At 39.2% G+C, this 144,179-nt stretch overlaps 2 protein-coding genes across 7 annotated transcripts in view; both read left to right on the forward strand.

Annotated features, from left to right (window-relative positions):
* Positions 1–22,474: 22,474 nt before the first annotated feature.
* Glrb (glycine receptor beta) lies at positions 22,475–94,662 on the forward strand. Its single transcript, XM_004655888.2, has 10 exons — positions 22,475–22,572; positions 24,230–24,381; positions 60,283–60,389; positions 61,972–62,039; positions 72,288–72,517; positions 72,630–72,712; positions 74,454–74,594; positions 80,919–81,071; positions 84,904–85,196; positions 93,298–94,662. Exons 2-10 carry the CDS (start codon positions 24,260–24,262, stop codon positions 93,592–93,594), a joined length of 1,494 nt encoding a protein of 497 aa, XP_004655945.1. The 5' UTR covers positions 22,475–22,572; positions 24,230–24,259; the 3' UTR covers positions 93,595–94,662.
* A 40,039-nt stretch (positions 94,663–134,701) lies between these two features.
* Positions 134,702–144,179, forward strand: part of Gria2 (glutamate ionotropic receptor AMPA type subunit 2) — a 130,847-nt gene continuing 121,369 nt past the window's right edge. For 3 of the 6 annotated variants that reach the window (XM_045131115.1, XM_004655892.2, XM_045131116.1), the window contains exons 1-2: positions 134,705–135,239; positions 135,756–135,896. In XM_045131115.1, coding sequence (XP_044987050.1) covers positions 135,152–135,239; positions 135,756–135,896 — 229 coding nt within the window. In that variant the 5' untranslated portion in view covers positions 134,705–135,151. Of the gene's footprint in view, positions 135,240–135,755; positions 135,897–144,179 lie in introns of all 6 variants that reach the window. The other 3 variants (XM_004655890.2, XM_045131114.1, XM_045131113.1) reach the window with 3 other exon arrangements.

Raw genomic sequence — 144,179 nt, forward strand, 5'->3', positions numbered from 1 at the left:
GGAGGATGATCCTTGGAGCACATGAGGCATCCCTGTAGCATTATAACTAATTAATATTTTTCTCCATGACTGGGGTCCCTAGAGCTCAAGCAAACATAAGAGAACATTTAACCTGCATTTGGCTTTCTCTTTCCTTGATCTGAGATGGAAAGGCTAGGAGGTAAACTTGGAAGGATCAACCTCTACGTCTCTCTAGCTCTAAGACTAGATCACCTCTTTCTGAGGAGAGTAGTCTGTAGTAGCAAGTGGGCTACTAAACATCTTTTGTGTCTTGCATGGTGTTTGACACTGGATATTTAGTCTATCTTTGCTCTATTTTCTTTTTTAGTTTATATTTATTTATTTGAGGGAGAGAGAGAAAAAGAGGCAGACAGAAAGAGAGAGAGAGAATGGGTGCACCAGGTCCTCCAACTACTGGAAATGAACTCCAAACACATGCATCACCTTGTACATCTGGCTAATGTGTATCCTGGGGAATCGGACCTGGGTCTTTTGGCTTTGCAAGCAAGTGCCTTAACTGTTAAGCCATCTCTCCAGCCCTAGTCCATCATTTCTTATCAGAATCAATGAATGAACTGGAAAGAAATGTACCCAGGGCCTCTGGGTTTTGAAAAATACAAAGGTAAGATAGCTTAAAAAAAAACAAATCTCCAGGCCCGTAAACACTTACTGAGAGACGCAAAGGCAGTCACTGCCAATGGTCGGTGTGGATTCACAGACTCTGGGCCATAGCTGCAAACAGCTGAGGCAGATGAGGACCAGTAGCTAGACTGGGCAGATCCTTATTCCTGAGTCTTTTTGGGAAAGTGCATGACTCATCTCAGCCACTGTCTGTCCAGTTGTCAACAGAGACACCATGTGGTAGGGAAAAGCAATGGCAGTAGAGAGCGCTGTGAGGCCACTTCAGGAAGAGGCAGAAAGCCACAGGTTTGAGCTGGTCCTTAAAACTGCACTACTTTTTACTGTATTACAAATACACCTGCAAGTACAACTCAAGGTGGAAGAGTAGCTATGGAGCAGTGACCCATTGTATTAAGAGCATTTGAAAAGCAAAACAGTAATTTCAATTTAAACAGCACTAAGTTGAAATTGATTATTCACAAATTACTCCCCAAAGTCATTTCTACTTTGCGTAGGTGAGATCAAAGTGTCCTGTCTTCAACTACCATGGCACCCTGAATTAATCAAGACTGAAATATTTGTTGCTGTGTTGTTGACAAGCCAACCTCCCCTCTCAATATGAAGTCCACAGAGGTGAGCATACATCTCACCTTGTGCCTTCGCCCTACGTCCAGATCTCCATAGTTCCTAGTGTACATTTGGTGTGTCACTTTGGACCTAGCACACAATCATTATCTAGCACTTGAATTATGTCTTTAACAGTTCAAGAGTTAAAGTTGAGGGGCTGGGGATCTGGGGCACTGGGTAAGAGTACCTGCTGTGTAAGCATGAGGTTGGGAGTTCCATTCCCGGAACCCATGTGAAAAGCGAGGCATGGACACACGTTTCTGTCACCCCCGTGCTGAGGTGTGGGGGCAGTAGGATTGTTGGGGCTACTTGGTCATCTAGATGAACCGTCCAGCAGGAAGCTCCAGGCTCAGTGAGAAGCTCTGCTCGGGGAAATGAGATGGAAGAGCAATAGAAGAGGATGACCGAAACCTCCCTTTGGCACCAACAGTCACACTCATGGGGCACACGCCTCTGCACACACATACCACATACTACACGCACACACATAGATAAATGAACACATACATTTTTAAAAGTCAGAGTTGTCTTTTTCAAAATTTCACACTTAAAACCCTAGGTCAAGATGCTTTCACTGACATACCTATACAGGCATTCAAAGAGTTAGTATAAATAAGAAACAACACCAGTCACACAAAAGCTCTTCCAGAGCAGGAACAGTTCTTATTTTCAGTAGGTTCATGTTCAGGTCTTGAGTCCAAATTCTAGCAAGGAAATTACAATAGAAGCTGGAGAATGCTCCTGAGCATAGATGCAAACATTTTAATAAAAGAGTAAAATTTGGAATTCAGTATGTTTTTATAATTATATGTGTGCCAATAACAGATGTTTTTTTGCACATGCAAAGTTACCTCAACAATGAAAAAACAACTGACAATACAATTTACCACACTAAGGGGAAAAAAAGATAGGAAAATTGCATGGCTTAGAAAATTGATAGACTTAATAAAATCTTTTGGCAAAATTCAACATTTACTCATGATAAAATTTCCAAGAATATTAGGCATGGAAAGGCTATCTATTAATCTATATCCAAACATAATACAAAAATAACATACAAAATTTATAGGTACAACCTTACAAAAATCTAGAAAAGAATGTACACAGTTTTGAAATCAATAAAATATATTTCCTGAAACTAGTAATTAAGCAAAGATGTTTGCTTTCTATGTCTTACTCAATACTTTACAGGTAATCAAATTAGGAGAATAAGACAATACAAAAAGCACTATAAAGAAACAAAATAAGCAAAGCCATTATTTATAAATAAGATAACTGTCTGCCTAATAACTGTAAGGAACATACAATTAGAATCAAATAGTAAATTTAACAGGTTTATTGGATCTATGTTCAATCTACCAAAATCATTTGCATTCTAGCAACAAAACAACAAAAATGAAATAGAAGAAAAAGATAACATTACATGAGAATCAACAAACATCAAAAAATCTTACACTAAGTCCATCAGAATTTTGTACAGTAGAAAGTGAAATCTTGTAAAATTTATGATGAAAGACTATTGATGTGTTTATTGAGAGGTATAGTGTTTAAAGCCACCATATCTGAAGATGCCAGTTTTTTTTTCTTTTTAGTTTGTATAGTTCCTATGCAACTCTTAACAAAAATCCCAGGGTCTTACTTTTAATTTATAAATAAAATTTGATGAACCTGTTCCACAATGTATGTACTATTGAGGAAAAAAATATAACAGAGGCAATATTAATTAAGAAAAGTGATGGTACACCATATTAATATTAAGACCCATTCTAAATCTCTGGAAGCAAATCCAGGTGCTATATATGCAAAGAACTGAACGATGATCCAGAAAAGAAGGGTTAAAAATGATGCCATCAGGGCTGGAGAGATGGCTTAGTGGTTAAGCATTTGCCTGTGAAGCCTAAGGACCCTGGTTCGAGGCTCGATTCCCCAGGACCCACTTTAGTCAGATGCACAAGCATCTGGATTTCATTTGCAGTGGCTGGAGGCTCTGGAATGCCCATTCTCTCCCTCTCTCCCTCTCTCTCTCTCTCCCTCTTTCTCTCTCAAATAAATAAATAAATAAAAATATTTTAAAAAATAAAAATAAATATGCCATCATACTCTCCTCTTGTCGTGGTGGTAGACACACATGTAAGCATCCATTTTTCCCTCAAAGCAAAGAATTTATCCTCCTATCTGCCAAAAAAAAAAACAAAAAAAACCCCTGCTTTTTGAAGATAGTTCTCATCCCTCTTTCCTTGCTGGGATGATCTCAGCTGAATATTAGTGGCTAAGTCAAGTCGCACCTACTTCTGGGTTAGCCTGCATCCAAAGGAGGAACAGAAAGGCCCAGCCTCCTAGCCAACTCAGGACAGCTCTAGACTTCTTGCAATCCCGCGGAGCTTTTGTGAGACGGCCTTTCAGCTCATCTCCTTCCTCTGTCCGCTCTGCTTCTCTTCAGTCTCTTCCCCAGTTGTGGAATCCTGAGCGTCCTTGGGAAGACATGCCTGGCAAGTTCATCTTCATCTCAGTGTCTCACCCATGGAAGAGCCAAGTGGCAGCAGCTACTGCCAAGAATCTTCAAAGAGCAGATGTGAGAATGCGAGTCAAAAGCCAAGTCATCTGCTCTCTGGCGGGAGGAGGACGTCAGACAACTGCAAAGTCAACCCAGTCGTTGCACCTGCAAGGCCACAAGGGCTGCTTTTTACTAGCGTGAAATAACAGGTGCGTCGTATGTGGCTCTTGATTTTGTCACTGGAGTCCTTCTGATTGTTGACGGCAACAGAGGATCATCAATAACTCACATTGACTCAGGGCATTCATAGACACTTATCATTTTGTTGCTGGAACTTGCATTGTGCCAGATCTACACTTCTGGGTATCCTAAGAATATTATGCGATGTCATTATCCAAATTGGAATGGATGACAGAGAACTGGCTGGTGGACTAGAGCCCTTGGAAATGCCTTCTGCTACAAAGAGGGGGAAATTCACCCCTGCATTGCTGTCACGTGGAACCACTTTCCTCTAGGAGCTTTCTTTCTTTTTTTTTTTTAACTTATTTATTTGAGAGCGACAGACACAGAGAGAAAGTCAGACAGAGGGAGAGAGAGAGAAAGGGCGTGCCAGGACTTCCAGCCTCTGCAAACGAACTCCAGACGCATGCGCCCCCTTGTGCATCTGGCTAACGTGGGACCTGGGGAACCGAGCCTCGAACCGGGGTCCTTAGGCTTCACAGGCAAGCGCTTAACCGCTAAGCCATCTCTCCAGCCCGGAGCTCTCTTTCTTAACCATAAAGTCACACTGCCTTCATTATTTCAAATGATCCTTTCCGGGGCATCCTTCCTCTGTCATAATTTGAACCACCCTTTCTCTACTTCCTGTCTGGATTTATTCCCAGCTTCTGTCCCCCAGTCGTATTACACACCATCAGCTGCCTCTCTGTGCCAACAGCATTCTTTGCCTATAGCAGAACAGATAAGCTGGCATGCACTTGTCTCTGCTTCCTGACTTCCCTTTTTCTTCCAAGAAAATGCCATCTGCCCAGCCACCTCTGCTGGAAGACGCAGCTTTTTAACCTTGGCCTCTGGAGGACCTGAGTGCTTATCACCACTACCTGTTTTTACAAAATGATGGTTTTCTAAACCGGGCCTATACCCATTAGTGTGGATGAAGTCGAGTTGGAAGATTACATGGAATAAAAATCATTGGTAATTATCACGTGGGGAAAAAAAAAAAAAACAACTGGAAAATCAAACCCACACAGATCCATGGATCCATTACATCACTAATGATTTCAGGGGTCCAAACATCCTCCTTTGGAGTAAGAGGTGGATTGTTATTCTATTTCATAAGGAAGGGCAATCCCAGGTGTTTGTATCAAGGGTGCACCCATGTGCTAAATCTGGAAATGATGATGTCTTCCATACCAAGTAATGCGAGAATCTTACCTCATTGAGTAGGACCTAGAGTAGAATAGTTCTTTTTCAGCAACCCAGTGATCTTCAGATAGAATCTGAGACTGTCCTCTTTACTGTAAAGTATGTCAGAGGTAAAGGATGCTGTGAGCTTATGGGAGGTCTCAGAGGGACACCCACAAAACACAACCCATGAAAGGGCCTGGAGAGCTTCTCTGGAAAATTCCATGGCTTTGAAAAGCAGGGGCTAGTCTTGCTTGCTGAGGCACTCCAGGAGGACAGGATTGAAATAGCGAGTGGTCCTGTGGCTGGAAATGCTCACCATAAGTTGGGTTTCCTGAGATCTGCCGTGATCTGAGGTGCCCTGAGTCTAGCAGAGATCCATTGTAAGTCGTCTTGAGGATCAAGCATAAACACATCTAAAGGTACAGTCAGTTACTTGAGGACGTGCCTGAAGCCCCATGTCCTCCATGACTTCTGCTCCGTGCTTCTGTCTGCTCGCATGTGTAACAAAAGAAAGGTCCAGTGAATCCAGAAATAATTGTCAAGTTGATTTCATGATGGTCAGCCTAAAACATGGGGGGAATGTGTAAGAAGGAGCAGAGATTTGGGGAAGTACTTGGACATTAGCTTTGTATGAAAATATAAATGACAGTAAGTAAGGAGCATTTAGACTGATGGTTAGTGGCAAATAGCTTGTTGCTCCAGTCCCTAGTTGAGGGAGGAAACACTGAGAAATTTGGTCATGGTCATTTTTTGAGAAGCATTTAAATAGCTGTATGGGGTTACATGGATGAGAATGGGCATTGAATAGGAAAATCTCTGCACCATGCATGAAGGACTATCACGTAACATCAGGAAGAAGGAGTCACTTCACAAGGAAGGAAGCAAAATTTCTCTATCATCGATCTCAGGCAGCCATTGGTACTATGCTGGCCCAGCAATGCTGTCTCAGCTCCACATTCCATGATTGAAAACTCTTTGTATCAAACATTTACCCTTCCATACATAGGACCCAAACTCTTTCTTATATAGAGCAGTTTCTTTGAACGAACTCTGCTAGTCACGGCAAGAAAGTTGATGCCACAGGGCTCTTTCAATCAGAAAAGGGAAATCACCAATTTGGACAGGAAACATGCATGTTCTGTGTAAGAATTTACCTTCCCTGTGTGCAGTGCCTCCACAAATGTCACTGATGAGAGTTTATAAAACCTTTTATCTACCAATGTGAGATCTTTTATAATGTTGCCTCAGATCATGTGACCCGCCTTACAACAGAGGAGATACACATGTGTATCTGTGATCACAGTCCCTTTTCCCATCAAATCACTATGATTGAGCCAATTGTATGATCGTTCATAGAGGAACAAAGTAATGACTATCAGTGATGGACTGGAGGCCAGCTGCAGATTCCAAGACAATAATGCATCTTACTGAGATTACTCTTCTGAATTTCCCCTGGAAGAGAGGTTCATCAGAACCCTGAAGGAAGTATAGATGAGCTGTACAAATCACAGACTATGGGCTTCACTTCCTCACTTCACAAGTAGAGGATTGATTCCCCTTTATCTGGTGCTGGTAATGCTGGAAAATGGTTTGATGTTGTCCCCTCTTTGTGACTGATTGCCTCACCTAGTGAAAGTATGTTTCACAGAACAGGCTTCCTTTTAAGGAATGTATCCTACAACATCTGTCCCAACTCAAGACAATACAAGAACCCATTTCAGCTCCAGAGTACCCTATTTAAAAAAAAATAAATAAATATTTTTCATGTCTTTTTGGGTGCACCACTTGGCTTCATAGCCACCTCTTTCCCTGCCTGCCACAGATGCTGATCCAAGGAGCATTCCACAGTGAACATGCACCACGTTAAATTCCGCCTCGGGGTTTACTTCCCAGTAAAGCCAGTCTACACAAATGACAAAGATAAAACTAAAGCACTTTCCATGGATGACATTTTTCAATGAATGGCATGGACTTAAATGGCTACCAGCTGGAGAAAAGTGTTTTGACCCCAATCTGAACCATACTCAGACATTAGTATCAGATGATTTCATATGGAATAGTCAAGAATAAATCAAAAGCACTTTTAGAGGAAAACATGAGCCAACATTTCTTTAAGTGAGGCATAGTGAGTAAATGATACTGGAAAGAAATTGAGAACTAGACCACGTGAATGCAGGGACTTCTGATCATTGAAAGATACCTTCAATACAGTTGAAACCCATACCACGGAGTGACAGAACATAATTGTAATATAGATAGTGATATTTGGCAGTGAATTCTATAATTCAAGGCAGGCATGGTGGTTAATTCTTGTAATCCCAGCACCTGGGTGGTGAGAATTAGAAGGATCAAAAAGGAAAGGTTATCCTCTGCTACATGGTAATGTCAAGACCATCCTGAGCTACCCGAGGCTCTGAGTAAACAATGACAGAATCTACAGCTCAAGAAGAAATGAGTGACAACAGAACAGTAGAGGGAGAAAAGATCCTTTCAAGTAGAGGACATCAGAGGGAGGTTAACGCAGTGCTCACCTGCTCTGTGAATTACTGAACATAACTTTCTTTATGCAGTCTGCCCACTGGAATACTGACCTAGGAGGGGAAAATCCTTGCAGATGCGTGCAGAAGTCGTGGTTGATGAACTGTACTCCACAAGTTTTACGTGCTCTGCCAGGCTGACACAGGTCACTCAGTATTCAAATTTACGTCTTGTGTTTTACATGTCACATTGTACCTGAGCCTTAATCTTATCTGTACTATGCTTAGATAAGTCTTGATATGTAGATATTTGTACTCACTTTGCATATATGTGTGTGTATATATATATATATATATATATATATGTGTTGTGCAATTATAGATCCACAGGTGACTGGTACCTCTTAAGATTTTTGCCCTATATCTGAAGTTAGCACTCCCTAGGTATGGAGCCAAAGTAATATTACCTAACTTCCTTGAGTCTCATTATTCTCATCTATAAAGTAGGAATGGGAATAATAATGCAAACTTAGCTGGGCATGGCGGTACATAACTTTAATCCCAGCATTGGAAAGGCAGAGGTAGGAGGACTGTTATGAGTTCAAGGCCAGCCTGCGAGTACACCTAGGCTACAATGAAATCTACCTTGAAAAAAAAAAAGAAATAGTATAAAATTAAATGTTATTATTTTTAAATTTTAGATATTTGAGTAATATTGCATAGTTAATTGAAAATATTTGTATCTATGTGCTTATCTTCTATGTCTCAGTTTCTTGATTTATAAAATTAAAATATCATGTTGTATATATTTGTCAAAGTAAACTACATCTCATAAATAAGTGAAGTATTACATATTAATCGAAAGATAGGTGGCTGGAAAGGGAGCTCAGTGGATAAACATGATACTTGTCAGGCAAGCATGAGGACCTGAGTTCAGGTTCCCCACAACCTGTGTGAATGTCTGGTGGCCACGGTAGCCTGCCTAAGCCCAGAGCTCAGGAGGCAGAAATGGGATCCTTGGGCACGCTGGCCAGCTGGACTATCAGAATTGATCTCCGGGTTCAATGAGCAACTCTGTCTCAATAACTAAGGTGGATAATGGTGGAGGAAGACACTGACATCTACCTCTGGCCTCCACATGTGTGTGCACACATGTGCTCCCACTCACCCTGGAGCACATACATACATGCACACCACAGACACACATATGCACAAAAACTTAAAAACTAAAAATGAGAATGGCAGATCTACAAGGATTTGAGGAAGAAAGAAGTGTGTCAATGTATAGAAAAAGAAAAAAAAACACCTTGCATCTGAAATACAGTTTCCCTATTTGTGCATTTGTCAGATTTACATTGCTATGACAAAACACCTGAGAAAAGTCACAAGGAAGAAGTCTCATTTTGGTTCATGATTGCAAAGATTTTGGTTCGTGGTCAGTGTGCTTCAATATTTTTGTACCATAGTGGGGCGGGGGGGGGCAGTGGAACAAAGATGTCATATCATAGAGAGGGAGGAGAGAGCCAGGGTCTCACCATCCCAAAGACACTTCATCAGTGACCCAACTTCCTTCCACTAAATCCCACCTCCCAAAGGTTCCATTGCTTCCTCACAGTGCCACAGATAGATGGAGGAGCCTCCAACACAGGGGCCTTTGGGGGACCCTTAACTAGTGCATTTTCATATTACGGTTTCTCATTTCCTGCTTATCCTGGTTAAGTAGTTGGCCTGCAATGGCTATTTCATGTAGTCCTCTCTTCTTTTTTTTTTTTTTTTTGCAGTTTTTCGAAGTAGGGTCTATCTCTAGCCCAGGCTGATCTGGAATTCACTCTGTAGTCTCAGGCTGTCCTCAAACTCATGGCCATCCTACTTCTGCCTCCCTGGCAGTGGAATTGAAGGCTTGAACCACCATGCTCAGCTCCCTATATTCTCAGAATCCCACTTGCTCTGTCTCATTTTTCCTGCTTTAGCAAATAACAATGCTTTATACCTCAGGGACCAAAGTGAACCTCATATTCTTACTTCAAACAATAGATGCAAGGGCCCTGCCCACCCTCCTTCAACATCGAGTGTCCACCTCTTTTGGAACCCCCTCCTAATTCTGGTATGTCTTTGTCCTTCTCTTCCCCTTAGAAGGAGACAGGTGAGACTTGGGGACTCAGGTGGCAATGCGCCTAGAGAAACATGGTGCATATTTATCTGAGATCTGACTGTCTGTCCCACTGTTCATCAGAGATGTTTACTCTCCTTCTGCATGGAAAACACTAACCTTCATATTTTAGGTTGAATCATAAGGACAAAATTCTATGAGATGTTTTGAAGTATGGGTTTATTATTGGAAGATAACCTTATATATTAATTAAGAAGTTTATACACAGCTCTTTAACAATATTTATTCATTTACAAGCAGAGGGTGATAGAAAGGACAGCATTGAGAGAAAGAGAAAAAGAGAGAGAGAGAGAGACTCGGCGTGCCAGGGCCTCCCAGCTGATGCAGACAAACTCTAGATGCATGTGCCAGTTTGTGCATCTGGCTTTACATTAGTACTGGGGAATTGAATTTTGGTTATTAGGTATTGCAGGCAAGCGCCTTAACTGCTAAGACATCACTCCCACCCCTATATACAGCTCTTAATTGGCATGCCAAGCAGGGAATGAAGTCAGCGAGGCAAAAATATTATAAAGAATGGGCTGGAGACATGACTTTGGAGCTTTTCCATTCTATTTTCATAAATCTTCATTGCCTTACTGAAGACTTCTCGTCCCTGTTCCTAATGTTTCTTGGTCATGAGATAAAGAAACATACAGTATGAAAATCTGTACCAACAGCAATGGCAAGTCACAGCAAACATGCGAAGCTGGATAAAAGAAACTCAGGAGAAGCACAGAAAATTCAAGTTTCAAAACAAAAGCTGAAATACCAGTTGTTGCTTGTCATTGCTGCTTGCTGGCCTGAGGAGAATGTCCTGGGATGAATCCCCAGCTCTGTTCGCTGGGCTGGTGTTCATATCCATTGCCCTCTGGTCTGTGGGGCCACGTGGGCCTTCTGGACAGGCGTTCTTCATTCCTGATTCTGTCTGGTTACTTCCACATAGAAACTGAGGAGTTGCACATCAACCACATTAGTACTTTGTTCTTCAAGTTTGGGGACATTGTACTTACCTGTTTTTTTTTTTTTTTAGGTAGGGTCACAGCTTCTTGATATTGGGATAAAGTATCCCAACACAAAGCAGCTGGTGGAAGCAAGTTTCGGTTTTGGCCTACATTCTTGAGTGCGAGCTTTGTGAGGAAAACATAGCATGAGCAGGGGCTGGTCATCACTTGGTTGCCACATCAGATGGCCAACAGCAGCAGGAGAGTGAGCCAACTAACACTGTCAAATAAGGAGCTAAAAACACCTCAAGGTCCACCCCAACAGCACACCTCCTGTAGCAAGGGTATACCTCCCAAGTGGTCACTAGATAGGGAGCAAGCATTCGGCATACATGCGTCTATTGGGAGGCAACTAACTCAAACCACCACAGGGGGTCTGGGTTTTGTATTTTAGCAGTTAAATTCTAATCTACTTGGCACCACTCTGACAAACAATATAGTTTTTAAAACACAGAGTGATGATTTGAAGATAATTAAAGCCTTTACCTTTATCATAAATGAAATTTTTGCACAGAAAAGAAATGATGTGTGGTCCTGTTTCTTGCTCTGTTAATCTTTTTTTTATTACCAAGGCCATGGCTTCAGCTAGGAAGGACTCTTCCTCCTCCAGCTCAAAAGAATTTACAATGTGTACAACTGTTTTGATGTTTTGCTTGTTATAAATAAATGAGATCCTCACTTTTGAGTTCACTGAACTGACATGAAAAACTATGTTCGGATCTGTGTATGAGAAAAGCTCTTCTCAATTATTTCATATCTAGCCAAGCTAAAACCCTCCTGTGTAGTTTGAATAAATGCATCCCAATACATTCAGGAGTTTACAAAACCTTCTTGCATTTCAAGCCACATGGCTGAAGGAGGTGTTACTGGGTAGATCTTTGGGTTCAGCTCTAAGGTATGGTGGTGGATTTGAAATTCCATTGTAAAGAAATGCAAAGTGCCTGGAGTTCCTGAAGTGTGCTTTTTTGTGATTGGGCTTTCATGTTGTTTTTTTGCTGTTGTTGTTGTTTGTTTGTTTTTTGCCTTGTGGCTTCTCCCCCTCTGCTTGTACCTGTGAAAGCAGGCCAGCTTCTTCTGCCATTATGGAACTTCCCCTAGATCTATAAGCTTCAGGTAAATATTCCTTCTTCCATAACTGTACCTGGTTTGGAAGTTCATCTCAGCGGCCTAAAGCTGTCTACTATACCTTGGATCCATAATGCCCCATTGATTCACCAAATGATGTTATCCTGTTACATTGTGACAATGAAGAAGCCCGATTCTTGAAGTGTCTTTTTTATCTTGGTGTCAATAAGAAGATAGTGAAACACATTGATTCAAAAGCTATGGAGCTAATATGAAATGTGCCAAATTTTATTCATATGTTAGTACTCTAATTACTTTTTAACCTCCTAAAATGTGTTCCTCAACCTCCTTCCTGGGTTTTCTCATTTTCTTCCAGATCAATTCCCATTTGGAATTACAAATTTGCTAAAGGCAAAGCCTGAAAGTGCTCATGAAAAAATCAGTGAAAAAGAACTATGTCATCTATTGTAAATTTTAAAACATGTTCTTTCTCTAGACTCATAAAGTCAGTATTGAGCTTAGCTTTTTCATCAGCTGCTCTGTACCTGATTTGGCATCTGGCTGAGACAGCTTGTCTTGGTTCTCAAATGGAAACAATTAACTCAATCAATTGCATATATTTTCTCTAGGAATTCTACTAAGCAAATTGAAGTGGACATAAATGAAGATTTTTTTTTTCTGGAAAATTCTTTCTTCGATAACATGCTAAAACAAACACAAAAATAAGAAACTTTCTATGGTGGAGAGACTCAAGTCTCTTTTGGATATGTTTGTTTTTCTAAATATTTCATTCTACATTAGAGAAATAATAGTGAATATGGTGTCCTTATGTCACAAATGTATCTGATTAACATGAATATTCCTAACATCAATTGACAGAGGTTTATATTAAGTAACTTGGATTTTTGACCTTACTATGTTACAGATTTCTTCTAAAACCAAGTAGATAAAATCAGTTTTGATTTATTAATCAAGTAGCCTAAGGATCCCAGTCACACAGTCACAGTTTGGATCTGATTTATCTCCCAAAGCAAATGTGCAAACGGCTTGTTCACTAGCATATGAGTTATTGGGAAATAGTGGGAACTTTAAGAATGATGTTTGTCCCTGGGGGCTCTGATGGGGAAATTGGAATCCTAGCCCCTTCTGTCTCTTTCTCTCTCATTGCTTTCTGGTCACTATAATGTGAAAAGACCCCCTTGACCACTTTCTCCCACCACTATGAACTGTGTTAGCCCAGGCCCAGTGAATTGGGGGATACCTAGGGCAGAAACCTTAGAAACTATGAGCTTAAATAAACCTTACCTCTGTGTTTGTTCCCATTAGGTTTGTGGCTACATGGGAGCTGACTAGCATGCCATCCTACCAGTGGAAGCAGGAGTTGGGCTTACAGTCATTGGTGTTAGAGCAGCCCATCCAGTTAATGCTATTTTTATTTTTCATTTTGTAGATACAAAATCACTTAATAAACAACACTGCAAAAAAAGAAAGAAAGAAAGAAAGGAAGAAAGAAAGAAAGAAAGAAAGAAAGAAAGAAAGAAAGAAAGAAAGGAAGGAAGAACAATAACACTGTAATAGAGCCTTTTATTATGTGAGGAGAAGCAAATAGAACAACACTTGGATTTTGAATAGAATTCATTAGTGTGAAGGTTTAGGTTTTAAAATATTCTTTGACCCCTTAAATTATTCATGTAACTGTTTTAATAAATATAACAAAAACGGAATATTATAGCACAAACTAAAATAAGATGGCATGATAGTTTAGAATCACAATTGTCACTTTGAGGTTTACTCTCTTTAAAATTTGTTACCTTATGTGCATAACCTTTTTAAATGAAATTCTTTAATATTTGGAAACTATTCAAAATCTACATGTTCAGTTAATCAGATTTCCTAAGGGTAACTCTGCTCATGCTTTATCTCCCACTTAAAAATCATTAATGTTTCTTTTAATCTTCAGAACAAAGTAAAAACAAATTCTCTAGCATAATGTTCAATGTTCTTCATCACTTGGCCTTACTTATTTCTGAGTAGTATTTATGCTACAATTACCTTTATAATGCTTATTAGATGTATTAAAAATCTTTAATAGCTGGGCGTAGTGGCGCACGCCTTTAATCCCAGCTCTCTGGAGGCAGAGGTGGGAGGATCACCACTGTGAGTTCAAGGCCACCCTGAGACTCCATAGTGAATTCCAGGTCAGCCTGGGCTAGAGTGAGACCCTACCTCGAAAAAAACAAAAAGCAAAAGAACAAAAAAAATCTTTAATAAAAAATTAAACTAATTATACGGTATCTCTTCAATCTTAATTGAGTAATTTTTCTTACTTAAATACTGTTACTAATGTTTTATCCTTCTATTATTTCTGCTTTTATAAACGTTCAATAGTTATCTCCTGGATTTCACTAATTTATGGTAGAGTGTCAAGAAAACTGCCTGAGTTCAATTATTTGGAATTAACAAATAACATAAAGGAAACACAAATAAGAGGCAATCTTAGAGATAACTTAGAACTTTGTGGGAAGGAAGTTTGTTGTGTGAAATACATAGTCTACGGGGTTAGGCTGGTGAGCCTGATCTCAGACAGCCGCAAGGCAGATGGTACCTGAGGTGAACAGAAAAGTTGTGTAAGTTGAGAAGAAAAGAGGACAGATGGAAGGACACACAGGTTTGATGGTACAATGAGACTCATAAATGAAGCTAAAAGAAAACTAGTTTACCAAAGTAGAGTAGATGATAATGAAGAAAAGCAATTAAGCTGAGGGAAAATAATCTACAACATCACGAAATAAGAGAGGTAAATAAGAAAGGGTGCATGAGCCTTTGGTGGTGCTGGACTGAGCGTTCTGACCTGGAGAAAAACAGATCCCAATATAAACAAGAAAATGAAAAATAAAAATGAGGGCAGGTAAGGAAGCACTTGAAAATAGGGCTGTTCAAAGATAGGATAGTCAGCAGAGTAAGATTTTTGTTTTTAAATTTTGGAACGCCTTGCTATGTGAATCATGAAGTTAATAGAAAGAGTCAATTGAAACTGAAAGGAAGGCAGGGAAGTGATGTCTTAAAATTCCTCAATACTTGTAAAGTAATGAGATTTAAGGTAAAGTGAGACAAATTGGTTTTGAGCAGGGAAAAGTCCACACAAAAATTTCAGTTGGATGAAAGCAAACCAGAAAAGTTGCTATGACAAGTATTTTTTTTTTTTTAATGAATCTCTAAAGATTTTAGAACTGTGTAACTTCTATTTTCTCATCTTTTTTTTTTTTTTTTTTTTTTTTTTTTTTTTTTTTTTTTTTTTTTTTTAACCAGAATCGGAGGAGATCTGTGTAGAAACTTTGGGAGAATGAAGACTTCATGAAGTAACCATGGCTAGGCACAGGAAGGGTTCACGGATTATAACTGCTCTTAGACGTCTATGGTGAGTTATTAATCTGCTCACCCAATTTGGGAGAAAAAAGGTCGGTGGCTCCCCTGTCGTTAGATCTTCGTTAGCGGAGCATAGCAGGTCAGGGAGACAGCGAGTTCCAGGGTATGAGAAACGTAGTCCTTTGACTGCCTGACCACAGTTTACATTTCCTTCCATGTCAACGCACTGAAGCAAGCAGAACCGACCCAAACCAGCTGCTGGGAGCCTGTCTGCTGTGGGGTTTTGGTTACCCGCGGACTTGGTTCCCAGCCCTTGCCCTGCCGCTTCCTCATCAGCAGCCTAGGGATGCTGTTTCCTCTGGTTTCTCTACTCCTATGCTTTCTTCTCTTTCCCCAGCTCTCCGGAGAACTCGGCTTATGGCATTCTGTGAAGATTGCTACAGCTTTTTCAATGGTCTGCTCGTTCCTCGTTTTGACTCTCAACATCGTCTTCCACTGGGTGTTACACTAACCATTTTAACAAACACATCTCATTATCCTTCCTGAAGGGCCTTCTCTGGTTTATCATAATCCTTAAAATAAATGCCACCTTATGGTATTCATTGTTCTGACCCTTGTGTTCTCACATCTCTTCTGGCACATTGCAGAATCATCATTGTTATTATTAATATTATTGCCTCACATCAGGGAATCCTTGTAAAAACTGCCCCCTCCACTCTACCTTACATATAAATCTCACTGTATTCACTGTAAATACTGGCATCCTCAGGATGGGGTGCAGGCCAGTGGCTTGGTAATTGTCCTGCTAAGCCCTGGGTTCTATCCCTAGCTCTGAAAACATTATTCATGCCTCCCTCTGGTCTTGTTTTCAGAAGTTTTTCTAAGTTTAAGGTAAAAGATATGCTACCAGAAAGAAATTTTCATTTTTTACTTTTATTTTTATTTCTTTAAATATTTTTATTTATTTATTTATTTGACAGAGAAAGAGAGAGAGAATGGGATGCACCAGGACTTCCAGCCACTACAGTGAAATCAAGACAAGTGCATCTAGCTCATGTGGGTCCTGGGGAATCGAACCTGGGTCCTTTGGCTTTGCAGGCAAACGCCTAAACTGCTAAGCCATCCCTCCAGCCCAGGAAAGAAATGATCTTACCAATATCTTTTTGTGTTGATTAGCATTTCATTATCTGAACTCTTAACAATTTAATGAAGAATATTGAGCCTTCTCATATTTTTGAGGCAGTTTTTGTTTGTTTTGGGGCTTTTGAAGCCCACACTGAACATATATGAGACAAATACTCTACCTCACAGCTTGACCCCATCCATGAAATTCTCTCTTCTCTCTCAAGGTAAGGATCTCACTATAGCCCAAGCTGACCTGAAACTCACTCTATAGTCCCAGGCTCGCTTCAACCTCCCAGGGATCCTCCTGCCTCTGCCGTTCATGAGCTGGGCTTGAAGGTGTGTGCTACCAACAGGCCGCAGCTCCCTTACCTGTAACGTTTGTCATCTCTCCCTGTCTGAACTTCAAGGCCAACTTAGCAATGTTGTCTTTTTTCTCTACTTTTCAGTACTAACTATACAACTTATTCATTAAGTAACTTGTACTATTTCTCCAGAATAGCTATAAAATTTGATTATTCTCCCTCCCTTCATGTCTGTCATTTGTTCTAGTCCTTTTCTAATCCTGTGGTGGTTGTAAAAAGGCTAGGCTAAGCTTCACATGCCAAGTCTTTACTACCTGACATGCTTCTCTCACAGAGCACATGGAGTACTGCCTTTACCACTCCTTTATCTTGCCGGGAACCTAGCACTTATTAGTTGAAGCTATTTTTTTCCACAAAGAAATCTGAATTATATTAATTACATATCTTTAAAATTTTTTATATTTGTTTTATTTTTCATTTATTTGACAAAGAGGAAAAGAGAGAAAGAGAGAGAGAGAGGGGGAGGGAGGGAGAGGGGGAGGGAGGGAGAGAATGAGTGTGTCAGGGCTTCCAGGGACTGCAAATGAACTATAGACGTGTGCATCCCCTTGTGCATCTGGCTAACGTGGGTCCTGGGGAATAGAACCTGGGTCCTTTGGCTTTGCAGACAAACACATTAATCACTAAGCCATCCTTCCAGTCCCCAAAATATTTTTATGTATTTATATGCAAGCAGAGAGAGAGATACAGAGAAGAGAGACAGACAATAAGAATGGGCAGGGCCAGGTGTGGTGGCTCACACCTTTAATCCCAGCACACAGGAGGCAGAGGTAGGAGGATTGCTGTGAGTTCAAGGCCACCCTAAGACCCTGAGACTACAGGGTGAATTCTAGGTCAGCCTGAGCTAGAGTGAGACCCTACCTCAAAAAGAAAAAAAATGGACATGACAGGACCTCTAGCCACTGCAAATGAACTCCAGGTGCATGTATCACTTTGTGCATTTGGCTTTACCTAGGTACTGGGGAATTGAACCTAGATCCTTTGGCTTTGCAGGCAAGTGCCTTAATAACTAAGCCATCTTTCCAGGCCTTAATTATATTCTTAAAATCCTACATTTATTGAAATTAATATACATATGCTTTCAATACGCTTGGTGTCATAGCCTGCCTGGTTTGGCAGTCTTAACAAAAATACCGCATAAAGGGTAACTTTAGCAACAAGTATTTCTTGCTCCCATCTCTGGACACAGGAATGCAAGATGAAAATGTTGGCAGATTTTTATGTGAAAGGCCTTTCCTGGCTCATAACCAGCAGTCTTCTTGGTTTGTGCTCACATGATAGAAGGCTTCACCCTTTCCAGGGTTCATTTTGTAAGGGCACCGACTCAGCCCTTCTGCTCGTGTCTATCTTTATCACCTGACGAACATTCAAAGGCCTTTTCTCCTAAGAGCTCCCCATTGGGGGTTAGGATTCAGCATATAGATATTTGGAAGACAACAATACTCTTTGGTAATGTTGATGGGTTTCTGTAGTTCTGATATAAAAATCAATTTGTTAAAACATATCATTCTTTGAAAGATAGTATAACAGATATTATCCTTGACATTTTCCATTTTTTTATACCCATGGAGCATTCTGAAGGCTAATGTTCAACAGGTTTAAGAAATGCTAAACTATTAAATTTTATCTCAATTTTCTTATATAAGTCAATGTCATTCAATATTTTATATTTTCCAAACTATCACATATTGTTCATATTCCCACTGGAATACTCATGTTTCCTCTCCCCTGGCCCATTCCACTGAGGGGTCTCTTCAGTGTCTTCAATGGGGTTATTGGTAATCACTGAAGGGTCATGAATGCATCAGTTAGTCTCTGTGAAGGGGGTACAATGTTTCAGGATATTCCTTCTCACCCTGTGGCTCTTATAATCTTTATACCCCTCTTCCACAATACTCCCTGAGCCTAACAGGGAGTATTGGGGATCTTGCCTCTGATTTTCTACTTTGATGAGTTTTGAATCTGCTATCTATCTATCTATCTATCTATCTATCTATCTATCTATCTATCTATGTGAGAGAGTGAAAGACATAGGAAGAGAAAGAGAGAGAGAATGAATATGAATATGAATGAATCTAGCTTTAACGTGAGTACACGGGAATCAAACTGGGGTTCTTTGGCTTTGCAGGCAAACTTCTGTACCTCTGCACCATCTCTCCAGCCCTCCTTTAGATCTTATGCCACCACAGGTAATAGAGTTTTGGTTGAACAATATTGCTATCCATTCTGAGTATCATGAGATATTGTTGAATACACAATTATTTTCAGGACCCAGTTTCCAGGGGCGACATATGTAGATATATCTCATTTTCAATAATTTGCTACCAAAGTTACCATGAAAGTTACTTTATGTCTCTGTATCTCTACCTATAAATTACAGCAAGAAGTATATCAATTTCATAAAGTTGTTGATATATTAAATTTGAAATATTTTTTATTATATAAATAGTAATACATTATATACAACATCAATCAACATTCATGACCCTTATCATACATGTTATTATTATCAGTCCTATGGTGAACAAAAAATCTTTTAATGAGTTAGAAGGATGGCTTAGCAGGTAAGGCCTTGCCTTCAAAGTCTAAGGATCCAGGTTTGATTCTTCAGGTCCCTTGTAAGCCAAATGCACAAGATGACCTCTGCATCTGGAGTTTGTTTGCAGTGGCTAGAAGCCCTGGGCACCCATTCTCGCTCTCTCTCCGCCCCCCTCTAATAAATAAATAAAAATAAATCTTTAAAAAATCATTTAAGGAAAAAATCAATTCATGTATTAGCTAATGGTAAGTCCAACCTATAGTTGAAGTACAAGGCCCTTTGGTTTCAGTTTGCTAACCTCCAGGTAGAATTCTATACAAACATATATATTTATAAAATGAAGTTGCTTTTCTTACTTGACCTACATGCACTAGGACTGGAAACCACTATTTTTCTTTTTTTTTTTTTTTTCCAGGGTTGACATTTTAGCAGTTCCTGGGACAAAACATATGACCAGAAGTAGCTTATGGAGGAAAAGTTTTAGTTTTGGATTAAAAATTCAAGAGAAATTTCATCATGGTGGGGAAATCATGACAAGGGCAAAGAACAGGCGTCACTTCTTTACAAATCCTCAGGAAGGACGTCAAGTGAGTGAGCTGGTTAGCACTGGCAATTGGGACTGAACTAATCAACCTCCAGGTCCTCCTTAGTGACACACCTCCTCCTGCAAGGCTAGGCCTCCCAGAGGCTCTAGCAGCTGGGACTGAGGATGAGGCTTGATCATAAGCACACGAAGCTACAGGGGACAGTTTCCATTCAGACAACCGCACACAGTAAAGATGAAATCTCACCTTCTAATTCCTTTCTAATTCTCTGTCTCTGCCTCTGCTTTGTCATACAAAATATGGTTACAAATACGTCTTCATAATAAATCTTGAGCGTTTTAATTCACAACATGGAAAGTACTTCTTGTAATTAGGAAGAAATCAATATAGTATGCCTGTTGTTTAAAAGTTAGTTTAAGCCAGTTGCACAAAGTTACAGCAGCTAGAGGCCCTGGCACACTCATTGTCTCTCAGTGCCTTTCTGTCTGTCTCAGCTTGCACATAAATAAATAAAAATATTTTTCAAGTTAGTTTAAATATAACTAAGTTATTAGAGAACATTTTAAGGATAATTTGCTATATCAGAAAAGCATGTGGACATGATCATAGCTTATCAAATATTATTTCACTAACACTGGCTACTTCCCTCCTTCCTGGGTAAGTTTCCTTTCCTTTCCTTTTTTTAAATATTTTATTTATTTATGAAAGAGAGAGAGAAATGGGCAGATAGAGAGAAAGAAATAATGGGCATTCCAGGGCCTCTAGCCACTGCAAACTCCAGATGCATGTGCCCCCTTGTGCATCTGGTTTATATGGGTCCTGGGGAATTGAACAGGGGTTCCTAGGCTTCGCAGGCAAACGCCTTAACCACTAAGCCATTTCCCCAGCCCAAGTTTCCTTTTCTTTTTCAATTCATGAAAATGCTTACCTGAGGCTGAATGACAGACCCATTATAATAACCATATTTTGTTAAAATATTTCTTTTTCTGCTTACAGTTCTAACATCTATTTTGAGAAACTTTTTAGAATGATGACATGAAGACAGTATCAGACATTTCTAAACAAGCTTTCTCTTCCCAATATTTGATGGTCATAATGCTCAATGGACAGAAATGTGGATGAAAATCTTCATGAATGATGATTGCAATTCAAACTTTCATTAAAGAATGTGACTCTTGTAGAAGACATTAGTAAAGAAATAAATATAGGTGATAAGTACTTTTGTCACATAAGCAAATGGATTTGGTCAGAATAATCTTTATTCCTTCAGTATTTCATTATAATTTATTTATTTGAGAGGAATAAAAAAAACAAGAAAAAAAAAAGAGTGAAAAGGAGAACTGTGTGTCAGTTACCTTCTCATGGCTGGAGAAAACTCCCAGACCAGAAGCCTAACTTGGGAACGAAAGTTCTATTTCAGGTTTACAGTCTTCATGGAAATTTTCTTGTTTTTTCTTAAATTTTTTTTCACAATTTTTATTAACATTTTCCATGATTATAAAAAATATCCCATGGTAATACCCTCCCTGCCCCCCCCCCACTTTCCCCTTTGAAATTCCATTCTCCATCATATTACCTCCCCATCTCAATCATTGTAGTCATGGAAATTTTCTTGATGGTTGGGGCAGCCTGGCAGAGCAGAGACTAGCATGGTATCGCCTCGGGTCCGTTGGGAAGAAGCAGCCAGAGTGAGTGAGCTCTAAACACCGTCTGGGCTGAGCAAGCAGACGTCAAGGCCCACCCTCAGCAACCAGCCGCCTCCAGCGCAGCTCCACCCCCAAGGCTCCACCAGCTGGGGCTTGAGCATGCAGCTTGATCACAAATACATGAGGCCAAGGGGGACATTTCACATTCAATCCACTACACCTTGTGTGTTTCCAAGAGCTCCGCATTCAAAGTTAAGGCTGCTCCCTAAGCGATGGTTAAGCATCAAAAGGCACAAATCGGGTCGGGTGTGCATAGCATCACTGTGAATCCCTTAAAGATGAGAATCCCCTAGAAAACCTCTTAGTGTTTATGAACTTGAATTTGGTCCTCTATACAATGCGAAGGCTAGCATGACTTTTGCCCTGGCACACTGAAGGACTAAAGAATAAGCCTTCCCCATTTTGCCGGTGGTAACAACATAACAATTGGTGAAAAGCGCATTGCCCGGTATGGGTACTGTTTAAGTCATTCCCATCCCATAACACTTGCTCGTGAAGGCCAAACTCTGAGAAATTGGAACTATCACGCCTAGATTAAGTTGCAAGCTTGGATTAGGGACCCAGGATGCAATCTCAAGAAGTGTTCCCCTGTGGACCAGGAGGGCCCTTTGCTGTCCTGCTGTGGTCAAATGACCTGTTCAGTCATCCCAGGCCTTGAAACGTTGTATTCTCCTTTTATTACAGCCATGCCATCTTCTCCTGTGCGCCCCCGCCCTCCGACTGTGCCCCTTAGACCCCTAGATAGGGGACGAATCTGCTCAGCTTGGACCCCCACCCCAGCTCTGCAGCAGTGGGTTCCAGATGCCCTTCCCCTCCCGACAGACAGAGCCTCTTCCCTCCCCCTGCTGGGCTGCCTCCGTCGCCCTCCCGCCCGCCCGCGGTCCCCGCAGCGGCCCAAGCGTGGCGCGCCACGGCGCACGCTCGGCGGCCCGAGCAGGCGCGTGAGGCGAGCGCGGCCGGGACGCAGCGGCCCCGCTGTGCGCTGAGCACCGGGCACCGGCCGCCGCCACCTCCATCCAGCCCGGGCCCCCCGCCAGCCTGGACACCGACACTCCGGCCGCTGCGGCGGCGGCGGGCGCATCCTGGTAAGGTCCGGGGTCTGCCCGGCTCGGGGGCCGGCCTGGGGATGGTGATGACTCGGGCGCACTGCGGCGGGAACCCCGGGGCCCTGCTCCGCGTCACCGGTGCGGTGTCCCCGAGATGCCCGCGCGATGGGCACAGGGAGGCGGGGAGGCGCAGTGTCCTGGGTGCTGGGCCCGGGGTGCTGCGGGGGAAGACCCTGTGGCTGGCATCATCGGCCCTGGGGAAGGCTGGGTTTGCAAGAGGCAGTGCCCATTTCTCCCTCGTCCCTGGCGGTAACCCTTGGGTCACGGAAGGATGTGACTTGGGACTGGACTTAATGGCCACCGGGGAGCTGGAGGGAGTGGAGTAGGATGGGCAGGTGTGGTCCAGCTGCAGGTGGGTGGAGGAGAGCCCCAGTTGCTCTTTGGGTCTCTTGAGCCCCCTCTTGGGGCTTCTGTGTAGGGACCTAGGGGTATGCCCTCCTGGCCTGCCTTGGGGTGTAGAGGAGAGATAATGTGGTGGGAAACAGGGGAGAGCATATGCAGGTTGACTGAGGGAGACGGGAATCTAGTAGTGAGGACTGGGTCTAGGGTCTGACCTTCTGCAGAAAACAATGCAGAAGAAACAATTTATGGCTTGGAAAGGAAGAATCCAGAAGAGGTTGAATATTGCAGTGTCAGGAATGTTTAAAATATCTTGGAGGTTTCGGATGCTGGCAAGAATGTTCTCATTTGAGCTCTATGATGATATTAACATGTAATACAGGAGTTGTTGTTTTTTTTTTTTTTTTTTTCAAAAGAGTTTAACCACACTTGCACTTTTTCCACACTTGAGTTTTGTTTCACATAGTATGACCTAGATTAATCTTTTTGATGATAAATGTCATTCAAGTGACTAACAAGTAGGAGAGCTAGAATGCTAACAATATATAGTTTTGGGGGAATAAAAAGTAGCATGTAGTTTAATGTCTGTACGTAAAAACAATAGCTTTAAAGTGTTAAACTTGTTAAGATTATTTTTGATCTCTGTCATTTGTTTAACACTTAGAATTAAATAGTTTTGATATTTTGACAAACGCATACAAAATTGGCACAGTATGGATATTTAAAAAATAATTTATGTTAAATGTATGAGACAGAGATAACTATTGTTAAGTATTCTTACAGGTATTCGTCTAAATATAATTTGATAGGTCATTCAGTTCCATACTGAATTATGATTGTAAAAAAATCCAAAAATCAGAAATATTAGTTACCTATTATACTGCATTGGAGTCTTGTTGTCTATGTCCTTTTTTTTGAGGCAAGGTCTCACTGAAGCCCAGGTTGACCTGGAATTCTCTGTTTAGGCCATGCTGGCTTCAAACTTACAACAAAACACCTAGAGCAGAGCAGCCTCTCCTCCCTAGTACTGGAATTAAGACGCGAGAAACCATGATCATCCCTGAATCATGATTTAAACTAACTTTTTACTATTCTATGAAAAAAAGATTTTCTGTCACATAAAAAAAAACACTTTAAATATGTAGTGAAGTATAACCATGTAAGATAGAGCAATGAGGACTTGATATACAAATATCTTTGCCTTTTGAGGTGGAATAAACATAGTGTTTAAAACAGAAGTTAGATATTTATTTTCTTTCTGTGACAATACAAACATTTTTCCTGTTTCCTCTTACAGGTTCATAACACTGAAACTCCAGTTTCCAAGATGAAGTTTTTATTGGCAATCTCCTTTTTTATTTTAATGTCCTTGTGGGTTGAAGAAGCCTTTGCTAAAGAAAAGTCTTCCAAGAAAGGGAAGGGCAAAAAGAAGCAGTATCTGTGCCCATCGTATGTTCTTCATGTCTTATATCCTTATCTAGAGAAATGTTACGGTATTTTGGTGATGAAAGCAAGCTGCTCTATTAAAATACACACCCACAACAGACTTTATGTCAAACCATGCACTCATTCGTTTTATACTATGAAAATGCTGGGGTGGAGAGAGTTTTAAATGTGATTCATACTTCCCTAGGTTAGTTTGTTTCACATAACTTCTATACATCATTTTTGAAAGTATACAAAGTTATTATTGCTTTCTAGTGCTCATTGTATGATTGAATTACAAACTTACAAATTAAATGCTTTGATTGATCACTACTTTGAACAGTTGATTTAAAAAAATATCCTAAATGAATATTTATTAAACTGTTTGTTAAAATATTTATTTAACTCAAGATCATCAAATTATGATCTTGAAGTCTATTTAATTTGTATTGATATGGGATGGTGGGAAATTTACATGGTAGGTCACATTTATATTTTAATATTTGTTTGTAAAAGACTTATATTAGGAGATTAGGGTATTTCTCAAAGACTGTAATTAAATATGAGGTTACTTGTAAATACAAAATCCAAATATACTCCCTGAAAGGGCAAAGTTTAGCAGAATGGATTCTTTTATATAGAAATGGTTAATAACCCTGGTGAAACAAATACAAATAGTCTCTAGCAGTTACAGCACTTGAATAGTATATAAATAAATTGCTCACAGATGATAATTTATTTTAAGAACTAATACAACATATATGCTGGTCTATTATAAAAATAATTTGCACTTGCAGATCATTTCTCAATTAAGATTTTTGAAATGTGGTCTTGATCTCAAGTACATTTTTATTACATCATCATTCTGACTTATATTGTAATTTTACAGGTGCCCCATCAGAAACACAAGGTGTATCTTAGGTACAATGTTTTGTGAAGAAAGGCCATTAGAATGATTGCTTTGCCAAACCTAGATACTTTTGCAAATGTGACACTTAAGATTTAGGAGGTAGTCATGGAGACAAAGCTGTAGCATTAAATAAAATTCCACAGTAAGGGCAAACTTTCATAGTTCTACTCATTTAGCAGTCTCCTGTCAGGGCTAGTTTTCTAGGTGTCATACAAGATAGCCATAGCTTACACACACCTCTCCTCAGGCATCTGCTCGGTGGGGTGTCAGATGCAGAGTGAAGGAACAGGTTCACGTTGCTGGGGTTTCTGTGCCATCATCAGGAGGTCAGCCTTTCAAGGAACTGGATGATGTTGGTGGGCTTTTGCTGAAGCAAAAGGACAATTTTCAGGTTTTAAATTGAGAATGTTCCTGATCTTCATCTTTCATTTGATTTATGCAGACATGTTCACATGAATTGACAAATACCCTATAGTCATGGGGACTGTGTGGGCCCAGGCCATGGTTGACCTGTCAGATTTCTATCCATGAACTGGTGACTGATAACCCATCAGATATAACCACTTTGAAGTTTACCCCAGAAAGTCTTACAATTGGAATGTATCTCACAGTAGGATTTCAGAATTTTGTCTTCTTAGCTACAGTACTAAATTGCCTACCACATATCTGTGGACTGTATGCATGGTGTCTGTATCTATTTAACATAGATTGTGAAAGTTAAGTTTAGTAGATAGAGAAAAGCAATACAGTTTGTCTTGGTGAATGTGGAAGTCATCTAGTGGAAAGTGCCACATATACTAATTACGCCTATGTCATAGTACTTTACATGTATGTAATTAATTGAAAGTTTCTCTTTGAAAATTTTTATCATAGTCTTAAGTTGAATTTATTTCATTTGTATTGCTCTGAGATTCAGTGAAGTTTCATTAATACTTGCAGTGGTGATCCTGCACAATATCTCGCTTATTAAAAAGTACATGAGCCTTGGAGAATCAGAATTATATATTTTTGTTGAGCCATTTATTTATTTATTTACTATTTACTCACTTATTTATTTGAGAGAGAGAGCAAGGCATAGGAAGAGAGAGAGAGAGAGAGAGAGAGAGCAAATGGGTGTGCCACGGCATCCAGGCACTGCAAACGAACTCCAGATGCATGCGCCACCATGTGCATCTGGCTTACATAGGTCCTGGGGAATTGAACCGAGGTACTTTTTTTTTTTTTTTTTTTTTTTTTTTTTGCAGGCAAGTACCTTAACCACTAAGCAATCTCTCCAACCCAGAGTCATTTATTTTAAAAAAAAATCTAGGCATGGGAATACACATCCATATTCTCACCATTTTGGAGGCTGAAGTAAGACGTGTGAGTACATGGCTACCCTGGGTTACAGACTGAGCCCTAGTCTCAAAACTAAACAAAACAGACCCCCCAGCTCCCCAAAAAATCTGACGGAATTTTCACCAATGGAAGGACTTAAGAATTTCTGAAAACTAGAGTTTTGGGTATCTATGATTGGGTCCATTCTATCAAAGTTCTGAAACACTCAGGCTCAGAATCATGGCTACAAATTGCACTGTGAAAGAACCTTATAAAAGTCCTTTGTATTTTGGAAGATGTAAGGTCTGCTAATTTTGTGTCAGTTAGGAGTCTTGATTAAAAAATCAGAAACCATAGGGATAAATTAAGAGAATACTTTCTGCTGGCCATGGTGACACATACTTTTAATTCCAATATTGGGGAGGTGGAGGTAGGAGGATTGCTGTGGTTTTTGGGGCCAGTCTGGGACTACTGAGCAAGTTCTAGGTGAGTCTGGGGCAGGTGAAACCCTACCTCAAATAAAGCAAAAATAATATTTCCTAGTAAGGAAAAATTCTTGACTTATGAATTTTGATTTATTCAACTATTTTTGAGCAGCATGATGAAGCAGTGGGAGTATATCTATACATGTAGTTCATGTTAACACATACATGTGAAGTATTCCTGTTTATCCATGATAGGAACATTTACTGAAGGTGATAGAGGAACATATTTTAAAATGTAGGAGAACTAAAGTGATGGAGATCCTTCCAAGCATGTCCAACATGCAGCTGACATGCCAGGTGTGTCCCAGAATATCTGTGTATAAGGCCTGACATATTTGTAGGTGGTAACATTATGTCACAATGTCAAAATAGTCAGTCACTCCTATTAGATGTCAAGTCAGGTCAGAAGTTTTACTGACCTCTTTATTGCTTTTTAAACCCTCCTTGCTTTGAAATACTATAAAATAATACTTGTTGATATTAATTCTTATTTTTTGATGTGTAAGTGAAGCAACAATACCCGTTTGACCAAATACCTGGCAAATTTGCTTCTCTAAGTTTTAGAAATTAACTTTGATTAACAAGTCAAATAAAATTTAAATTAGCAAAATAATATTTGACAAGAATCCTTGGATATTGTTACTTTTCGGAATTTTGCCACTAGACTTGGACACTGATTTCAGTATGCTTGTGTTGACTCTGATTTTATCTTCCGCCTGAGAAATTCCATCCAAATCCGTGGCTACCACCAATACTCACTGTTACTTCCCAAATCCCTAGAGAGGGCCGCACCTGCCATCTGAACTGTCCTATCTTGACCTCAGCTCAATTCAGAATACTAAACCTGCATTCAGTCCTCCCTACTACTGCCAGTTCAGTGTCCCTTTCCTGGAAAATGATATCAATTCTTCCTTTGACATATGAACTCATAGCCTGGGGCTCACCCGAGGCCTTCCCCTTTTATGTTAACTCCAGAAGTTCAGACATCAGCAAGATTTATCAGTTCCGTGTCTCTGCCACCTCCGGAGTCTCTCATTCACTTTCTTTTCCAGGTGGACATTGTTTGAATTATTTCTGTTTACCATCTGCAAGGGGCCCTATTTCAGTCTCCCTGTTTCTTATTGTTCTCCATCAATTTATACTCCATGTTGACCCTAGAGTGTATTTTTGGCATCGTAAATCTAGCTAGGTTGGTCTCATCTTGAGATCTTTAAGGGTCCCCACAGCTTTTCTGATAAAATTCACATTTCGTGTGTCCACACACAAGGCTCTTGATGCTTCGACTCTGCCATCTCAAGTAGTAATTCCTCTGTCCCATTCCCTATCCCTATCGAGTGCAAGCAAATCATGTCTCAGCAGACATTCTCTTTCAGGCTTCTTCAGGTGTTCGTCCCTTCACCTAAAGCATTGATTTTTCTTCTCTTTGTATTAACTCCTGCCTCAGTTATCTTGCCCAAATTTGCCTCTGTAACTGTCTGATAGTGAATGTGTATATTCAGCCCATACCTGTCTGTAAAGCACCACATTCTACATTTATCATAGACATCCAGCACTTTAAGCTGGTGGGCCATAATGATTTCAATCCCAAATCAAACAGATACTAGTATCTCTCTTGGGAAACCTTTCTTAATCTGTGTGTTTTGAGCGTGCGTGGGGAAGGTTGTGGGGGTTGGGATGGATGAGGGTGCCCATGTGTACTAGACAAGGGCTTTATCATTCATACTCCTTCCCCAGACTCCTTTCCCAACTCTGATGCTCTGGTTTATGTAGTCCTATTCTACCCCTCAACAGTCCCAAACTCACCTGTCCCATTTATAATGCTCTATGGAATCCATCAGTTGTATTCATGTGCTTTTCCTACTCATTGTAAAAACTGCAAAGCTCAATGTTTTATTTAACTCATCACCACAGAACAATAATACCTGATCAAAAATTATAACTAGTAAATACTTATTTAAAGGGGGAAGTAGGGCTGGAGAGATGGCTTAGCAGTTAAGCGCTTGCCTGGGAAGCCTAAGGACCCTGGTTCGAGGCTCGGTTCCCCAGGTCCCACGTTAGCCAGATGCACAAGGGGGCGCACGCGTCTGGAGTTCGTTTGCAGAGGCTGGAAGCCCTGGCGCGCCTATTCTCTCTCTCTCCCTCTATCTGTCTTTCTCCCTGTGTCTGTCACTCTCAAATAAATAAATAAATGAACAACAAAAAAAAAATATTTAAAGGGGGAAGTAGAACCTAAAGGTCTTTTAATGTTTTGTATTGGGTCCATTATACCTGGCTTTTGTTCATTTGCTTGCTGATAATTTATATATCCTGTGGATAATACTTACAGATATGGTATATAACCATTAGGAAAACTAGGTGTGTTCCCAGATAGGGAACTAAGGGAATATTTTCATCCTGGATTGTCTCCTCTGTAATTCCAGCCTCATAATCTATATTTTAACAAGATCTATCAGTATATAGGGAAATACTCATCCAAAAGGAAGAGATGCAATTTTGGGTACATAGTGTCTTTATGAAGCACAATTAGGACCTACAATACTCCAGAAAGACTGAAGGGGTAAACTAATGCTTAGAAAGACAAGTATTACATGTTTTCTCTCACATTTAAAGCCAATATTTAAATATATGGTATATGTACACATACATATACATACTTACATTTGACAGGAAGGGGAGACATGAACTATTTTGGAGAAGGATGAGGGTCAGCAGGAGGAGAAAGGGCAACAAGAGAGGGTAGTTTGAGCAAAGCACAGTGAGACAGACACATGACATATGGGGCTGGAGAGATGGCTCTGTGGATAAGGTGCTTGCCTGCAAACCCAATAGCCCTGGTTGGATTCCCCAGTATGCACATAGAGCCAGATGCACAAAGTGGCACATGCTTCTGGAGTTTATTTGCAGTGGCTGGAGTCCCTGGCATACATATTCTCTCTGTCTATCACTCTCTGCCCCCAAATAAATAAATTATAAAATATCATCCCAGCACTTGGGAGGAAGAGGTGAGGAGATCACTGTGAGTTCGAGGCCACCCTGAGACTCCATAGTGAATTCCAGGTCAGCCTGGAACAGAGTGAGACCCTACCAAAAAAAAAAAAAAAATCATAATGAACCCATCATTTTGTATGCTAACAAAAAGGTAGAAAATAATGGACAAAGTCCAACAAGATTGAGATATAAATTTCACTTAGATAAATAAATAGGTAGATAAGACAAAAGTCTACCAGACAATACTTAAAAACTGTTGGATAGTGTCATAATCATGATACAAATGAATATGTATGTATTTATAAGTTTTCAGGAGCAATTATTTTATTAATTATTTAATTCAATATTAAGCATTATTACTTTGTTTAGTAGAATTATTTAAAGGAAAGATTATGGGGATTTTTGCACTGTTCTAGTCAGTATTTCCAAAAGGTAGAAATAATAGAAACAATTAGGTCTTATTAGGAAAAGCTGAAAGAACTGAGATAATTCCAAGTTGTTTTCAATTTTGTTTAAAAATTGTGATACAAATGAGAAGCTAGACTTTGTGGGTTACCAACAGTAGGCAAACCCCAGGTGAAAGAAACCTATGGGGGCCTTATTTTCTATTCCAAGCGGAAACCTTTCTGCTAGAGATCTATTGCAATGAAATTGACTAGAGGAGGTGGGGAAATTACCATTGGTAGAATCACTCTGTCTTGGGATAATTTCAGAGTAATTACTAGGCAAGTATATTATAGGGAAAGTTTGAGCTTGGATATGTGGTGATATCAGATGTTGATGTTTAAACTTTCCTCAGTTAGTGAAAAATTTAAAATTCTAATATTTTCTATTTGGCTACTGAATTGTGATTATCCCACAGCAAAATTAAATGGAGAGAATCATTGTTTCTCAAATTTTATCATGGTCCAGTTACTTAAATAAATGTGCCTTTACTTCTTGGAAAGTTATAGTATATAATATACAGATATTTTGGCCTTACACTTAAAATGAAAATTTAAAAGTCTTCAGTGATAAAATTTCTCCCTAAAGTTTCACAAATACTCAAGATTTTAAAGAAAATACTTCTACCATCATAACATCTTCCCTTTTTTCGGACTAGTAGAAAAAATTCTGCCCAAGTACCATACCTGTCAAGAAATACTGATTGAAGGAAGGAAATAATAAATGATATAACCCAAAATTTCCATAATTAGTAAGAAGGCACAGCAATATGTTTCTGTATTTTCACAAATGTTATATTAGAAATAAGACAAAATGAAAATAGACTTTTCAGAATTTTTAATATTTTTTTATAAGTGATTAATTTATTTGAGAGAGAGAAGCAGAAGAAGCGAGAAAATAAAGGGGCATGCTGGGGCCTCTGCAGACGGATTCCAGATGCATGTGCCACCATGTGCATCTGGTTTATGTGGTACTGGGGAATTGAGCCTGAGTCCTTAGGCTCTGCAGGGAAGTGCCTTAACTGCTACGCCTTCTCTCCAGTTGGATTTTCAGAATTTTTTTTTTTTTACTAAATCATAACAATGAAAAACAAAACAATTATTCCCAAATCAAAAATATAAAATACTTTATAGAAACATAGGCATCCATTTCTGCTTTCTCTCATAGTAGACACACTTTTTACACTGAACTCCGGCTGGGTCTCAGCACACATCTCTCTCTATCACTACGATACTGAAATCTCTCCTTTGGGTCAGTGCTGTTGTCTTTGGTTGCTGGTTATCATTAATGCAACTAGTCCATTTGCAAGTTGTCTTTGAAATCTTCTTTTTCCCCATCTTTGACTCATACTGGATCTTTCGTCTGAGGAGCTTAATAAGAACGTCATAAGAGTTTATTGGTTACCTTCTTGTTGCTGGGGAAAAAAATACCCAACCAAAAGTAGCCTGTCGAAGGAAAGTGTTTATTTTGGCTTGTAATCTTGAGGGAAGTTTCTTCATGTCAGGGAAAGCATAGCAGGCTTGAGCAGGAAGCCTGGGTCATATCTCCACATTATCAGGAGAAAGGAGTCTATTTGTTAGACTGGAAGCTGTGCTGTATTGCCTCAAAGCTCACCCCAGCAGCACACCACTTATAGGACGGCTGCACCTCACAATGGCCCCATAACTCTCTCAGATTTTCACCAGTTAAGGACCAAATATTCAAACCACATGAGCCGGGGGTTGGGGGTGGAGGGGAATTTCATTCAAACCACTACTGAGTTTCTGTCTGCATCTCAAGGACATTAAGCTATGTATTAGAAGCTGTTTTCACCTGCATGTAAAATTCAAAAGGAATCCTCAAGCAACCATGAGTTGGTAAAGTGCAGTATTGGTCACAATCCTGTTGTGACTCCTTTATCTAGCATTCATCAGCAGAGGAAATTGATTTGAGTTTGGATCCCTTTTTTTTTTTTTGGCTTCTGTAGAAATGTTCAAGACAAAACTATTTGCCAAAGATGAGAGGCTGGTTGGAAAAGCATATGGGTAATGTATAAAGTTGCCCATATCAGTGTCATTGCATGTTTAGATTGCCTGTTTTGTTTCTGATGTTTGCTTATGTATTTTCTCACTAGCTATTACAAAATTCCATTTTAATGGCATACTATTATTTTGCAATCACTTGGATTAATGTTCTTGCTTTCCCACATGATTTGCCAGTTTTTAAAATTGGCATCCTCATTATTCCAGTTTGTCAGGCATCACGCTTAAATAGAACCTGCCTTTCTGACCCTTAAAATGATCGCCTGGATCATTACCTTCAGGTTTCTCCTTCGCACATCTTTCTCTCCATCATTTTCAGGATGACTCCTTTTTTCTCTTTGTTAATTATTATTTATCTTGGCATACTGTTTCATTTTTTTCTTGGTATTCTTATGTTCAGTAACCCGCAATATCTTATAGCTCAGAAATGCAGCATATACCCTTTATCACAATTGCTCCACCACACCCCACATTTATATTTCAAACCTTGTCTGAAGCTTCTATCTTGCTTAGAACTGCTAATTTGCCCAATTGTCTAACCCTCCTTGTCTATTATTTACATTTGGAATGAAATTTTCTTGTTCCTTGTAATTTTACCAGTTTCCTACAGTTTATCTTTCTCAGATTTTACCTTACCTTGTTTTATTAGGATTTGTAAAGCATATAGATTTAAATGAGAATATAGGTGATATGTACTAACAGCATACTGTGACAGAGTAATCTATTTTTAAAATATTTTATTTTTATTTATTTATTTATTTGACAGAGAAACAGGGAGAGAGAGTGAGGGAATTGGCATGCCAGGGCCTCCAGCCACTGCAAACAAACTCCAGATGCATATGCCACCATGTACATTGGGCTTACATGGGTTCTGGGGGAATTGGACCTGGGTTCTTAGGCTTCACAAGCAAGTGGATTAACTACTAAGTCATCTCTCTGGCCCTTGTGTTTAATTCTTATTTCCACAGTTTGTAAGAGTTAGAGTTATGTGGAAGTTTGTTCAGACAGACACTGCCGGTAAGTACCTGCCCATTATCATCTCCTGTGTGTGTCTGGGTTAGTTTCCCCAACACATTCCACATTGAAGAGTAACCTACTGATATTTAAGGTCCCATCACATGAACTGGGCTTTATTTATATAATCCTAAGTAACAAAGCCAAGGCTAGAAAGACAAATACAGAGGACATGTTCCAATTAAAGGATACTATAGAAGTGTCCAAAGAGAAAATGTTTATTGGTTGTTTTTTTTTTTTGATGGAGGTTGTGTGGTGTGGGGTGGGCTTTTTATTACTAGTTTGAATAACAGTAAGGATACAATCCACTTATCAATAGGAAAATATGAATATTTAAATCTGTTTTCATGAGCCTATGATTAGAGCTATACTTGAACTCCTTAGTATACGAAAATCCGTTCTTTTCATATTGTGTACATGTTTTGCATGTGCATGTGTGTATGCCTGTTCTAATGGGCATATGGGGTTGCGCATGTGCAGATGCACATGCAGGTACTTGTAGGTGCATGCAGAGGACAGAGGTTGTGTTGAGTGTCTTCTTTGTTTGCCTTTCATTTATTGAGACAAGGTCTTTGCTTGAACCTAAGGCTTACACATACAGCCAGTCTAGCTAGCAAGCTTGCTATAGGGGATGCTCAGTATCTTTCTCCGAAACACTGGGATTATAGGCAGGCACCAGGACCATCTACAATTCATGTGTGCTGGGTGTCCGAACCCTGGTCGTTCCACTCACAACAAGTGCTTTACCAGCTGAGCCATTGCAACAGCACCTTGACACTTGATTAGATTTAATTCTTCATGTGATTTCATTTCCTAGTTTAGTAATATATAATGCTGACTAAACTGCAAGCACTTGAGATTAGATAGTGAGATGGGGCTTTAGAACTTGTTTATTTCCAGATTCCGTGTATTGGAGCTTTATCTCTGCTTGATAAGTGGGATGGATTCCACGGGTGAATAATCGTATAGAAGAATCAGAAGTAAGCTTTGAAAGTTCCAGTGGCTCAAAAGAACCATGTTCAGAGTAATGCTTGTAAATTCCCTGTGCGTGCTTAGTAACTCACGCTGGGCATGGCCCTGGGACATAGCAGACATGACATGTACCATGCCACAGAGCACTGACTCACTTGGACCTCAATTTTCTCACTTTAACAGTGAAAAAAAAGTTGGTTTTGGTAGCTCCTAATGTCTCTCACTCATTCATGCATCACATACCCATCCTTTCGTACATTTATGAAGACAGTTTCATGATCTCACGTTTGTTTCTCAGTTTTGAGCTAGGCAAGCCCAAGGAAAGCATACAAAAATTACACTAGCTATTTCTTCAGCAAGTTCATTATACACGATCTAACTTTAGAGTTGATTTGTCAGCATGTAGGCATTTAAATACACTGACAAGTAGAAAAAGCATGTGTGGGAGTTGATCTATGTTCTTAGCCTCTCATTTTCACACATGAAGAAAATTGACTGACAGAAATGTATTCTATTCTTCTCTTTTACTTTTGGAGGTGAACAAATCCTTTAATGTTGCAGTGTCAGACCCCAAAGTGTCCTAAGTTCTCCGGGTGTTGCCTTCTGCAAGAGACTTATCACCACTCCACTACTGAGAGCTGAGAGCTGGCCAGAGTTCTTTCTCTGAGACAGTTTATGATAATTTACATTCAGAAATCAGGAAGCAAGTTATCTAACATATATAGAAATTTCCCTCTGAGAAATAGTGAAATAACCTTTCTGGAGTAATGATTTTTTTTTAATCTAATAGTATCTCATAGTCTTCACTATCAAGAAAGGAATGAGAGAGAGAGAGTCTTTGGGCAGGTTCCCCCACCCAATGTCTCTCTATCTTTACACCGTGGCTACCTCAAGTAGGATGCCTGATTTCTTTCTCAGCTCCTATCTTAGGAGAAAAAGATCCTCCTTGAGTGGCAACCTGGAATCCCACCTTCTCCACTGTCTGTGGAGTTCTCTCCTTTATCAGCTGACCTCTGTTCTCCTGTGGGTTTCATTATGTTTGCTCTCTTCCGTGGTTCTTTATATTACTAAGGGGGCTCTCACCTCAAGTTGCAGATATGCTCTTTGTATCCATTAATATTTCTCCTGCCTTAATGGTTGTATTTGTTTCCTGATTTCCACTTTGCTGTTTTCTCTTTTTCTTTGAATTCCCTTAAGTTTTCAAAGTGACATATGACTGTTGTAACAAAGGGACCATATGTACCACTTAATCATTCTGCTAATGCCAACGGCTCTTTCCTCCACTTCCTGAAGCAGCTAAGTGCTTTATTCCTCTTTAGCAAATCAAATCACTATTTTAAAGTCATTATTATTTGATAGGGACCATTTTCCATCTTCTATATCCTGAAGCAGCCCAGAATTTTCCACTTTTGTCTTCCAAATGATACTCACTTCTGAGTCTTTTTTTTCTACATCTCTGACTATAACTAACAAGCTACTCTCACTTACTGTCCCAGATCATCTTATCATTATTTTTTCCTTCAGTGCTGGGTTCTACCTAATCATCATCCTCACCTCTTATAGCTTTTTATTCATCAGTTCTTTTATTCATGCTATTTCTGTCTGTGTCTATGCTTATATACACATCTTTATCTCTAGGTATATACATTTTTTTTTAATTTACAGGCATTTATTTTCAACTTCCTCCTGGACCTTAACAGTGTATAGGGCTGTGGATATAACTTAGTGGTAAATCGATCCTTTGACTAATTTGCATGGGCCTCTGAGTTCAGTCTCCAATACTGTTAAAAAATAAATAATTTAAGGTAACAATAGGCACAAAATATTCAAGTGAATACCTTTTAAGGGCACATATATATTTTTGAATTAATCAAAAGAGGATTTTGTTTTACATTGTTATCTGCCAGCTAAATCATCGGCTTTATAGCTTATCACTTATGCATGAAGCTCATGGTGGCATATGATTTAAGCTAGGGATTATGAAGAAAGTATGACCTCATATTGACATAAAATTGGAGAAGAGAATAATGTCTCAATAGTGTTGCATAATTGTGAATGCTCTTCTTTAATGTGGCGCCAAAAGTTAACAAGTGATAGCTCCTTAAAAGGTAGTTTTGATGCAAAATCTGAAGTCAGATGAGAGAACATTTTGTTCTCTTCTTCATTAATATTCAGTGGTCTGAAGTACATGATGAATGGACTCTTTGTTCAAAAATGATTTGCTAACACCATGCATTGGACATTTGAAAAATATTGCCTTGCTTGGCTTTGTGCATTTTCCAAATGGCCACACATTGCATTGTATAACAAGAAAAATATCACATCTGTATCATATTACTTTCTTTTATTGAAAACTCCACACATATCTAGAAGCTCATGAAATCATGTTGGATAATATTTTTTTCTATGATGTTGATTTTGATTTGAAAGTTTACATTTTGTCATTGGCAGCAAATGAAATCACTTTTGCCAAAGTTACAGGATCTCTTCATTAGAATTAAAAAAAAATACCCACAGCTGACTAACCATAGCTTTTCTGTAGTATTGTATGAAAATGGTCTTCCATGCTGAGTAGCCACAGTAAACCACAGAGTCACCCATGCTCTTTCCTCCTGAAATAGTTACTGCTGGTATGCAGTGGAAACACTGTGGGACCGTCCATGCTGTCACTCCCAGTGTTAAAAGATGTTGGTTTAATTTTGCAATTCAGAAAATGTAGCATTTATCTTAGTACTTCTTTAGAAACGTTGCTTAGGAAATTGTCTCAAATTTTTTGGGCAGTGGCTGGTGCATGAGCATGTGTTGCTGCTTTGTGGTTCCGAGGACAACATTGAAATATTGTGCATTTACCTTACAAATTGTATATATATATATTTGATGTGTGCACCAGGAGTTTTAACCACCATTGCCTTTGTACCATGAGTGTAGCGATAAACATGTAACTAAGTAATTGTGTCTAACTGTTTTGTAGAACTGGTCTTGACTATTTCCATAACTTGAGAGGATGGTGGACCACACTTTGAGAACAGTTCCTCTCCAGTATGGGACTGTGTGTGATGCAAGAACACATCTTGTCATCTCATTCTCTACTGTGGCAGCCTCTCCCTTTCCAGTTCTGCCCAAGCATTGTCTGCATCTTCTCTCACCTCATTGCTCTTCCCAGGGTTCCTGCTTGTCCAGGTTTCCATTCATAGTTATACTTTATAATGTCTATGGACAATTTGCCTGCCACCTTTCCTTTAACCTGTTGGATCCTTCCTTTACTTTATACTATCAGCTACAGCTACCTAGTCTACCAACCCTCTGCATTAAATCATTACAAAATTAACTACTAAAGTAAGAAAATTTATAAGTGGAGATTTCAAATAAAAGTAATTGACCAATACTGAGGAATGAAGGTTATCTTGAAATTCAAGAGAGAGATCCTCAGATAATTCTCCTTAGCCCTAACAGAGAAGATCTGTAAGATCTAGGAGGGTGGGCTTTATAGCATTTCAGAGTAATGTTGTGAGTTTGTTTTTCTTTTATGAGATATTATTTAATACATTTATGATCTTGAGTAAGCATACATGCTACCTCTCTAAACCTCCATTTCCTTATGTGGAAAGTAGAGAACTAATTTTTACCTACTCCACAGAGGTTCCCCAATAGTACAATTTTGATTTAGATGTGAAAGCATTTTCAAAACTGCAAAGTGATGATCATTTTTTTTTAAATTTTTTTGTTTATTTATTTGAGAGTGACAGACAGAGAGAGAAAGAGAGAGAATGGGCGTGCCAGGGCTTCCAGCCACTGCAAATGAACTCCAGATGTGTGCGCCCCCTTGTGCATCTGGCTAACGTGGGTCCTGGGGAATCGAGCCTCAAACCAGGGTCCTTAGGCTTCACAGGCAAGCACTTAACTGCTAAGCCATCTCTCCAGCCCAGTGATGATCATTTTAATAGTGATATTAGGGCATCTTGTAGTGTTCAAAGGAGTTTTGTATTTTATTTTATTTATTTACTTATGTGACAGAGAGAAAGAGAAAGGAAATAGAGAAAGAAGTACATATATATATATATATATATATATATATATATATATGGGAGAGAGAGAGAGAATGGGTGCACCAGGGACTCCAGCCACTGCAAATAAACTCCAGATGCATGCGCCACCATGTGAATCTGGCTTACATGGCCAGTGGGGAATCAAACCTGGATCCTTAGGCTTTGCAGGCAAGTGTCTTAACTTCTAAACTTCTAAGCCATCACTCCAGCTCTTTTTCTGTATTTTTAAAACATTACTTCTAGCGTAATAGTACTTCAATTACCTCAATCAAATTTCAAAGACAGAAAGTGCAATCATGAGGAAAATATCTGAATGGTCTTAGCACAAATATATCTCTTCATGACACCAGGGTGCTAGGGTCATGGTGGGTGCAATGTCCATGCCATGTCCTTCTGTATAAGTGTGAGTGCCAATGGGACTCCATTGGGCTTCATCATGAGTCTGTGAAGAGGCTGCCTCCTTGCCCTGCTAGTTATGAGAGGTGTATGTATGGGCTGAAGGCAGAGCTTAGTGGTAAAACACATGCCTAGCATGCACAGGTCCCTGAGTTTCACGTTCAGCATCACAAAAATGAACCAAAAAAGTACTTATAATAGGGAGGATGTTAATACAGGTTTCCTAAGGGTCTCTGCAAGCAGCAAGTGATTGTGAGACTGTACATTCCACATGCTGGTTATTTGAAAGGCTAGTAACAGATCACCAGAGCTAAGCACAGCTATTAAACTTGGGTCTTATGGCCTCTAGCCCAAATTTCTTCATCAGCATCTCTGTCTCTTTGTTTATGCTTACCTAGTATCATCTTCCTAATGGTAATGGCTTTTTCTCATTCATTGTCACTTATATGTTTTTAACTTATTTTAAACAACATATTAGGTTTACTTGCAGTCTTGTAGTGAAATTTGAAGTCCTTTGAACTTATTTTCAAATAGTAGGGTGCTAGCTACCAATAGGAGCTTGTAACTAATGCTCATTCTGATCTCGTCAGGGAATAGGATGTGATTTCCTTCCCCCCTGTGCATGTGCATGATGCAGAAAACGTGTTGTACAAAAACATACCTAGGAAAGGAGCTAATGTCAGTGCTCGGCAGCTAGAGCCCCTGGGAGAGGAGAGGCATACAGCAGGTTAGAAAGAGACTTTAGAAGTTTAAAGACTCCATCAGCTATCAAGGGGTAAGTGCCAGTGGGTACTGAATGTGTAAGCAGACATTGTAGGACAGTGTGGGGCTGCAAGTATAAGCTGGATATCGCATGAGACCAGATAGTGCCATTTAATCAAGCAGCTTGAGGGCTGGGGGGAGGCTCAGCAGCTACAGGATCTTCTTGTAATACCTGCTGGGCAGAGTCCCATTCCTTGCATCCAAGTAAAGGCTGATACAAAGTGGCATGTGCGTCTATTATCCCCATGCACCAAGGACAATGGAAGAGAGAGCCAAGAGAATCCAAAGTTCACAAGCCACCGACTCTGAAGTGCCTCTGCATCTTTGCAGATTGTTTGCAGTGGCAAGAGACCCGATCTGAAAGAAGGCTGAACTTACACACACACACACACACACACACACACACACATCAATAACTATTTAAAAATAACTTAGCAAGAAAATTAAAGGTATCTGAAAAATGACTTATTGGGATTAAGGTTAAGGAAAGTTGTTCTCTTTATGATGCATAAAATACTTTATGTGTTATGGTGAATTATAGACACCCCTTCCTCATTCATTCATTTTTTGTTTGTTTGTTTGTTTTTTGAGGTAGGGTTTCACAGTAGCTCAGGCTGACCTGGAATTCACTATGTAGTCTCAGGGTGGCCTTGAACTCACAGCGATTCTCCTCTCTCTGCCTCCCGAGTGCTGGGATTAAAGGTGTGCGCCACCATGTCCGGCCCTCAATCATTCTTAAGAATACTAAAATTGGTTACTTCTGCCTGACTACACTTGGGTACTTCTTACCCAACCAACCACTCTCTCCCATCTTTTCCTAAGCTCCAGAATCACTCTCATACATTACAATAGACTTTTGTCAACATTCTGATATGAGAAAGCATGCATAATTTCTACATCTAATGTACCTCAATATAATGTCCTTCATTTACATCTTTTTATTATAAACAATAGGATCTCATTCTTTTCATGCTGAATAATTTTCCATTGTGAATATGCACTAAATTTCCTGTAGCAGTATTTTCTTTTCCACTATGAAGTTAGACATACGTTTAGACATAGGCAGGTTTTCTAGGTAACTTTTTAAAAAGTGGTTAGAACTTAAAGTAAAAAAAAAAGTTATTAAAGTTTTAATTAACCTTGTTCATAACTCAGATATTGGCTCGTGTAAAAATTCTTAAGTCTCTACTTCAAAAGCTCTGCCTCACCATTTTTATCACAATCTTTTATATACAATCAGAATCCAGCATACAGGAATGCTCATCAATTACTGGTGGTTAAGGGACATTTTTATTGTCACCGTGGTTCAGATGTAGTTTGCATGCATACCCCCTGGAGGTGAGGTGCTGGGAGCTTGGTCTGCAATGTGGTACTCTGACATTGTGGAACCTTTTAAGAGTTGTGCTTAACGCAAAGTGATGGGGTCCTGGGGATATTACCCTGAGAAGGCAATAAAGCTGATCATGCAGAGTGACATAGTTTTCATAAAAGAAAGATGTTATCAAAATGGTGACCATGTGCTTGGCCCATTCTGTGTGTAAGAGTTCCCCTAATATGCCTTCATAGAGGACATTGCACATGCTTTTGGGTCCCAAAACATGCAAGGTAAATAAACATCTGTTCGTGACAAAAACTGCCTGAGCTATTTTGTTATAATTTTGTACATAATGAGTTAATAAAACTATTATTTTCTTTTAATTAAATGTTAGCATCTGCACTAATGTAAATTATGCTGTTGATAATAGATTTGATAATATATGCTATATATTTCACATATACATATTTATATTTCCTGTTATCACCAGGTGTGTTGGTGCACCCCTTTAATCTAAGCACTTGGGAGGCAGAGGTAGGAGGATTGCCATGAGTTCGAAGCCACCTTGAGATTACATAATGAATTCCATGTCAGCCTGAGCTAGAGCAAGACCCTACCTCATAAAAACAGAAACAACAACAAAAAAAATACACTCATCCCTTTTACACATCTCATGAAATCCGAGGTGGCTGAAAACAGGTTGGATGGCTTTGTGCTCAGCATCTCCTTCAGTGGACTGAAAGGGTTAATTAAGGTCAAAATTAAGGACAAGGGGACTAGCAGAAACATTCTTGAAGGGGGCTCTGGGGACTATGTTAATTCCACACTCTCAGCAGAGGAGTTGTGAAGGGGTGAATTTTCTCCTTAAACCTCATGAGAGGGACTTAAAGATGGAACCGTCTTAGTTCCTTGCATTTGGGGGCGATCACGGTGGAGTAGCCTGTTCACACCGTAAGAACTCAGAAACAGGCTGTGGGACTGCATGAAGGCAAAGGGACCGAGGGATGGGGGCGTACAGTGACTGGGAGATGTTCAGTCAGGCAGGGCATTACTGAGCCTTTCCTGTCAGGTGAGGGTCACACGAGCAAGGAAAGAGAGGAGAGACCAAGAGTAAGGACAAGCAAGGGGGCTTCATTTGAACAAGAAAACCAAACACTTTCATCCACAAGAGCTCAGGAGTGTGCCAGAGAGCCAGAGAGCCAGCGGCAGGTGTGAAGTGTGGAGTTCATGGGGCTGAAGGGCGGAGGCAGGAGGTGCAACTGGAGAAAAGCCAGAGTCCTTTTCTGAGGCTTGAAATCCCAGAACTCAGGAGACTGAGGCAGGAGGAGGACTGAAGGTTCGAGGTCAGCCTGGGCTGTCGAGTGAGGGCCAGGTCAGCCTGGGCTACAGAATGAGAACCCAACCATCCAACTGCGCGACTGACCAACCTTAGCTTTGGACAGAAGAGATTGTGGGGAAACCACAAACAAGTACAAATTAGTGAAACGGGATGGAGCAAGACCTACATGCAGGGTCCTATGCAGCTCACCGGTCCTCCCGGGCATGGCTGGAGCCAGAGTTGACCGCGGAGCTTTGTGACCAAGCTGCGCATCTTACCGTTTTTAATGTAGGGTGTTTACCAGAAGAGACTTACTCTGTGAGGGTGAGGGGAAGTGTTAGGGAATTTATTGGAGGTGCTATTCATGGAAGAGGTAACTCAGGGGTCGGTGTGTGTGTGTGTGTGTGTGTGTGTGTGTGTGTGTGTGTGTGTTGGAAAGTAGAAATTCTTTATAACAGAATCCTGTGCATTCTAGCTATTTCAGCTTATAGTGACACTGATTTCTAAGGCCTGGCTCAGAGGGACAAAGAAGCTATCTTTATCATTAGTTCAGTCTCAGAATGGCATTCATAGTAACGCCCTCTTGATCTTCTCCTAGGAGTTTTGTACAAGGCTCGTCATTGTCCACTTGAGCCTCACAGGTCTTACAATGATGATAACACTTCAGAGTGATAGCATTCTTGTCTGCTTCACAAGTAATTTGTCCTTGGGAAGTTCTATCAGGAGAAGCTGTGCAGTCCTGCGGGTGGGGTCAGCTTAGGTGGGGTGGCCTTGTGGCTCTCTCCTTTTCTTTCTGAGGAACAAAAGCCTCTTTATCTGAAGGTTCTGAGGTGTCCCTGCAGAGAGGGACTCAGAGGACTTTGAAGTTTAAATTTTTTATTTCTCAGTTTCTGCCTGGCTTTCCCTCCTTTCATTCCTTTTTTTAAGTTTGGCTGGAACTGGAATGGAAAATACCCCCTTTATAAATAGACTTTTGTCTCATCAACTTCTAGAGGAGTTAGGCTGGGAATTTACAGAAACAGATCCATAAATTTGTAGATACATTTGTGGAAGAAATTAAGACATTCTGCATATTTGCTTAAATTGTGTGTGTGTGTGTGTGTGTGTGTGTGTGTGTGATGCATACATGTAGGTGTGTGCAGGAGAGTGTGTGCTCACTACCAATTGTATTTATTTTAGAATAAAGAATTCTTTTCCTCTCCTTGTGACCGACACACAATAGTTTCCTTTGAGCTGTTCATCTCACAACCACTAGGTACTATTTTAAGCTCATGTCTTTCAATCTCCAAGTGGTCTTTTGTGAAGAAGTGGCTTTCCAGAAACCCTCTCTGTTTGCCAAGGTATTAATCTGTCCAGAGCTGCACTGTGAGGCGGCTGTCACCTAGGACACAGGTCTGGTCATTCATGCTTCATCCCCAAGTGAGGGGCGCCACACATTTTCTTCTTTCTCTTCTTGTTATCTTTTTATCTTTTATCTATCTATCTATCTATCTATCTATCTATCTATCTATCTATCTATCTATCTATCGGTGTTGTTTTGAGGTAGGGTCTCACTCTAGCCCAGGCTGACCTGGAATTCACTATGTAGTCTCAGGGTGACCTTGAATTCATGGTGATCCTCCTACCTCTGCCTCCAGAGTGCTGGGATTAAAGGCGTGCGCCACCATGTGGGGCTTTTCTTGTTATTTTAAAGGTGGGTCATGCTACGTAGCCCAGACTGGGCTGGAACTCATGATCCTCTTTCCTCAGCCTCTCACGTGCTAGGATTTCTGGCCTGTGTCACTGTGTATCTTTTGCTACCGTTATTTATTATTATTTATTAGGTAAGAAAGCAATCTTACCTTTGGTGTATCATTAAGGAAGTCTCAAAATAATATATTGGCAATGTAATAATTAAATACTATATAGTAAAAACATATAGCAATCATCTGTATTTGATAGACTACTAGTAAATATTTATTTACCTGTTATCCATTCTGAGAATTGAACATTGCTATTCTTGTAAGTTTAACTGTACAACAAACTTTGCATGTGACTATAAAAATTTTAGCTCAGGACTGGAGAGATGGCTTAGCGTATACATATATTTACTTGGCATATGTGTGAGAGAAAAAACATGGACACACTAGGGCCTTTTGCCTCAGCAGATGAATTCTAGATGCACATGCCACTTTGTGCATCTGGGTTCATGTGGGCACTGAGAATTGAACCCAGGCCAGAGGCTTTGCAAGAAAGTGTCATTAATGGCTGAACCATCTGCCTGGCCCCCATGGTCAGCTTTTAGAAGATGGTGCTCAGTAGATTTGTTGACCTCAACAACACAACACAACATCAACACAAGCATGTAAGGAATGTGTTGCCAAGAGAAGTTAGAGCATTACTGTCAGTAGATGATGGGAGATTTTAAGCATTGTAGTTTGTGTGTGTGTGTTATAGTATGTGTGATGTAGGCATGTGTGTTTGCAGAGGTGTGTGCTCTGTGCACACACTTGGGGAGGTTAGAGGAGAATGTTGGACCTCTTCTGTGTTGCTCATGTGTATTGTGACAGTCTTTCATTGAACCTGGAGCTGCTAGTGAGTCTAGAGATTCTCTTGGTCCCACTTCCAACAAGAGTGGGATTATAGGCATGTGTGGCTGCACCTGACTTTTTACATAGGGGCTGGGGATCAGATAAGGTCCTCTAAGGCCCTCATAGTTGTGGGAAAAGCGTTTTACCTACCAAATCCCCAGCTGAATAGCAGTGTTTTGTTTTATTAATTTTCTTAGGATGTTTATGCTCTTAGAAAAGCATTGTCACTGATTGAAATGCCTCATGTGGTGTTGAGAGTGCTTAGAGCCATCTTTGATATCACCTCAGTATCTTAGCATTGTTGCTTGATGAGCTGAAGAGCCTATTTTTATTAATTATTTCCTACTTCTAATCTCTTGAGATATAATAGTGGTTCCCAGTAAAAGATGGAATCTCATTTTTTCTATACTGAATGAATTTAATAAAAAGGCATCAGGTTATATAAATACATAGCATATATCTTGTTTGGGGGCAAAATAAGAGTATTTAAAATATTATAATGACAAGAAGACTGCCAAAGGTTCACCTTCCTAGCAAGGATCGAATTCTACAGTGCAGCATTTGAGCTATGAGTGCAGACCTACACGGCTCTCCGTGTTGGATAGCTGAAGCTTACACCCTGCTGCACAGCAGCTCCGTACTTCTTTCTCCTGTTTTATTGTCAAGTGGGTTTTGTTTTATGAACTGTGGTGTCCCTGTGTTTGGTGCATACAGATGTAATCACCATTTGATTCTCTGCTTCCATGGGCATACTGCTAAGCCACTTGCTCTGAGTGGAATCACATTGAATTTGTCCTTCTGTGATAGGCTTTTGTCACCTAATATTGTGTCTACAAGGGCCATCCTTTGTGTTGCATGTGGCGGGATTGTCTTCCTTTGTTTATGCTGAACAATGGCTCATATGTGCCCTGTTTGCGTTCACTCATCTGCATGATAAGTAGTGCCACCATGAATGTGAATGTGGTGACATCTTTTCAGTTTTGTTCTTTTGATCACCAGCCAGAAGTAGGATCATCGGAGACACACATGGTAGTGTGTGTGTGTGTGTGTGTGTGTGTGTGTGTGTGTGTGTATGATTTTAATTTTAAGACAGTGACTCGCTGACTCTCATATCAGCCTCAACATTTATCACTGCTCACAAGAGGGCACAAGGGTTCTAATGTGTCCACATTCCTGTGAAGTCTTGGCTTATTTATTTACATGTGGTTTTTAACAGCAAGCAGCCTGATAGACATGAACTGGAAGTTCGCTGTGTTTTCACTTGCTGCGGTGGCTTGAATGTCAGGTGTCCCCATATCCCCGGGTGTCCATGATGGAGCCTCGTGCTCGATTCCCAGCTGCTGCAGCATTTGGGAGATGGAGCCTTGCTGGAGGAGTTGTGTCCCTGGGCGTGGGCCTCGAGGCTGATTAGCCCAGCTGCCAGCTTAGTATTGAGACTGCTTCCACCCAGATGTGGGAACAGGGTGTGATGCTCTCCTGTCCCTTGACTTTCGACCAAGAAGGGATTTCCACTTAAGAATGTACCTCAAAATAAACCCTTTCCTCCCTAAGCTGCTCTGGTTCAGTGTGTTGCTCCAGCAATGAACAGGTAACACTGTGACACTTTTCTTTCCCTCACTGCTGCCTGAGCATCTTTTCACAGATGTGTTGACTGTCTGTAGATCTTCTTTAATTTATTGTGCTAAACAAGCTACTTGTGTTTTGCTGTTGAATTATTGTGGGTCCCTCATCCATTTGGGAAATCAATCTCTTATCAGACTCATGGTTTGCAGACATGTTGCCCCACCCCACGGGTCACATGTTCACTGCGCTGTTTCCTTTGTTATCCAGAATGGTCTCCTGGGACAACAGCCCACTTTTTCTATTTTGACTTTTGTTGTCTGATTTTGAAGTTATATCTGTGAAGCCATTTCCAAGAGCAATGTCATAAGGACATTTTCCTATGTTTTCTTCTCAGAATCCTAGAGTTCCAGTTATTGTCTTTAAGCCTTGAATACATTGTGAGTTGAGTTTACATGTGGCATAACATAAAATTTTAGCTTAATTTTCTTTCCTCATACTTGTCCATTTTTTCTCAGCACCTTCTGTTACAGGCAAGGATCTTTTCACGTGCCATGTTCTTGGCATTGTTTACCTTACTTCCTGCATCTCCTGCAGGCTGTCTTCAGTTCCATTCGTCCTAATGCATGCCTTAATGCCTGCATCATACTGCTGTAATTACTGAAGCTTTGCTTTATGTATGTAACATCGTTAGGAGGATTCATTTGAGAAACACACGCATATATACACAACATTTCCCAAGCCATAGAACATCCAAAACTGTAGTATTGAATATAAAATGATCATGTTGATGCATGTTGATTCATAGAAGAGTTTCAAAAATAATAGCACTTTCTGAAACCATGAATGTGAAGTATTCTGAGGGGAGCTATGCCTTAAGCACCCCCCAAAGCAGCTATTCATTACAATCAAAACATCAAAGTAAAATTAATGCTAGCAAAAAACAAACAAACAACAAAACAAAAACAAGCCAGCTCCTGTGACTTATTAGCTATCCTTCCAATGTATGTTTTCTCTACATAATATTCTTTGAAATTGGGAAGGGTGATTCCTCCAGCCTCATTCTTTCTTTAAATGGTTCAGACTATTACAGGTTCATGAGAGTAAGTCTTGAGCATTGACTTGATTGGATGGAGAAGTGTCTGGGAGATGAGAAAAGCACATTTTTGGATATGGCTGGGAGATTACTTCCAGAGAGCACTAGACGTTAAGTGGAAGAGCCTCCCTGGATGTGGGTAGTGGCCTCCCACAGGCTGGGAGCTGGGTTCCAGTAGAACACGAAGAACCATTGACTTAGGGAACACAGGCCATTGCTCCTCCTCCTCCTCCTCCTCCTCCTCCTTCCTGGCTGCTGCCAGGATGTGAGCCCTCTGCACTGCACGGCTCCCCTGCCAGGACCTACTGAAACCTCTGACATCCTGAGCTCACACAGATCTTTCTTTGTTTAAATTGTTCTGCTGGATAAATTAGTTCACCAAGCGAGCCTTTGATATTATATGGATTCTACAATTTTTTTTTTTTTTAAATTTTTATTAACATTTTCCATGATTATAAAATATATCCCATGGTAATTCCCTCCTTCCCCACCCCCACACTTTCCCGTTTGAAATTCCATTCTCAATCATATTACCTCCCCATTACAATCATTGTAATTACATATATACAATATCAACCTATTATTATTATTATTTTTTTTTTTGAGGTAGTGTCTCATTCTAATCTAGCCTGGCCTGGAATTCACTATGTCATCTCAGGGTGGCCTCGATCTCATGGCAATCCACCTACCTCTGCCTCCCAAGTGCTGGGATTAAAGGTGTGTGCCACCACGCCTGGCTTGTTTTTTATTTCTGTAATAACTTTCATCAGTATATCTTTAGGGATTGCAGTGCATCCAAGAATCCCTTTAAAGAAAGACATATGTCAGCCACGGAGTCCTCTAAACCTTGATTCTTTTCCCAGTGTCTCATAGCTCAGAAGTATTTCATACCTCAGCAAATGTTATTTTATTATAAACAAGACAGTGCTCCAGATTCCCATTTCTGATTTTATTATTGGTATGGGCCAAAACAATTAATGTTTGTATCCTTATGTTGGTTTATTTTACATAATTTGTCATTCCCTGTGTGTTGTGCATTTTGAGGCATTTATAGATAATATTATCTGATATGCAAACAGACATTTACTTTTTCCCCTTACTTTCTAGTTTGGTTACATTGGCTAATTACTCTGACCCGTGGCCCACATTGGATGAAGTGGGTGTCCTCACCTTCTCTTTATCTTAGCCGAACAGCTTTCGGTGTCCACCAGGAAGCATGATGCTACTGTGGACTTCTCACAAGCAGACTTCACTGTAGTGAGACCACACACTTCTTCAAGATTTTGTCATTACTTTTAGATGATATCATTCTGCCACTTCTTGTTGGTCTACACAGAATTAAGGGATAGTCTGTGAGCTGGTAAACATTAATTGTGGGTGTGTCTACGAGAGCATTATAGGAACCTAGCATAAGAAATGGAGCATTGAGTGGAAAAGTTCTACCCTCAGGGTGGGTGGGCATCATCCTATCTGCTGGGGGACAGATGGGGCACGGACAGAAAAGCTGAGGAAAGGTGGGCCCATCCCTCCTATGATACACAAACTTCCTGAATTTTTGGTTCAGAAATACGCCAGCAGACTTGGGTTCCCAGGCATTCAACCAGAAACAGTCATAGCATCAGATTTTTGGATCTAACAATCACACTTTGACTGAGCCATGCTTTTTGTGTCTCAGGATCTCCAAACTTGAACACTGTATTTGGACTTTTAAGTTTTCATAATCATATGAGATAGTCACCTAATAACTTTGCTCTCATATGTCTATACGCATCACTATGTACCTATGTCCTGTTGCTTCTGTATCTCTAGGGGACCCTAAGGTAATATATGTCAGTGCTCCTTTTCTTTCTCCTCTTCCTCTTCCTCTCTCTCCCTTTCCTCCCCTTCCTCCCTCCCCCCTCCCTTTCCTTCCTTTCTTCTATTTTTGGGATTCTTTTGGCTTCCACAGACTGGAAAATTTTAGCCATCACTTCTTAAAATAAACTTTTTGGTCCATTTTTATTTTAATGAAATTACTGCAATGCATATGCGTGCTTGGCAGAAAAAGTTAAGCATTGACTTACTCTCTATTCCCCATTCAGTAGCACACATCTGACACCAGGCATGTGTAGGGCAGGATGGTGGTGGGATCTGATATTCAAATTGAATTCAATTATCTGGGGTAATCAGATTCTGTCATTTAATGCTGATATTTTCTGTTGGGGGAGAGATAGCATAAAACTCTAAATCTGGAGTGCTTTGTCCAACAAGACTACTCACAACTTTATATACTTGGCTATGACCTGGATTTCTGTTTGCCCAGCTATAACTTAGTGTTACATGACCCTTTTCTTTTGATCTTGTTGAATAGATCAGAGAAGCACTTTAATTACAAAATATACTATGACTATCCAAGTGGAGGAGCTGCATAGAACAAGGCAGTTGGTTAGGGTTAGGTCAAGGTACAATCATGCCTCCCCCCACCCCCCAGTGTACCAACCTCCAGAATCCTATCTCAGTTCAGCCAGTGGGAAGCCCCAAACAGTCCTATTAGGTTTTGTGGTAGTGTGGGTTCATTGAGTCATTGCTTATTGGAGATAATCTAACCATTAGACTTCCCCCCCCCTCCCCATATGTTGAGGATGGGATTTGAAGTCACATCCTTGTAATAGTAGCATGGTCTTTCCAGAAAACAGCCCACATCCCCAGCATCTGCCGCCACCCACCAGTCCTCTAGTTAGCGTGCAAAATGCACTCTAGTTAAAAGGATGCCTCATCGTGTGTAGACCACAGGATATGCTGGGCCCCCGTCGGTTTCCCAAGACAGAGAACCAGCCTCTTAGACATCCTCTGGATACATCCAGGACACCTGAATTCCTAATTTTCAAAACTATGCTGGATGGAAATGTGTAGATGGACAGCCTTGGCTTCCAGCACTTGATGGCACCTGGCAGTTTCATAGCTCATGTCAGGCGCTCACTTTATGTGGCTCCAGCTGTGAATGCTATGTTGACAACTTTTCAGGGAAAAAGAGTGATTGTTGACTGTGCCTAAAGATGCCAAAAGCTAACTTTGGCAATCATTTGTCAGGAGATAGTCCAGCACAGCCAGCAAGCCCAGATGATTACACATGGGTTCTCACATCGCTGCAGCAATCAGAAATCCAACAGAAGTCCTCTGAGCATGATGGCATGAGATTTATTGACTGGCTGATGTGCACCTGACCTAATGCGGTCCTTGCCACGGTCATCACCACGACGCTTCTGGAGGTGATTCTCAACCACCTCTGTGTCAGGACAACCACTGGACTCAGCGCTTCCAACAATTCTGCAACTTTATACAATGACCTCAGCTCTCTGCCGTGGTCAAGCCTTCTCCATTAATTATTGCCAGCTCTGCACACTTTTCTTTTGTATCTCTGACATTTGTGAGTTTCTCAACTCCAAGTTTCCTGACTTTGTTTTTGCAAGTAACAACCAAATATTCTACTGAACGCTTAAAGGTTTGCCCTTGAATTTTAACTGTGAGATCATTTCTACATGCACGTAGTGGCAATCCAGACCTGGGCTCGTTATGACCCAAGATGCAGAACTTCATGCAGGGACCACTTCATCCTGTTCTTCTGGGCCGAGGCCAGGTCTCAGCTTCTGCCCAGTGCATGGCAGCATCTGCTTTACGTCCAACCTTAAGCTGCCAGGGAGCATATGTCTGCACCTGATGTTTTCCTAGGACTGGTTTTTGGACTGTATCCCACCTTTCCTCCATGAGGGGAGAAGAGCAAGGTACAGATATACCCACCCCATGCATTCATGGTACTGAGGTACTCCAACCTCCTCCTGCAGGGGGAAGCTGTTCGTTCACAGTAGAAAAGGGCAGCTCTCTCTTGGTTCTGGGAAATGAACAGAACCTGACCAGTTACTCTATGACCACTGCACCCCAACATCCTCATTTACATCCAGGAAGACCTCTCCGACTTCTCGTGCCTCAGGGCTCCCTTGGAGCTTTCTGCTTTTCTGTGTCAGCCAGCTCCAAGGCACCACAGATGACTCCTTGCCCTGTTCCTCACAGCCACCTCACTTCCATCCCCCCTGCTGATGGCACTCCTGAGGTTTGTCATTGGAGGCAGAAGCGCGCCCTAATTCCAGCTTCTTCCTGCATGTTGATGCATCCATCCCACAGTGGCCTTTGCCTCTCTCAGCTGGAAACGGCGCTCTTGTGCAAAGTTTTTACTCCTACCCTTATATTCTCAGCACCAGCTAGCTATTTTGTTTTTGGTTTTTTGAGGTAGGGTCTCATTATAGCCCAGGCTGACCTGTAATTCAATATGGAGTCTCAGGGTGGCCTTGAACTCATGGTGATTCTCCTCCCTCTGCCTCCCCCGTGTGCTGGGATTAAAGGCGTGCGCCACCACGCCCGGCTCACCTGGCCATTTTGATGAAATACTTTGTCTCCTTAAGTCCTGTTGGTACCACACACTGCTGGGTTTTCTGCCTCCTCTGGGGAGGTCTATCTCGTCTCTGTTTTTGCCGTTTTATCTTCCTTTATCTGCTCATTAAAATTCAGAACTCTGCACATGAGAATGCCTTGACTTTTTCTACCTAGGAACTCTCTTTTCACACAAGCAAGTTTTCCTGACTATTGGCGTCATACAAGGAGCTTGTTGAAAATGCCGATGCCTGGGCCACATCCCAAGCTAGTTACGAACACGGGGTGACATCTCGGCCTTGATAGATTGAGAGGCTCTAAATGGTGAGAAGATGGAACTAGGGAGTGCCGCTGCCTCCTCTGGCATGGGGATCTGGATGGAGGAGGCCATGAGAAAGAGGATAAGGAGTCAACTGTGGCACCATGGAGCTGGCTAACATGGGGGAGCAGGAAGCCCATGGGAAGAACAGAACCTGGGCAGCCAGGTAGAGACTGACAGGCAGGACACATGAGAAATACTCAAAAAAAAAAAAAAAACCTGAGAGATGAAGGATGACTAAAGTAACAGAAATCGGACATTTTGGTGGCTGCATACTTGAGGATTTTTTTCTTTAAATAATCATAGTGTAACAGTTCATTTTTACTAGTCACAACATACCTGAGGCTGAATGCTTTCTTAAATACAAAGAGATTTTTAGCTCACTGTGAGGAGGCTGAAGGCCCAGACATGAGCATCTTTATGTCTTTGGCATGTGGGGATGGTTACATTTGTGGTGGATGGCGTCGTCGTGGGATGTGTGCAAGGGGAGCCATCACGTGGGGGGAGGACAATGACTGACTCTGCCACTCTGTCCACTGTAGGCTTGCTCTTTGGAGCTCTGACAGGTGGCTCCTAGGACATAGTCTCACCATTGTGAGTTTTGTCTTGAATACTTCCTTATTTTCTGTCAACAAATCTCTTCTCCCTTCACTCTATAATATAGAAGGATGCCAGGTTCTTAAGAAAAATATGGACATTCTATACAAAGGAACCTATAGACAACCGGAAAGCAATTAGATTAAAAAAGTACCTTCAGCAAATGTACAGGATACAAAACCAACATACAAGCTCAATAGCTTTCATATATGCCAACAAAGAGCTTGCAGAGAAAGAAAATAGGAATAATGTTCCTTCAAAATAACTCAATAACCAGGTGTGGTGGTGCATGCCTTTAATCCAGCACTTGGGAGGCAGAGGTAGAAGGATTGTCATGAGATAAAGGCCAGCCTGATACTACATAGTGAATTCCAGAATAGCCTGGGCTAGAGTGAGACCTTCTCTCAAAAAAAACAAAAATCTGAAAAAGTGCAATACCTAGGCAGAAACCACCCCAAGGATGTGAAAGACCTGAACAAAGAAAAAATTTTTTAAAATTTTTATTTATTTATTTGAGAGCGACAGACACAGAGAGAAAGACAATTAGAGGAAGAGAGAGAGAATGGGCACGCCAGGGCTTCCAGCCTCTGCAAACGAACTCCAGACGCGTGCGCCCCCTTGTGCATCTAGCTAACGTGGGACCTGGGGAACCGAGCCTCGAACTGGGGTCCTTAGGCTTCACAGGCAAGCACTTAACCACTAAGCCATCTCTCCAGCCCAACAAAGAAAATTTTAAGACACTGAAAAAATGAATAAAAGAAGGTACCAGATGAGACTTGTATTGTCCTGAACTGGCAAAATTAACATTATGGAGATAGCTTTATCACCAAAAGTAATCTACAGATTCAGTGCAGTTCCTATCAAAGTCCCAATGGCATTCACCTCAGAGCTAGAAAAAAAAAACCGAAGGATCTGTACGGAAACAGAAATGGCCATTCATAGCCACAGCAATCCTAAGCAGAAAGAATGAAGCAAAAGGTATCATAATTCCCGACTTAAAACTCTACGACAGAGCCAAAGTGACAAAGATAGTATGTGACTGGCAGAAACTGACACACAGATCAGTTGCATGTAGTGCAGGACCAAGAAGCACATCTCTGGACACCAAATTTTCCATGAAATAATAAAAAAAAAAAAATCCATTCAACAGCCGGTGCTGGCAAAACCAGATACCTACCTGCTAAAGAATAAATTTAGACACCCATCTCTCTAATTATGTAAAAATCAATTCAAAATGGATTAAAAACTTTCATTTAAACCTGAAGAGCTAAAACTATAGAGGCAAATATAGGGAGTCCACTGAAAGTTATAGGTATAGGTAAGAACTTCCTGACAAAAGACCTCAATAATATAAGAAATAGCACCAAGAATCAACAAAGGATAATACATTAAATTGAAATGTTTCCTCACAGCAAATAAAACTATCCACAAAGTGAACAGAAAGTCTACAGAATGTGAGAAAATCTTTTTTTTAAAAATTATTTATTTATTTATTTGAGAGCGACAGACACAGAGAGAAAGACAGATAGAGGGAGAGAGAGAGAATGGGCGCACCAGGGCTTCCAGCCTCTGCAAACGAACTCCAGACGCGTGCGCCCCCTTGTGCATCTGGCTAACGTGGGTCCTGGGGAACCGAGCCTCGAACTGGGGTCCTTAGGCTTCACAGGCAAGCGCTTAACCGCTAAGCCATCTCTCCAGCCCATGTGAGAAAATCTTCATCAACTACACTTCAGACTGGGAGCTGATATCTGGAATATAAAAAAAATTAAGTTGAGCTACCATATAACCCAACTATAACACTGCTGGGCATATACCTAGTGAATGCTATATTCGACCACAGAGTGATTTGGACAGTCATGTTTATTGCCTCTCTGTTCACAACAGTTAAGAAATATAATCAGCTTAGATGTCCTTCAACTGTTTACTGAGCAGTGAAAATATAATACATATACACAATTGAATTTCATTGAGCTGCAAAGAAAAATAAGATCATGAAATTTGCAGAATAATGGATAGAGCTGGAAAAGATCACACTATGTGAGGTAACCCAGGCTTAGAAAGGGAAACTAAACTAAGTTCTCTCTCAAATGTGGATCCTAAATTTTAATGTGTGTGTGTGTGTGTGTGTAAATAAGAGGATGTGATAAAAGTTGTAGCCTTTTTAATGACAACACTGTTGCCTCTATTTACAATTGTACTGTTTTCTCTGATATAATTCCTTTGTCCTAATGTACCGATCTACCATCTAAGACTTCACCCATAAGGATCATTTGTGCTTTCTTCCACTTATTTTCCTGTGTCTAGAATTGCATAATCAATGCATCACTGAGCTGTGGGAGGATGCCTGATTACATTTGATTCTGGGATGGAGGGTTTTTCAACCTGTGGTCTACAGGTGAAACACCTGCAGAATTTCATTTTGTGTGTAGTTTTTAGGGAAACACATAGCTCTCTGTCGTTAGGTTCTCAGTAATGTCGCACTGAGAAAAGGGTTACAGTCACTTTAAAGAACAGAAATACCACAGGCTCTTCTGTGTGTTGTCTTCTTCTCATTTGTCTGAGGCTTTGGACTTCCTGTAGGTCACATCAAGAGCAGCCCCCATGCCAGGTTACTCACACCTGACATATACTATTGTGCTTCAGGTCTAAGAAACCTAATGCCCACCATCACTGCATGTATATTTAGATGGCAAAATAAAGGAATGCCTTTGCATTCAGAATTCTGCTTTTTGAGAGACGATTAATACAAAACAATCACATATACCTGTTCGAACTGCTCACAGAAGTGTCCTCTAACAATAAGAATAGCATACAGTAGATACAAAATTGAGCTTCCCATAAGAAATAAACTTCTGGATTTTTCTTTCAGTGCTGGAAAATATGACATCATTTAGCTATACAGCCTGGCACATTCCTTACATAACTTTACATATTAGTAATGACATTGGTTCAAGTTTAGGCAAGTGAACAAAAGAAGAGTGGTTGTAAAAAGGCTTTTGATATGAAACATTATTTTCTCTAGTCATTTGATCTTTTTGCCTGAGTAGAATAAGTCATTTTCTTAAATTAACAGCACATTTCTATGAAATAATTCTTGCTTTGTAATGTATTGGAATTGTTGATGGATTTGTTGAAATGAAATGAAGTTGTGTAGTCAAATTGATAAACCATTAGACAGAGGTTCAAAACATGAAGGCTTTAATACTGAAGCAGACAGTGTGTGGTCCACTTAAAATAATTTAACTCTGTTCATTCCTACTTGCTTCGCATAAATACTACTAGCCTATTTTACAAGTTGTAAAGTGATATTCATATAGTGTAAATATCGTCAGGTATGCTGCAAGCTAATGGCTTTCATGCTTTAAAAGAAAGCTATATTCATCGGATCATTACAACATTTTCATCAACAGAGGTTATTTTTACTTTGGTTTCAATATTGATAAGATAAAAATATGATTACTCTTTATAGCTGAGAAAAACCCTGAGTTGGTACATATAATTATAAACCACATGGGATTTCTTTTAAATTTTCAAGTGTAGGCTGGAGAGATGGCTTAGTTGTTAAGCGCTTGCCTGTGAAGCCTAATAACCCCGGTTCGAGGCTCAATTCCCCAGGACCCATGTTAGCCAGATGCACAAGGGGGCGCACGCGTCTGGAGTTCTTTTGCAGTGGCTGGAGGCCCTGGTGCGCCCATCCTCTCCCTCTCTCTCTCTCTCTCTCTCTCCTTCTTCCTCTCTGTCTGTCACTCTCAAATAAATAAATAAATAAATAAATAAATAAAAATTAAAAAAAATTCAAATGTGTGTTAAGGTGCGGCAACTGCTTATGAAACAAGTCATGTCAAGTTATAACTGAGACAAATGAGAACAGAAGAAAGGAGGCTGAAGGATACCTATATCCCCAGAGTTATTTTGATTGGGTCGCTTTTGTCAATGGATGTTTAGTTTCTGATGTTAACAGATAGGAAATTGATTTTAACTGTGAGGAGAATAGAACATATTTGAAGATGACGACAGGAGAGACAACGGGAAGTGGGAAATGAGGCCACTTCTTTTCTGACCTAAAAAGAAAAGATTTGCAAGAGTAAGAGAACCTCAGATGTAACATAGGTACTCTGAAGTGTGTATGGTGTTAACTTAAACGATGGAAGCCATCGTCAGGCCGGTGAGGCCCCAGGAGACCAGGGCAACCCTCAGAATGGTGCCGCTCACACAGAAATTCCCACATGTGTTTGAAGTTCTGAGAAATCAGGAGACAAGTCACTGCAGCTTTCGGTACAGGCCACTTTCAATGGGTATGAAGTTCCTACTGCCTTAATTCTTACAAAAATAAGGTCACCCTGAGTAAAGTGATGGTAGCCTGCTATTTTCCTATTGCTCTGTTTCTCTATGTTTGTTTTACAAAGAAAGAAATTTTGAAAAGGCCAATTTGTTTATTCATTCTGCTTTCTTTTCATAATTGTTTGTTTGTAAAGACAGACTCCTCTGTTGGGTTCATTGGGACATTTATTCTATTTTATGTATAATTTTGTTTTCCTGATACTATAATTGCAAGTACAAACAAACAACCATGATACAAAAATTCTATCCAACATGGTAACTTTGTTCTTTGATCATGGTAATAAGAACACAGATAATGTTGTACTTTGTTGCGGCAGGTTTACTGTGGGATGAGAATTTAAATAGGAGCTCAGATTACCAGGTTTTAAAAATAATTAATTAGTTATCATGGTTATTATTTTCATTTCACGATTATGGTGATGAACTCTACCAGATCTCCTTACCTCTCATGAAATCTTCAACAAATCTGTTTTTTATTCTTTTCTCTCCACTGATAAACAGCTATTTTTTTTTTCGGGGGGGGGGCTGATATCTCTTTTATTTAATGAATCAAGTATGTTTACGAACTGGAAGACCAAAGTGGACATGAAGGTTGATTCTCCAGTGTCTGCTTGGTGCTGGAATACTGACTGGCCCGAGCCACTCATGGCTGTTATAAAATCTAGCAGATGGAGAATGCTGGAACAAATGTACTTCTGGTTACTACTGGACACACAGATGTGCAGAAAAGCTACAAAATACTAGTCAAAGGATGTGTTTAGAAGTTTGTGTTTGTCGGAGTACAGTGGCATGGCTGAGCAAACTTTTAGAAGAGGCAACTTTAAGGACGTGTAGCGTTGTGTACGGGAGTTAAGGTACTAAGGAAGGAGCAAGAATTGCCAGCAGTGGGCAGAGGAAGGAAAAGTTTGCTAGTGAGAAGACTGGATTTGAATTTAATTGACACACAATTTAAATGACAAAATTAGTGTTAGTTGCTTCTTGCTCTCTTTTCTTTGCTCGAAATGGGTGCATTTGTAAAGCATTTTATAACAAAAAGACACAATAATGGCAAACCTTAACAGACCCTATATGGGTGTATCTCCTAATCAATTCTATTTTCCTCTCTTGAATGGGAAAATTTGTAGATAGGGTTGAACACTAATTTGCATGCTAATATCCAACTTCTCCTCACACGCTCATTCTCTTTCAAGTGTCACATCTTTTGATAAGGGACGGCCAATGGTCATCTGTAAATATCACCTGCAGTAAAATAGAAAATCCCATTCCTGGTGCTCTAATGGCCCAAGCAGTGATACCAGGACTGATAAAGGCCCTAAGAAGCAATTTAAAAGTCCTCTGTATAATCTCTTTCACTCACAGGAAGTAAAACGAATTGATTTCCAATTTTGCTAGATGGAAATTATTCTATTTGAAATGGCTGTCTGTAACAATTCCAGACATCAGAATTTTCTCAGCAGCTTGGCATTGACTGCCATGTTTCCCATGTGTTGGCTGCCTATTGTAACAGCAGAGGTTCAGGTAGAAGCTTTTATTGTAGTGAAAAATTGAGCCCATTACATCAGTTGGCTTCACATAAACTGAAGTATTTATTGTATTAATATATAGTAGGCAAGGCTAGGTGATGTCAGTGTCCTTTTCATCTCCCTTGTGATTGTTATGGAATATTTTGTTCTGTTATTGGGGAAATGATTATATGATGAACTTTATAAGTGTTAAAATAAAACAAACATTTCCCCTTGGAAGCCAAGAAAGTTCCTTCTGAGAGCAGTGCTCTTAAGCCACCAATTTCATCATGACTCATAATTCAGAGTTCATCAAAATAGCAGAAAGTGGCAGATTCCTATCTCCCTAGAAAATAGCTGATGAGGAAGAATTGTGGAGTTATGCCATACAATTCTATAATGTCTTATTTGCTTCATTGATCTGACCATACAGAAACTATATATGGTTGCTCCAGGGGATAATTACAATTTTCCCCTGGGGGAACCATATGCAACTTAGTTGGGAGAACATTTTTTTCTCTAGATTATCACTTCATAGATATAGGATGGTATTGTATATATGTAAGTAGAAGAACAGATTAATGGGGTGAAAAGGCCTAAGTGAGGTCAGGGGAAGAGATTGATTGAGTAAGGAAAGGTAGAGAGAGGGCTAATCAAAATCTAAGAGGATATAAATAAGTCATATGGAAACCTACATTTTTGGACAATGGAACACACAGGAGCCATAGACTGTTACTAGAAAATTTTCAGTGCCAGGGATGGGATACCTTGCAGTGAGTTGTTGGCCAGGGAGGTCCTTGATGCCTTCAAACATTACAAGCCATTGCTGAGGCCCTTGTTTTCCCGCCAGGAATAGATGTTAGCATGAATTTTTAATGAATTCTTAGATGGTCTCTCTGGCCTCATTACCTTGTAGAATTTACATACTCCTTTGGTTTGGCAGAAAGTTAATAGTATGCATTGCTTAAAAACATTATTTTCTGTCTTACTGGCCTGTCTAGATTTTGACTATAAATTGCCTTTCTTTGAGACAAGTAAGGGATTTGCTTTATTTTATTTAGTAGGAAGTAACCTGGAATGTTTAGCACAGTGTTTTGTGCAGTTAGTAAATAGTATGTGCATACTTTTGTCTGTTGTTATTTTTATCCAAACATCACTCAGATGCCAACAGTGTTTGCAATTCTTCCATGCTTTCTATGAAAATTCTTGCCTTAGTTGTGTCTTTGTCTTAAAAAAAAAAAATCAGAAAAGCCGGTGCAGTGGCACACATCTTTAATCCCAGCACTCGGGAGGCAGAAGTAGGAGGATCACTGTGAGTTCGAGGCTACCCTTAGACTACAGAGTGAACTCCAGGTCAGCCTGAGCTAGAGTGAGACCCTACCTCAAAAAACCAAAATAAATAAATAAATAAATAAATAAATAAATAAAACAAAACAAAATAAAATGTGTGTCTCCCAAAGGGAAAAAAAAAAAACCAAAAACTACTACCTATTCTGTTGCTTGCTGTTTTCTTAATACTTAGCATACTATTTCTTCTCTTACTTACAGCCAGCAGTCAGCAGAGGACCTAGCACGAGTGCCTGCCAACTCCACCAGCAACATACTGAACCGACTGCTGGTCAGTTATGATCCTAGGATAAGACCCAATTTCAAAGGTTGGTTTCTGCCTTCGCTCCTCCCGCCCCAAACCAGTGTGATTCCTTGCAGTTGAAGAATTCTATCTGCATAAAATCACTCTTTAAGATTCAAAACTGTATGATTTTAATTTGACATATAACCAATACTGTGCTCAGCTTCAGAGCAATTCATTGGTAGGCAAATATTAATCCTAATATCTACATGTACTTACAACTTGAAGAAACTGAAGCAGATGCATACTGTGAATTAATAGGTTAACCTCTGAGATAAATGGTTTAAGACCTGGTTATTCTTTAACATTAGTGACTTAAAATTTAAGCTCTGGTTATATGACTGGACTTCATAAGAGTTATAATTTATAGACTAATTCATGGAAAAAGAACAGCTTTGGTATGTTTACAAATTCTCTTTTACTTTTTGTTATAAAATACAATGCCCTCTAATCTTTTGCTAAAAGTGATGGCCTTAGAGGACTTTTTGTAATTAATATGAATAAAAACATGATCTATAGAGATTATTTGTATTCCAACTAAAATATTACCATTTATAACACCTGAAAAGAAATAAAAGGTCATCTTTGTACTAAAAACAATTAAATTTGATTATATGTTTATATAGATATTTTCTTTTTGCCTTCTGATAAAGTCAAAAAGCCATGTGAAAATGTCTTCTGACGGCCTGGAATCCTTGCTGCTGGGTAGGGACAGGCATTAATGTGGATCAGATTAACATTTTAAGGCTTATTAATTTTTCTCTCCTTTGCAGAAAAAAAATAAAAGGTGTGCAGCTGCTTTTAGTCAACTGAAGTTATGGGACTGTGTTGTAAAAGCGGGGGTCTTGTTCATTACCAGGCCTGGTCAGTCACCCTCAGCAGCAGCCAGGGCCCGCCTGCCACATGCCTTCCGTGCAGTGCAGGGACTCACACCTGCTTCTCATCACTCTGCCAGGGCGAAAGGCCAAGTTCACATTCTTCCTTTGATAGCCCAACACAAAGCCACAACAAGTTGGGAGACTAAGAAGAAAAAGGATAAGAAAAAAAAAAAAATTGCAACATTATACCTCAGTTTTCGCTCCATGAACTTTCACATTATTGTTTGAGCACGCCAGACAGAAATCTTAACAATAACTCCACTACATGTCCGAGTACTTTTGCATTTTCATGAATATCAATGAAAACCCAGTAATTAAGAGTAAAATTTATTGAACACTGTTATACCATCTAATTGAAGTTTTAAAATGAATAAAAAATGGAAAATGACAAATATTTTCAAAGTGATTTTAAGAAATTTTATAGGCCAATTAAATTATGTAGTAGGTCAACTAAAATGTTTTCCAGAGATCATACAATTTCAAAAAAGAAATATTTCTTAACAATGAATACCATAAAATCCAACTCAACTAATTTTTGACTTACATTATACTTTCCACTTAGAAAAATAAGTCCATAGCAATTGTGAACATGTTATATTATGACCCAACATTTTCCATCCAATGTAGATTTCAAATATGGAAATTAAATATATCCACCATCTTTATGAAAATTTTGACCAGTGTTTTTACAACTACTAAACATGTACTTAATTTTAATTTTATTTATAGGCATTCCTGTTGATGTCGTAGTCAACATTTTTATTAACAGTTTTGGATCCATTCAAGAGACCACAATGGTAAGGGAATAACTTAATATTTGTGTGTTTGTGTGTGCACGTGGTTGTGCTTGCACACCTGTGCACTTGCGTGTAGAGACCGGACACAACCTCAGGTATTCCTCAGGCAGTATCGATTTTTTTTGTTTTTGTTTTGTTTTGTTTTGCCGTTTGGGGTGGGGGAGAACAGAATGTCTCACTAATATGGAGATCACACAGTGAGCTACTCTGGCCAGCCAGTGAACCCCAAGAATCCTCCTGTCTCTCCTTCCCCCATGCTGGGATCATAAGCTTGTGCCACAATACCCAGCTTTCATTTACATGGGACCAGGGGCTCAAATTCCATTCCCCTTGCTTTATCTACCCATCTATCTTTACAGGCCTAATGTAATATTTTATTTGCCCAAATTTCTAGTCACGGATAGTATAAGTAACAGTAAAAGCAATGACTTAGAGGAATGACTGTAAGTAAAAATGCATGCTGACTCCTACTATAAAAAAATAAAAATTCCAAGGAAGTGTTAACTATGTATTTAAACACCTATGTAGCTTTGCAATGAAAATTTAACCTTAATGCTGCACTGAAGTGTACACACTATAAAAATTCATGTGTTTCCTCTGAAAAAATGCATACCACACTGGGAAAGGACATAGGTAGGTAAGACACTTGAGCAAGGTTCTTCTTTTTCCTACATATGAGCCTTCAAAAAGGATTTTGCATATGAATAGTTTTTTTTTTTTTTTCTGGTTTCTCAAGAGATCTTTAGTGTTTCTGTTATGCTAGTTCTGAAATGTGTTGCAGAGAACTGTAAGGAGCAGAGAGGAAAATTGACGTCCATAAGACAGCACAAGTAATGGAACAAGGACTTCTTGAGCTTGAAGATGGGCAACTGGGCGCAGTACTGTTACGTTTCCTGTGTGATGTGCGATGTCACTGCCCTCCCTGCACTTTATCCCAGACCCCCAAGAAATTCGTCTTGTCTCTTGTCACTTTAGGATATCATATGCGTTCCCTTTTTGATAAGCCAAAGGCTGAAATGATACGTTAAGTGGGAGGAAAAAACAAAAAAGACCCAAGGATTTTTCTTGTTTGCTTGCTTCCTAGAGATACTTATACTTTTTGAAATAGTGTAGTCAAATTTGGATTGCAGACCTAATAAACTTGCTAAATTATAGTATTATCCTCCTAGGAATGTTGTGGGTTATAGAAAAGATGATTTGAAATATTTCTTTATTCATAGTAGTAGCAATGAGAAAATTGTCACTAGAGTAACTGCTCTATAGTGATGCCTTTAATGGTTGTTGATTTTCCCATGTGTTTCCTACTTTGGGCTTAAGACGATGGATTTTTATAAATGAAAATATGGCCTATTGCCCACATGGGAGAAAGCCGGGCATTATGGTTGACTGTAATAGTCTGTACCCAGGCACGTTATTTCATCAAAATCACATAAGAGATCTTTGATGGAAATAAAAGTCTGTTTATGCAATCCATTTTCTTCCTTTGGGCATGCTTTGTAATTATATTGAATTATTACTGTGCTACAATTCATGATCCTGTCAGGCTTCCTATGTCTCTTTGGTGCATGACTTTTTGTTTGTTTTAATAATAGACTTCAACTCATTTTGGGCAACACAGCTGTGCTTGTCAAGAGAAAGGAAATCATGTTTGAGATCAGCTTAAAGAGCTTATTTCTGGTCCTTTGCAAATTGCTCATCTTTTGTACTTTAAAATGGTTCTATTTTCTATCCTTTCTTCAAGATAGATTAGACAGATTTAAACTCCTTCCCTAAAAACTCATTTGTACTATTCATTAGATTTTAAGGCTTTGAGATTAATTTTCTGGCATGGTCTCACTTATCACACAATAATACATATTTTCTCTTTTTATTTTTTTCCTTTTCATCTCAACAAATGTTGTTTTGCATCTTACACATACAGTCAGAAACCTTTACACCACTTCCTAGTCATCTCATTGCACATTATGCACCTTTAAAATGTGCATCCTCCAGAGGCTGACTCAAGACTCCCAGTGATGCCTGGGTCCTCATCACCAAGAATGACGAGATGGTGGTTTCCATGGAGAAAAAGACTTTGCAGCTATGATTATATTAAGGACCAAATTATTGTAGTTTATCCAAGTGGGCCCTGTTATAATCACAATGGTCCTAGCAAGAGAGAGACTGGAAGAGGGGAAGCATTCATCATTATCAGTAATTCAGGAAACAGACTTGGAATGACATGAGGAAGGGCCCACAGGTTAACAAGTGCAGGCAACTGTGAAAAGGTGGAAAAACTGGGAAAAGGAGTGTTTCCTCAAAGCCTGTGAAGGAAAGCTTGGTGAAAGTGATTTTGCTCCTCTCAAAAACTACAATAATAAATCCACAATGTTTTATCCCACCAGATATTTTGGGAATTTTGTTACAAAAGCAATGGGACATTGAAACATTTGCTGTTGAATATTAGTTACTCATTTCTTCTATAGTTACAAATTCTGCTAGAGTAAGCTCCTTTCCAGTTTGAATGAATTAACTTTTCTGGATGTGGAAATGTCAAACTGATCAGTTTTTTAATTGGCTAATTATAAAAATTCCAATTAAAGTTAAGCCTACTAAAGGATATGTACTTAACAATCTAGTTTTTGTTTTGTTTTAAACTGGTAATATTAATTTATTAAGATTACCTTCACATTATCTTTGAGGTTTAAAAGTAATGCAATTTTCTTAATAATTATTTTCTTATTAACCTCTTTTCTTCTCGTTATATCATTTAGCACTGATAATTGAATATACAGGTTTGACCAATGTATGCAAATAAGGAAGGAAAAGATTAAAGGTTTATTTTCTCTTTTCAATAACATATTCATAATTATCAGTGCAAAGAAGAAAAATCATGTTAATACCCTGAAGAATGTTAGGCTTGCTATCTTGTCAAAATATCAAAGGACTAATTTCTCCACTCTGGCATTTGATAGAACTATGTTGGGCACTTTCTATATACCAGTTTCAACAGAGGAGCTTGCTTTGTTCTAATTTTGTGACTCTACAATATATCACATGGCATCTCATCACTAATGCAATAGTATAAAAAATTCGAGCATTTGGGTGTTTATTGGGATCTATAGGAGGTCCCTTAAGAAGATTAGTGCCCTGCATAGAGAAGAGGGAGCTTGTTTGCCCGTCTTCCCTGTGAGTCAGACAAATGTAGAATATTTCCTCATCATCCAACAGTGATCTTGGACATCCATGCTCTAGGACTGAGAACAATAAATTTGTATTGTTTATCAAAAATATCTAAGGAATTTTGTTACAATAGCAGGAATAGACTAAAACCCTAAGCTCACAGAATTTATAGTTTGGTGTGACACTGTGGTATTAATGAGACACTAATACAAATGGGTTATTGGTGTAGATGGATAAAGATGTAAAGACCTTTGGGTTAATATTAAATATTTAAATAGAAACTTTGAAAGATTATACTTTGGGAAAATCACTAAAATGTGATTTCAACGCTTATCTGATTTTGCTACCAACTCTCATGTGAAACTTATAAGCTCATTGAAGTTGACGTTTTAAATCTTTTCAGGCTAGGTTTCTAAGAGCTTGTTGACAGAGTTTTAATTATAATGCTGCCAGATGCTACAAGAGCTGATATTTTATAAGTTTAATAGTATTTTTAATATCATGTAAAGGAATTCTGTAAGTTAAATGTTGCATTTGTGAGAGTTAGGTTTAAAAAAAAGGAGTTGTTGAAGAGCTACCCTCACAATTTTACAAAACAGATTTAAATAGTTCTTAGTAGTAAAATATCATTAGGGAAACCTAACCAGTTATAGTGTCTTGTTGTGAAATGTTTTATTGCCTTCAAGAAACCGTTTTATGTGGATGTTAATTGGTACTGAGCATTTTGGAGAGCATCCATCTTCCAGTTGATGACTAATGGTGCATTATTTTGAATGAACAATAGATAATATTTGTTACCAAGTAGTTTAAAAACAATTAAGTAATTTCCCAATGTTAAAGCAGTCTGTTTCCAATGGAAATTTGTTCATCACAAAATAAATGATAGCATGATAATTTTGTGATTGAACAATTAAAAATGCAAGTAATAGATCTCAAGGATAGTTGTCTTAATGTAGAGCAATTGAAATGCCAATAAACAGCAATTATTTGGAAATTTTCATTAAACATTAAACAAAGCTTACTAACTAATGAGCTCTTATCTTTTAATGAGTGTTGAACCAAACTATTAATTTGAATCAAAACTTTAAGACAGTCCTTTTAAAGTGGTGTGGAAACACAATAGTATCTAGCCATGTAATTAACAGAAAAACGTCTTTGGAGCTCTTTCAAAGTGAATTAATAAAGCATGAAATCTGTGAGTGAAGCGAGGGTGCCAGCCATTTCTCATTTGTGGAGTTGCTCACTGAAATGGCATTCTGATTAGATCTTTTTATTTTTATTATTTTCTTTATTAGTTATGTAGATATTCACTGTATAAACAGCACATGTTGGTATTATTGTTACCCTCAGCCCTGTCCCCTCCTCCTCCAAAGTAACCCTCCTCATTGGGGATGCCAGTCATCCCCATGGGGATTATGGGTCCTGCATTGTGGGGTTAGCCATTAGTCATAGGGAAGAGGCAATACCTGTGCAAAATGTCCCAGCGTGTGGCTCTAACATTATTTCCAGCAAATTTCCCTGAGCCATGTTGGGTCTATTTTAGGTGGTGATGAGGTCTTGGGAGCCTTTGTGTCTCTGGATATCTGGTTTAGTAGGAGTTGACTGTTCTCCGTGTGCATCTACTTCATGCTTGTACTGATATCAAGTTCACCAAGAAAGCAGCACTCTTGCTCATTTCCCCAATTCCTCTATGGTTTCAGCTGGTGCCCTGGTAAGGCATGAAGGGCTGATTCTCTTCTTAGGTTCTGTGCCCATTTGAAAAAGAGAAGCAGATTCTCCAACAGAGAGTGAAGTCAGCACCCCATAAATGGGATAACCATTATTAGTTCAGAGAGAATTTAATAGGTGTAAGCCCTCTTACAACCCAAGATTGGTGGAAGCTTGGTATTAGAGAGTGAACTTGTTATTTGGATATGGTTCTGACTTGTTTCCCAGTTCAAGCTATGGGTTCTGTTCCACTGGGAAGGTCTGTTAGCCAATCGGATGGAGACCTTTTAAAAATAAAACAACATTTCTAAAAAAAAAGACCAGCACATCAAGAAAGTAGCAGTCTTGGTGTTCTGGTCCTTTTTGTAAATTTAATTTTATTTTTAAAGGGTCTCCATCCGATTGGCTAACAGCAAATAGCTCAGGGAAATTTGCAGAAAGTCTGTTAGAGCCACAGGTTGGGACATTACGTACAGAGACATTGACTCTTCCCCATAACTGATGGCCACTCCCACAATGAAAGATTCACAATCCCCAACAAAGAAGGTTCCTTCAGAGGGGGGAGGGAAGGGAGGAGGCTAAGGATGATACCAACATGGCTGTTTACACACTGAATATATACATAAGTAATAAAGAAAAAAAAATGGACCAGCAAAGAGATCTGAAGTTTCTGTGGGGTATGGAGCATTTAAGAGTGGATCCCAAGGAAATGATTCAGATGACAAGAGGTGCCCTGCAACGTATTTAAGAGCTGTGTTGACATTTGTTGGTTAGAAGTAAGTTGTTGAGAATAACTAGAGATCACTGTGCACAGTCCAGAGCAAACTAGGCTCCTTACACTACACACAGAAAGTGTTTTGAAGCAAAACAGCATACTAACCACTAGTTCCAGGAATGGAAAGGAAGAACTTGAGAAAGGATGGGAGTTAATGGGATGAGACATGTGCTTAGAGCTTAAGGCCTCCTGTTATATATCATGTACCTTATAGAAATGGCCTCACTAAATCCTTACTAAAGCCGGTGTTGTGAGAGCTCTTGTATTACCCCGATCTTTACATCCATACATACATCCATACATGCATCCATACATACATCCATACATGTACATGTTGTCTTCCCCTCAAGTCCTTTAATCCTTGGTGATCTTATTTTTCTTAATATTTTTATTTATTTGCACATGTGTTCTATGCTTGAGTGCATGAGGGGTACATACCATGAATTCTTGCCACTTAAAATACATGCTAGATGCATTCATCACTTCTTGCACCTGGTTTTACATAAGTTGAAGGAGAATTGCACCCAAACTTTGTAAGCAAGTGCCCTTTGCTGCTGAGTCATCTCCCCAGTACTCTGGCATTTATGTGTACCACTGTTATAGCAATGTTTTGGTTTCTGTCTTCAATGGCTGCCTTCTTTCCGGAAAGTGTCCAGTTGGACTCTGTTTCCACTCTGTGTGACCATCTCAAACCTTCTGAATGGCTGGTCTGTTGAAATGGCATTCTCAGAGAATTATTTTTCTGTCTTCTAAGCAGTTCTTGAAACATTTGTTTCCCTCAGGTGCTGTTTTCTGGGTTTTTAAAAATTTGTCTTGCATTCATACTCTTAATAATTTTGGACAATCATACTCTTAATAATTTTGGACAAACTATTCCTCAATGCTGAATTGTATAGTGCAACCCATACACATTGTATAATGATCTAATTTTAAACAGTGTAGACTATAGTAACAAGAATACTCTAGGCAAATACTGTTTGGTTTGACTTCTGGTTTTCTATTGATTAGATTATAAACTCTGTAAAATTAGGTAACAGAAGATTGTTGAGTTACTAATCCTAACACTTGTCAAAACCCATAGGGTAGAGAACAAAGGGACACCAAAAGTACACTATAGTTTTGGAGATAAGGAAATATAATATAAGCTAAACAACGAACCACTGTTGTGTGGGGTGTGGCCTGGGTAGTAAGAAGTATGTAACAGGGGACAAAATAGATAGTGGAAATATTGGAATTATCTGTATAATTTTCTTGGGAACTTAGAAACTGATCAAGTTCACTCTGAAGAAGTGAATTGGACCAGAAACAAACCACAAGGAGACGTTATGAGCTGGAGTGCTTTGCACCACCTCCCCTGAGAGACGCATTAGTTAGAAGTGGTGTTCCCATTAGTCAGCATCTTGTCTATTTCCAAGAGAGGATTTTCTTGGCACCTATATGATGGGTGGACTCCATCATTCCTGTCCAGTTGAATTCCGAATCTGCTAAGCAGTGGATGCAGTGTGGTTGGTTAAGCTTTTGAGTTTCTGTTTTTGTTTTCTTTCCTTTTTTATTTTCTCTATCCCTCCCTTTGTTCATAGGGATGCACACAGGACTTCTCTCCCCTGCTGCCACTTTCTCTGTCCTCCTCCAGTCTTTTTCTCATCTCTCTTCCCCTTTGTAAACTGTCTGGTACTTGGAGGAGAGGGCAAATTTCTGAGACTCTTGGGCTGTGCTTCCAACCCTCTGTGGTTGATCCCACATCACACTGAGTGGAGTGTTCCCTACTGAGTGCTAGTCCTCAGGAATGGACTCTGGACTCTCTCTACCTCTTTGCTACCTTCTAACCATCACTGCATTTCATTGCTACTTACACGAGGAATTTTCTGAAGTCCTTCACATTCTCAAGGAGCTTCTCTCTGGCTGTCTTCAGTTTTGTGCTCTGGAGATTCTAGCAGTTGGTATTTGGGTGTGGTCTACCATCTTCTGTCTCTGGGTAGCTGGAATTTTTAAAAATCCATTTATGAAGGTACATAGAATAAAAAGGAGGGTTGACATAATCCTTGATATCATTTCACATTTTTTTCTCCCACAGATGGGAACTGTTTAGCTAATGTTCCTGATGCTGTGGCAGGTTCTTCTCTGCTCCCTGCAGCCTTCTATTTACTAAAGAGCTTTGAATTTAGTGTGGTGATGTGATATGTACCATAAGTATATCTTCAATTGTGAGGAGTCATTGATCACACTTCCGGAAAAATTTAAGGGAAATAAACCACATGAAAAAACACTGTTGAGCTGAGCATGGTGGTGCATGCCTTTAACCCCAGCACTCAGGAGGCACAGGTAGGAGGATCACTACGAGTTACAGGCCAGCCTGAGCACACATAGCGAATTCCAAGACAGCCTGGACTACAGCAAGACCCTACCTCAAACCAAACCAAACCAAACCAAACCAAACCAAGCCAACAAACAGAAAAAAAAAAAAGGTAAATATTGCTGTATAAAAATTTTGGATGAGTTACCACTACCATTTTGAAAATAGGTAGAAAACAGAATGGCATTTCCAAAGAGCCATGTGTGTGGATTGAAATTTTAAGTAGAATAAAATGTTATACATAATTAATTTCTTAACTTCTACCTAAAACATTAATTAAGGATTATTTTTAATTATGCAAAGTATGTTGAAGTTAATTAAAGGTAATCTATGCTTTAATCCTGTGAGATAATATGGAATATTATTATAAAATATTGATATAATATCCTTCTAATTAATTACTAGTAAGCAAACCAGCATATAAATTCCACAAGATAATTGCTTTAATATAAAGAATAGTAATGAGTTCTTAATATTTCCATCTCTCTACACATATGTAATATCCTATTAAAATAGAAAAAAAAATCTAATATTTGGATTAAGTTTAGTAATTTTTGAGTCTGGAAACTATTATGGTAAAGTTATTGAAGATCCACACTCAAAAAATTCTGGAAGATTCTTATCAAGTACCTATGATCTCTAAGTGCTATTGTATTTGTTTTAGTTCATCATTAGTTGTAGAATTGATTTAAGGTATGGACTACCAATACTAAAGTACAATGATGGAGGTAGGCAAAAATATGCATGTAATGAATGGTAAAGTCACTGGGACAGAGGAGATGAATTGTTAGTGCGGTTGGCTACCAGGTTAATTTTCACAATGCTTGTTGAGAACTGTACCCTTATTGGAAAATATTTTTAAAATTAGGATAAAAATACAGGGTTTTTTGTTATATATTTATAGAATATTTTCAACAGAATTTAGTTTTTTGATATTTTCACTATTAAAATTACTTAATAATATAGGCAAGCAGCTAGGTAAAATAATCAATCTCGGAAACTAAATATTTATGGCTTAACAGTATGTGTTTTGCATCCTATCAGATCTGTTTTGCATAATCCATATCTCATTTCTCTGTCTCTGACTCAAATGTCATTTATATATGTATATATATTTATATGTACGTACATATATATACATATACATATATACATACACACACAAACACATATACATATATCAACTGTGCTGTGTGTTCCATGAGCTATGACTGGAGAACATCTGACCAAAATAATGTCATCTGTACTAGCTGTGTATAGAATTCTGTTTCCTGTCTCTAAACAATGCATTATAATAACTATTTGCATGATATATATAATATATATATATATATATATATATATATTATATATATATTATTAGGTATCGGAAGTAACTTACAAATAATTTAAAGTATAGGGAGGTTTACATAGACTATATGAAAACACTCTGCCATTTTATGTGAAGAAATTCTGGTATCCTTATAGAGACCTTGCATTAATTCCTAGTGGTTATCAAGGTGTGTGTGTGTGTGTGTGTGCGCGCGCGCGTGTGTGTGTGTACTGTTATGTGGATATATTCTGAGATATATGTATATATATCTGTACACACATATAAGTATTATGTTATTATTTAGCTTGCTATTTAACAAAAGACAAATAGAAATATTTTCCCTTTGCTTCCTATTCATTCTTTTTTTTTTAATTTCGAGGTAATGTCTCACTCTAACTCAGGCTGACCTAGAATTCACTATGTGGTCTCAAGGTGACCTTGAACTCATAGTGATCCTACTCCCTCTGCCTCCCGAGTGCTGGGATTCAAGGCGTGCGCCCCCCCTGCCACCTTCTCTTATTCACTCTTAATTCCAATCTACTTACATTTGAGAGAATGAGGCGAAGACGTATATGACCTTTATGTTTTATAGTGTTACCACCTAGCCAAGTGGCATCATTTGTGTTTTTATTTATATAGGTAAATGATTATTAGTAAGATCTTATGCTGACAATGGAACCAGCAAGAACTATGCCTTGTCCATGTAAGGTATCTAGATCGATACAAGAGTCTGTTTTATCCAGGAAATTGAGCCTTTATTAAGTGACTGAGCTAGTGTGATCTAGGTTGATGCTGGAATAGAAAATGTGTGTTTGCTGATCATCTTTTCTTCCTTTAAAATAGCAATGCATACACATGCACACATTTATATTTCTTAAATAACTAAAGTAACAACATGCAGACATTCATTTGTGTGCGGTTTAAAATTTTTTTTTCTAGGACTATAGAGTTAACATTTTCCTGAGACAGAAATGGAATGACCCGCGGCTGAAGCTCCCTAGTGACTTCAGAGGCTCTGACGCACTGACAGTGGACCCCACGATGTACAAGTGCTTGTGGAAGCCGGATTTATTTTTCGCAAATGAAAAAAGTGCCAATTTCCATGATGTAACCCAGGAAAATATCCTTCTGTTTATTTTCCGGGATGGAGATGTCCTTGTGAGCATGAGGTATGCTTTTGTATGTAACTCTCTTGTGCCTTTATTTCCTTTTTGTATATCAGTGGTCCCTGGAGATGTATTACAAATGAATGATTAAGATTCCTTTTTGTTCTGGTTTTAGGTTATCTATTACTCTTTCATGCCCTTTGGACTTGACTTTATTTCCCATGGATACACAACGGTGCAAGATGCAGCTTGAGAGCTGTAGGTATCAGATGAGGCCATAAATCATTATGGGGGTTTAATGTTTATATCTAGATAATGTGTTACACTGTAGCATATGACTGTGAGAAAAAATTAGTACTTTTGATCATAGCCATTAAAGTAGTTTCAGAAAAAGCGCAGTTATGATTTTACTTCATTGAGTTGAATTGACGTAGATCCTGTTTTGTTCTAGTCTATCTGTCTGTCTGCTTGTAATTCAGTTAATATTGGTCTGGGCACCTCCTGCTCCAGAGGCTGCCTTTATGTATAATGAGAAAAGGTGAAGAAAAAAAGTTGCTCTAAGTTGAACAACTTTTCTGCTGTTAAAAGCATATTCCTATATTAAAAAGTTTGGAGAACTTTGAACATCACTATGTAAACTCAACTAATCATTTTCTGTGATAGTTAGGAAAAATATGTTTATTTTTTGAAAAGTTAGATTTTTTTTCAGGTTCTTATTTTGTTTATAAAAGATTCACTACAGGCTAGAGAGATAGCTCTGTGGGTAAAATGCTTGGCACATATGAATATAAGACTTGAATTTGGGGCTGGAGAGATGGCATAACGGTTAAGCGCTTGCCTGTGAAGCCTAAGGACCCCGGTTCAAGGCTCGGTTCCCCAGGTCCCACGTTAGCCAGATGCACAAGGGGGCGCACACGTCTGGAGTTCGTTTGCAGAGGCTGGAAGCCCTGGCACGCCCATTCTCTCTCTCACTCTCTATCTGCCTCTTTCTCTCTCTGTCACTCTCAACTAATCAAATAAATAAATAAAAATCTTAAAAAAAAAAAAAGACTTGAATTTGGAGCCTTGGCACCCGAATAAAAGCTGGGCCTTGTGCAATGTGCCTGTAATCCCAGCATTGGGGATGTGGAGACAAGATGGTCCGTAGGACTGGCTGGCTGCTGTATCTAGCCAATGAGAGCTCTAGGTACAACAAAAGACCCTGTCTCAGGAAAAAAAAAAAAAAAAAAAAAGGTTGAAAGTGAGTGAAAGGAATATTTACCATAAACTGTTAGCCTCTGTATGTTGACATGTATATTTGCGCAAGATACCGGCTTCAGGATGCTGCAATGATGCCTACTTGAGGAGTCAATGGCCTTACTAGTGTTTGTCATGAAGCAATTATTTGTTCCAAAGAATTACGTTCCCTTTAAAACCTCAGGTGCCCATTGCATGACTGTAAATGTACTCACATGAAGAGCTAGCATCACTACCTAGTTTTGTCTGATGGGTGTTAGTAATGCCGACATAAAGAAGTGAATGACCATACAAGATAGGATATGATCTATTAGTACCCTACTGATTATTTGAGCTTACTCCTTCTTTGTGATGGTTATTTGTAACTCATGCTAATGTATTTTTAAATATTTCATTTATTTATTTGCAAGCAGAATGCTACAGACACAGACAGGGAGAGAGAGGGAAGGAGAATCTGCATCAGGGCCTCCAGCCACTGCAAAGGGACTCCCGATGTGTGCACCACCCCATGCATCTGGCTTATGTGGGTCCTGGGGAATTGAGCCCTGGTTGTCATACTTTTCCGGCAAGTGCTCTAACTGCTAAGCAGCCCTCTTGCTAACATTTTTATCTGTGGGTCTAGATTTTGCCTCTGCACATTTTAGAATCACAATCTCAAAAAATAGTGCCATGCTTTCTTACCCTTTGCATATTTCATATAGATTATTAAAATAATATAAAACATTAGTAATTATATTTTAGTTTAATGCATTATTTTTTACAGTTGGTTACACGACTGATGATTTGAGATTCATCTGGCAGTCAGGCGATCCTGTTCAGTTGGAAAAAATTGCTTTGCCTCAGTTCGATATTAAAAAGGAAGATATTGAGTATGGAAACTGCACCAAATATTATAAAGGGACTGGTAAGTTTTAAAATTAAACAAAATTAAAAACCGATTTCCAAGATTCATGTTACTGTTAACGTAAACCAAGGGATGAATAGAAGAAGACTGGTTAAAAGTAAGTTCAGCATATTTCTTCTTCATAGCCCTCCATTAAGTCTTTCACAGATTACATTCACTCAAGATTCTAAATCTGTTAATTGTGAAATAGATATATTTTTCTCTGTGTAATTCTGGTGTAATGCAAACTCTCCTAGATAGTGATTTTTTTGAGATGCTGTCAAAAATTTCTACTTCTGGCAAGATTCAATTCGAGGCTAAACACTATGAATATGAACAATGGAGTCTGCATTCATTGATCTGTTAGTACTTGGGCCGCTTTTCCTAGGTCATAGTTGGCCCATTTTATTAACTTTAAAGAGTAATACTGTGCATTGTGGGAAGCCATGAGAGTGTGAGATGACTGGACCACAGTATGTAATTAATCCCTGGACAGTCTTAGTGACCTAGGTCACGAGTCATCCAAATATGAAAGTAAAATAAATTAAGCTCAGTTATTAAGTTACTTCAATCTTTTGCTAAAAATACACTAGTATTGTATCCTGCATTGTAGACTAGTAGTCAACCCTGGTTGTTTTATGCCATAGAGAGTTTTTTAACAGTATTTATAGCATTGTTTATTCGATTTTGTTTTGTTTTGTCCAAGGTAGGGTCTTGCTCTATCCCAGACTGACCTGGAATTCACTATTCAGTCTCAAGGTGGCCTTGAACTCACAGCAATCCACCTACCTCTGCTTCTGCTGGGATTAAAGGAGTGTGCCACCACACACAGCTGATATTATTTAAATGAGCAGTATAAGTTTAAATTATGTTTATTACATCACTAGTAACAATAACTTCAACTTGAAAGTCCTAATACAATGCTAATTCTGTTTCAGGAAGCAAATCCTCACCGAAGATAAATAGATAGAACTACATAAAAGTTTAGTTTATTTTTAATGTCAACATCCATATAATAATCAAATGGTATAGAGTGTAATTGTGTAGAATTAAGAGAGACCAAAGAGGGAGAGATGGCTCAGCTGGTACAGTGCTTGCCTTACAAGCATGAGAACCTGAGTTCCACACCCAGTACCCATATAAATGGTGGGTACAGTGGCACACCCTGTAATCCTAGCACTGGAGAAACTGAGACCGGAAGATCCGTGGGGCTTGCTGGCCGGCCAGGTTAGTCTAATTGATGAGCTTCAAGCCCGTGGGAACCTGCACATGCTCACATACATAGGCACTTGTGCCTATGCATGCACGCACCACACACTTCCACACACAAAGGAAAAGGGATTAGACGTGACATAAAATGCGACTATCATGACATCATATTCAAAATATTTAAAATGTGCCTCCTGATGTTAACATGAGGTAAATAATTCCGTATTTATATGATACAATGCAGACAACACTAGGGCTGCTTGGGGCGACGTTTGTTTACATGGTTGTAATTGATGTAAACACATTGCTAAATTATATAGCATTTGTATGTAAAGCTTATAATACATTATTAGGAAAGGTAAACAACAAACACATTGATAAACAATGATTCAGGTTTTAATAGTAAGAACCCAAAGGTCTTAAAGTTTTGTTCATCTTGTCACTCAGCAAATGAGTCACAGATGCATAAGACTGAATGATATGGATGTGATTTTATGATAATTAAGACCTAGCTATGTCCTATAGCACATAAGATAACCAAAGCAGAGGCTGACTGAATGACTTACTGAGTATCCCCAGGTCCCTGTCAGCCATGTCACTAAATATCATCTCGCCCCATGTGAAGTAGTTCATACTTAGAACACAACAGCTTTTAGGAATTTTTCACAACTTATCCAGTAATGAAAGACATACCCTTCAAAGCCAAGAAATATCTTTGTGATAGTACTACAGCGATACATAGTGAATAGATAGATTTTTGAATGCTTGCTATGTGAGCTGTTATTTTATTTGTATTTGTTTTGTTTAGTTTTTGCTCAGGCTTGAGTGGGGATTGCTTTATCTGCTGAGGTATCTCTCCAGCCCTGACTTTTTTCTCAAGTTTTAAAATTAAATTAAAACTTTATTAAAATTATATAATCCCCTCCCATGCACCTGCTGTAGACCCCTCTCCCACGTCTCTACATTAAATCCATGGAACCCCTCTTCTTTCCAATATCTCCTCTCCTTTACTAATGTCTTTTTGCCCACTTCCATCACCCAGGATAACCTGATGGAGGGCCCTATAGTATGCAGGTCCTGTGAAGGTCATGACAGCCACTGCGAGGCCATTTATACAGTGATCGCTTTGCTTCTGCCAATCAGTGCTCCTCAACACTCCTCCCCACCCCTTGGGTCTGATATGCTTTCGGCCACTCGCTTTCCTCTGCAGCCCTGAGCCATTGGAAAGTGGGACAGGGATGTGTCTTTGTGAGGTATTGTTTTAAAGGGCATGGCAGGATTTACAAGATTGCCAAACATCCCTCTGAGTTCTTGTTTTAGTCCATACTGGACACTTTGGGCTGACTAAGTAAAGATGCCTGCCTTTGCGGAGCAATACACCATGGGTTGGTGTCATTCTGCTACCTGTGGAGCCCTGTTGTCATACGAAATTCATTGCCAATATCCTGCCAGGTCACATACTTTACATTTCAAGATGAATACCCACCAAAACGCTTTTAGAAATTAGAAAATGGTTGCCTTAAAATTTTAGCATGAGTTAGGGCTGAAAACAAAACTAACAATTTTATTAAAATTTTGTGTTAAAGCACAAAATTATTTAATATTGCACTTTTGACACCTAAATTTAATTAGACATTTGATCGCTAGTAACAATAAGCAGATTCCTCCACTTTGTAGAGCCATGTTCCAATATACTAAATGATTAAGAACTCATCATTTTAGTCCTTAGAAGGAAATAAGAGGATGTGCTGTGACATAAAGAATTTGGAGGGCTGCAGAGATGGCTTAGCACTTAAGGTGCTTGCCTAAAAAGCCAAAGGACCTAGGTTCGATTCCCCAAGACCCACATATGCCAGATGTACACAGTGGCTGGAGGCCCTGGCATGCCCATTCTCTCTATACATATCTGCCTCCCTATAAATAAATAAATAATTTAAAAAAAAAGAATTTGGAGATTACTCTAAAAATGGGTATTAAGTTTTTCTGAGGTATTTTTTGATTTATCATAAATAATCCCTTGAATCTTTTTCAATACAGAAGACAGTAAAAATATGATTAGCATAATTTGGGATGGTAGTTACTGTTATTTCATACTTTATCAACCTTTATATAAATCAAAATATGGCTGTATGTGGAATATATTAATGTTCGAATAATATTTAGAAGCCTTTTTTATAACAGTAAATAATGCAAAATATATAGAATGTTAAACAAGGTTTTATAGTATGAAGATATATACTAGTGGCAGGCATTTGATTTGTACAAAAAATATGACTTGGGATTAACTTTAATAAAATTATGATTTTCTGTGATTAAAGAGAAAGAACAAAGATGGAGAATATGGGAATGAAAATATACAAGAATGCTTAAATTAAGTGCCTGAGTGAATGATGAAATAAAACTTCACAGGAAATAGAAAGTAAATTGAATTTTCCCAATGAGCATTTATATCAATTAGCTGCCCACCTGCCTCTCATAAATCTAAGAGTAGCAGAGAAAGATCAAAAAGATCAAGCCATGTTTCTCATAAAACTTTACGGAGCACATCACTGCAATATCCCATGCATACTTACTGCCTACTGCAGCAATGACTTGTGATTCTCCCTCAGTGGAGGCCTTTGTTAAGGCCTTTGGTAGAAATTTGCTTCAAAACAAAGGACTTATATTATTTCGAATTTGGACATAGCAAGGTGGAATGTAAAATTTTATTTTAAAATTTGCTACTTTACAATAAATTGTTATATTTTTGTCACGTATGAAGCTATGTGAAATGTATATAATTTTCAAATTATGTACCTTTAACCACTGAGCTATCTCCCCAGACCCTCCAAATATATGTATAATTTGTTCAGAAGCACACATATGTTGTTATCTATTTCATACTCAGTAGGAAAACATAAAATTTACTTTAAAAAAGTCATAATCTTACTGAGCAAGGAACTTTTTTGGACCACTGTTTTGGGAAGTACTATGAACTTTTTCAATTGTATTCATTGTACTTATTAAATATTATAGTTTTGAAATGTTGCACATTTGTTAGTTAGAAATAGGTAATTTTGTTTTCTGGGCATGATGTTAATATAAGTCTTAGGGAAAAAAGAAGGGAGAGACATTTTTATTTCTTCTATCCTATAAAACATGAATAAGTTATTGCTGTGTTACATTAATGATGTTAAAATTAAAAGAAAACTGCATTTTTTTTTTCTTTTTGCTATAATATGCAAACATGAGGGATAATTAACAATTGCCTCTATTCCTACCAAATAATTGTTTTTTAATTCATTGATTCTATCACCTTTTGAACCTCCATTAGGCAACACTGATTATAATTGTATATTCTTACAAAATAACCTTTCTTATACTCAAAGTTTATTGAGACCCTATTGTGTACAGATACTGCTTAGGTGTTACAATAAGTATGGTGATGATTTTAGTAGCTTTGATGCCAGTCAGCAAGGCTACACGAACACCGCTCTTTCACACCTTTTCACTTGCCTATTGTCCATTCATTCATCTCAACATTGTACATTAATTATACAGCATTTCAACTGAAAACAATTAGGAAACTTTCTGTTAGTATCAATGCATAACATTACGGTGTATATGTGTGTTTGCGGGGGGAATCTGTTTTGTACACATGGATGTATGCTTGTGTGTGCAAATACAAATGTCCCGTGTGCACTCATGTGGAGGCCAGATAAATAAGCCAGGTGACCTCCTCTAAAGCTTATTTCCCCAAGACAAGTTACCTTGCTGATCCTACAACACCTACTTTAGTTAAACTGGCTGACCAGTAAGCCCAAGAGATCTGCTTGAGTGCACTCACTCAGCATTGGGCTTAAAGGCATCAGAGCCCTACCTGGCTTTACCTGTGTGCTGGGGATCAAACTCATGGCTTCATGCTGGCATAGCAAGCACACTTGCCCACTGAGCATCACCCTAACTCCAGTCTTACTTTTATCAAATGGCAAATGGCATTCTTATAAAGTATTTTACCTGAGTGTGGTTGGTCATGCCTCTAATCCTATCACTTCTGGAAGGCTAACAGATGACTACTGGATTGAGTACAGTCTTGGCTACACTGAGAGACCTTGTCTTTAAAAAGTCATGCATTTTAGGCCTGGAGAGATAACTTGGCAGTTAAGGTGATTGCCTGTGAAGCCTAAGGACCCAGGTTCGATTCCCCAGTACCCATGTAAGCCAGACGCACAAGGTGGTGCATGTATGTAGAGTTTGTTGCAGTGGCCAGAGGCCCTGGAGCACCCATTATTTTTTTTTCTCTCTCTCTCCCTATCTATCTGCTTCTTTCTCTCAAATAAATAAAATAAGATAAATTAAGTCATGAATTTTTAACATCAAATATTAGAATCAAAATGGCAACAAAAAGGACCAAACATGTGAAAAATATTCACCAACATATGGAAACTTCTGTGGAGAGCAATGCTATCACAGTATCCCTGCCATTGGCTAGCAGAGACTGCCTATGCTCATGAGTAATTTGGAAACTGTTTGATGTTGTGGCAGTTCTCAGGTAATGTTCTGAATCTATTTCTGCATTTGTCCCAGAATGTGGAAATGAAGTCCTTTAACTAACAGGGTGGGTTTGAGGGCCTTGGAGCACCGAGTGGGGTTGGAAGGAAAAGCAGGCAATGGCACTCTATAAACTCTTGTTTAGATAACTGAAAATACCTCCCTGGGCCCATGCTAGTGCTTTCCTGAAAGCATTTTTAAGGTTGAACTACATCTCTGCTCTCTTGTCAACTGCCATCCTTTCTCTCTAGGATGGGGTACTTGAGGTTAAAACTCTACCGAGCAAAATGGTGGAGAACATTTCCTTTCAGACAGCTTTGAAGAAGGGTGCTGGCCCCAGCACTCCTGTATGACAGTGTCTCACACAGACCTGAGACTAGAAACTGACGTGGGTGGCCCGTGACGTCTCTTTCTCAGGGTTGTAATGGAGTTAGTTGCACCAGGGCAAGGGAGGTGGGTTCCTGGATCACATCCATTCAGGGGACAGACCCTTTGTGGTATTGCCTGGGATGGAAGCGTCCTCCTCCTCCTCCTCCCGGTTTATGAGTGACTTGCAGTTCCGCATGGCTGTGGCCATCATCCCTGTGGCATGTCTGCTTCTCCTAGGCTACTACACCTGTGTGGAAGTCATCTTCACCCTGCGGAGACAGGTCGGGTTTTACATGATGGGCGTCTACGCACCAACCCTGCTGATCGTGGTCCTCTCCTGGCTTTCCTTCTGGATCAATCCTGATGCCAGTGCCGCCAGGGTGCCCCTGGGTGAGTGGTCCTGCTTCCTGTCCATCAAGACTATAGTGCTAATAAATACTAATAATGTAAGGCTATAAAACCTAAAACCTCTGTCTCTCCCATAAGACATAAATAGAGAATTCCACACTTGATGTGAACTAGGTCATCAAAGCCAAGTGGGTATATTAAAAAAATACTGTATGAAAAAATACAACCAGGCCATGTGTTTGGGAAGGATATGAAATGGAAATGAATTCTTTTTTATACCTAGATGTCATACCGTGCATACACACGTATTCCAAAATCCAAACAACTCTAAGATCTGAAACATTTCTTGTCATATGCATTTCATATAAATGATACTCCACCAGTTTTTTGTGTAGCAAATGTAATCCAACTGCTTTGAAAGATGGTTTTGGAAGGGAAGGCAATGTTATATGGATTCATCCAGTATTTGACTCTAGTCTAGTTTTTCTTGGTGTTAAAATATTTGATAACTGAACTGGTTTTCTTGGCCTTTCTAAAAGTATTACAGGGAGCTAGGGAGATGGATTAACTGTTAAGGTGCTTGCTTGCAAAGCCTAAGGACCCAGGTTTGATTCCCCAGTACTCTTGCAAGCCAGAGGCACAAGATGTGGCTCATGTGTCTGGAGTTTGTTTGCAATGGCTGGTGCACCCATTCTCTCTCTCTCTTTCTCTCTCTTTCTCTCTCTTTCTCTCCCTCTCTCAAATAAAACGAATAATTTTTTTTAAAGTATTACAACTCTTCCTGGAGTGAACTAGGAAACCTCTGATAGGTTTAAGCATGATTGGACTCCAGTTTTAACCAATGCTGACTCTAACCATTTCCTGCTTTGTTGAGACAGACCCGCAGAACAAAGAGGAAGCACAGCATGCATCTGGGAGGCCAATGCGGCAATGGCAGTGAGGGCTAGAGGCTGGGAGGGCAGGCACTGGTGTCCACCGCATGGCAGACCACAGACGGGAGAAGTGAAAGGTGTACGTACCATTGCTTGATGTAGGATTTAAGAAAGGACAGTTTGCCTATTCTCTCTCTCTTTCTAAATCAAATGAAAGTTAAATTTAAAGGGGCTGGAGAGATGACTTCGCAGTTAAGGCATTTGCCTGTGAAGCCTAAGAACCCTGGTTTGATTCCCCAGTACCCATGTCAGCCACATGCATAGGGAAGCACATGATCTAGGGTTTATTTGCAGTGGCTGGAGGTCAAAAGTAAGGTAAATTTGAAGTGGACAGCCTGGGAATTTCCTTTAGGCATGTTATAATGGTCTGAGATATCTGTTAACTAGAGGTGTTTAGTAAGCACTTTAATATTCTGGTCTTGGCCTTCTTGGAGGGTGCAGAACTGGGGTAAAAATTTTAAAATTGTCAGAGAATAGGCTGCCTTTGAAGTCAGTCATAAAAATGAATTAAATCACAGCAAAGGTGGATGGAGAAGTCATATTCTGGGAGGTACAGGGAAGGTGAGAACCAATATGCTGTAGGTTCCTGGAAGCCACTTGGAGAAGGTATTTCCAGGCAAAGGAGTGATAAACCACTTGTCCACGATGGATTGAATTTACATAGGACTGTGAATGGACCCACAAGCTGCGGATGTCCTATTGTTTCTATGGTGTGAAGATAAGAGAAAAGCCAGGACTGGGCAAGAGTTGCTTCTCAGAGAACTAGATTTGAGGCATTCCATATACACATCTCTCTGCAATTGTTAGCTGGAAAGTGAAAAGAGGAGGGAAATAGAGTGGTAATGGAAGTTAGTACTTTATATTAATGTTTAATTTTAGATAAGCATAATATTTACACATGATTATGAGGTACAATACAATGCTTTATTCATGTAAAATTTAAGAAAGAATGATTGAATATTCATTTTTGATGGAAAAAAATCTTGCTGAGGGAAATGAATGATAGGAAAGTGCAGAAGTGATGAAATGAGAACATACAAAGGAAGGAGGGGAGATTGCTCCATGTTTAAAGGCACTTGCATGCAAAGCCTGCTGGTCTGGATTCAGTTCCCTAGTACCCACGTGAGACCAATCATACAAAGTGATGCATGCATCGGGAGCTTGTCTGCAGGGGCAAGAGTTTCTGGTGTCTCCACTCTCTCTCCCAGGAGCCAAGATCAGCAATGTTCTATAAAACACAACAGTAATAATTTGGAAAGTTGTGATCCATATGTTTTCTATTGTACTATGGAACCTGGCTGTGGCAGTGCCTCTCCAGTCATAGATAATATGTAACTATCTGAATATAGTGTGTTACAATACAACTTTATTTACAAAAAAAAAAAAAAAAATGTGGTGCGCTCCAGTTGGCTATCAGGGAAGGAGTGGTCAACTGTGATTCCATGGGATCTTGCCAGAAGGCAGAAGACGTGTGAAATAGAGGTTCATAGAGTAAGTATGGCAATGGGCTCAAAACTGCTTTTTCTTTTCCCGTAAAGCAGGAACCAAGGTCTCGTGTGTGTGGGATGGGAGTAGAATGTTGTGAGTGAAGAGAAAGAGAATTTGGTGAAGGTACAACTAGAAGGTTGGTAGGATGCTCGCCTACCATGCACAGGGGACTGAGTTCAAAAGTAGAGAATTGAGGGCTGGAGAGATGGCTTAGCAGTTAAGGCGCTTGCCTGCAAAGCCTGAGGACCCATGTTCTACTCTCCAGATCCCACCTTAACTAGATTCACAAGGGTGAAGGAAACACAAAGTTGCACATGCCCACTAAATGGCACATACATGTAGAATTCTATTGCAGTGGCTAGCGCCCTGGCCCGCCAATTCTCCCCCCGCCAAAAAAAAACAGTAGTGAATGAATGAATGAAAGGCATAATGATTTACAAATTTACAAATTTAGGATGGGAAAAGAGTTGAGGATACATTCAAGTGAGATCTGTAAGCATGCCGCCATATTTAGCAATAGTCAAAGGAAAACTAGAGGCTGGAGATATATTTATTTTTTTTTCAGCTTGTTAATGCTGTTTCTTAAATTACTATTTGGTCTTATCTTATTACTAAGTAGTGTTGCATAGCATAGATATGTGTCCCCCAGACCAAGGCTACTACTAGGCCGTAGTCTATTTTTTGCTATCTCCCTTCTAAAATTATAACAGGTCAAAAGACAAAAGAAAGTGTGAGGGATGATGATGGCAAGAGAGCTGAGACAAGACATGATAATGAAATTTATCTTTGAAATTTTATGATTATTTTACTTTTAATTATATTCATTGCATATATATATATATATATATATATATATATATATATATATATATAGTATAATGTATGTATGTATGTATGTATGTATATGGCTAGTTTTCCAAAACTACTTAGGATTTTAGATTGCACAGTAGCTAAACTCTTTTTCTTTTTTTTTTTTCCCCCAGGGATCCTCTTTATTTGGTCTCTTGTATTAAAATTGCAACAAAAATTATCAGGCAGTTATATAATCTGTTCTTGTTTATATTTAATTGTTCGTGGGTGTAAATTCCTTTTATAATTGAAATCTCTCTACAATAAATCTGAGAAATGGAATAATCCCCCTAATCGTGATGCTGAGGGTTCCACTGGGATGGTCTCAGACATTATAATTCCTTAAACCGTAGCCACGGTCTGTTTTCCAACCGACTTTTAAATCCCATTTATCTTTAAAATTATGAGCGTCTCCAAACATTCCCCAGGCACAATCAATAGTCCACACAAAAGTTATGTACCAATTATTTCTTCTAGCCTTTAAGCTGCAGTGCTCCTGGAGGGATTCGGGTCAAGGTCGCTGGGGGCGAATGCAGAGAAGGAGCACCACCTGGGGAGCACGTGGAAGGGCTCACAGTGGCCTTGCTGTTTCTGTTCGTTCTCAGGCATCTTCTCGGTGCTGAGCTTGGCCTCTGAGTGCACCACCCTGGCGGCCGAGCTGCCCAAGGTGTCCTACGTGAAGGCGCTGGACGTGTGGCTCATTGCCTGCCTGCTCTTCGGGTTTGCGTCCCTGGTGGAGTATGCAGTGGTCCAGGTGATGTTGAACAACCCCAAGAGAGTCGAAGCAGAAAAAGCCAGAATTGCTAAGGCTGAGCAGGCCGAGGGAAAAGGCGGGAATACAGCGAAGAAGAACCCGGTGAACGGCGCGGGGACCCCGGTCCACATCAGCACTTTGCAGGTGAGAGAGAACGAACCAGCGCGCTGACTCCTCATCTCTGCGTCGTGAAAACCGCCTGCTCTCATGTTCTGGCCACATACCACCGTCTGCTGGTCCTCACTATGTCCTTTTCGACAGTGCTACACTAGTATGCATAGGGAGTTTGCTGACCGAGAGCAGTGAACTTTTTCTGATTTTCTGTGGCTGTTTAAAATTTTAAAATTTTTTGTTTTGTTTTATTTAGTTAAGAGTGACCGAGAGAGAAAGAGGAAGAGAGAGAGAGAGAGAGAGAGAGAGAGAGAGAGAGAGAGACAGAGACAGACACAGAGACAGAGAGAGAATGGGCGCGCCAGGGCTTCTAGCCAGTGCAAATGAACTCCAGACACGTGCGCCCGCTTGTGCATCTGCCTAACGTGGGTCCTGGGGAATCAAGGCTTGAACCAGGGTCCTTAGGATTCCCAGGCAAGTGCTTAACCACTAAGCCATCTCTCCAGCCCCCAATCTCTTTTTAATTCATCCCATCCATTTTCTTAGCATAAAGCCCAGACCTTCTAGAAAGCTCTGGCTACGTCTTTGAGGGAGGCCTCTTCAGGTCCTATCACTTCCTCATGCTCAAATTCTCTTCCTGAATAACGAAAATGGACTTTTCATGAATACAGAACTGTCACGGTTTAAATAAGTCATACCTTTGATGAATCTTCTCTCTTCCTCTTCTATCCACCATGTCTATGTCATTATTTTGAGGCGACTTTCTTGTAGATAACACAGAATTGGGCTTTCATGCTTTGATGGGAACACTATTTATATTGAATACAGCTGTGGATACATCAGCCTTCTGTCTTCACTTTTTCTGTTTGGTATGATTTTTCAAATTCTGGTTTCTCTTACTTGCTCTCACACGGGTTAGCATTCCATTTTGAGTCTTCTGTCTTGTTTTTAGGGTAGTATCTCTTTGTATAACTACCTCAGAGTTTGCCTGTGGATGCTGAATCAAGTGTACAAACCTTGTCACATCATCCAGTGCCGTCCTTTCACTAGTTCATGCAGTTTGCATCCCTTTGTCTACTTGTATCTTGTAATTATCTTAAACACTTCTTCTGCATGTATTTGCAATCACTACAGTCAGAAGCATGGCTTTTGATTCCTTTTCAGATTTAATTTAGAAAACTCAGGATATAAATTCTCTTATTACAAAATTATTTTTGCTGACCATATTCTTTTCTTTTATCCCTAGATTATGATTTATTGCCTGATTTTTTTTTAAATTGGGCTAACCATTTTTAATTTGGAGAGAATTAAAAAGGTTTAGACACTCTTATTATAAGTTCATTATATTCATTCAGTGTGCTCGATAGATTGGCTTACACTAATTATCTACATTAGGAGCCTTGAAGGAGTAAGCCCTTCAAGTCTGTGCATCTCCTCTAGGTCAGACTGTGGCTGTAAAACACTTTACACCACGTCTTTTGGTGCTTTTCATAGTCATGGGGTCAGTTCTGATAGTCACTATGTCTGCATGCCTGAGGTCTCCTGGTCCCAAGTCTGGCAAGGCTCTGCACTGTGCTGGCCTTATATTTATGGAGACAGTGGGAAAATAAATGTGTCTTGCCTCAGTGGCATTTGTGTGGATATGTGGCCTGGTTTCATTTGTATTAATTATGTTTACTTAGTACTTTTATAGAACACATATCTTCCAGTTTCTCAAGTTTGAATTACTCTGTGATGTACCATTCCTTTATTAAATCTTTAAGTTTTAATTAATATATTCGTCTAATGCATTAATGCACATTACAGTGCTATACACTTCTATTTCAGCACTGTTTTTGTTGCACTCCACACTTAAATTCTTACTTTATTCAGGTCATTCTGTCAAAGGAATTCCTCTATCCGTGGTCGTGTGCAAATGTGCTGGTAAGAACTGTCTTCCTTCTGCGTGAGGTTCAGGTTTCTCCTTTATTCCTGAAGGATGTCCTCCTGGAGAAAGGACTGCGGGATGTTGGTTCATTTCTGTTAGCACCTAACAAACACTGTGCCTCTTTCTTCTGACCTTCAGACTTCTCACATGAAAAAAGCATTTTAAGGGTCCTATGGGTAATGCCATTTATCCCTGGGTTTCAAAAAGAGTGCATCTGACATTTAGGGATCAGAAGATTATTAGAATATGTCTTGTATGCATTTCCCTGGGTTAACATTATTTGGAATTTTTTTTATCATTTTGAAAATGAAGGGCTATGATTCTTACTGGATATCAGAATTTTCAGTTATTATTTCTTAGAGTATGTTTTGCATACATCCCTTCCTTCTCTCTTTCTAGAATTCTGATAACACAAATGCTGCGTTTGTTAGAGTTCCGTGTCCCTGGGGCTCTGTTGATTCTTGCTAGTGGGGTTTCTCCCATTTTCAGATTAGGTAATGTCTCCTTTAAACTTCCATTCAGTGACTCCTTTACCTCTCCCTTTTGTAATTCACATCTATGTTACTTATTTTTGGATTTTCAGTCCTAAGTTTCATTTAGTGTGTTTCCTACTGGATGCTTGCATTTGATTATTGAGATATTGAAGTTTGCATTTTTTTTTTTTTTTTTGAGGTAGGGTCTCACTGTAGCTAAGGCTGACCTGGATTTCACCATGTAGTCTCATGGTGACCTTGAACTCATGGCAATCCTCCTACCTCTGCCTTTAAGAATTTGCGTTTTTAAAGCATATTTGCAATAGTTCATGGAAGTTTTTATTTTTATAATGGATATATTAATAATCTACAAATTCCTTATATTTGACATCTTGGACTGGACATTTACTGATTTTTTAAAAAAAAATTGTTTATTTTTATTTATTTATTTGAGAGTAACAGAGAGAGAAAGAGGCAGAGAGAGAGAATGGGCGCGCCAGGGCCTCCAGCCACTGCAAACGAACTCCAGATGCATGTGCCCCCTTGTGCATCTGGCTAACATAGGTCCTGGGGAATCGAGCCTTGAACCGAGGTCCTTAGGCTTCACAGGCAAGCGCTTAACAGCTAAGCCATCTCTCCAGCCTGATTTACTGATATTTTAAAATTCAGTTTGAGATAGTCCTGTGTTCATCATTTGATGGATCCTTTTCCATGCAAACCTAAACATTTTCAGAGTCTGAGGCTCTGAGTCCCATTTAAAGCCGTTTTTACTGCTCTCTGTGTCCTGGTGGGGCAGGGAGGGAGTGTGGTACCTCATAACTCCAGGCTCCTCTGTGAACCTGGACTCCTTTCAATGGGCACGGTTTACTGACACAGCGTGAAGGACCTTTGTGGCTGTTTGGTGGTAGAAGTTATGACTCTACACATCCTGCACCATTGTGCTGCACATTATGCCAGCTCAGTTGGAAGGGGCGGTAGGGGGGATGCTCACATTACTGTCAGCTGGGGATGGAAGAACATTTGAGATGTGGCAAGACAGAGCAAGTTCCTTGTGGGTTTTTTTCCAGTCACTACCTCTTATGAGCCAAACCAGGCATGTGTAAGGCAAAAGGAAATAAAGACACTGTCATCAGCATGTGACTTACTGGGTGGAGGCCACAGGGCATCTGCCTCCTTTCCTCCCCTTGATAATCACCTTTGTCATGGCTCTCACCATAATCAAATTCCTCCCCTTCCTCCTCTTGTTTCTTCCCTTGTTACTTACCACTCTATTGATATTATCTATATTTCAATACTTCCTGAAACCACCATCTGCCTAATCCTCCCTCTTCCTTTTTTTGCTATAAAATATAACTCCCAGGGGTTGGAGAGATGGCTCAGCTGTTAAGGAGCCTGCTGGCAAAGCCAAAGGACCCAGGTCTGATTCCCTGGGACTCTTTAAGCCAGATGCACAAGGTGGCCCATGAGTCTGAAGTTCGTTTGCAGTGTCTGGAGGGCCTTAGGTGTCCATTCTCTCTATCTCTGCCTCTTCTTTCTCTGTCTCTCTCAAATAAATACATAAAAACAAAATTTTTTAGATATAATGCTCAGGGTTTCCATGGACATGAGCAGGAAAAAAAAAGGAAGACAGTTTGCTCTCTTTTCATGGAAGTGCTTCTTGGGGCCTTCAGCATCTTCTTTTTGTTCTGTATAATGTCTGCAACAGCCTAATGATTAATTCCCCCCCCGTCTCTCCTTGAACTCTGTAGCTTAGGCTGGCTTCCAATTTATGACCTTCTTGCCTCAGCCTCCTGATTTCTGGGATTGCAAAATCTGGACCTCCATGCCTGCTTTACCATTAATGGATGGCACTCTTTACTGGACCATTTCGGCCTTATTTTAATTACGCATGAGGAAAACAACTTTCCAATACATTATGAATCCCTTTCTTAGCACTTTGCCTTCGCTCAGTCACTAGCAACACCTAAGAAGCTGGTGGTACTGAGAGGAAGTGAGGTTTGCTTGGGAACCTCAGAGAGCTGCACAGAGAAGATCGAGCAAAGTTTCTCCTCCTGAAACACATTCATTCCTCCCTTCCAAAATTGGAAAGAAGAGTACCTGAGACCCCTATGTGTGTTGGAGGTGTTCAAAACCTCATCTTTTTAAAAGTTTTTCTTTAAATTATTTCATTTCAGGAAGAGACAGAAAAAGGGAGAGAAAAAGTATTGGCACGCCAGGGCCTCAGCCATTACAATTACACACCAGACACGTTTACCACCTAGTTAACTTGTGCCTGCCTCACCTTTGTGCGTCTGGCTAACTTGGGATCGGGAGAGTAGAACATGGGTCCTTGGACTTTGCTGACAAGCACCCTAACTGCTAAGCCATCTCTCCAGCCTGACCTCATTTTTGGACTTACATTCCACCATTATCTCCCTATCAGTTACTAATTTATCATGCTTCCACACATCTTCCTTAACTGGAGTCATAAATTAGTTAAAATATTTTCTCAGAGGATAAAAACTTAACAAATTTAACCACATGTACATTTTAATTATCTCTGTTTAGCTGCTATCAGAAGCATATTTATCTGTATTCTGGAGCTGCTATGACAATTTGCTACAAAAGTTATAAAGAAACGCTTGCAATTTGAACAATTGTCAGGAAGTTTGAATATCTAATCATAAAGGAAAATTATTATTTTTACTGTATACTTGTCAGAATAAAATTTTACCTATAAACCCATATGATGAGGGAGATGAGTTCCAAATAATTTAGGATTGACATGGATACTAAACATTCATTAAATCTATAAATTGATAAATTTGCAAGATTGTTACATGTTGTCACATGAGAGCTTACTAAAAATAAAATTTAAAAATAAGATTCTACTTTCTCTTTTTTTTTTCTTTTCAAACAACAAAAAAAGATTCTACTTTCTCAAAAAGGTGTTAAAACATGAAATGATAATCTAGTTTTCAGCATGTGGGGTTTTTTCATGACTTTAGTGCTCATATAAAAATGTTATCATCAACATGTAATTGCCTGATTCCTTCTTTTGAAACTGCTTTATTAGAGATTCCAATAATTTGAACACTAAATTGTTAACTTGTATATTTTTCTTTTTATTCAGCAAAATAGTTATAGACCTTTGTTGTTAACACGACTGTACTTGCAACTCTTAGTACTTTCTATACATAGAGGTTTTATGATCAAAAGACAAGAAAATTATGTCCCTACACATGATTTTCAATAAAAATAAAATAAAGCCAATGTTCACCCATGAAGGAGAGTTGATTCCCTATGCTAAAAGTTATGTTTTTAAAACTTAGCATTGATTTATATTCCTTAAAATATATACAGATTAATCCTTCTTTTTATCATAAGCATGAGACAATGCACAAGTGTTCAGCTGAGGAAATTGTAAACCAAATTATTTGCTTTTTCTCAAATAATGTACTGAAAAAAGCTTAGAAGTTCAAGCTTAAAGCATTAAAGTTTAATCTGAATCATTTTTATTCTTGACACTTATTATTATGCTCCCTCATTTCTGTTATCAGTAATTTTCAGAAGTGGCACTTATATAATGGAAGTAAATGAGATATATGTTTATAAGGATCAATTGAAGAATTATGAATTGTAGGTTAGTATAGCCAAATTTATTTTAGAAATGTGTTTAGTAAGATCATTTTCCATTATAAGTGGCTTATTTCAGTCCTTATCTTCTGATAGCATAAAAATTGAAAATAATATTTTTATTATAAACTCATGCTTTCATGCATATATGCAATTTCATAGTGAGGTCAAATTAATAAAGAAATATTTTGTTGTTGATAAAAAAAATCTCTTGTGAATGGGACAAAAACAGATCAATCAGCTATAGGACTTGTTAAGGAAATACCTGGAGGGGTTTTACTCTTGCAGTTGGAAGTTATTCTGCTCCCCCAACCTTTTTTTTTTTTTTTTTTTAGTTTCTTGAAGTAGGGTTTCACCATAACCCACGTGGACCTGGAATTGGACTGTATAGTTTCAAAGTGGCCTCAGACTCATGGTGATCCTCCTGCCTCTACCTCCTGTGTGCTAGGCTTAAAGCTGTATGCCACCATGCCTGGCCTTCTTACCCCTTTTGTTTAATGAGTCATTGTAAAAAATTCACTTGTAGCACATGGCCACATGTACATACACACATACACACACACACACACGCACACACACACACACCATTCCACTTATTTTGAATATAATTCATTCACCTCTTTGAGATATTTCGGGGGATTTAACTGTTTAAAAACAATAAAATGAACTTGAAGCATTTTGGAGTGCTTCTATATATTCTTGCTTAATTTTGAAGTTGTTCTCCTACTTATGTGATTATATATTTTGCTAATCTGAATCTTTATGTGGGTTAGAGACAGACTGCATCAGCAAAGACATCAATGCCACTGTCAATCTTCAATAGTCCTATTTGGAAATAGCACCAAAATTTAGAAGCAAAAGCTTGTTTAATCCATCCATGTGGGTAATATTTCCTGGATCATGATTTCATACTGCACCAATAATGGATTTTTACTTTTTGGTACTTAAACTAAGAAAACTCTGAAGCCTCAGATCACCTAGTAATCTTGAGTTTATGCTTATTGCTTGGGGAATATTTCAGAGTCCTAAATGTCTAAGTAACCTGATAGTTTAATCAGTTGACTCATATCCCTGTTCTTCCTGGTGAAAACAAATACTTTCTTGTAGAAACTCATTTTTTAAAAAAATGTATACTTTTTTTTTAGGCAGGGTATCACTCTAGTGTAGGCTTACCTGAGACTCACTCTATATGCCAGGATTGCCTCAAACTCATGAAGAAGCTCCCACTGCAGCCTCTGGTGTGGTGTGCTGGGTTTATAGGCCACCATGCCCTGCTCTAAAAAGTATCCTTTATGGGCTGCAGAGATTGCTTAGTGGTTAAGGCATTTGCCTGTGAATCCTAAGGACCCGGGTTTGATTCTCCAGTACCCTCATATGTCAGTTGCACAAGGTAATGCACACCTTTAGAGTTCGATGGCAGTGAGGCCCTGGCACACCCATTTTCTCTATCTGTTTCTTTCTCTCCCCTACCATATATAAATAAATAAATAAATAAATAAATAAATAAATAAATAAATATTTTTAAAATATAACCTGTAGAAGAGGATACTTTAAAAATAGAAAAGTGGGCTGGAGAAATGGCTTAGCAGTTAAGTGCTTGCCTGTGAAGCCTAAGGACCCCGTTTGCAGTGGCTGGAGGCCCTGTCATGCTGTTGCAGTCCGGTTCGCATTGCTGGTAGAAATCACCCAACCAAGAGCAGCTTCTGGGAAAAAGAGGTTTATTTGGCTTACAGGCTCGAGGGGAAGCTCCACGATGGCATGAGCAGAGGGTGGACATCGCCCCCTGGCCAACAGAAGATGGACCACAGCAACAGGAGGGTGTGCCAAACACTGGGATGGGGAAACTGGCTATAAAGCCCATAAGCCCACCCCCAACAATACACTCCCTCCAGGAGGCATTAATTCCCAAATATCCATCATCTGGGAACCTAGCATTCAGAACACCTAAGTTTATGGGGGACACCTGAATCAAACCACCACACATGCCCATTCTGTCTCTCTCTCTCTCTCTCTATCTGCCTCTTTCTCTCTCTCTGTCTGTTGCTTTCAAATAAATAAAAATAAACAAAAAATGTAAATAGAAAAGTTTCAAACAATTGTTTTCCATTGTTATCATTAGGTTGGCGAGACCAGGTGCAAAAAGGTGTGTACTTCCAAGTCTGATCTGAGATCGAATGACTTTAGCATCGTTGGAAGTTTACCAAGAGATTTTGAACTATCCAATTATGACTGCTATGGAAAGCCCATTGAAGTCAACAATGGGCTTGGCAAGTCACAGGCGAAGAACAACAAAAAGCCACCCCCTGCCAAACCTGTCATCCCCACAGCGGCGAAGCGCATCGACCTCTACGCCAGAGCGCTGTTTCCCTTCTGCTTCCTCTTCTTCAATGTAATCTATTGGTCTATATACTTATGATGCAGCTTTTCATCTTGTATAAAATAAATGCCGTTTCATTGTGATCAATCCAACTCATAATTGCCAATCTGTGAAAACTTTTGCATTTTCATAGCAATATATTGCATTTGGGATGTCACTCAATTATAATAAAATGTGCACCTTACTTTTGAATGGCAGCATGATCTCGTAATGTCTGTACTCCAATAATGGTGTATAATATGTATAGTGAACATTTTGCTTTAGGAATAAGTAAATAGTAAGCATAACACATAATATACATGATATCTCTTCAGTCAGTATAAACTGCAAATGCTTCTGATAATCCTGGTTTTAAAAAATGATGTGCACGCTGACTCTTGTCCAGGTTACAATTTCAATGTATGTAGTATTTTAAATTTCATTCCTTGTAACTTTCAAAGAAAGTCATCTTATTCTTGTATAATTTTAGATTGTATTTATCCCAGATTAAGTCAAATCATATAGCATATTGTTTAAACTTTGTAAGTAGAAATATATTAGTAATAACTATTCAGGCTCTATGGAGACATAAATTTTAAAAATATGAATCAGCTCATTATAAAGTGTGCCAGCATTGAAAAAATTCCAGATCATAAGACCTAATAAGTATTTTGGAAAGAGAGACATCTTGACCTTTATAAATGCATACTGAATTCTGTACCTGATGAAGTAAAAATAAATATAGTATAGATTATCCATAAGTATTTTGGATAAAAATTAATTAGTCCATCTATAAACTGAACTATATTTTCATTAATTTTATTTGTTGATACAGAATACATAATATCATGCCTTAAAAAGTTATATGTATTTTAAGTCTGAATGCAGAAAATGATGTGTATTTTCATGTCACTTTTAGAAATCCAAGAGGAATTACTAAAAGTATCTTGATATGGAAAAATTAACCAATCATTAGAGGACTTAGGTTTTTTTTTTCATTTTATTAAAATGCTTACATATTTCAAGTAAAATGCAAAATGTTTCCTGAATTTGTTTCTTGTTTATTTGAATGTTTTGGATATGATACAAAATCCTGAGTAAGTAAATAATATTTTTGTTCATGTTAAATTTCTCCTTGTGTTTTCTTTCTTGCTGAAATTCTAGACATACGAGACTAACTTGCATTGAGCTTGTGACCACCTGGAACTAAGAACTAGGCTGCATTTTATGACACCCCCATCTTATTTTTATGAGATCTCCTAAAAGTTCCACATCCATTGCACATGAATATTGCCATCACAGCTAAAATTAGAACCATTAATAATTCACATAAAACACCAAAAATAATTTTACATTATTTGGAGAGTTTTTGTAGTTGAGTGTTTGTATGATGAATTCAACATATATAATGTATTATAAGTATTACAAAGGCAAATCATCATATGGATTTCAATGACATTCATTTCACTGAAGATTTTGATTTTATGAAGGTCCTCATTGGCTGTGAAATCTCTTTAATGAAATATAATTTTAACCTCTGTACTCCTTTAACAACCCCTAGTTATGAAATCATACCCATTTGAATAAAGTTTAAATGTCACAAGTAACCCTACTTATAATCTTCAAGCTCTCACCCAGGCAGACCCAGGGCAATCATGGTTTAATGGCACTGTGGTAGTAAAAAATACCTCAAATAGAGCCAGACGTGGTGGCGTATGTCTTTAATCCCAGCACTCGGGAGGCAGAGGTAGGAGGATTGCCATGAGTTCAAGGCCACCCTGAGACTCCATAGTGAATTCCAGGTCAGCCTGGGCTAGAGTGAGACCCTACCTCAAAAAAACAAAAAAAAAAAAACCTCAAATACAATGTAAATAACTTAAAAATTCACTTTCAGTGATTAGGTTTGTTTATGATGTATTTAATTTTGCAATCTGCATTCACTTTTAGGAGTTTGACCTAGAATTTTAGTTGGAAGGTAAACCACATACAGGACACATATTGAAATGTACTTGTAGAAAATAATGTGAATGGATTTTTTTTCATATCCCAAGATCGTGTATATGTAAAAACAAATAGAACATTACAATTCCTGTCTGTTGAAAGTGGTCTCCAAGCATTAATGTCTGAACTCTGTAGCAACCCTGATCTGTGAACCTTCAGTAGTGAATACTTTTAGACGATAATAGGGTGCCCTGCTTCCTTAAACTCAGTATTTTTTTTTTGTTAAAGTCTCTACTATTCCAGTTATCTGCTCAGAATAATGCTGTTTTCTGATGAATTCTGTCCAGGATTATCTCTAGTCTATATAATAAAGGAAATTTACTACCCTAAATATGTTATTTATATATTTATTTTGAGACAGACCGAGAGAGAGAGAGAGAATGAGTGTGCCAGGGCCTCCCACCACCGTGAATGAAATCCAGATGCATGCACCCCATTGCATGCATGTGCAACATGGCATGTTTGTGTCACACCATCTGGCTTACAAGGGACCTGTAGATGCAAACATGAGTTCTTAGGCTTTGCAGGCAAATCCCTTAACTGCTAAGTCATCTGTTCAGTCCTCCCTAAATATTTTCATATTTCTCAAATCTCACATATTGTGCCCTAAATAAATTTTGTTTATTCATAAATGTTTTTCTTGGATACTTTATATGTTATGGGCCTGTGTTATCCAAAGACTTCCAAGATGAATAAAAACAACCTCCCACTATTGAATAGAGTCAAGAGTGCATTTCTGAGCATGGTGATTCATGCCTTTAATATCAGTGTTAGGGAGGCAGTAGTAGGAGGATTGTCATGAGTTTGAGGCCACCCTGAGATTACATAGTGAATTTCAGGTCAGCCTGGACTAGAGTGAGACTCTGCCTTGAATAAAAAAAAAAAAAGAAAGAAAAACACACAAAAAAAAGAGTGGGTTAAGGAAAATGTATAACAGCTTTAAGTCAAATGAAAACATAAAGCACATTAGCAATAATAATCACAAAATGTATCAAAGTAATTTATTTTAAAATGCTTTGAAAGAGGGGTTGCAGAGATTGCTCCATGGTTAAGATGCATGTCTGAAGAGCCTAAGGACCCAGGCTTGATTCCCAAGTACACACTTAAAGCCAGATGCACAAGGTTGTGCATGTTTCTAGAGTTTGTTGGCAGAGACTAGAGGCTTTGGTGTGCCCATATTCTTTCTCTTCCCCATCAAATAAATAAATAAAGTATTAAAAAAAAAACCTCTGATAGAGTAGAGAAATATTTTATTGTAGATAGTTGAAAATGATTTAATGATGGATTGTAGAATTTTGAAGCTATAAGTTTTCTAAAAGTTAAAAAACAGAATATAAATTGTAAAATGCAGGAATAAGCAATGAAAAATTTTAACATGCTGTTTGAGCTTTATTAACTAGTTAACGCTGCTGAGGAAATGCCAAACAGGTCATCCTGAGCTGATGGTGTAATGTTCTCCAGGTAATGTATATTTCTTAACCCAATCCCCTAACAGATGCTAATCCTATAATTTGAAGCTATATTCAGAAAATTCTACCTTGCAGCTGAAGGTAAGTGCAATTCTATTGCCCTGGATGGTGATGTGCTTCCCAGGAGAGCAAAGTCCCCCACACCAGCAACGGCTTGCCAAGACTTGCAGGAAAACTAGAGGACCGCTAGCAATTACCTCAGAGAGGAGGTTTTATTGGTCAATTACTGAGGCCTCCCCTCATGCCACTGAGGGCTTGAACAGAAACATGTTTTGAGAACTGGCTAACAAGATGAAGAAGCCATCATTTCATTTCTTCAAGAGCTCAAGCCCCATTTATTATATAAACCTGTGGGACAGACCTTTATTTAAGAGCTATAAATGGACTGGGAATAAAATGGCATTTGACAATAGAAAATTCCTGTTTGTTTCCTTTGCAACCTCCTTCCATGTAACTTCTGAAAAATGTTCCTTCCACAATGTGAGGCTGTTACATAGCAGCAGCTTATTGGCTGGTCTGATAAGGAACTCCAGAATTTTCCATGAACCTAAGTCAGAATCTGCCAGCCTTTAACCACAGAGCTGATCTTTTAGTTTATCCACTGACAGAGTATTACATAAAACTCAGTAAGAGGGAATACTGAGCTGGGTGTGGTTCCTGGAGTCCCAGCACTTGGGAGGCTGTAGCAGATAGTTTTAGGTTCGGTGAGATAAACTTCTAGATCAGGCACAGTTATGGAGGAAGGGGTTCATTGAAGCTTACAGATCCAGGGGAAGTTCCATAATGGCAGAAGAAGCTGTCTTCTTTCACAGGACCAAACACAGAAAGAGACAAGCACAAGACAAAAAGTCATACGGTACAGCACACATCAGGAACTCCAGCAAGGCACACTTTGCATATTTTTAGATTGAAATCTCAAACCCATCACCACATCTTAAGATTTGCCCAGTGACACTGCCTCCAGCCAGGTGCTTGCAAACTACAAACTAATAAAACACTGAATGTATTGGTGAGGGGAGGCACCAATTCAAACCACTATAGAGGCAGAGGTAGGAAGATAACTGTAAGTTTGAGGCTAGCCTGAGACAACATGGTGAATTCCAGGTCAGCCTGGGCTAGAGTGAGACCCTACCTCAAAATGCCAGCAAAAATGACTAGTGAAATGAGGGAATGCTATAATAACTTCTGCCTTGGAGTATTAGAAATCCAGGTTACTGCTTGCTCATTCAAAAGCTCTTTCATTTGAAATTAACAGTTTCTAATCAGTGCACTTGGAAGGTTTCAAAATTTTAGATGCAACATAGCAGACAATGCAAGAAGGCAGTAGGAATAATATGAGATTGAAAACACTTCTAAGTTTTCCATATAACCCCAAGACCTTGTCAAGGATTTTTTTTTTCCTCCACCCTATCTGTTTTTCTTAAAGAGATTATCTATCTATTTATTTATTTATTTATTTATTTATTTATTTATTTATTTATTTATGAGAGAAAGACAGTAAGGAATGGGCACACCAGGACTTCTAGCTACTGCAAACCAACTCCAGACACATTCGCTACCTCGTGAATCTGGCTTACAAGGGTACCGTGAAATCAAACCTGGGTCCTTAAGCTTCACAGGCAAGCACCTTAACCACTAAGCTGTCTCTCCAGCCCTGTTTATGTTCTTAAAGGAGTAAACAATAATGTAGAAATCATCTATCAAAGTGTCTTATAGTAGTTAAAAGCAAATATTTGGAAACACTCAAGGGTGACTTCCCACTTAGAAGTCTTTAAATCCTGGTGAGTTACTTAATACCTCTGGCCCTCCTCTCAGTTTCCTTCCTGACAAGAAAGCGTGAAGGACTGCACCTCACAGTGGTATATCCTGAGAAATGAATGTAGTATTACATGTAACATACATGTAATTTGCACTTGTCTAGTTTTGTTTCTTAGTAGTCCCACTATGTATTTCTAGCACTATAGCTACTAATGCCTCCCTCCCCCAAAAAAATCTTGTTAAAGGGTGTTAGGCCAAAAAAAAAAAATACATAGACATTTTGATACATGTTACATGTTAGCTCTATTGACATAAACATGGAATACCGAATAATTTAGGAGTAAGTATGGTAGAAGGATTTCATAGATATTCTTGGAATGAGCAAAGCACCCTTTGAAATAAACAGACCATACTTAAGGCCAGGTTGTTGGTAATAAAAAAAAAAAATAGCCTGTTAATGGTGGCATCCACACAGTTAAGACACATGCTTTGTATACTTTCCACCCTACTAAAAGAAAAGGTACAAATAAATTAGAATACTTCAGACCCCCTGAAAGAATGCAGGAGTTGTTCCTGGATATGTTAAACATGCCATAAAAATTGAATTTAATTAATTTTCATTATGATTATCCTAGGAAACTATGATTCTGAATTTCTTTGTGAGACATAAAAGTGACATTAAATTATATTAAATAGAATTATGCCAGTGCTTTGAAGTTTGAAAACCCAGCCTCTAAACGTAATGGTAATTCTCAATTAACATAACAAATTAACCTAATTCTGTACAAGTAGTAACATGTATTATTCTGAATTCATCCTTAAAATGTATGAGACCATCTTCTAACTAATAAAATCTTGTTACCTCTCAATGGAGCAATATATTTTATATTAAGACCATGATTTCTGTACATTTACTAAAGAAATATGCTGAACTCTAGAGAGATAAAAACATGTAATGCTAAGGAGATAATGGGTACATTAATTTACTAAATTAGTGAATTTTTATTAAATAAAAATTTTTATGAACATATCATGTGTTTGAACCATCATTTCCCTCCACCCTGCCCCCACTCCACTGAGGGGCCTCCTCAGTGGTATTGCTGGGACTCACCATGGTGTTGTGAGTCATGAGATGTGAGAGCATCAGTCAGTCATTGTAAGGGGACAGTACCTGTGGGCATTCCTTTCCACTCTGTGGCTCTTACATTCTTTCCACCCTGTCTTCCACAAATTTCCCTGAGCCTTGGTGGGTGTGTTTTAAGTCTACCTTAATGTTGAGCTCTCAGCAGCTTCTGAATTTCTGCTTTGATGCATTTTGAGTGTCCTTGGTGTCTGTCTCCATCACCCTGGTGCTGTTTGTCAGGTTCACCATGAAAGTAGCTGTCTTACCCATTTCCCCAATTCCTCTGTGGGTTCACCTGGGTCCTGGCTGATATGTGAGGGTTTTATCTTTGGCTCTTGCTACCTTTTGACAAAGAAAATCAGATTATCCAATGGGCAATGAGGTCAGCCTAGGTTAAGTGGGATAAGCATTATTAATTAAGAGAGATTTTGATAGGTGTGTTCCCTCTTTGGGCCACAAACTAGTGGGATCTTTCCACTGGAATCCATAAATTTGGTCTCCATAAGATTCTGACTGGTTCCCAGTTCCAGCCTGAGTTCCTTTTCACTGAGCAGATCTCTTAACAAAGCAGAGAGCCAGTGGTTACACACATAGCCTGGGTGCCATGATTGCACAGATGTGTGCATCTTTTCAGTGTGGTCGCTTTTGTATAGCAGGCTTGTAACTCCCAGTACCAGAAGTTGTTTGCAACCTAGATTGAACTAACTATTGATCAGAGAGACCTAGATGGTCCCCAAAACAAGACAGGCTTCTGTTAAAGCACTCGATTACAAGCTTGATGTGAAAGGTCAGGCCCTGTGGCTGAAGACACCACCGCTGACTGACACAAAGCATCCATCTGGAAGGAAGCCTGGTCCTACATGGCGTACCCCTCATAGTGCTGCATGAGCTGCTAGTGAAAAATGGCCAAAAACTTGTGTGTTAAATTAGTGAATTTAAACTACGGATACATTTTGGAGGAGGTGGTATTAGAGAAGAATTCAGTGACCTCAAAGACAGGAAAAACAAAAAAGCAGATTGAAAATACAGCCTCCCCATTGTACTAGTTACTGGTCTTTTTAAGGTCTTTTAAATGTATCAAGGTTTTTGACCAATGCAAAAATTAGGTTAGGGTTTCATTAAAACAATTAATTTAAAAAGCAAGTGAAAAAAACTGTAGAACAATTTGGTCATGAATATATGTTTCCTAGATGGAATTTCTGGAATTTGATAACTTTCAGTAAAAGGTATTAAAATATATTGATACAGATAACGTCACCTGTACATTAGAAAAAGCCCTGGATGTTTCACTTGATGTGATTTAACTTCTGAAGAATTTTTTTAGTTATAGATCACTAGGTATATATTTAGAGATAGATAGACAGGTCATTTTACTTTCCTGAAATTTTCATGCCATTGCCTATGGAGTGTTTGGTACACACACACACACACACACACACACACACATTTGTGTATTATATATGCTCCGTATACCTGTAAATAATTAGATATATCTTACATCTCTATGTGATTACATATGTACAATAAAACATTAATTGGATTTCTATTTGCAAGTGAAATATGCTATATTTTCTCCTTTTCAAGTACTGCAGGATATCTATTTAATGTATGTTCCATAATAGTTTCACATTATGGTTACATTAGAAGCTTTTGGCCAGGATGCCTATTTAAAGTTCAAATAAAATAAGTGTGCGTTAATGGATAAGAACCAGATGGCCTGCAAAGAAAAATTCAATTTCAACAGATTGTTCCATTTATTTATTTGCATGTTTCTTCATTAAAATACTCTCATTTTTGAATGTACCCCAGACTCATTCTTCTCGGCCTCATAAAAATGAACTCTACCACACCCTCCTTCCTCCCATATGCCAAGAACAACTCCTATTCCCTGTGAACCACATAATTCTGGGAGGAAAGTGCTTCTTTGCCTCTCCATTTGCATATTCTCATTCTTTAGCATTTATAAAATATAGGGCAAATTCATTCCATTCCACAAGGCCAAAACACTCCTGCCCTCAAAGACACTGGGGACTTGCTGAAGTTTTGTGAGACTAACTTATCTTGGTTTTAATTGTCAAGCTTTAGTGCTATTACAACCTCTAATCCCAACTCTTTCCCCTTTTTTTGGATAGAACCTCACACACCCAAGCCCTTTCTTCTGCCCTTTGCCCCACCTTGTCTGTGCTTGCTCACAATTCTCCAAAAACTGTTAAACACAAAGTCCTGATTTTTATTTCTCTTTGTGTAGGGTTTAGAGTATTTGATGCATCTGTCTTGTCAATAACAAAGCCAAATCACATCACCTATGCAAATGTCCTTTCGTTTGAAGGCAGTTTTATCTATGTTATACATCCAAACATCATATGCACCTTAGAAAAAGGCAGGAAAGGAAAGAAGGGAGGGAGACAGAAATAAAGTTATATTTTGAAGTGTTATTTTGGTATACTCCTTTAGTACTTAGTAGGCATCAAAGAGGTAAAACTGTTAAATTTGCCCTTACAAAAAGGTTGGCCAGTCTTATTTTTATGTCATATAAGTTCTATTTATGCATTTGGATTCCACTAGCCTCATAAAATTATTTGAGTGGCTTCCTGTGTTTTACTAATTGCTGGAAGAAATAAAATAGGCCTGGAATTAGTAGTTCTTTGAATTTTCTAGAATTTTTATGAAATAACTTTGGTCTGATGCCACTGAAGGCAGATTAGAGGACATTTAGAGTTCTTAACTTATTTTAAGAATTGTTAATCAATTCAGATGCTTCTCTTCTTCAACAAATTTTGATAATTCATACTTTTCTTCCAGAAAAATGTCCATTTCATTTAGGTTCTGAATTTATTGATTTAACATAATTCATGAAATGACATCCTGTGGAATATACAATGATTATTATGATGTGTGTCACTATAACCTTATGGCTTCTTTTACTATAGTCACACTTAAGATTTCTATTTTATTTTTCTTAAGAAAGAATCAGCTTCTAAAATGGCAAGGGGTAGACATACCTATAAATCACAGCTACCGGTGAGGCCAAGGAAAGAGGATGGCAAATTTAATCTAGGCATGGTGACTCACGCCTTTAGTCCCAGCACTCAGAAAGACAGAGGTAGGAAAATGTGAGTTCAAGTCCAACCCAAGAAAACATGGTGAATTTCAAGTCAGCTTGGGCTAAAGTTAGACCCAAACTTGAAAAAGAAAAAACAACGAAAAGAGAGAATGGTAAATTTAATGAGGCCAGTCTGGGATAAACAAAGAGATCCTGTCCCCAACAAAAAGTAGAAATTTAGCTCCTTAATTATTGTCTTCCTTTGGTTTGAATCATTCATGTCTCCTGTGTCAATTATACTCTTTCCGTTGTGTTTATGAAAATGAAAATTCGGCATGGATTCTAAGTGCTCATTTCTTCCAACAGTCCTTGCTGACCAGCAAGTACACTTTAGACAGTAAGCTTCCCTCAGCACTCATTCCCTACTTTAAATACACAGGTATTGTGCTGAAGCTGAAATACCACTTAAATTACATTTATTTTGTAAGTGAAGATTAGTTACAAGAGTTGATTTTATTATCCAAATATCAGGTGTTTGCTACTCCTTGGTTTTTTGAATTTTTTACTGTGTATATCTGATGAAACTAACCCTTCAGAAATATTCTTAATTTTTTTCATATGTATGATTGTGTAGGATATATGTGGCGTGGTATATGATATGATTGGCATATGTACATGTGTGTGCAGATGCATGCCCTGTCCACCATCACGGAGAGGCAAGAGGAAAGCCCCAGCTCCTCCGTTGCTCCCTTGCATAGTTACTTGACACAGAATCAGTCACTCAACCTACAGCTTCCAGCTTTTTTTTTTTTTTCAGTCAGTGAGCCTGTGATTTTCCACTTCCTGCCCCATGAAAGGACTGGAGTGATAGATGGATGCGGATGCAGCCAGGCCAAGATTTTCTAAAATATATTTTTATTTATTCATTTATTTGCAAACCTCTCTGTGAGAGGCTTCTCTGAGAGAGAAAGAGATAGAGGAGAGAGAGAGAAAGTGAAAGAGAGAGAACAGGCTCACCAAGGCCTCCAACCACTGCAAAATAACTGCGGATGCATGCACCACTTTGTGCATCTGGTCTTACATGGGTACTGGGGAATCAAACCAGTTGTTAGGCTTTGCAGGAACATGCCTTAACTGCCGAGCCGTCTTTCTAGCCCATGCCCACGTTTTCTAGGGGGATGTTGGGAAATTAAACTCTCGTGCTCCCAGCCCTCACACGTGTCCGGCACTGGAACCCACGGTGCCCACTTCCCAGACCCCATCATGTTCTTTATATGCTTCAATTAGTTCTGATACCTTTTTAAAACTACATATGTATACACATGCATGCATGTATCTATTATTCATTTGCATGCGCATGATGAGTTCAGGATTAAAGTTTCATAAAAATTACTGAGTTAATTCCTTTGAAGGAATTTTGCTATCTAAAACAGTTTTTCATGACTTTCCTTTACAATTCTAGATTTTTCTCATATTATCATATCACTTTGTTTTGGCCAGCTTTCTCATCTCTCTCATATTGTCTACATTATCTATATCTTCCCTGAATTACATAATAATCTGTTAGGTGAGTTACTTTAAACTCTCCCTTTAACACTCACATAACCATGGTAAAATCTAGACAGTTGGAAGGTCATTCTGCACAAGCTTGGCTGGTGATCTTCAAAAATGGCAAATTCATGGGAAACAAAGGACTGTAACTATTTGGAAAAACGTAAGAAGGCATGGGATCTCACAGCACCACAGCACCTTGCATGGGACCCTATAATATATCACAGGCATGAAGAGAATAAGTGGAGAATTAAGAACAAAATGTATGATTGAATTGAATACTGCCTTGATGTCAGTGCATGAGCTGTGGTTGCACACCTTGGCCATTCGACATGTGATACTTACAGCAAACATTAGCAGAGAGTATTTTCTTGTCAACTCTTCTGTGAATCAGAAATAATTTGAAGGAGCTAAGGAGATGTCTTAGTGATTAAAAGCTCTTGCTCAGTCTGAACAAAAGGATTAGTGATTAAGGTGCTTGCATGCAAAGCCTAAGGACCCAAGTTTGGCTTCCCAGGACCCACATAAGGCAGACACACAAGGTCACACATGCACACAAAGTGGCACACACTTCTGGAGTGCAATTTCAGTGGCTAGAGGCCCTCTCACTCCAATTTTCTCTCTGTGTGTTGCTTGCTCTTTTGCTCTCTCTCATAATAAATAAATAAAAGTAAAGGCTCTTTATTGCAAAGCCTGCCGGCCTGGGTTTGATTGCCCAGCATTCAAGTAAAACCAGATGCAGAGTGGTGTATGTGTGTGGAGCTCATTTGTAATAGCAGGAAACCCTGGCCTGTTCATATACACATGACCATAGATATACATACATATAAATAAATAAGTAAAATTTTAAAAATTAAAACAAATTTTAAAAGTTATAAAATAAAATTTAAAATTTTTGAATTAAAAAATTAAAAGAATTTCAACTACAGAATTTCATGTAATGTATCTTGATTAATAGGCATGTGTTATTTAATTTATTTTTTAGTATTTTGTGTTTATTGATTTATTTGAGAGAGAGAGAAAGAGAGAGAGAGAGAGAGAGAGAGAGCGCATAGGCATGTTTATACATATTGTTTTTAATGGTATGTTGAGTCTGTCTGCCATGTACTACATCCTGAATTCCTTTCCGACACACGCTGTCCAGCACCTGTGATTCTTGCATTTTTGTGGACTGCCATCCAGATGTTTGGTTATGTCTCACTGTGGTTGGTCTCTTCAGTGATCGCCTCACTGGTCATTGACATGTCTTTGTGAAACGTCTCAGCATTTATTTGCATCATTCCACATTGACGTGTTTGTGTTCTTGCTGCTGTTTCTTACTATCACGCACCTCATCATATGTATTGCTCCTCGATTTTCTCCTTCCCCACATGTGACTTTTCCAGACTGAATATCTTGCTTGGAAGAAGCTTTCCTGACACTTAATTTCACTCGTCTCTTTCCACGTTCATTTTCTGGACTTTGTTTTATATCCCAAAAAGTGTCGTTTGGAAAATTCTTCTTGGGATTTTACAATTTTACTTCTTATGTTTAAACCTTTTATCAGTTTTGAATTGATTTGTAAGCATGGCATTAAAATGAGGATGTGATTTCATTAGTCTGCATGAGAATATTTCATTTTCTAAAAGCTTATTGAAGAGTTAGTTCTTTCCTCACCCACGCTTCATTTTTGGTATCACTGTCAAAACCCAGAGGTCAATAAATTCAAATGCTTAGTTCCAGGTCTCTGTGTCTGTCTTTATGCCAGAAGGCATTGCTTTGACTTCTATGTTTTTAGTATACTTTAAAAATCAAGAAGTGTAGCCCTTGATATATCTTTATTATTTCTTAAGATGTCATTTTCAGTTCAGAATCTTTCATGGTTTCATTTAGAATTTATTTCTACCAAATGGCACTAGGAATTCATAAACTTGTGTGCTACAGATATCTTAAAAAGATCCAGTCAATGGACATACCTCTCCATTATTTGTGTCTTCCTTAATTTCTTTTGTCAACTCTTTATAGTTTTTGTTTGTTTTGTCTTTAAGGATGGATCCTTCACCTTTCTTGGTTTCACCTCTGGAATTTTATTTTATTTTGGCATCTACTGAGAAAGGAATTTATTTTCTTGTTGGTTTCATTATTAATGTAGAGAAGCAATACTGGCTCTTAAATGCTGAGTTTTTTTGCTCAGAAAATTTACTATATGTATTTATTTGCTCTAGACATTTTAAAAAAATATTTTATTTTTATTTATTTATTTGACAGAGAGAATGACAGAGAGAGAGAGAATAGGTGCACCAGGGCTCCAGCCACTGCAAATGAACACCAGGTATGTGCACTCCCTTATGTATTTAGCTTTCATGGGTCCTGGGGAATCAAACCTGGGTCCTTTGGCTTTGCAGACAAATACCTTAATGCTAAGTCATCCCTCCAGCCCTGGAAGTCCTTATAATAAAGGATATAAGGCTTGCTTTTCCTGTATATAAGAATGTGTCAACTTGCAAATGGAAAGTTTAAATTGTTTCCAATTTTTTTATTTGTTTCTTTTTCTTTTCATGTTGTTCTGGGTTAAAAGGCATTTTATGTAATTATTTTGTTTGGCATGTTCTTTTTTTAATCAGAATACCATATACTGAGATCATGAGATCATGTGAGATCATGAACCTCTGTTAATGTTTGCATTTCAACCTTTTACTTTAATGACTATTTTGCAAAAAAGAAAATGGTATTTTGTGTTTTTTTTCTCTTTAATGTTTCCACTATGAAGTCCTGCGCCACTCAATTTTTGTCGTTCAATTTTTTTTTTGACTTACAGTAACTTTAAGGACATTATTTTTCCTTGTTATTCTCAATTTTGGCTTGATAGGTTTGTTTTTTTTAGTAAGTGAATTATTCTCACCATTTATTAGATTTTAAAGCTTAAAGATTTTGTTATCCTTAGATTAAGAAATATTTTAGCTATTGTCATTTAAAACAAACAAACAAAAAAAAACCCAACTCTACTCTTTTTGAATATAAAATAACCCTCAAGAGGCTCAGCTGTCCTGGTCCTCAGACAGTCATGAAGTGTTCGTCCTGGGGACTGAGTGGGGTGGAGCCTAACTGGAGGAAGTGGGTCACTGGAGAGCGCGGTTACACCATGGTGTAATCTTCCCGCTCTTTCTGAAACTCCTATACTTCTTTCTCATCTTTTCTTATTAAAGTGCCTAGTTCTAATTCTTAGTTATAATTCCAATGATACACATAATTTAAAAAGACACTGTGGAGAAAGTCTGCCTACATTCATTCTTGAATGCATATGAGTAGTAGACCAACTTTTATACTCATGTTCTCTAAATGAAGAAGTTGGCCCAATAACTCAAAAATACAGTAGGGTGTATCTTGTCTACAGCATCCATTCCTTTCCTCATTCCTATGAGCATATAAAAGTGATTTAAGGAAGGAGGGCACTTTGTCTCACATGTTAAAGGTACAGTCACCATGCTTGCTGCCTCTATAGTGAGGAAACAGAGAGAAATGAATCCTGACGCTCAGCTCTCTTTGTCCCGTTTGCTCAGTCCAGGACCATGCTGACCTATCTCCATGAAGCCTCTCTGGAACACTCTCCCAGAGCTGCGTCACCTAGGCAATTCTCGTCCCTTCAGGTTGACAGCTGGCATTTATGATCCCAGTTCTAGAAACCGTCCCTTTTAATTTCTAAAGTTTCCGTGCTTACATTAATTATATTTTCCAGGAAGTCAGAGTCTGTCTTATTCAGATGCACTTAGAGCTTGTCTTCGACTAGCAAAACCCTTCTAAGAGCTTTCCAATGGTAAAGACACTAAGTCTTTTCCAAAGGTGAGGCTAGGTAGGTGCTTGCCCATGGCTATTTTACTAGCATGTGTACAAATATATTTGACTTCTTGTTTTTTTTTTTTTTTTTTCTTTCTGCACATTCACCATAAAGGGAGGGAATCTGTTGACTATTTCCTGCAAACCTCTCCTTCCCAGCCTATCTCTTAACCTCGGTCAAGTTCCTCTTGATGCATGTTTATCTCAAATTTTTTTAAATAAAGTTTTGTTGTATTTTATAGACTATTTTATAGTTTAAAAAAAAAATCTAGCTCCTAATCCCTTTGACCACCAGGATCTGGACTATGAAATGTCTAAGAGGAATTCTTTCTGTTGCGCATGTTAACTATAACCATATCACTTTACTGTTCTTTGATATTTTTACTAGCTCTTTTAACTTTACCATCTGCAGTTATTTGAACTTCCTTAAAAACATGTGTTGATGGAGGCATTTTAATAGTTTAAGGGCACAATTACTTCGTTTTTACTAGAAAAAGTCTTATGAAAGTGGTTTGGAATCACTTGTGTCTGTGTGTTTTGTTTTCTTGGCAATTTTTAAAGTTCAGTAAATGCCATTTTTTTTTAAATTGCCTCTCGAAACATTTTCTCATACTAGACATTATTTGTCTATAATAGGTGTGATTTTTATTTTATTTTACTTTTTGACCTACAAATGCTTTATTAACCATCAAACTGTGGCAAATAAAAGGAGTACGTGTCACATCAGGCATACGTCAGGAAAATTGCAGTATCATTTTCCTTGCTTTCTTAACAGAAACCATGTTTTATAATATGCATAGTGAGAACAACTGGGGTGGTAACTTGATGTCATTGTCTAGTAAATTATAGGTTCTATCTGATTTGTGAAATAATTGTGTCCTGTTAATGATAGTAGAGGCTTCTAAAAGACCTGATGCTATGGGGACATATTGTAAAAGTGTGAGCTATCCCTGCTGCGGGCTGTATTGTAATGTTTCATTATTTCTTTAATTTGAACTATCTGCATCATGGGAAGGATAGCATTCCATTTTGACCTCCATGGTACTGAGCCATGGGAAAACGAGACCAGAGGCCAGTGGACCTATAGCATCTCGCCATCGTTGGTGTTTCCATCCTCCCTTGTCTTAGCTGTAGAGCTCTCCCAGGACTAAACTGGAAACGCATAAAATTCCATAATGACTAGAGTATCCAAAAGCCTTCCTTGTGTAAGGATGCAGCCACCTCTGTTGATTGGCATTAGTTCCATTAGAGTAACTAGTCAATTGTCAATGGAAATAATTGTTGGTTTGAGTACAGGCAGTTTGAAATGTCAAGGTGCTTCAGGGTATCTCTTCTATCCACTTTTTTTTTTTTTTTAATTCATAAGGGAAAGTTAGTGTATCAATACGATCAAATTCCAAGTCATTAGAGATCATGAGTTCAGGGTTTCCATCCTAACACAAACCACTTTGTCAGTGCTTGATAACAGAGAATTTAGTAATAATGCTACTCTCGTTCTTAGACACTCTTAGGAAAATATCTTGAGATGCAAGCATGATTGAATTCTTTCTTCACTTTGGGAATCACATCCTATTCAATTTGCTCTTATTTCTCACCCTGGGAGGTTTTTCTGCCTCAATGGTCCAGTTCAGCCATTGGGCTGATGTTATTGATCAGGGTTATCTTGAGGAACAGAGCTGATATAATGAATGTATGTTATGTTGTTATTATTTATTTACTTATTAAATATTTGATTTATTTGCAAGCAGAGAGATACAGACACACAAGAGAGAGAGAGAGAGACAGAGAAAGAAAGAGAGAGAGAGAAAAAATGGACATGCCAGAGCCTCTAGGTACTGCAAACCTGATGGTACATGCAACTCCAGATGCATGTGCTACTTTGTGCATCTGGCTTTATGTAGGTACTGGGGAATTGAACCCAGTTCATTAGGCTTTGCCTATAAGCTCCTGACCCATCTTATTTTGTTTGTTTGTTTGTTTTGTTTTTGAGGTAGGCTCTCCCTCTGGCATAGGCTGACCTGGAATTCACTTATGTAGTCTCAAGGTGGCCTTGAACTCTCAGTGATCCACCTACCTCTGCCTCCCAAGTGCTGGGACTAAGGGTGTTCTCCACCAAGCCCAGCTTTATGCTGAGCCATGCAGAAGGGAGCTGTTAGCTTGGTTTACATGATGCAGGCTGGGCAGTCCAACAATGTCTGTTTGCATGCTGGCGAGGCTGAGAATGCACTCACTCACTGTTCAGTCCACCGTGCTGGATGCCTCAGCAATGTTATTCAGGTACTGAAGGCCTGGAGGGTTCTCAGAAAGTCACTGGTCCATCTTCAGACAACACTGAAAGGCTGAAGAAGCTGGATTCTTATGTCCTCAAAGCATGTCAGTCATAGACTAACTGCATCCGCCAGCAAGGAGAAAGCTCTAAAAGGTACTGCATTATTCCAAAGTCATTATACATAGGCTGTCAATGAAAGGACTCCCAGCTCTGTGGGAAGAACCCCCCACCCCAGCTAATCTTTTCTGGGAAAACCCTCATAGGCCTCCCCAAGAGGTCATGTCCCTTACGTGATTTCTGATTGGATCAACTTGACAATAGAAATTCACCTTCATAGCTCTATGAGTATAACACCTGCTGGTGTCTGGCTAAATGCATGTTCTCATGATGTGCTCATGAACTCTTGAGCTAGCTAGGCATTTGGGCTAATTTCCCAGTCTCTTCATAGCTGCCAACGCAAGGCATTTGTGCTAACATTTCAATTCCTTCATAGCTGGCAACCACATTTCATAATGGGAATGGGCATGGACCAATTCAATTCTTCTTCTAGATTCCTAAGAAGAACACCATAGCCCAGCTCTCTTATTATAGGACTTTTTGTGTGCTTATCTACAGCCCATTTGTTTGGCTATATGGAATAGCTTAGGCTACACCTACGTCTACTCTGACACTCTTTCACTTTTAATTAAACACCCCTCAGCTTCACCTCCAGCAGGAACTCTCTGTGGCCTCTTTCATCAACTGTTCACCATTTGCAGGAGATATCATGATGAATTGCCATGTAGCAAAGTGGTCCTAATATTAGGCATCCTTGACAGTGACCATGAAGCCTAGTTTTCCTCAACAGATAGAGAATAGGTTTTGGCCCACACAGTGAAGGAAGTGAGTAGTCTCTGTAACGGTTCAAGTGGTAAATGTCCCCCAATGCTTATGTGTTGGAAGCAATTGCTGGTGATAGTTCTGTGGGAGCTGGAAACTTGGGAGGTCAAATCTGGTGGAAGGAAGTAGGTCATTGGGATAGTGCCTTGGAGGCTGTATTTTACCTTATCTCTGTCTCCCCTATTTCTCTTCTTCTCTCCTCTCTCTTTCTCTCTGTCTATCTGTGTCTTTCTGTTTCTCTCTCTTCTCTCTGTCTCTGTCACTTTCTTTTATCTCACTGTTTCACCTTCTCTCCCCCCCGCCCTCTCTTTCTCTCCTTTTCTTCCACATATTACGATCACCATGAAGTTTACCCTTGCTTCAGAAGGACCCAAGTAACGGAGCCAGCAAACCTTGGACTGACACCTCTGAAACTATAGCCAAAATAAATAATCTCTCCCTTTAATTTATTCTCCAAGATATTTGGCCTTAACTGCAGAAAGCTAAGTGACATAGGAAACTGGAAATTGGTACCTGAGAAGTATGGCTGTGATTGAAACTGATCTTATTGGACCTCAGTTTTTGAAATGGTCTGCAATAAAAATTTGAAAGTTTGTAGATGTGGTCTAGAGAAAACCTTAGGATACTGTGAACTTGACTTAAGTGAAATCCTGCTGGAACCCAAAAGACCAAGAATCCTGATAGAAATGTGGACAATAATGACAGTGCTCAAAAAGGTTTTCAGATGGAAACAAGGACTCCATGTGAAAGTGGAGCAGTAGCCATTTGTGAGACATTTTGGCCAAGATTTTGTCTATGTTTTATATGAGCCTTGGGACATTCTGAGGGGAACTGTGTCAAGGCAATGGACTCCTTGATCTGGTGGAAGACATTTCAAGTACTCGAGCATTCAGGCTGTGACATGGTTATTGCTGACTTCTCTTAGCCAGTTTTCCTGTGAGAATTGGAAACAAATGTGCATCAGAATGTTTGGAAACACTCTTGTGGTTTGGTCAACATGTAAACTGTGTAAAATTGAGAATAACAAAAGGTGTAAATTCTGAAGATATTAGTACAGTATTCAAAGGAAGCCACAAATCTTTACCTCGGGGCAATAGGAAAGATGGCTTGAGGGTCTGGGGAAATGGCTCAACCTTTAAAGGTTTGCAACACCTGCAGGCCTGAGTTCAACTCCCCAGCCACCCACATAAAGCTAGACAGTATTCATTGGCAGCAGGAAGAGACTGTGGCATGTCCAATGTACACACACACACACACACACACACACACACACACACACACCAGAGAGAGAGAGTAAATCAATGAAAATTTAAGTCTTTTACAAAGATGACTTGTGGGCAATTTACAAACTTTCCAGAACCCACATTTGAATGGTTCCCTTGGGATGAGTATGTCTTCAGAGGGTCCTGATTATACAGGGCCTGGTGGTTTGAATAGATGACCCCCAATATATTCAGGTTTTTTTTATTTGCTTGTAGTTTGCATCTGTAGCCACCTGGCTGGAGGCAGCATCACTGGGTGGATCTTAAGGTGTGGTGGTGGGTTTCAGATTTCAACCTAAAGATATGTAAAGTGTGCCTAGCTGGAGCTCCTGAAGTTTGCTGTGGCTTTTGGCTTTTTGGCTTACGCTGCTCTCTCTCTCTGCTTGGACCTGTGAAGGCAGGCCAGCTCCTTTGGCCATTATGGAACTTCCCCTGGATCTGTGAGCTTCAATAAATATCCCTTCCTCCATCACTGTGCCTGGTCTGGAAGTTCATCTCAGTGAACCTGAAGCTGTCTGTTGCAGTCTTCAGAGGGTCCTGATCATACAGGGCTACCTCGAGAGTTGTTTTCCTCAGGACTTGCTGCATCATACTAAGCTATGCAGACACGCAAAGTCCAAGGTGGTCATAGTACATGGGGATCCTGCTATGTCTTGAATTCACAGCAGATTTTGGCTGATGATGTTGGCTCTGCAGGCAACACACACACAGGAAGCTTCCACCCAGACTGTCACCCAGGCAGTGAGTGACAAGATTGGAGTACATGTAAGCAGCCCCTAAGGGGCTGATGCGTAAAGTAGTGAAGGTGAAACTAAACTTCAGTGGAGACCTCAGGAAGTTAGAGCTTTCAGGAAGGCGGAATGTCTATCACTGAAAGGCATTAGTGCCCAATGAAACCAGCCAACAACAGAGAGATCATGCATGCTGCGTAGAACAATACCATAGATTTAGTGCTCTATGAGCCCATTGGACATCACCTCACGGCACTGTTATGGATTTCAGACACAGACTTACAGGATGTAGTGTTATCTGTGAAGGTCTGTAGTCTCGCTTTAGTACCATTGCTCCTTTATATGCCTTCATTTCTTCTTTTTGCAATGGAAATAACTACTCTTCACCATCATAAGTTTGAAGTGGAAGACATGTTCTCTAAGTTTCATAAGGTTCACAGCTAAGGGTGAACTTGGTCTTTTGAGTAATGCAAGGCCCATTAAGACTTTTTATACTTGTGGACAAATATTAAATGCATTTCTCATTATGTCATTGGTCAAAGGAGACTGAGGCTCATGGGTGGAATGTCATAGTTTTAATATCAAAATTTCCCAGAGATTCATGTGATGATCCAAAGCCTCAGCTTGTGACTCTATTTAGGGGAGCTGTGTAAACTCTGGGAGATAAGTAGAACATTGTGGGCATGTTCTCAAAAATACACACTGTCTAGACCCTTTCCAGTAGCTGCCTCTGTCTCTGTGCTTCCTACTCCCTATGGTATAAACTGCTCTCACCCACCGTGCCCTACCCACTCTGACACTGAAACAATCCAAATTCAAAAGTTCAAATATATCCTTCCACTCTTTTTAAGTTGTTTATGTCATTTATTTTTTTCGCAGCAAGGAAGGTCTGATTAACAAAGTCTATAAGAGGTGGCAAGGCATACGGAGAGTGAGGTAGTCTTCTGCTGGGTATGCTGTGCCTCCCTGCTCTCCCCAGCCGCCTGCTGCTGGTAAATACATTTTGGCTTTATAAGTGACCCTCTCCTTTCTGTTATCCCTGTAATAATGCCCCTCTGTCACCAGCTAAGTGACCATGGGCATTTCTTTACCCTCATGTGATAAAGTTGTGATTAGCATCAAAGAACAAATCTCCCACAATTTGTTTTCAAGTGGGATAGAATCTTCGTATCTTACTACCTGTCCTCAGTTGCAAAATACAAATCTTCAGAGGCCACTGTTGGGTAGCTTTACTTAAATTTGAAAAGGTATCAATTGTCATATGTTCTAAGCACAGAGATTTCCAAAGCAATTTAAATACTTAGGTCTTCAGAACTCAGAAAAGACTTTCTCTACGATTATAAGTAAAAGATTATTTTACTGATGGAATTGGGAATTTTCCAGGAATTCTGCACATGAGGTTGAACCAGCATTCCTCAGCCAGCATCTGTCAGTCATAGGAATGATCACACACTTTAGATCCTCCCAGGATTCCTCCTTGGAGCACACAGTTATGATTCTAATCCCACTTCAGTATGGTATTGTAATGTAGATGTAACTTACTATGCCCCAGAAATGAAGTTGAAAATAGATACTCTGTCATGAAAAAGACAAATTGGACCTTGCTGTATTCCATGAAAGTGATGGAAAAAGAAGTGCTCATTTAGATGCAGGGTATCATGAAAGATTCCCCTGTCCTACCACACTTCATGGACAGCCTGACACAGGGGCCCACTTAATAAATCCAGTCTTCAGCATGTTAAATCCTTAATCATCAGTGCCAATCTTCTAGAACGTTCTGCCTAATAAACTAGTCAGATAGGATGGGTAACTGGTTAGATAGGATGGATAAAAGAGAGTTAATGGTAGTCAGAACTCTTACTGCCATTCCTTAACCAGAACAGTCCTCTATTTTGTTCTGCAGTTTTATGTTTCTTTTTAAATGTACTGCTGGGAAATAAATAATTCCAATGTTGTCACTTACTGTGGAATTTACTTTTTATTTGATTTATTACTTGTATGTTGTACATGTAGGCATGCTTGTATGTGTGTGGGGAAACTGTGTATGCAAGTATGAGTGCACACACACACACACACGTGTGTGTGTTTGTGTGTGTGTGTGTGTAGGTCAATACTTGGGGACTGTCCCTACCACTTACCACTTTGTTTTGTTGAGACAGGTTCTCTTACTGAACCCAGAGTCTACCAGGTTTGGCTAGACAAGCTGCCCAGCAAACCATGATGATACACCTGCCTCCGCTATTCCAGCCCAAGGATTGCAGGAATGCGCCCCATCGCTACCGGCCTTTATGTAGGTAACAGGTATCCAGTGCCGTGTGCTTGTGCAGCAAGCACTTATGCCACTGGGCCATATCACCAGCCCTAGTGGAGCTCTCACGGGGTTGAAGGCAGGCTTCATTTATATTTCTTACAAAAAGTATACCTGTGTCTATTTTAATTAAACACCTATCTTATTTCTGAATGGAATTAAAAACAATAGGGTCACAGGATAAGCCATGCAGTTCCAGGCTTGGTGAGTGGCTTAACCATTGCTGTTTTCATTTCCTCATTATCTTCAAACCTTCTGTGTCAATGCTAGGAATTTTAGAACTCCATCACTCTTCCCACTAACTGTGACTGAGCTTGGGCCACTGAGTCTCAGCAAGTGTATCTCAATGCAGAATCCATGGCGTGTTATAAGCCCCCTTTTCACAAGTCTCTATCAGCAATTTGTTGGTTATACATATGACTGGATGACTGGATAAGTGCTATGGAGAACCTTTGGTATATAGCTCCCAGATCCCCTCAAACCTTTTTTTTTTTTTTTTTATCAACTTTTGGATCCATCTTTAAGCTATGGTTTATGTTTTTGAAAGTTTCTTCAGAGCTTGGTCCTTGGCTGTTGGCATGCCTTGAGAGCTGAAAATCACTGGGTTTCACATAACCTAACCCAGGGCAGCCTAAAGCCAGTCTCTGTGGTGTCAACAGAAGACCAGACCTTGCTCTCTAGGGTGGAGCTTCTATCTCTGAGTTCCACAGGGACTTGTGAGGCTTCCTTCTTCCTTCTGCTAACTCTTTTCCCTACCTGGCAACTCTCCCACCTGTACTTATTTCCCTGGGATGAGGGCAGTTCTCTTACACTTGAATCTGGTTGAGGCTGTGCTTCCAACATTCTTTGACTTAAAATGAAGAAGAACAAATAATAATAACATTTTAAGCACTCAACCTCCCCCCAACACTCTCAATCTATAGACTGTCATGTACAAATCATCTTAATTCTCTGCCATGTTGTCTATGAAAGAGCCTCATTCTGTGTGAGGGCAAGCTGAGAGTCTTCACTGTGTTCAGTAAGGGGTTCTACAGCTACGGGAGTAGAGGGCCAGTGTGCCGTGCTGGTCACCACTGGGATACCTTAGAACACTCAGAACGTTTGTGGAGGGAATCTCCCCCTGTCTTGACTCAAATGAACCTTTCCTCTGAATTTCACTGTGAAACTGGGGTTCCTCTTTCTACTCTTTCTGATAATGGCTTCAGTTTGTCTCTGATGACAGTATTCTGTTTTTAGAGTGCTTGGAGAAAATAAGCCCAGTACCCTGAGCATGTGGGCCAAAAGGTCTAAATGCTGAGCCACACTCTTAGTTGAGCATAGAGAAACTGCCCACTGCCATACTACAATAGTCTTGTTTGAATGATGCAAATCCTCCCACCAAAGGAAGATGGGTAATTAAAAGAAAAATTAAGCTAATGATGTAATTCCAGGTGCAAAAAACCCCATTGAAGAAAAGTGAAAACATGGAAAACTAAGGCAATATGAATATTCCAAACATTACTAATTCCACAATAATAGCCTGCAATGAAAGTGAATTTGATGAATTCCCATAAAATTCCAGAAGGAATAAAATGTTCAGTAAAATCAAAGAAGACATAAATGAACTCCTAATGAATCCAGAGAGAATACAAGCAAACAGCTGAACAAAGTTAGGGTGTCATAGAAGGACATGGAAGTAGAATTCCACGAAGAGAGAGAAATCCTGAAAAATCAAATTGAAAACTTCGAAATGAAAGGATCAATAAGTCTAACAAAAAGCTCAGTGTAAAACCTCCCCTGGAGAATTGATCAGTTAGAAAACAATCAGGATTTGAAGGCCATGTAGCTGAACTAGAGCAGTCAGACGATGCTAAAGATAAATTGATAACAGCATGTAAACAGAACAGAATGTATCTCTGAATAGCATTAAAAGCTCAAGCCCAAGGAGTCATGAGACTAGAAAAAGCTAAAATTATGAAGAACATATTTCATAGTCAAAGTGAGAAATTCCCTAAATCTAGAGGGAAAGAAGGTCATGCATATACAGGAAGAATTTAGGATATGAAGCAAATGAGAACAGAAGAGACATTCCCCATGCCTTAATTACTTCAAACACTGAATACACAGAACAAGAAAGCATATTGACAGCTTCAGGAGAGAATCACTAAGTCAGAAATACAGGTAAACCCATCAGAGCATCAGCAGATACTGCAATAGAAACACTAAAAAAGGTGGAGAGAAGGTTGCTCAGTGGTTAAGGAGCTTACCTGCAAAGCCCAAGGACCCAGGTTTGATTCCCCATGAACCACCTAAGCCAGAGGCACAAGGGGTGCACACATGTGGAGTTCATTTGCAGTGGCTTGCAGCCCTGCTGTGCCCCTTATCTCTCAAATAAATCAATACACATAAAAATAAATATATATTTAAGCCAGGTGTAGTGGTGCATGCCTTTAATCCTAGCACTCAGGAGGCAGAGGTAGGAGGATCATCATGAATTCAAGGCTACCCTGAGACTACATAGTGAATTCCAGGTAAGCCTGGACTACAGTGAGACCCTACCTCAGAAAACAAACAACCAAACAAACAAACAAAAACAAAAACAAAAAAACAAAAGACAATAACTTCTTAACCAGCTATTCTGTAGGCTATTGGTAATTGTGGTATAAAGAGACTTCATCCATAATAAATTTAAAAAGACTCATGACTACAAATTCAGCACTACCAGGTATTCTCTCTCTATTAAATAAATAAATTAAAATATCTAGGGGCTGGAAAGATGGCTTAGCAGTTAAGGCACCTGCTTGTGAAGCCTAAGGACCCAGGTTCAATTCCCCAGTACCCACAAAATCAGATGAACAGGTGACATATCTGTCTGGAGTTCATTTGCAGTGGCTAGAGGCCCTGGCATGCCCATTCTCTCTCTATCTGTTTCTTTCTCCCTCCATCTGTCTCAAATAAATAAATAAGTAAATAAAACATTTTTTAAAAAAATATTTAATGAAAAAGAAAGTACTAACAATTATAAAATCTAGAAAACTACAGGAACTAATGCATATTAATAAGTTGATACCTTTCCACAGTAACTCTGAATGTTAACATTTTTTAGTTCCTATGTCAAAATACCTATTTCAACACTGGATTAAAAACCTTAACCAATTTAGTTGTTGCTTATAATCAATGTACCTCATTGGGAAAAATAAGTTCAGTACAAGAATGAAAAGATGGAAAAAGATATTCCAAGCTAATGGAATGAAAAAGCAAGCAGGTCATTCCAGTATCTGACAAAATAGATTTAAATCAGAAGTATTCAGAAGAGACAAAGAAGGTCATTACATATTGGTAAGCGAAACATCTGCTAAGAGAATAATGTGATTCCAAACATATATGCCCGGAATATTGTTATATCCAATTTTGTCAGACAAACGTTACTATATGTTAAGGCACAGAGTATTGGTTGAAGTATTCAGCAGGACAGAATATCAAATCAGGCATTCGCAATACCCAGCAGAAATGACTGGAATGTCAATACTTAGGGGCAGTGCCAAGTGTTCAGGAAATGCTTTATCTTCTAGCTTTTCTCAAGGGTATTTTTGTTGTTGTTGTTCTTTGTTTGTTTTTTCAAGGTAGGGTCTCACTTTAGCTCAGGCTGACCTGGAATTCACTAGGGAGTCTCTGGGTGGCCTCTAACTCCCAGTGATCCTCCTACTTCTGCCTTCCAAGGGCTGGGATTAAAGGAGTGCATCACCACGCCTGGCTTCTCAAGGGTTTTTAACCCTTGGGCTATTTGTTCTCCTTCCTCCCTGTCACAGATCCAAGGGATCAACCTGCTCCAAGATCAGGGTCTCATAGGACACAAGACCCATATTCCACAACAAGGAGGGTCCCTGCGGAGGGTAGTCAGGAAGGAGGCTAACCATGGTACCGACTTGACTGTATTCACTGAGTACAAAACTAAAACAACAATAACAAGAGGAGCCTAGCTTGTCTTTATAGCATGCATGAATAGCGAATGATATTACACAAGCCAGTCTCCCTGACAAATGCGGATGTAATATACGTGTGTGTGTGTGTGTGTGTGTATACATATATATGTATATGTATGTATTTGAATACTAGGTCTCCAGCTGGTGGCAATGAATAGTGCGTCCTTGCTGGAGGAAGTGTGTCACGGGAGGCCAGGCTTAATATTTGATAGTCCAGTCCAACTTGCTGGTTTTCTTTTGTTGTTGCTTTTTTCTCTGTCCTCCTTGTCAATATGACAATGTGGCACTGGTTTCCTGTCCTTGACATGCTTTTTCCCCACATGATTAAAATAGAATGGAGACTGGGGGAAAGGAGGAGACTAGTGACAGAAGGAAAGGAAAAGGCAGAACCAAGAGAGGGCTCAGAATTTGTGTGAATAGGGTCTAAATACATGATGTACTTGAAAGAAATTGTGGTTAGGAAACTCGCTATTGTGTACAAAGATTATCTGCCAATTAAAGTAAAGAAACAGACTGACTATGCAAAACTCCTTTGAATTCTTTTTTAAAAAGTATTCATTTATTTATTTGACAGGGGAAGAGAGAGAGAGAATGGGCGAGCCAGGGCCTCCAGCCAATGAAAATGAACTCCAGACCCATGTGCCCATATGCCTCTTCGTGCAGCTGGCTAATGTGGGACCTGGGGATTCGAACCTGAGTCCTTTGGCTTTGCAGGCAAATACCTTAACTGCTAAGCCATCCCTCCATCCCTCCTTTGAATTTGTAATGGCTCAATAAATGCAGCAAACAGTAAATGGAAAAGTGCCCTGGAAAGAGTTGCATGGTTATATGTTCTGTGATGGGAGCAATTCCAAGTCCCAAGTTTTCTTTCTGGCATATAAAGAAATCCTTAAGTGGCATAAATTTTATGCCAGATAATTTTAGCCTTCTTCTGGTAATTTGCCCTTTTTTTTTTTTACATAATAGTTTAAAACTTATTTTATTTAGTGATGATGACCATTTTGCCATGGCTATTTATTTTCTTATTAATTCTAAAGGTTGCTTAGAAACCCATTGTTGTGAAAGTGACCTTATCTGAGTGTGTGGCTACGCATGTCCTTCCTACTGCAATCACTTGTCACTGCGTGTTATTTAACTGTTTACTAAGGAGGATTTTAATGTATTTACAGAAGCCTTTTTCTTAAGTAATTGTTTTCATTACTCTCTGGTATGTCAAATTAGAAACAATTTAAACATCTTTTATTCAGAAGTGTGTGAAATGAAAGGAGTTTTGTTCAGCTAAATCAGATCTGACTCAGTGTCCTCACTTCCCCAGGGTGGTAAGAAATTCAATTTTATTCTATTTTGAGGGATTACTTTCCTTTCATGGGAATACATAACAAATTCCAGAACTTTAAAAAAAATGTTATTTTAATTTATTTGTAAGCAGAGAGAGGGACAGAGAGAAGAGAGACACACAGAGAGAATGGGTGCACCAGGGCCTCCAGCTGCTACAAAGCAACCGAACTCTAGATACATTGTGCCACTTTGTGCATCTAACCTAACTTGGGCACGGGAAAATTGACCGTGGATCCTTAGGCTTTGCAGGCAAGTGCATTAACTGCCAAGCCATTTCTCTAGCCACAATTGCAGAGGTTGTAAATGCCTACAAAGTGATAAAAAGAACTACATTCTGAAATGTACCCAGATATTCCCAAAGTGTTTGTTTTCTGAGCCTTGTAACCCTTCAGAATCCTCTTGAAATACCAAGGCTCTCAGTCACATGCAGGTCTTTCTCTTCAAGCCATGTCTTCATAGAGCTTAATGGCTCCTGAGGCCTTCCAGATGTCTCTATGTTTTGCCAAGGGTCTCATTCTTCAGTACTCTCACTAAACAAAGAAAGGATCAGTGTAAGCAAAGCCCCTACTCTGCCCTCTACTTCTCAGAAAGTTTCTAGGAACTTTGGTTCTTCGACAATAGTCTCCTAATTTCAGAAATATTCTGAAAATATGATTAAAAAAATTGATTCTTGCCTGGCGTGGTGGCGCACGCCTTTAATCCCAGCACTCAGGAGGCAGAGGTAGGAGGATCACTGTGAATTCAAGGCCACCCTGAGACCCCATAGTGAGTTCCAGGTCAGCCTGGGCCAGAGTGAGACCCTACCTCAGAAAAAAAAAAATTGATTATTTTACTATGGCAATAAGTGAGTCATTTCTCCCTGTGGTACACAATTGTATCTAAGCCTTTATCACCAAGTTCTACTGATGTTTTTGAGAAAATGAAGAACAAAGCTCAATGCTCAGAACACAGCCATGAATATTATACACTATTCTCTCCTTCTTTCCTTCCTTCCTTCCTTCCTTCCTTCCTTCCTTCCTTCCTTCCTTCCTTCCTTCCTTCCTTCCTTCCTTCCTTCCTTCCTTTCTTTCTTTCTTTCTTTCTTCTCGAGGTAGGGTCTCACTCTAGCTAGAATTCACTATGTTGTCTCATGGTGGCATTGAACTCATGGTGATCCTCCTACCTCTGCCTCCCTAGTGCTAGAATTAAAGGCATGCCCCACCACACCTGGCTTACACACTACTTTTCTGATAAGTGGCATAAGTTCTTTGTCTCAGGATTTCTGTCCACCTTTTCTGTGGCACCCAGGCTTCTGTGGTTGGATGTTATTTTATTTCTCTGTTGTCCTATATAATCTATAATAACTATAAGAATAAGTAATATAAAATGATATATTATTTTATTAAGCTTATATAATAAATAATATATAAATTAAAATCCCCTCCCTCTTTTGCTTCATTTCATTTCTGCTGTTTTCTTTCTTTTTTAATTTTTTTTTTTTTGTTTGTTTTTTGAGATATGGTCTCGCTGCAGCTCAGGCTGACCTGAAATTCAGTATGTAGTCTCAGGGTGGCCTTGAACTCACAGTTATCATTCTACCTCTGCCTCCCAAATGCTGGGATTAAAGGTGTACTACTACAATGCCTGGGTTTTCTTCCTTTTTGCAAGTTTCTTTCTTTGAGATGGGTGCAATGATGTTTCTTAGACCTCTAGTCTGGTATCAGTCTCTGGCTACAAGTGCTTCTCTTGTTTCATCCTCTGACATCTCACTGCAGGTGACCCTCTGGCCCTAGGTCTCTGTTGCAGCTACTGTCTCATTCTGGGATGAAGTGACTGACTAAAAGCGTCATGTGGCAGGGAAAGGTGTATTTCACGTCACAGCCTCAAGAGGAAGCTTCCCCACAGCTGGGAGACACAGCAGAGCAGAGGCCGGGAGGCACATCTTGTAACATCAGTGACAACAGTGGACGTGCTATGAACACCCAGTAGGGCTGGACTACAAATATCAAGGTCTCCCTTCTCCTCCAGGGCTTCAGCTGCCAAGCACACCACCTCCAGCAAGGCTCCACCCCCCACAGACTCCCCCAGCTGGAACTGAGTGTGAGAGGCTTAATGACAAACACGTGAGGCTACAGGAGACTTTTCACCTTCCAACCAGCACAGACTCAAAGCCTAGCCAAACATTTCAAAGAGTGAATGTGCATACCAGCAAGGAAACAGTTCTAATTCTCTCTTTTTCTAGCATAAAATAAAATCATAAATAATCTTTATTTTTAAGCTGTCTCACCACTAATGGCTCCAGAATTTCTTGTCACTGATAGGTACTTTGCAATCCATTCCAATGGTAAAGAATATTAATAGAATTTTAAATTAGACATTCATGCATCCTGTGACAGGAATATTTTTCTAATGATAATGATAAATGTAACATTATGTATATTTATAACTAACTTTTCAAGAAACTTAGGTTGTTGGTGAAATTTGTTTGAGGTATCTTTTCCTTATTTCAGTAAATAGCTTTGATGAAATACAACATCCTCAAACAAGAATTTGGACCCTGGGCAGGAGAGATGGTTTAGTGGTTAAGTGCTTTCCTATGAAGGTTAAGGACCCTGGTTTGAGGCTTGATTCCCCAGGACCCATGTTAGCCAGATGCACAGGGGGTGCACGCGTCTGGAGTTCTTTTGCAGTGGCTTGGAAGCCCTGGCATGCCCAAGTCTCTCTCTCTATCTGTGTCTTTCTCTCTCTGTCACTCTCAAATAAATAAATAAAAATGAATAAAACTTTAAAAAAATAAAAAAGAATTTGGACCCTGATGTCACCCTCTAGAAAACTCAGCTGCAATTTTAAAGCATTCCACATGATGTAAGTTAGGAAAAATTGTGAGTAGTACTTTAGTCATTACACTGTTGTTTTAATACTAAAGCAGTAAGAAATTCAAAAAAGTCACACAGAACAACCAGTCAATGAAAACAGAGTTAATGTCTTTCCTGAAATACTAAAACATTGTCTTTTTAGTTATTCAGTCATAGAGCACTTTAAAAATATCACACAACTCTTTATAACTTGGGCTAAAGAGATGGCTTAACAGTTAAGGAACTTGACTAATGACCCAGGTTCTATTCCCTAGTAGCCACATAAGCCAGATGAACAAGGTGGCACATGCATCTGGAGTGTGTTTGCAGTGGTTGGAGGCCCTGGTGTGCCCACTCTCTCTCTCTCTTCTTATCCCTCTTCCTTTCTCTCTCAAATAACTAAATAGATAAAATATTTAAGAAATTGTATTACTATATCCAAAAAGAGAATTCTGTAAAAAAAAAATTGTTGGTGGACTAAGAATTCTCCTATGGAGCTCATTAACAGTATCAGACACAAAAAATAGTTATTATGCCATAAATCTGCTAGAAAATGGAGTCATTTTGTACTGTTCAGGGTTTATTTGGGCCTAAAGCTACTTTTATGGGTTTAGAATACTCTCAGGTTGTGCATTTGGTAATAAGATGCTATTTCAAGAGAATCACCATGTGCCAGAGTGTACACAATATTCAAGGAACAGCCTGAAAATGGAGACTGAGAAGAACCATGTATTCACAGAAATTCCCTTTATGTGAACAAATAAACTTAGTTTTTAAATTAGAGATGGGATGTTGCTATTATATTGTTCATTACTATTATCACATTTCATTAGAATTAATAGTTTCCATCTACTTGAGTACAAGTGCTTGTCTTTCTGCTCAACTTTTCTTTTTCAAACCTCCTCATTTTAAGTAATGCTCACAGATTCCATTATTTTTCAGCCTTAGTGGTCCCAAAATACTTTCCCTTGATTTCTTCTTCCATAGGTGTATGTAAGCATTGGATTAAAAAGGGTCATAAACTAGGCAAGCCACGTAGGATGCATATTGGGAAATCTGATGGGAATGCCAGGGCATTCTCCAGAGGAACCAGGGGAATCAGTTGCTATAAACATAAGGACAGTCTTTTAAGGAGAATTTTAAGCTTTAGATTAAATCTGATTCCAAGAGAAGCAGGTGAATCAGAAAATCAACCAAATCTTGATAAAGCTCTGGAATCTAGTTATATCAGCCAATACATTTGTGCCATGTGAAAGCACCTGGAAGTGGGAGTTTTGTTGCTGTTATTTATTTGCACAACCAAATTACTTTTTATAAGGGCTTGCTTGAAGAAGAATTGTAGCATTGTCAGGTTCAAATAAACTTAATTTTCAAGCTATCGTTTCTAATATTTTATAGCATAAAATCTTCTCCCTGGAAAATGTCACTAAGTGCATGCCTGAGCTGTGGGCACTGCTTTAATATCCAAAATTCTTACAGTAGCTTCCCTCTGCTGGTCTAGAAGCAGACCTCAAGCTCTCTGATGAACTTGCATCAAGGCTTTGGCTAAGGAAGAAGCAGATCCTGCAGCAAACTGTGAATACTAGATATCACTTTTCAAATAAGTAGACTATGCCCTGGTTTCCAGGAATTCTGACTCCTTTTTTGTTTGTTTGTTTGTTTTTCTGTAGAATCCAGCCATGTACTACTATTCTGTTTTTTCACTTCTCTGATGTTGGAGCTGTGTGTGTGTAAATGTGTGTGTGAATGTGTGTGCAAATGTATTTGTGAATGTGTATGATGTGTGTGTGAAAGTGTGTGTGAATGTATATGTGAATGTGTATGATGTGTGTATGAATGTGTGTGTGAATGTGTATGTGAATGTGATATGTGTGTGAATGTGTATGATGTGTATGTGTGTGAATGTGTATGAATGTGGGTAGATGGGCATGATCATGGCACGGCTTGTGTATGGAGATAAGAAGACAAACCTGGGTGCCAGTTGTTAACCTCCATCTTGTTTCAGGAAGGGTCTCTTGTTTACCACTAAGCATGCCAAGCTAACTGGCTTCAAAACCTCTGCGGGTGTGGGGGGGGTGGTTATTATCTTCAGCTCACATATGATGGTACCAAACCTGGGATGACAGGTATGTGGAAGTCTGTTTTTACATGAGTTTATGGGGAATTTTAATAGAGGCCTCAAGCACAGTACCAACTGAGCTACTTTCCTAGCCCCTGGGTAACTTCCACCACGTCAAGTCTCTTCTTGTTTGGTCTCTGACTTATTTATTTATTGATTAAAATGGGGCCTTATTATGTTTTTCAGGTTTCCAGGCTGATGTGTCAGACTCCTGAGCTCAAATATTTCTTTCTTTCTTTTTTTGCTCTCTCTCTTTCTGTCTGTATGTTGTGTGTGTGTGTGTGTGTGTGTGTGTGTGTGTGTGTGTGTGTGTGTGTGTTTCTTCCTCCTCCTGTCTACTGATTCAGTCCTTAATGTGCTCCAAAAAAGGATTAGTCAAGCTGAATGTCACACTTGTAGTTTTAACTGGCAAAGACCTTTGGATTGAAGCCTTTCTCGTTTTGATTTCTCCCTAAATCTGTGAAGAAGGAGATTTTTCTTCAACGGGAATCATTGCTCTTCTCTTTGAAGCAGAAGTAATTCTGTGTAATGTTTTAGCCCTTCAATGCAATTGTTTGTCTCACTGGAAATGGGCACCATAAAGTAAAAACCATTTCTCTACAACTCAGTATGTCAATGTTCAATAAATATTTGTTGGCTAGATAAAAATGTAATAGTGTAATAAAAATTAATATTGCATTTATGAGGAAATTAATTGGATCCAATGTCACAGAGAGTAACATTTTACTGAAGAATTCAATTCCCTTATTATTAGACTCTTATAAATTTAGACTACTTAGTCTTTAATACCATTTGATTGGATTGGCTCTTTTACACATCCTTAAGGACAGTTTCCAGTAAAACTTTTGTACAAACTTTCATTTTATATTCCAGAAACCAAAACTGGTAGAAACCGAATATGCTATGCATATTATTTGTTTTTATATAAAATGATGAGAGATTACTACCAGTGGGAAGTGACCCTATTTGTTTAAATCTCAAGCAATGGGAGGTTTCAAGCTACTATGCTTGGCTATAAATAAAGCAGATTTCTACTCTGGGTCATAGAAGAAAGGCAATTGATGCCATTAAAAACTCACCTCAATGCCACAACAGTACAAACTATACTCCTTAGGTTGTTCCTGGACTGTGGAATCAAAGTACTAGCTTGCATGGACAGAAATCTTGAAGAAGCCATTCTGCATGCAGTTCAATGGGAGAGCAAGAAATCACCAGTGAAGATATTCAACAGTAGACACTGCAAGCCTTATATTTTGCCAACCAGGCCAAATGAGCCAACACATGCAATAGTGGCATATCTGTCATGGTAGAAACCAACTGCCCTCTAACTGGACTGAAGGCCAGCTCCATGGGATGGAATACATCCCTTATACTGAAAACCTACAACAGGGGTAGTCATGAGCCCTAGGTGTGTAATGTCTGCTGTTGTCTGGCTACATGTATATACTATGCTCATCAAACTGCCTAGTAAGCACTTCTCTTAATGTTCATACCCACATATTAATGCTACTCTCACTATTAGTAAAGAACCTTCTCTTTTCAGATGGCAGTGACCTTGGGATGACTAAGAAGGACTTATGGTGCTGGGAAGAAGAGACAGGAGTGCTCAGTACTGCAGTATCTCTATCACACCTTCCAAGGCTCAGGGTCTATTGCATAAGAGGTGGTGGAAAAGAGGTAAGAGTCAAAGAAAGGGTAGGACTCCTTACAAAGTGCTATTCCAGACAAAAAATGCCCTGGATATCCATGACCTCACAGTGCCTGACACTACCTAAACAAGACCATCATAAGAGGAGGAAAATATCATGACATCAAAATAAAAGAGAGATGGATTAGGAGAGAGAGGGGATATGATGTAGAATGGAGTTTCAAAGGGGTAAGGGGGAGGAGAGCATTACCATGGGATATTGTTTACAATCATGGAAGTTTTTAATAAAAAAATAGTAAATTTTAAAAAATAAAAGAACAAAACAAAACAAAAAATGTACTAGCTTGCAAAGCCTGATGGCCAGGGCTCAATTCTTCAGAACCCACATAAAGTTACATATACAAGAGTGGCCCATACATCTGGAGTTTGTTTGCAGAAGGAAGAATTCCTTGTGCACCCATTCTTTCTCTATTCTATCTTTATTTCATAAACAAATAACTAACAAGTATATATGATGGACTTGATTGTTTATTGGGCCCAAGGTAAGCACAAACTCAGAAAGGGCACTCCCTCAGGAAGTGAAAATCTGTGAAAAGCTGAGGAATTGTCAGGAAGTTGTGTTCTTGATGGCCACATTGACTCAGACTAGAGTTTCTTTCCAGTCTGGACAGGGATGCTTGATATCTATTTTCTTCTTGAGCTTCTAACCCTACCAGTAAAGTTATCTTGATCTCTGTCAGTGGGATTCAGGATTAGGATGCTTATGTATTTGAGAATCAATGGATATGCTCCTCACAGAAAGGAGACATGGAACGTGGGTGAGATTGATTTCACTTTTATTTCCACAAAGCAAATATAGAGAAATTACACAGCATGTTCTTATGAAAGCAGTAGTGATTCTTTATTTAATAAAATATTTGGCTTATTTTCAAGCAGTCATAGAAAAAGAATGAGAGAAGCAATGGCCACACCAAGGCCTCTACCACTGCGCTGCAAACAAACTCCAGGTGCATGTGCCACGTTGTGCATCTGGCTTTACATAGGTACTGGGGAGTGGAACCCAGGCTGTCAAGCATTGCAAGCAAGGTGGCCACTTAGCCAGCTCTCCAGCCCAGCAGTAGGGATTTTAAATATGGGAGGTCTCCTGGGAAAACAATCACATAGAAAATGAGAAGCTAAAAGCTGTGAGACTCCATGGTGGATGTGTATGACAGAAGAGAAATTTCTGAGTCCATCCTTTCTTTTCTAAAGTAGAAAGGGATTTGTGACAAGGAGCAGCTTATCATTTAATTATAGGTAAGCAAAGTTTGCAGCACCAATTAAATTTCAACAGCACCAGTAATCAAGGAGAGGACCTCTGCTGCTGAGAATAAAGACATTTGTGCAGACTCTGATAAAGCCAGAAACGTTGAAACTAAATTTATAGAGTTCCTCTGCAAGAAGATACAAATCTTTCAACTAAGGGGAAAATCATCACTTACTTGGAAAAAAGTGACAATACAAAAAAGAGTTATTATTCAAGACATTGCCAATTCTTCCCCATTGGAATATCTCTCACTGATAACAGCCTTGGTAGTTAAAGGGAGATATCCTTAAAGTCAGGTGTGGAGGATGATCTGGTTGTTGGTGGTCATGATGGCTTAACATACATTATATTGAAGGCATGATGCTGACTGGACCAAAGAGCAGGAAGCGTTAGTAATTACATGCGACAATACAGAAGATCAGTCCCTTAGAAGTCAGGGGTCTGCATAGTAGGTGATCTGAAGCTAAAAGGAGCTTATACCACCTAGAACAAAGAAAGAAGCAATGCTCAGTAGACCTCATTGAATTTTGAGGACAGTGTGCATCATTCTGGCCATACTGTTCAAGCACGTTCACTACTGTTTACCTTTCAGGTTGGCAGCAGGAGTCAGTAAGAACGCAGCCTCCAGTCAGGGTCGAACCCACAGTGTTCTTTAGAGCTTATGGCGTTGGAATTATCTGGAGCACATAGATGATAGTATGGAGCTTGTGGGAGAATGATGATGGAAGGCAAACAACTACCTAGGGTTTCATGTAAGACCTTTCCCCTTGACCTGACCACATAGCCTTTGGTCCTGAAGATACCGAGGAATTCTGCGTGATGATCTTAGATGCAAAGGAAGTAAGTGATATTGTATGCCTTGAATCACAGAATTGAACACACACAACAATATGCCTATAAAATGGACAGTGCATGCAGGGTGGGGACACAGCATGTCTATATGAGACACACAAATGACAAGAAGACGGGTCAGGCTTATTCTCTCCGCTGGTCCACAGAGTAGTTCCCTATTTCTTTCTCGTTCAGGGCTGAAACACAGACTGTCTTCTCTCCTTTATATTTTAACTTTTCTCTCCTAACTATAGCTTCCAGAATATTTTATCCAAATGGAAGTTTGAAAACTTTATTTCCCTATTTTGCCTTTCACAATGATGCCTCCCCACCATGAGAAAAATCCATGTTTTCACTTATTCCTGCCATACATTTCCCTTTCTAGAAACACTTTTCTCTGACTACTTGTTGCCTGAATCACATGATCACAATTATTTTATCCAGTGTTTCAAGTACAATAACTGAAATATTGTGGTACCTCAAGAACTATAGATGTAAAAACTAAAATTCGCTTCATGAAGACCATCAAACTTAAATGAGGACTCTTTTTTTTTTTTTTCTTGCTGTTACTTTATGGCTTTTCAGGAAAATTCAGTTCTAAAGTTGACCTTACTGAATCCACAGTGTGATAACTTGATAGCAAAGTATAATCAACACTGTCTCAAATTGAATATTTATATTAACACTAGCACCTATCTTAATAATGAAATCTCAAAAAAAAAAAGATTTTATCCTAATTAGACCCTCGTATTTCTCCTTCACTTTCTTCTATTGCTCCAATTTGGACTCTGGCACAGGATTCTCTCTGTAGAAGTTGTTCCCTTTTCCATCTTCTGCTGACAAAATACAATTCCATTCTTGTCTGATGCTGAGCTGAACCCAAGTCTTCCAGGAAGGCAATGCCCTTCACTTGATCAGATTTTATCATGGTGAATTATAGCTCTAGGACTTATAGTGTAATTTGATAAGGAATACAGCCAAAAGCTTCTTTGGTCATCTGTTCAAAATTACTACCTTCCTCTCTCCCAGCACACACAATGATTTCTATTTTTTTCAATTTTAATATATGTGTCTTTTTAAAATTTGTTTTATACATTTATATATATATATACATATCTATTTATCTATCTATCTATCTATATATATATATATATGAAATATATGTCATACACATATGACATCTTTTAAAGTATTTTATTTTTTATTGGGAGGAGAGAGAAAGACAAGACAGAGAGAGAGAGAGAGAGAGAGACAGAGTGAGATAATGGGTGCAGAGGGCCTCCAGCCACTGCACAGGAACTCCAGATGCATGTGCCACCTTGTTCATCTAGCTTATGTGGGTCCTGGGGAATTGAACCTGAGTCTTTAGGTTTTACAGGCAAGCACCTTAACTGCTCAGCCATCTCTCCAGCCCCACATATGACATCTTGTTCATATGCATCACTCATTTACCTTACCTGATATCCCTGCCAGCTCAGTGTATGCCTTCTTATTACTTATCAATGGCTACACTACAGCAGAGACATTCCCCTGCCTCAGCAACTGTCATTAGCTTGTTAGGGAGAGGTGCGGCCTACAAGGCCCCTCCCCCGTCTCTAAGAGAATGCTCAGGGGCCCTGTCGTGTGCAAGTCTTGTACAGGTGACCTCCATGGTGTGGATCCACGAGTGCAGTATTGTAGTCACGTCTGGGTGCCAGAGTTCCCAGCACTCTTCCTCACTCTACAGCGTTTACGTTCTTCCCATCCCATATCCGCTCATTCCCTGAGCTCTAGAAGGATTGCCCATGTTCACTTTAGTGCTAAGCACTCATCACTTGCTTCTTTTCAGCACTTGGACTTGTAATTCTCTGCACTGCCCATCTGTGTAATTTTTTCATTGACCATACAATTGTAAAACTGCTGAAAATTGGTAAGTATACTGAAAGTCTTTTAAGTATTTTACACAATTATTAAAAGAAAATCATGGTTATCAAAACATATGGATTTAAGCACACATTACTACTTCATATATAAATCTTATAGAAATAAGTTTTCTTACTAAAATTATATTTTAACAAACAAACATGCACACACACACCAGCTACAATTCTCCAAAACAGCCAAAAATAAAACATGAGAGATGAGCACAATATTCTTTTATTTCTTCTGTTCTCTTTTTTTTTTTTCTGTAAATTAATTTGCATCAGACATTCTACTTTTACATTGCTTCCAAAACTGAACAGCAGAGGGCAGAAAATAGTAAATTTATTTTAGGAGCACACTGTTCCATACAACTGTTTTGTGATATTCAAAGCTGATTTTATCTTTGGTGAATTGAGATAAATATAGAAGCAACAATGTTTCAAAGTGTTAAAAAAGAAAGCATGGAATGGGTGAAAATTAACCTCTACTATTTCCCATTTATACGTTTAACTATCTACTTCATCCATTTTTTTATTCATTATATCATTATATTTAAGTCTACAGCATTATATGAAAAGAAATATTTCTTTCTTTCTTTCTTTTTTTTTTTTTTTTGAGGTAGGGTCTCAATCTGGCTCAGGCTGACCTGGAATTCACTAGTAGTCTCAGGGTGGTCTCGAACTCTTGGAGATCTTCCTATGTCTCTGCCTTCTGAGTGCTGGGATTAAAGGCATGCACCACCACACCCAGCTAAGAAATATTTATTTCTAAACAACACAGTGAGTTGAAAAGTTTCATGAGTGATAATATCAACATGTTGAGATTCGAATAGATAATATTTCTAGATATGTAAAAGTGACATGTACAACCACATTGTAAACACAGATTAATAGAATGCCAGTTAGGTGTTAAATAATGCCTGCTAAAATTTTTATATCCCTGATAAGTCAATTATCATCAATCATTACTATTAATATTTGAGATCTCATGTGTTTACTAGAGAAAATGCTCTATGATTCAACAAATTCTCCTTTCCTAATAATATGTTTCAGATAATTTCTGGCTCATATTTGCCCTTGACTTTGAGATGGTTTAAGATCAAATTAATCCATGAAACCATGGTTATTTTTAATTTAATTTTTGCAACCACTCACACTTTAAATATCACCATTTTTCCATATTTGAGATTTTTTTTCTTTGTACCTAACCCATTTCCAAATTAAACAGGAGGAAAAAGTACATATCAATGGAGAGATATTTTACTTTAGTATATTATATAATTCCTGCTTTTAGAATTTTTAATTAAAAAGTTTCAACGTATTTTTGTGCCTATATCACAAGCAGTAACATAATGTGTGATATTTATTTGTGTAATATTTCTTTAGGTTGAAATTCTTGTTTGCACCACAATTTTTATTCTTATTGCCTTTTTAATCAGCAAAATGCTTGTTTTATATTCAAAGGACTTTCTTTAATACAATATGGAATGTGTTAATCACAACTCAATTTCTTGGTGATAAAATAAGATTCTTTCCCCTGTAATATGTAAGCTTAGTGCTACATTATAGGCATTCTGATTTGTGACATTGGAAGACAGACACACTCAAGGAGAAAGGGAGATCATGATATGAAATCAGAGTTTCATAGTATTTAAAAGCTACAGAGGTTACTTTCCTTTCACTGTCCCTCTCATTTTAAAAATGAGGAATTTGGGCCCCATTGTGGCTGAGGGGAAAGTATGAGCTCACACAGTCAACAGGAGGCTGTAGGTGGATATTAAAGACACACTTTCTGCCACAACAATGAAGGGTTTTTGTGCACTTTGGACTACGTGTAGATTCTTCCTTTACTAATGTGAACTGCAGTTTTCTGTTTCCTGGTAACAGTTTTCTTTTGTTAAAACTATATAATTTGGGGGGATCAGCTTGGTCATCAGGAGAGGTTGCAAGGTCATCTGCAATCCTGTACACCAGTGCTCTTCACTCGAATTTTTAATCCTTATCTCTTATCTTTCCTTCCTGAGGCTTCCATCCTCCAAATGGTGATGTGCATTGTGGCAGTTAATTTTTTACTTTGTAATTTATTCATTCATTTGAAACTCAGGGGAAGCTGTGATGGAGTTTTCAGTTCGTAAGTAAGTCTCCAGGCTCTGCATTCCTGTGCTCTTTCTGTACTGGCTGGGTCCTCCAAGCTCTTCTCCGAGGAGCCCGTTACTCCTTCCAGTCTCTGTAGAGGAAGGGCATCTAAGGAGTCAAGTCCGCATGGCTCTATCACTAGAAGTCCGCAGTGCAAGACAAGGGAGATCCGTGCTTAGTGTGGCTTGGATGGGTCGGCACCACAGCCCAATGGACTACACGCTCTAAAGATGGATTGTCACTCAAACCTTCTGAAATATTCAACCTTAGTTTTTCTCTTACTCGGGTTTAGCCACGAAGGATAGAATTTGGTTTTGTTCCAAGATCATCACATCAACACGAAGCCAAAGTTTACAGTTTCCGAACACTTCTGTTCCATCTGGATTTTGTTTTTCTTTTCAGTGGTAGCCAGGCCAAATGGATGGTTGGGGGCAGCGTTTGGATATATTTCTTAAGCGTCTCATCTGAGATGATAGAAGATAGAAATCGAAATGACTCTTATCTGATGTAAAGCAACCGGGCCGGTGAGAGAGAAAAACACTCCTCCGCCAAGAGCCATTAGCATCTAGGCTTCTGGGGCAGGGCATCCGGATGTGAGCTTTGCAGCATTCGGCCCAGCCTGGAGCTGCAGAAGTGCATGCCGGGGTCTGGGAAGGGAGCGTGGCGCTGTCCGCGGTGCTGAAATCCAGATGCGCTCCGGGTGGGCTCTGGAGACCCCGGGGTCCCTGCGCTGGGCTGCTCGGGGCTGCGCGTGGTGCGGGGTGCGCGGCGCCGTGCGGGGGAGGGGTGGGCGCGCGAGCCCGCCGCCTGCTGCGAGTCGCGCACGCGCGCCCGGGACTGCCTGCCCCTCTCCCTTCCTTCTCTCCCTCTCTCTCTCTCTGTCTCTCTCTCTGACTTGCCTGTGTGTGTGTGTGTGTGTGTGTGTATGTGTGTGTGTGTGTGTATGTGTGTGCAGTGCGCGCGCGTGTGTGAGAGCGAGGAGAGAGGGAGAAGGGAGCTCGAGAGAGGGTGAGAGTGTGAGAGAGCATGCGAAGGTGCTGAATAGTCCCAGACACCGGGACCCAAAGCGGCAGCCGGGCGGACAACTGCATTCAGCCAGTCCTCCGGACTTCGGGAGCGGGGGACAGGGCGCTGGGCAGCATCCAGGAGCCAACATCAGGACCGGGGGGGATTCGTGTGCCTCCGCTTCAGCTTTTTAGCCGCTTGGTGCTAAAATTGCCATCTCAAAATGCAGAGGATCTAGAGTGCTGAGGAAAACGGCCAGAGAAGGAAGAGGAGGAAAAGGAAAAATAAAAGAGGGGATATTTTGTGGATGTTCCACTTTTTTTCTTGGAAATGCAAAAGATTATGCATATTTCTGTTCTCCTTCCTCCTGTCTTATGGGGACTGATTATCGGTGTTTCTGCTAACAGCATACAGATAGGTAGGTGCTCTTTGTGCTGTCTTTTGGAATTGTGCATAATTTTGGTGGTGATTTTCTGTTCACAGTGGACAAATTAATTCATGTCATGTAGACTTATGTCATACCTTGACTGCAATCCACATTTAAAACTACCTAGAATAGCCATGATTTTCCTAGGGTGAAGGAAGGCGAACGACGGTGGCTTTGAGGCTGTAGAAGAGGGTTTCTCACTGTCAACCCCACATTATATTTTAATTTGGCTTTAAAGACATCTGTATCCGTGTTCTGTCAGAGTCTCCAGGGATGCTTGTGCTTAGGAGGAGGACGGACGTTTCTGGCTAGCTACCTTGCTCTTAGACTCTCCTCTGTGTCTTGGCCACCTTTTGGGTGTTCGACCCCCCGCTGCCCGCGGAAATGCACAGTGAGCCCCTAGCCTGATTAAGAGACCGATGGGCTGCCGGGCGGGCGCTAGCGGGCTCCGCTCCTGTCCTCCAGGGCACTGACATGGTTTTCTTGCTTGCTGTTTGTCTTTTGCAGGGGGGCTATTTCCCAGGGGTGCCGATCAAGAATACAGTGCATTTCGGGTAGGGATGGTTCAGTTTTCCACTTCGGAGTTCAGACTGACACCCCACATCGACAATTTGGAGGTAGCCAACAGCTTCGCAGTCACCAACGCTTGTAAGTCATGAATATTCATGTCTTTCCAGTGCTGCACGCGGAAGTCTAGTGAATGCGAGTGTGGGATGGTGTGCGTGTGCCCGTGTGTGTGCGTGTCCTGTGTGGGTGGGAGTGACTGCACACGCGCGTGCGTGTAAGTGCTTAGGGAGAAGGGCTACAATGTGGGGGACCCCCGCTGGCTATTAGGGGGGCTGCGGTGGAGAGGAAGCAAAAGGCATCAGAGAGTGTACGCACTAAGATTGGGTTTGGGGAATGGAGATGGGGGTCTCTCTTGATTTCAGGGGAACCTCGCTGGGCACCAATGCTCCAGGGAGACTGTCCCCACCGCTGCCCCCTCTCGTGCCGGTTGGCACGCTGCCAACCGGGAACACGTTGTTCCCCAGGGCGCGCTGTGGGGCGCTTGGACAGATCCCACGAGGGACAGCCAGAGCCCTGCCTTCTGGCCCAGCAGCTGCAGCCTGCGCTTGCGCTCAGGGCTCCCCCCGCGCTGCCTCCGCGCGAGCCCCACGTCCTTCTCTTCCACGGGACAAGTTGTCACAATGGCTGTGGAGTTGGGCTTGGGGCTGTTACATAACGCCCACCAGAGGGCCGCCGGCGCGAGGCTGAAGCAGGCCCACAGAAGCCAAGGGAGGGGTCGGGGGAGAGGAGGAGCAGAAAGGATGGGGAAGGGAGAAGCGAGTAAGGATGCAGAAGCCTTGATGGATAAGGATCCGCGCGATGATGGGATGCGGGAGGCATGGGGATGGGGTCGGGGATGCAGACCAGGGTGGGGAGCTCCCAGCCTCCGCCCCGCGCTCCTCCTGCCTAAGTTGAGGACGGCCATCCAGCCCGAGAGGCGACGGGCAGCTCGCAGGGCTGGTCGCGCTTTGTTCTCGGGTCACCAGCTCAGCCACAGGCTTCCTGGGAGGAGGATGTGGATGCGGCTGAGTTTTAAAATCTGAAGAAGTCGCTGATCAGCCATTTTAGCCGTTGCTCTTCTCCATCCTAGCGGGTTTGCTCGGCGCAGGGTCCCGGACTGGCGAGGAAGATCTCGCAAGGCTTCGGGCAAAGTCGTGGGAGCCAGGCCCACGGGCACCATCGAGGCCCGGGCAGGCGGCGGCGGGTCCCCGCGCGGCGTGGCCCAGCCGCACCTTCCTGCCTCTCCCAGCTGCCACCATTTCCTGCCGCTGGGCTGGGAGATGTGACGTTCATAGCTTTCATTTCACGGGTAACAATTTCAGGACGATTTTCAGATGTCCCCTTTCCTCTTTCGCTCCTAGCGGAAAATTACAAGAAAACCCAAAGCCAGTGTATCCCCCCATTAGACCGACTGAGGGCCCTCTCACCCACGCCCCCAAGTGACGATGCCTCAAGCACACCAGGACCCTGACCACAGTTTGCAACTACGGACCCTAGATAGATGAATGAAAGCACTGTCTTTGGGTAGAACACAGTGATCACGTTAGTTAGTTATTCCTAGGGTCATATACATGACCAGATTCTCTTTAGAAAGGACCAACTTGTCATGGTATCAGTGCTGTTTTCTTCATATGCTAATGCAAGACAGAGAAGGGAGAGATAGACAGACAGAGAGAGAGAGACAGACAGACATAGATGGAGAAAAGAGAGAGAGAGAGAGATAGGTAGAGAGAGAGAGAGAGAGGGAGGGAGGGAGGGAGACACAGAGAATCTGCAGTTTCAAAAATGTCAGAATTTCCCAGTGTATTTACGGACATCACAGATGAGTACAAAGAAACTGTTCAGGTAAATTTCAAAGGCTTCCATATGTGACCTATTTACCTACTGGAATCAGGCTGTTCGTTTGCTACTGAGGAGTTTCCATTTCTCATGAATTACAAGGTTGATACGCGACTGTGCCGAACTGCTCTCTGATAAATACTCGTGACAAGGCTTTCTTTGCGAAGTAATAAACTCTAAGGGAAGACTGTGGGTATGAGAAATGCACAGATTCTTAACTATTACAAGTATGGTTTTTGAAAATAGTTAATAATTGGGAAGTTAATTATTGATGAAAATAATGAGAAGACCTTATGGAGAAAATAAACTACATCCCGAAGTATATTTCTTGATTCCAACAACTGTTGGATTAAATTGTAGTTAATGTGGTTTGTAACCTCAGTCTCAATATTTTTAATTGGTTTTAATACAACCTTTACTGAAATAAGATACACTTGAGAGCATGTACCTACATTAAACAATGCATAAGGCCATTAACTTTCACAGAGTGAATATATTTATGTAAGAAACACATGGTTTTCATTATTTTAAAAAGTAGCAAATTTAATGTATTGTCCAAGTTCTAAGAAGGTGGCAAGAAGGAATCCACTTTACACATTTTCTCTTTTGCTTTGGCAATAAGGAAAGCATAAAAATGTGTGAAACTCCATATCCTAAAGTCACCCTTTCATAAATTCCTACTCTAGAACAATAAGAAATAAAGCGTAGACCTCCAGGTACAGTTTAACATAGCTACAGTGAGAATTCAGAAGCTTGACATTTGCAGCTCCCACTTTCAAGAAATCTCACTGATGCTATGACCTGTGAGGCACTCTACCAGAAAACCATCTCAGAGGATAGGATCTTCTAGAGTTCACATGGACTGTGACAAACCATCTCAAAGTTTTTGTGATTCCGTTTGTTTCTTTCCGAATTTCAAAATCTATACAATGGTATATGTCTATTCTCTCTTTTCTTAAGGAAAGTAGGAAATACAAAATTAGTTTAATTATTCTAGGAGGAAAGGAGTTAAAGAGAGGGGAAAAGAGCAAAAAGATAGATGGGAGAAAGAGAGCAAGGAGAGAGCAAGATTGTCTTATGTAAAGTGTTACAATCCAACCAAACGTCTGTCTAAATTCCACGGTGAAAAGAATGAAGTTTCATGATGGAGTCTCCCATCTCAAATGCATCAAGTAGAATTTTGATCATTGGAATCCTACTCAAGATTTCATTCCAATACAGATTTTGTTTTTTGGGCTTTTCTTTATTCAGGAGAACCTATGGTTCTGTCCTATATGGACAGCTAAGATCAATGAATCTGTTACCCATTTCTCTCAGAAATCTAAGAAAGGAAACTCTACATCTGTGGTTAACAATATGCATGATTACTCAGTGCTTCTAAGGTAGCTTGTTAAGCCTCATACCCTCCCGAAGAGAAATTTCCACAGGTTTAAGTTCATATAATAAGAATGTCAGGTTTATAGTTGAATGATGTCAATTCATGGAATGAGAGGCACTTATTTGGGTGGATTTTAAACTTCACTTGCTAGATGGAGTAACTTAGGAATGTTGAGATAGAGACCAAGTTAATGATCCTAGGTGTCTACTGAATGATTGGAGGGTGTGCAAAGGAGAAGTCCTTTAATCTGAACTGAAGGCACAGAGCAATCAGCCCTGGCCCTTTTGTACTGTCACTGTGGAATGAAGAAGTACCTGTTTGTGCATATCTGTTTCCATGGATACCTGCAGGAATTGAGACAGATTTCCAATGTCGTCTTTACATTTTTCTCTTGTTTTGTTTTTCTTGCTGCTCCTATGCCCTGTTTTCTTTTTCTTTTCTCCCCTTTTAAAAAATATTTTTATCTACAAATAGTATTAAGATAATTTTTCAGCCTAATGTTTTAATGGAAGCCTCATTGTGAGAAGTCACACAGCAGAAATCTGGAAAGAAAACAGACTAGCATCTGACTATAGCAGTTGAAACTGGTGACAGGCGTCGGGATTCATCGTTCTCTTCATTCACTCTCTCACATGTTGAGTGCTTTCTACTTGTCAGAACCAAATAAATGCTGTCCACATGGCACCTTGTTTTTCTAACTTTTGCAGTCACTGATCTTTCCAGTGGTTTGTAAAGCTTCACAGACCTGCATGCTTTTAGTATGGTATGGAGGCAAAGGATAAGATCTTTAGCTTGGGATTGGAGAGGTATTTGATTAGTTCTTACACATAAGTAATTTATCACAATAATTGAAAAAATTCTGAACTTTTGGCAAAATAATAATTTTGATATTTGTGACTACATATATCACATAGTTAACATAACCAACCGATTTAAGGAAAATGTTAACTATTTGTATAACCTAATTAATTTTACTAAAATGTAGTGCTATCTTATGTTTTTGAGTTAAAAATGACTAAAATGCTTATCAAAATGTGTTTCTACTATTCAAGTGTTTAGAGATTGAATAAGTAAGTATTGACTTTATTCCATAAAAGTTTCTATGTATTTTGATAAATGATTTTGACAAATAACCATTTTTCTAGACAACACTGATTTAAGAAATTTATATTAAACTTCTATGCTACAGCATGAAGCACAAAAATATCAAACTTAAAGGAACAGCAGAAAAAAAAAAGAAAAAAAAAAGTCAAGCAGTGCATGGTGGCACACGCTTTAATCCCAGCATACCGGAGACAGAGGTAGGAGGATTGTTGTGAGTTTGAGGCCATTCTGAGACTACAGAGTGAATTTCAGGTCAGCCTGAGCTAGAGTGAGACCCTATCTCGAAAACAAAAACAAAAAAAGTCTAGTTTTTCTCTAAGCCAGCAGATGGAGATGTTGGAGAAAAATTGTGTTTTATAAAACTGTTGCGCACATTAGATATCTCCTAAAGCATTGTAATAATTTCTTTGGGAAAAAAAAACTTTTAAAAGTAATTAAATCTAAAATTTTAAACAATTTCATAAAATGTTGTTTGGAAATAATACCTGATAGCTTATTTGAGAAATAGGTTGCTTTGAATATATTCTTTAAGTAGTATATCTACAAATTTTGTAGACATGGTTCACAATAAAATAAAGTATAAATGTTAAAAAAATAGAACATATATAATATATTTAGGGTGTATATATATCAGCTTTTAAATCTTGATTACCCAGATAATGTTTTTGAGGTGTATTTCCTATTATTTGGTCTATTCTAAGCTTTTATTACACCGTACATGAAAGGAATTCTGAATGTGAGGGACATACATAAACATCTATAGTTATAATTATAGAGCGTATGCAGTTATTGCTTAGTTGCACCATTTCATTAATTTGGTGAGGAACATAAGCATAGTTTTTGCTACTCTAATCAATGCAAGACTTTAATAAAGTCAGAATCAATTTTGATTCTACAGGCAAGGATAACAAGTGATGACATGAGGAAAACGATGTACACAAACCAGGAAAAAGATACCTTACCCCTGGAATTTTAAATATTCAGTTATGGGGATATGGACATGGCTCAGTGGTTAAAGTCACTTGCCTGCCAAGTCTGCTGGCCTGGATTCAATTCCCCAGTACCCACATAAAGCCATATGCACAAAGTGGTGGGCGCATGCATTTGGAGATTTTGGCAATAGTAAGAGAACTTGACACATCTATCCTTTCTCTCTCCCTCTCTCTTTCTTTCTCTCAAAAAAAAAGAAGTGGATAAATATATAAATAAAAAAGATTAAAACCAATATTCAGTTACATTTAACTGAACATTTTAAAGAAATAGCTCCTTTATATCACAATAATTATTTTTAAATTATTTGTAATTAAACTTTCATTCTTCACTTGTCACAGGAGAATTTCAAGAAGACTAAAGAGGGCACTAAACAGAAATTGAAGAGTGACATTGGTAGAAATTTTTGAATGAAAGAAACTAAATATTTCAATAAAAATCCGTGTATAAAACTACCGAAGCTTAAAGCAGTAAGCATTTATTACTGTGCATTTCTAACATGAGGCCTTGCAGCTTAATCTGCTGACTCAAGACCTATGGATCATTTCCGTTTCACAGCAGGCCTTGAAAGAACTAGGGTCATTGTACGATGACATTGTGCCAATTGGATGCTGATTTATGCAGACTTCAGGTCCTCTCAGAGTCTTTCAGTGACACTTTAAAAACTTTCAAATTTCTTGGAGCCCTGAAAATTTTGAGGGAGGCTGGAAGAGCATTAGGTTCCTAATTTTTCCAGTATGTGTTGCTGTATAATTGAATTTTCAATGTAGTATTTTTCTCTCTTCCATTCACTTTCATCTTTTTACAAAAGTCAACAGAAATAATTTGCATAACACATGCTATTAGAGGAAATAAATTAAACTAGGCAACTATTTAAAAAAAAAAATTAAGCCAGCTAAGTGTTTGTATTAAACTTGATCATTTCATTTGGATGTTAATGTCCTCTGAGTAAATTTTATTTCTTTTTAATCTTAATTCTACTGAAGAACACATTCCATTAAAGATACTCTTTTTTTTATGAAGGCAGATTTTGAAAAATAATTCTTACATATCTTTATAATGATAATTCTGAAACTTCTTATAATATAAGTCTTTTAAGTAAAATAGGCAATAAGCTTTTGTTCACATTGTAACTTTTTTGCCAAATTGAATTTACTAATTTGTAGGAATGCAATGCTTTTCTTACATTTGTGTTGACTAAATGTAGGCCATCTATTGTATTCCAGTTTTATTCAGCTTAGAAACATTTTGTTATTTTGACAGTTTTACATTATAGGATGTGGACATTGAAAAATCGGTTAGGTAGACTTGCAATGTGACTGTTGAAGTCAGTGCGGTCAACTTTGTGAGTGTTACAAGCCTTCTCGAATTTTCTAGTGCGCTGGAGTTTATGCTAAGTATTTACCAATCAAAAATTTTATATTTGGCATTTGTCATAGAATTATACTTCTCAAAGTTGGAATTTTCTTTTTGTCATTCATTTCATTTTCAAAATATATATTGGCATCTGTCTTAAATCCTATATGGACCAAGCTATAATATGTGCTTGAATTTTTTCTATAAACTGGTTATGCGCAAAGTCATTACACATAAAGCTACAATTATGCACGCTAAGTGATTTGCTGAATATACATAAAATACTCATTTTAAAATTTATAACTGCTGGGCATGGTGGCACACGCCTTGAATCCCAGCACTTGGGAGGCAAAGGTAGGAGGATTGCCATGAGTTAGAGGCCACCCTGAGACTCCATGGTGAATTCCAGGTCAGCCTGGGCTAGAGTGAGACCATACCTCAAAACAAACAAACAAACAAAAAAGGTGTAAAATTTATAACTGCTGACTCTTATGATGGATGGGAGGTCATGTTCTCAGTAGTTTTAATGGTTGAATTCACTTCCAGGATCCTGACAGTAATGGTTCTTCTCAGCCTACATTTTATTTTGAGACTTTAATTCCTTTCCCAGTGTGAGCTGTTATATTATATACCAAAATAGTTGATATTATTTTCAAGCAAGTTTTATAGTAAAATACACAGAAATTCTACAAGATTCATCTTTTAGAGAGTATCTGGCAATGAGATATATATTGTTATATTTTCTCATTTTGGATTAATGGCTCTATTTGGACAATATGTGTGCCCTTTAATGTGTGTGGGGGGGTTGTTGAAGGGAGGAGAGATTACTTTATATGCATGCCTGTTTTGTGTGCCTATAGTCGACCTTTCAATTGTTTACTAGTAGTTTTTTGACATATTTGAATTGTATTGATATACTTCATATATTATTCATTTTTTCTTATTAACATATGATTGGAAAAAATTGTCAAAAGTGTTTATGCTATCTTTTAGGTTAAGGCTAGGGACATTTTAAAATCTTAGAATATTATTTATAATTATCGTTAGATGAATAGAATAAATAGGTGTAAGAAATAATAGGTCTATTTTAAAAATTACTTATGAATAAATAGGTATTTCAATTTTAGTATCTCTTCACTTTTCTCAGAAGACACTTATCTTTTTTGATGTTTCCTCTTGGATTTTACTTCCTAATTTTATACAATTTTGCTGTATAATTTTCATAATTTATCATTATAGTCTGTTAATATTGTCCTGTATTTCTACTTATTTCAGAATTAAAATATGAGCACAAGCTGGATTGAATTGATAAATTACCTAACGTTTAGTTTGTCTAATATAAGGTAAATAGGATGTTTTATTTGTAGGATTATTTTTCCTTTCATGTACAATTAACACCAAATGAGAAATACTATGGCATTTGCTTCCTCTATTTTCCTCTGATAATTATACCTGACAAATTTCAGAAAATCCCCTGCAGTACAAATATACTAAAACCTTTCTAAACACCCAAATTATGCTGAAAATGAGACAAATGTTTCAATCATTCATGAAGCTTCTGTGCTTATTACTAAAATATACTTGAATTAACCGCAGCTATTTACTTTGGCTTGAGGAATAATTTCAGCCCATCAGTGTTCTGTGGACGATACTGAATCTCAGCACAGAGCAGGGTTCTGTTTCAGCGTCAGCATCCAGTCACATCCCACTAGATCAGT

This window comes from Jaculus jaculus, chromosome 12 (genome assembly GCF_020740685.1).
Source record: "Jaculus jaculus isolate mJacJac1 chromosome 12, mJacJac1.mat.Y.cur, whole genome shotgun sequence".
Taxonomy (NCBI): domain Eukaryota; kingdom Metazoa; phylum Chordata; class Mammalia; order Rodentia; family Dipodidae; genus Jaculus; species Jaculus jaculus.

Excerpts from the sequence above, each read along its gene's own strand:
- Glrb (XM_004655888.2), top strand. The coding sequence starts at position 24,260 with ATGAAGTTTTTATTGGCAATCTCCTTTTTTATTTTAATGTCCTTGTGG. Across the intron at positions 60,390-61,971 it reads GATAAGACCCAATTTCAAAG|GCATTCCTGTTGATGTCGTA; the intron begins GTTGGTTTCTGC and ends TTTTATTTATAG. Across the intron at positions 81,072-84,903 it reads TGCCGCCAGGGTGCCCCTGG|GCATCTTCTCGGTGCTGAGC; the intron begins GTGAGTGGTCCT and ends GTTCGTTCTCAG.